Here is a 115,977-nt window from a genome sequence, read left to right on the forward strand (position 1 = left end):
GTTTAGGAGGGGTTGTGATTGTACAGGGAAAAACCTATAAAAAAACCTCATATCTTTAGTATTTACTCTATTGTTTGTCCGTATGCCCGTCTGTCAACCAGTCCTTAACACTATTGGGTAAATGTGATTTTCTCGGCTTCTATTCAAGATAGACGGCTGTTTTTTTGTGTATGCAAATAAGTAACTAATATATAATGTAATGGGTCCGTTGTGGTGTCAGTCATGCTATGAACGTTTAACATTAAAACATATAGTTCCATTTATAAAAATCTGATTTATGATAACTCACTTTGTCCGTTTGTCCATAATTGTTTTTTTTTTGTGCTTCGCTACTCATGGATATTGTCACACTTGTTTTTCTTATAGATATTAAAATGTTGATAGAAAATGGTTAGTTAGATAATTATAATTTTATAATCTATGAGAAGAAGAAACTCGAATATGCTGAAAGCTGAATCTATCCAGGATAAGGTAACTATTCATTTACAGATAAACATTAGGGTGGGTCGATTTTGAAATTTCACATAAGTAGACATTGACAAGGGTTACTAGGCCAATATAAAACCCTGTGAAACTTGAAAGGGATTTTTAATCCAAAAACAACAGGCGCGTTAAGGGTATAAAAAGTGCCCACACCCTTATGAAACCAAAAATGGAAATTCCTTCAAACAATAGCATGTTGCATATCAAAATGACTGCATTGAAATGCTGATTTCAGATCTGAAAACCGTTTTGAAAAATATTGATTCAGTCTGAAATGAACTAGGAGAAATATTTTTCAAAACGGTTTTCAGATTTACAATCAGCATTTCAATGCGGTCATTTTGATATGCAACATGCCTGTGTTTGAAGAAATTTTAATTTTTGGTTTTATAAGGGGGTGGGCACTTTTCATACCCCCCTTGCGCCCGTTGTTTTTGGATTAAAAAACCCCTTTCAAGTTTCACAGGGTTTTATATTGGCCCAGTAACCCCTGCTAATGTCTACTAATGTGAAAATTTAAAAAAAGATTGTAAATCAACCTGCCCTAATAAACATACATAAAAATTACTGGTTAAAATCTATTCCAGAGATCCGTAATAAATTTAATTTCTCTCCAGGGGACTTTTTAAAAAAGATTTTAAATATTTTAGTAATTCAAAGATTGTACTTAAATTCTAAATGTCTCGGGTAAACATGATCACTGCGGAAAAGAAATAAAAAAAACTAATAGTTTCTGACATAAAAAGGAGATATCCTATTATATAAAGTAGTTAGTGTTTTTTGTCTGTCCCGAAGGATCTCGCTAACCCCTTAACCGGTATTGTTCTCCTTTACGTGAAGCTTTTTATAGGTCCTGGGAAGGTTTTAAACTATTTTTGGAGAGGGTGTCTTCACCACCCTCCCCTCAAAAAATATATTTTAGAACTCTTTTGAAACTCAAATTTAAAATGGGATGAGATCGACTTTTCCCCCTCCTACCAGTGCCCCAAGAGGCTTCTAGGGGCGTAGCCGCTAGTTGTTTATAAGTGAATGATGTGAGATAAAAAATTGTAACCATGAATTCGTTGGCTTGAAACTTGAAAAAAGGGTTGTACTAAACTTCAGTCGACAATCTTTTCCATCGTTAGTTTTAGTTTAATAATTATTTTTTCGTAATTTGAGTTGAAAAGTAACATATAGTTATTCGCAAAAAATAGCTATAATTTGTAATTTTAGCATGGTAGATTGTCGTGGAACTTTTTTGGCAAAATATAAATTTTTCTGTCAATATAATTGGTTTGTTGAGAATTATTTTCCTTGTTTTTTTTGTTTTGTTTCTGTAGAACCTGGCAACGGTGGAGAAGATAGAAGAACAGGACGGGGTCATCACTGTTTATCTTTCATCCCCATATGAGGTAAACCCTTAATCTTTAATTTTAATGACTAAACATCAACATTTTTTTACAAAATGTCCCTAATTCAAATAATTTGCAGAAAAAATAAATCGTAATATTTCTATTTCCTTTCTTGGTTTTTTAAATATTATATTACGCCCCTACAGGCCTCTAGAGGCACTTGAAGCGGAGAGAGTCGAATTTAATAACTCAATTTCTTATTTTAGATTTTAAAAGAAAAAGTAAAAAAATTTTTGGGGGGGCGAAATTTTTTTTTTTGGGGGGGGTTAATTTTTAATTTTAGTTAAAAAAATTTAAATTTTTTTTTGGGGGGGGTATTTTTCATTTTTTGGGGGGGTTGGGGGTGTCCCACCCCCCAAGAAAATAGTTATAAACCTTCCCGGGACCTATGAGAAGCTACCCTGTTAAGGAGAACCCGATCGGTTCAGCGGTTAGCGAGATCCTTCGGTACAAACAAACACACAGACAGACACACAAACATCCTGTTACTTTAGTATAAGGATAGGGTTTTGATATTAACAAAGCCATTGATTTTACTTCTTCTAAAATCCTAACTAAAAATAAAAAGAAAAACAGTGTTTTTATAGGAATAAAGAATTGTGGATTTTTTATTTAGGTTGAGTTGGATACAACAGCCATTGGAAATTCATACTGTAACTTTGTTAAAGGTTATTACACTTTCAGAAGCAAAGCTTATCTACAAGTCTTCATCTGACTTTACGTATATGTTACAAAGAACTTTCTAAGAATTTTTTAAAAGATTACACTTTTTTTAAATGTTATATAAGTCATGAATGTTATTGTAATTTATTTTATTTGCCGTTTCAAGGTCTTATTTTAAAAACACATTTATAAATTTACTCACAAACTTTTTATAATAGGTCCAAGCCTGCTGAAAAGAAAACCTGCACGTCGGAAAAGAGATACAGGTTGGACCAAATATAAATATAATATAGAGTAGTAGTGCTACTAAAAAGCCGTTAGTAGCGCAATTAGGATACTAAAAACTACTCATTGGTAAAAGTTCTGTTATTGTAACTAGTTTTAAAGGGTCCGCTAGTTGTTGGGGGAAGTTATCTTGCGCATCCCATTACAACGCAGAGTTAGGAATTTAGGAAATGTCTTGGATTTTTGGAATAGTTGTTTTTAATGATTCGATATCATATGCATCTTTTTAACGAGATCACAAGTGTTAATGTTATGATAGTCTTAGTGATATGTACACTTATATCCTTGTTTTCTTATGTTATTAAAATTAGGGTAAAAAACATGACAATAAAACTTTATTTACAACAAAGAAGCATAATCTAATTTGGAAAACATGTAAATTATTATAATTTCGTGTAAATTGATAAAGAAAACAAGAAAACAGTGTTTTAGTGACCTAATTTGAATAACAATAATAACAGATATGATGCATGGATAAGGGAAAATGCATATGAAGAAATAATATTTTCTGACATCTTTCTTCACCTGGAAAGATCACACCATAAAAAAAGGTTGTGGTTTTTTGTATAAAATAGCATGATGTAAAAAATGTTAAATTATACATTTATTTGTTATTTTGAACAACATTTTTTTATTGACAGGACCCTGTCCCTGAAGTATTATGCCAATGTTTTGTTTTGCTTCTAGAGTTAACATACAATATTGTTGTTTTTTTTAAAAACAAAGTTTTCTATAAGTATTGATATTTATTTTAGAAGACTGATAAGCAGCAAAGAGTTTTTGAAAATGTATTAAAACATACAAAAATTATACTGGCAACTGGCTAAAACCTATATGTCATAAATTATTTTTCCTATCCTAGTCAGTACAATATTACCTTATCTATATTCAATAAAATTAGCTATATATCTAGAATATGAAATTAAGAATATTTTTCAGTTAAAAATTTTGTTATTTTGTATGAGTTTCTGAAAGTTTTAATGTGTTTTTAAAACAGTTATGAGGGAAAATTTACTCATACTTTTACTATTCAAGTGTAAGAATAACACTTTTTGTTGCACCAAAATTTATTAGTGACTTTGTCTATAGCCTTTAGTTAAAAAGAAAATATTGTTATCTTTAATCTTTAAACCAGGCATGGTTTTCACCTCTTTAATTGCATTTTAAATTTAATCCCGAAGAAAACAACTTCTTTTTAAGGCTGTTTAGTTTCATTATGAAAAATATATTTCATCTTACATATAATTACAGATTTATTTTATGTACATTTGGTTTATTATTTTCATGGTGTTTAAAAAGTAAAGAAGTTTTAAACAGAAAAAAATCTGCAATAAGTAATTACTAATTATACTGATCAAGGTTCATGAAACTAACCAAGAAACAATAGATGGGGAAAACTAAATAAAAAGGAAGTGAGAGAGTCTTTAAAAAATAGATATATTATTAAGGGTGGGAGGGGGGGAGACTGTTGGCCTAGAAACTTGTTGATAATTATTCTATAACTCTGTTCTAGCTGTGGCTTGACATTGACTACAAACTAAAGAAAGGCCTCAACCTACATTAGCTTAACTTACAATTTAGATAAACTAACAAAACACCAAAAAATAAACATGAAAAATACATAGATTGAAATATGTACATTAAGTGCAGTAAATAATTTTTTTTTGGTGGAATATTAGTGCAGCTACTGTAAAAAAGGTAGTTAAATAATAATTAGTTTATGAAAAAGTAATTTTATGGTAAAAGATCCATCTGAATCACATTTGAAGTTCAAAAATTTGCTTAGAGTAAAATTATCGTTTCGAAGACGACATTATTATATTTATAATATACGCAGCATTTATAACAACTTTAAAATCATCGTTACGCAACAACCAGTGGACCGATTTTAGATTGGTCAACTGATTTGAATTTATTACGACCAGGACTATTTTTTGCCACCTTGGACACCTAAATCGGCCAAGGAATAGCCGGCTACGGTATTTTTTAACTTTACTTCTATTTTATGCAATTATTATCATGTCTACAACTTTAAAATCATCGTTACGTGACAACCAGTGGACCGATTTTAGATTGGTCAACGGATTTGAATTTATCACGACCAGGACTATTTTTTTGCCACCTTGGACGACTAAATCGGCCAAGGAATAGCCGGCTATGGTATTTTTAAACTTTACTTCTATTTTATGCAATTATTATTGTGTCTACAACTTTAAAATCATCGTTACGTGACAACCAGTGGATCGATTTTAGATTGGTCAACGGATTTGAATTTATTACGACCAGGACTATTTTTTTGCCACCTTAGATGACTAAATCGGCCGAGGAATAGCCGAATACGATATTTTTAAACTTAACATGAAGAAAATGTGGGCCGATTATTTTAATCGGCCGAATCCGGAAGAAGTCGGCTGATTTCCGGCCGGCCGATAACGAAAACAGCTTGCTAATACTGTTCCAATTTGGTTACACTTTTAAGGGAAGGTTTATAAATGTCTTAGGGTTGGTTTTAGGCTTTGTTCCTGACCTCCATCAGACTCCCCAATAGGATAAGGATCAAACAACCAATATTCTAGTATTATAGCTTCTAAAATCCTTATTTCTGAACCGATTTTAAAAAAATAAAGGTCTAGCAGCACAGTTATGGGACCTGGAAAACGATTAAAGCAATCGTTATATGCGTGGATTGAATCATAACAAAGATATTAAAAACCGCATGAAGATTTAGGGTTGGCAGAGTTATAAAATTTCAAAAAAAATTCAGATCAAGGATATAAACTTTTCAGATAATTGGCAATTAAAATCCTTATTTGTATCATAAAAGGTAATAGCTGCACTATCATTCCAAATGTTATAGCCATTTTAGAGAATATTGACTGCACTTAATGTACATATATATATATATATTACCCCGTCCCGGATTTTAAGAATTTTGTTAAAATTTTTGCCCCCAGCCAAAATATGGTTGATTTATGCATAAAAATGACCCATGCAAAATATTTTTTATGTAATGCAAAAATTGCGACGGTACAAGCACTGCAAAGTTTTTAAAATCTGCAAAAAACCTTGTTTTTATGGCATTTTTGGGGCTTTTGTACCATCCCAATTTTAAAGATTTTTACAAAATTTCAATTCACGTGTGTTGATATATACCTGAAATTTACCAAAAAAAATGGGGGCAGTCTCAATTATAACATATGAAGGTGTAGCAAGTAATCTTCCAAATACAAAATTGTCAAATTGCATACATATATAATAGGGTTGGGCCGGATACTTTTTGGACGGATATTGGATATCTGGCTGATTTATAATGCCGGATATCCGACATCTGGCCAGATATATAGCAAATATCTGGTAATTTGGCCGGATATCTGGTTATTCGGCCGGATATCCGGTAATTTGCCGTATACCAAATATGTTGCATTATAAATCATCCGGCTAAAAAATTATCCGGCCTACCTCTATTATATAAGTATGAAATTTGTTTGATACACAAAACTATCCCTTCTGTAGATTAAACTTAGCGGTTGAAACGTTTATACACTTAACTTAATAAACCAACCAATTAAAATTCAATAAAATTCTCAAAAGTTGTTAACCTAATGAATTAGAAAAACAATTATAAAACTTTGGGGACAAGTGAAATAAACAGTCCAATTTCCCCTCCCTCTCTGAATTATACCAGAGTGTACCAAAAGTCTAATAATAACTAGGGAGGCAGAGCACAATGGGCTGTTAATAACATTAGTCCCCGAAGTTTTAAAAACTTTTTCATTTGTTTGCTCAACAACTTTTTGATTGTTTGAAATTTTAATTGGTTTAATAAGACGTTCCAACCACCTATTGTAATCAACAGAAAGGGTAAGTTTGTGTATAATCATGGGGTATAAACGTCCATTTATCAACCATTGTCTTCTCTATCTAGATCCCTGTACCCAAAGTCTAATAATAACTGGAACACTTATATTTTTATTACATAACAAGAAATAACATGTTATTCAAGAATCTAAAGGGATAAGACAATGTCTAATAAATTGATGTACATCCCCAATAATGTTACAAAAAATTATCCCTTCTGTAGATTAAGACTAGAAGTTGAAACTTTTAAACACTCAACTTAATAAATCAACCAAATAAAATTTACTGAATTTCCCCAATGTTTTAACCCAAATATAAGAACACCGTTATAACACTTTGGGGACTAATTTAATAAACAGCTCAAGGTCCCATCCCTCCCTGAACTATACAAGAGTGTATCACATGTCTAATAATAACTAGGGAGGGAGTGGACATAAAGCTGTTTAATACACTAGTCCCGGAAGGTTTATAATAACATTTTTTTTTATTTCTTGGCTCAACAACTTTGGAGACTTTTATTGAATTTTAATTGGTTGGTTCATTAGGTTTAGTGATCAAACGTTTCAACCACTATGTAATCAACAAAAAAGGGTCAGTTTGTGTATCATCATGGGATATACAAATAAATTTATCAGCCATTGTCTTATCCCTCTAGATTCCTGTACCCAAAGTCTAATAATATAATAACCAGAACACTCATTTTTATTACATAACAAGAAATAACATGTTACTGAAGGATCTAAGGGATAAGACTATGGCTAATGAATTGATGTACATCCCCATTAATAATACACAAAATTAACCCTTCTGTAGATTAAAATTAGTGGTAGAAACGATTGAACACTCAAATTAATAAACCAATCCATCAAAATTTATGGAAAGTCCCCAAAGTTATTAAGTCAATGAATAAGAAAAGGTCATTTTCAAACTTTTGGGACTAGTGTATTAAACGACCTATTTTATCCAACCTATTTCTGATACTTATTAAATGCAAATCTTTTCTATAATATGAGTCTGAACGAACTCCGTAAAGGTTAGCTCATTTATTTAATCTAAGCAAGTTGAAATTTTTTGATTGAAAACTTTGGTTGATGATTCCTGTAACAATAAGGGTTTAGAAAGTGTAGCAACTCTGCAATCGGTACTTCTGCTTTATAGCTTTAGTTTTTGATATATTAAGACGTAAGTTTAATGCAAATTATTGCCAGTTTCCCAAGTGCCAAGTCGAGCACATACAACCCCCCCCCCCCATCTCCCGACCTTGAAAAAAGGAAGGGATACTTCTTAGTTTGTTTCTTAACTATATAAGGTCAGGTTAGGATAGTTTATATTTGGTACCAGGGCCCTTGCAAGTTAATATAAGGAGGGAGGGGTTGTCAGTGATCAAAAGACACTTTGAGGGAAAGCACTGAACATCTTTTTTAAGCTAAGACATCTTTTTCCAAAATTAACAGAGATAAACTAAAATAAGTGGTAATAACTGAAACATTCCCTGGATCTATCAGTAACTTTACTGTAAAGAAGAAACAATTGCATACATATATAATAGGGTTGGGCCGATACTTTTTTGGCTGGATACCGGATATCCGGTTGATTTCTAATGACAGATAATCGTTATATGGCAAATTACTGGATATCTGGCCGAATAAAAGAACATCAGCCGAATGACCGGATATCTGGCCGAATAACCGGATATCCGGCCAAATAACCGGATATCCGGTCGAATAACTGGATATCCGGCCAAATAACATATATTTGCCGGATATCCGGCATTATAAATCAGCCAGTTATCTAGTATCCGTCCAAAAAAGTATCCGGCCCAATCCTATTATATATGTATGCAATTTGACAATTTTGTATTTGGAAGATTACTTGCTACACCTTCATATGTTATAATTGAGACTGCCCCCATTTTTTTTGGTAAATTTCAGGTATATATCAACACACTTGAATTGAAATTTTGTAAAAATCTTTAAATGGATGGTACAAAAGCCCCAAAAATGCCATAAAAACAGTGTTTTTTGCAGATTTTAAAAACTTTGCAGTGCTTGTACCGTCGCAATTTTTGCATTACATAAAAAATATTTTGCCTGGGTCATTTTTATGCATAAATCAACCATATTTTGGCTGGGGGCAAAAATTTTAACAAAATTTTTCAAATCCGGGACGGGGTAATATATATCTAAATCTTTAAATTACAAACAAAAATGATTTTTTTAATGTTTTTGAACTAAGCCAAATAATCATAGTTAACAAATATGTCTATTTACTCATAGCAACAGCTTCTTATGTTTTAATTCAAGAAGATAAGGAGAGAGGCAAAACATTTAGATACCTAATTTAAATGGCTCCATATGCTTATATTAATTAATTAATGGTTTCAATATAGCTTCCTTTGGTACAGTATCATCCTTGTTTCTATTTTCTTAAACTTTCTTCATAAAATCCATACAAAATGTTCTTTGAGCCATAACTGTAGAATTTTCATTTCCCCTGTCATATTTTTAAAAGTTTAGCAAAATTTCCTGAACAAAAATTTGTGTCAGCATAATTCAACTCTCTCTAGGTCAGCCTTGTTTCGTGGTGGACATCTTTTTACTCTTTTTTATTTATGCTTATTATTGCATTAACATTTTTTTAAAGACCAAATAAATCTCAATGATCGCACCCATTATTATTTTCCAAATTTGATAAATTTGTCAAAATTAGTTGTCATATTGTTTTTTCTTGCTGAACCTTGATAACTACCAAAGCAAATATGCATTTAGAATTCAAAAATATGTATTGTCAACCCTAACTAGGTTAACCACTATCAGTTTCCAGTATACAAAGAAAGAATTTATTGTTTTCTTTTTCAGAAGTTTATAATACCATTCTTTGTCTTTCATTCATTTTGTGTAAGTTTACAAAAAATATTCAAAGCTCATTAAATATTTTAGAATTGATGGTTTTCTTTCATTTTTCCTACTTACCTTGTATTATGCTATGACAGTGACCCTTTCTTTTTTTAAAAAATAGGTCAAACATTAAATGATTTGAATTGAAACTCTGATTCATTAGTTTGTTTTTACAAACTTTACAAATAACATTTTTTAGTTGATTACTTTTTTCAAATATGAAATACAGGGTATTAAGTTATAGAAAGTTGATGTTTTATTATATTTTCAAACAATTCAAAAGAACTGTACAATACTCTGATAAAAATGTACTTGATTTGCTCAATTATTGGTTTGTAAGGAACTAGATTAAATGAAAAATAAAGCAATTACAGTGTTGAATGTAATCTAATCTATATTTAGTATATAGGACAGAAAAGAAAAAAAATCATACCATTCAATGTACTTTTACTTTGTAAAAATGTTTGCTTACGTCAATCTTGATAAACTTGTATTCTTTTAAAAATGTTTAAAAGATATAACACAATCTCTACTTCTTACTTTTACTTTAGATTTATTTTAGAGTTAGCATTTTTTTAAAATTTTATTATAATGTTATGTTTGATTAAAGGATGCAATAAAAAACTGGTGGAACCAAAGCTAAATTGTTAATGTTTATTAAACATTTGATTTGAAAATAAGAAAGAAAACCCATTTAGAAATAAAAGTAATTACTAAATTTTCTATTAAACATATTTCCTGGCAAATCTCTAAAGCAGAAATAACTTTTACTTTATCTAATTATTTATTCCTCAAAGCAATAGTTTCTATTTGCTCTACTTATATTTATTCATATCAAAGCAGTGTCATGAAAATGAATATTGAATTACCTATAATAAACGCTGTTTTATTTACCAAATACAAAAATATTACCAAAAACAAGTTCTTATTATCAAGCAAGAAAAAATAGAATAAAAATATGAATAAAAAAATAAAAAGTAGAGAGATATGGAAAAGATATATATAAAAATTTTGTTTACAAATGATAAGATAAATTCAGGTAACTTTATAAAAATATGAATTGTAACCAAAACAAATGTGTCTGCACCTTTCTTCATGTGATAATAGATTAATTTATTGTATAGTTGTATAAAAGATAGACATACAACATAGAAAGGTAATTGAGGCAAGGTCATTACTTTTGTTAGTGTGGAGTTTTAATACACTTCAGTTTACTTGTGCGACTCTTAATGCTTTCAATAGTTATAAAGTATAATATTATACATCTTTGGTTGTTAAACTAACAGATTGGACTTTGAAGAGATATTTTTTCTCTGTTTATTAATAATCCATGTATTGTTTAAAATTCATCAATTATATTTTTATGGCAAATGTTGCATATAAGCTCTTGAGGACAAAAAGCCATAAACACAAAATGTAGTCTAAAAGATGTACAGTATTTATTCCAATAAAAAAAAACTGGTAATGTTTCCGAACAAACCACAATTATACCACTAAGTTTTCAGAAATATTAGTCTACAAGTAAAATTCTTTAATAATCATTTTTATGATAATTATAGGCTGGACTAAGTTTTGTGAGGCGAAGAGTAATTCCATAGGGCTACTAAACCAAATGGTTAGGTCCTGCAAAATTGGAACTCCATGCAGGGCTTAGAAAGATGTTTTTGACAAAATTTAAAAAGGGGGGGGGGGAGTTTTCGGGAATGCCTTGATAGAAGAGTAGAATTACCACACAAGTTTACCATAGTTAACTTAATAGTCTTACTATTATACCAGTGTTGTAAAAAAGGGAAAATGCAACAGTATTATTTGCAACTTTTTTTATTTTTTATTTATATACTTAATCAAACACTATTAATGATATTGATTAATAACATTTTCATTGTTGATGAATTACCAAAAACTAATAGACAACGGAAAAACAAAGTAAAAGTTAATAGTTATTTCTTTCATCGTATTATAAACGGCTTTCCGCGGATATAGAATGTACAATTATAAGATTAAAACCAGTTTTCTTAGCCCCGAGGTGCCGAAGGTATGGATAAGAACCGGTTCCTATTTACCGGATTCGAATGAATACGAGAAAACATATGATAGTTTGACGAAAGGACAGAATGGTAGACATTTGGAATTAAAGAGTTGCTAAACTAATACAAATGCTGAAATGATAAAAATTTTTCCTTGATTTATTCTACACAATAATATTTACACAATTAATGAAGCAAAAGTAAATTGAATGTTGATTAAATCATTTTTTTTTATTATTATTCACTCATTTTTAAGCTTAACTTTTTCTACAAAACATATACATAAGTTATTAAGAACAGATCAAAAACTGGATAAAGGAACCACAGACCAAACTTGATCTTTCTAAAAACAATTTTTTGAAAAAAAGAAGTGGAGGGGGGGGCCCGGGGGGGTATTGGTAATCCATAGAAGAAATAAATTATTCTACCAACTTTTTCCATTTATTACCATTTGTCAAGAGACAGAAAGTAACAAGGATGAACTCTTCCAGCTCATCAAATCGGAGAGGTGGACAAATGAACTTAAAAATACATTGAATAGAAGCTCTTTTAAAATTAAAAAAAAATGAATATAATTTTAATGTAAAAATTTCGATGTATATAAGTCGTAAATTGCTTAAAATACAGTGTGCTTCATTGGGAAAATTAATTTTGAAGCCCCCTTTTTATAGAAATTAGCTAAAAAAATTAAGTTTATTATATAGATTTCTATCATGCAAAAATATGATGACAAAATGGCTAAAACAAATCAAAATTAGGAAATAGACGTATGGACGTTATTGTAATGGCTCCCTACGCTTTCAGAATTGTACATCATTGTTATAGGAATCATAAAGATCATAAATTGATAGGAAGATTTAAACTTTTCTAAAATCATAATCAGACATACGTACGAAGGGATTTAATCAAATTGTAGCGAAGCTTCGCTTCTAACAAATTATTCGCGATTCAGCAGAACATGCAATACACAAATTATGCGATATTTTTGCACTTTTTGCATGGATACAGGGGTATGTCATTGTAGAGTTATTTTATTTCCCGGTCCTAATTGATAAGTGTGAGATAATAAATTTGGGAGGGTAAAAGTGTTGCAGGTTGATTTTATGACCAACATCATCCCCTCCCTCCCGGATTTTCAGCAGCAGCCGTGCAAAAATTGACGTTTAGTCTGGAGGTTAGGAAAGGTACGTTTATCAAATGATTAGCCTGGTCCGTTAATTTTACTCCCTGCCTACGTTTATTTAAATGTCTAAATTATAAAGTGACATGGAGGGGCAAATATGATACTTACATAAAAAGCCAAAGCTTTTTGATTACAAAGATACATAAACACAAAATTGAAAGTATTTCATATAATATCATAGGAACAAGGACGAAAACATTTACAATTAGCGATACACAAGAATTGGTAATGTTAAGAGATGTACTCTCAATAATGATGTTCAGACAAAACCTACAATAGCAGCTCTAGAAAAAATATAATAATAACATAAAATTTTGTGGCGCATAAATAAATATCAAATGATTGTTATGTAGTTTTATTACAGAAATTATATACCAAAAAAGTAATAAATGTTTAAATTAAAAATAAAATAAAAAAATACATCAAATGTTTTGTTTAGTTCAAAATATCATAATTAGGAATAGAAATTAAAAAGGAAAACATGAAACAGGATAATATTTTATAAGGTTAAATTTAAAAAGGTTTTTTCGCCATATTGCAAGCAGAGATAAAATGGAAATACTTACATAAAATAATATTATTACAAAAATAGAAAATCGGAAAAAAAAATATGTCAAAATTCAATGAAGTGAGCAGGGGCCAAGCTTTTTATTTTGGGGGGGGTAAAAAATTTTTAGGGGAGGGTAATTCGTGTTTGGGGGGGGGGGGTAAAATGGCGCGCGAAGGGCGCCGCAAATTTTTTTTACCCCCCCCAAAATTTTTACCCCGGGGGTAAAATTTGCTTGGGGGGGGTAATTACCCCCCCTGAAATCTGTTGGCAGGGGTAAATTTAGTTTACCCCCCCCAAAATTTACCCCTGGGGTAAAATTTTTGGGGGGGGTAATTCAAATTGTATTAAATATATAGTATTAAAAATGCGCGCGAAACGCGCAAAAAATTTTTTTATTGGAGATTTTTTATTTTGGGGGGGGGTATTTACCCCCCCAAAATTGTTTGGGGGGGGGGTAAATACCCCCTCCTAAATGGTTGGGGGTCCCTAGGGCACCCCCAGGGTAGGGGTAAATTTTGAATGGAGGGGTTAAATGAAAAAAATTTTGGGGGTGCCTACGGTACCCCCAAATCGTTTGGGGGGGGTAATCGCCCCATTACCCCCCCCCCTTGGACGCCTATGGAAGTGAGAAAAAAAGCAAGGAAACAAACTTCATATTTTCAATTCTAAAACATACTTACGGATTGGAGAGACAACGCTTTTTATAACATGTATAAACGATTTTAATTAATTTGAATTAATTTTAGGATATTTTTCATTGCCTCGCCTTGGAGGGATGGGAATGTACGAGAGTAGACGCCCTGCTAAACAACTTAACTATAGGAAAGGATAATATTTTTTCATGATTTGGAAATAAAGTAGTATAATTTACATGTATTTTTTTGATGTGGGACCACATTTTATATATCAAAACTTTATTTGATTTGTAAAACTCATGTACTTTGAACCATGGTGTGAAGCGATACAAAAATTTCTAAGGGGTTTTAAAGGGTAATACCCCCACAAACTTTCAATTCAAGAAAATGAACTATTATATAAGAGAAACTAAAATTTTGTTTATTGAATTTCCAAGTTTTGAAAAAAAATCTTTAAAAACAAAAAGAAAACCTGAATATGGGATACGAAGGGCTCAATCACAACAAGTTATAGACAAGGATGGAATCACTTTCGAGGTAATTCACAGAATCTCAATTAAATTGATATATCATCTATATAGGAAGATAGATTAACCTTTTCAACTAGTAATATACAGGGTGCGTCACATAAATCGGGACATTTTTTAAACGGCCATAGCGCGAAAACTACTTGACCAATCAGGACGTTTGACCCCACTATAGAAAGCTTAGGTAATGATCTTTTAGCACAAAAAAAATCTTTGGACGAAGATGGACGTGTACACCGAGCTGGACGCGTATATGTTCAACAAGGCAGATTCCAAATGCGCCGGTGGTTTAATGCGCAAAATCACAAAACGTAGGGTCTGACAGGGAAGGAGTTGGAATCTTGACCCCAAATTTTGTGGGTGTCTTAGGCTCATTGAGACACACATTTTGCCGTGTTTAAATCCATTTTATCTCAATCCTAGCCGAAATGAGGTCGATTTTTCAAGATTTTGAGCCTTAAGAAATCACAAACAGTAGAGCCCGACAGGGAAGGAGTTGGAAATTTGACCCAAAATTTTTTGTGTGTCTTAAGCTCATCGAGGCACGCATTTTGAGTACTTAAAGTCCACTGTAGCTAAATCCTAGCCCAAATGAGAGCAAAAACATGGATTTTGTCAATTTGGCGGTTTATCATGTTCCTAAGGAAATGTTGCCTCCCAGCAGCCCGATCTTAATTCAATGGACTTTTGGGCCTAGGGCTACTTTGAAGCATGCACCAATAGACGTGCCCATACAACAAAGACCTCCCTCATTGCCACTATCAAGGAGAACTACGCCAGCTTGGACAGGTATATTTTGACCTGGACCTGCCGGCGGTTGAGGAGGCGGGTAGAGACGGTGATTGAGGCTGGCGGCGATTTTATTGAATAATCTACTAGTCATATACCTAATTTGCTTCCCAGTTTTTAAAATTCAATAAAATCTTTAAAATTGACGATTTTATGTTCATTTCTTTAAAAATTACAAAATGTCCCGATTTATGTGACGCACCCTGTATATACATACTAGTGGCTTCGCCCCTTGCCTCTAGGGGCTTTGCCCCAAGAGGTTTGATCAAACCAATTTTTCGTATTTTAGATTTAAAGGAAAATTTAAGGGGGGAGGAGAAATTTTTTTTGGGGGGGGGGGTGGGGTAGTCGACCCCAGTATTTTAATTTTAGTTTTAAAAAGAAAATATTTTTTGGGGGGGGGTTGGGGGTATTTTTATTTTGGGGGGGGGAGTTGGGGTTGTCCCACACCCCAAGAAAATAGTTATAAACCTTCCCGGGACCTAATAGAAGCTACCCTGTAAATGAGAACCCGATCGGTTCAGTGGTTAGCGAGATCCTTAGCTACAAACAAACAGACAAACAGACAGACAAACAGACAGACATCGTTCTACTTTTTATTATAGATATATCTTAAAGTAAATTAAGATTTTTTTGACAAATTTTCAGAATCCTAAAATATACTTGAAACAACAAGCCCCCCTCCTTTTAGTGGCACTGCAATTATAAACGAATTAGATGTTAAAAGAAAATATTAAACAGAAAAGACGTTTATTTTAGTAGATTCGCCTCATGCCCTTTTGTAATTATTTGTTTTGGGGTTGGTGTTTGGGGAAAAGGAGGTTTTGGGCTTTATCTCCAAGCCTAAATCTTCCCTGCACCAATCTTTCCTGAAAACGATCGCTCTAGCCGTTTACAAGATCTTAGCGTTTATGTACGCTTACACCTTGTTACTCTAGTTTACAGATTTCCACGAAATAATAATAGAATAGTTGCACAGTGCACTACTAATAAGAATCACGTAATTTAATTATTCGCAATGCAGTAAATCAGAAAACTTTTTTTTACATATCTTCCATGTAAAATATAATAAACTTAACTTAAATTTTTTTACAAATTAATTTATTTAGACACAATACCTACGAAAAGTTTAAAGAAAACAATTTATTGACTATTATTATTAGGGCTTGATGTTTTTTTGCCAAAATTTTGTTTTAGTTTTTTCGCACTATTTATGGAGATAACTGTCATTGTTTTTTTAGTATGAGCCGAACCCAAGCCCAGCTTCCCTGTCAAATTCAAGGACATCTTCACAAAACTGTTTCACACCAAGGTAATAAAACAAGCATGATCAAAAAGTTGCTAAGTTTTAGCTTAAAATCATGATTAAAAATATGCTTTAAGTCAAGATGGAGATGCGATCCTCAATTTTCAAATTCTTTGAACGTACATATGAGACTTTTACAGAAATGCTTCGCATCCACAACTATCTATCTATGCTTGATATAAAGTCAACACTTTATAGATCATATTATGAACCTTTGATTGACACGTGCCCTGCAATTAACTAGTAGCACTCAGGGGCAAGACACAATTACTTTAGCTAGGCCCAAGGCATTATTTGTATCAATTTATGCATTCATAGGCCTATCTTTACCTATATGACACCATATATGGGTAACGCTAGCCTATTCATGGTAATCTGTATGTGATTTGCTAATAGTATATGTTTATTAAAGATATTATGTTTATAGTTAATGTAATCATATAAACAACCAGTTCAAATATGTATGCCTACAACCATGCCTGATTTACGTCACATATTAACACACAGATATTTAATTGCACAGACAAACACTAAAATCCTGGTCCAGAGCTAATGTTATAGCATGTACCTCTTGAATTTATTCAGTTATTTATTAACTCTCCTACCATCAACTTCTCTTTCTGGCTTTAAAAGGTAATGACTTAGTTGTTTGGCATGCATTGTAGTTTAAATTTAGGCCCCTTAGTACTTAGCATGAATTGAGCTCAGGCCTTATGTTAGAACTCTAACACTTAGCACAATTCACTGCTTGGGACTTAGGGCACATTTCTGTCCTACTCTACTTATAATTTTAACACTTATCCTGTAAATATTTTCATACTTAACTTATGCACTTGTAATATAAATACACTTTATAAAAACATTTTCCTTCCTTAATACTTAATATACTTATATAATTCTGATCGAATATCAAAACCAACCATTTATTCTTAGGTTAAAGCAACATAATACTTCGCGTGGGTCTTTTGTTGAGCTTCCACCAGCTCAACCAAATTCGTATTATACTTGTGGGAATAGAGGGTTAAGCATTCTAAACAAACGAACCGACGATGAGAATGTCTATGTGTATTGCATTAAAATTAGGTTTTAGTAGTACTCATAGAAGAGCGGTCTCCATACCTAAATATGGACAAACGCCCCATTCGCACACACAATGGTGCAACTTACCGGTTGTATCTTGGAAAAAATTTTACTTCATAAATTTTTTTCTTTTTTTTCCTTACCGTACCCGAACCGCCTAAGGCAGGTATTTTTACCAAAATCGAATAATTGTAGTTATGGCAAAATCGGATTTACCAAAACCTGTGAAACTATTTGAGAGAAAGGTTAGGACTATGAGGCGTTTGAAGAGATAGGGACTGAAAGGCACGACACAAATGCAATTGAGAGCCTCGTGTACGAGCAGTTGCACTAGCTGACACTCTAGAGGCCCTAGAGAATGCTAGCATATTTGTGGCCATTGGTCGCCGCCCTATAAGGACACTCGCACTGGTTGACACTCTAGAGGCCCTAGAGAATACCAGCACACCGGCACCTCCATGTCCGCCTCTCTTTAGTAAAACACTTGGGTTGGAACAATCTATGATTGAGCTATGTGCAAAATTTTGATTTTTGGACTTAGTCGGAATTTTGAAATTTAGGAGTTGTGCTAGGTGGCGGAGTATATATATAAATCTTCGGACTTAGTATGATTTTTACTTATTCGGAAATTCTCTAAGTGTTGAAATACTTGAATCTTTGATACTTAAACCAGAACTTATTAAGAATCAAGCATGGAGTAACTTTTCATTTATAAGCTATCAAAATACTATTTGTAAAGGACCATTTTGAACTGTCTTATTAAATGAAAACTTAGGAGCAAATCCTATAGAACACGGGAAACGCTGTTAGTTGGGATACATATTGTCTTTGGAGCCATGTTTCTGAAACAATATGCCGAAAGCAGTTAGTACTCTTGAGTCGTAGTAAAGGGCCAAAAGATTATTACAAACTTGTAGAATTTATACTCAAGTTAAACTGTACTAATACTTTGGTGCCGTTAGAACCGATTTTCTGAGATTTGCACTTACTTATACATGCCTAGGACTTATATTCTTAATGCAATTCTGATTTATATGCGGATGTATCAAAATAACTATTGCCTCCAAAATTTTGAGTTAAACAAAATATTTCAAAGTCTCAAAGATATTCTCAACATCGATCGGTTGGAATGATATAAGTGTAGACAAATTGCTGTATGCAATCAGAGAAATAACTCCAGAGACTTCCTGAGACTCTGAGCAAAATATTCCACTTTTGGACTTAGCACCGTTTCTATTTCTTTTGTTACAGAGAGAATCTCGAATTTCTGGACTTATAGTAATTTTTATGAAATTGTGAACTTGGTTGGAAATTTACCAAAATTCGGACTTGTAATAATTACGATTTTTCCAACTAGATTAACAAATCTCATTTTCCACACTTAAAAGAAAATTTTGTCTTAGAGTATTTCTGTCTTAGCCAAAATATTCCAATTATGGACTTAGAGAGATTCTATTTCTTTTGGTGAAGGATAATTCTAACACTCTAATACTTTATAATCTTAAAATCCTTAACTTAGCGAGATTTGCATTTAGTCAAAATACTCCAACAGTGGACTTAGAGTGATTCTATTTCTTTTGACTTATAGGCAATCTCTAAAGTAGCTTTATGAATGAACTGTTAGGAAATTTCTTCTCGGACAAAATATTCCACGTCTGGACTTAGAGTAATTCTATTTCTTTTGTCTCAAGATAAATTCACTAATTTTGTACTTAGCATAATTTCATTGAAAAGTTTTGGACTTAGTCAAAATTCACTAATTTTGTACTTAGTATAATTTCACTGAAAAGAATTTTTTTTGGACTCAGTCAAAATTCACTAACTTTGTACTTAGGATAATTTCAATAAAAAATTTTTTTTGACTTAGTCAAAATTTATTAATTTTGCACTTAAGATATTTTTAGAATTTTTCTTCCTAAGCCAAAATTTGTTGATTTTGTACTTAGAATAATTTCATTAGAAACTTTTTGGACTTAGTCAAAATTTTCCAACTTTGGACTTAGAGTGATTCTATTTTATTTTGACTTAGAAAGTTTTTAATTCAATCTTAACTTAGAAAATTTTCTTTTGTTTGTATGTTCCTTACAAACATAAACATAAATACAATAAACAGTTCACTCAACAATAAGTAGGACATGAAAACTAAATTTTTACTTGCTTTGCTAATGCTAAAATTTCTATTTCATGTGCCGCCAGAATTCAACAGACAACTTGAGAAGAGTTATAAACCATCAATCATTAGTGATAGTGAATATTAGTGATTTAAAAGTATAGTCAACAACCTAAGCCCTATATGTAATTTAAAAGCACACTTATAAGAGACAAAGTTCTAGTAACCAAACGCAGCAAAAGGTTGCAGCAGCCTATCTTGGGAGTCTTGGGACGTCTCTAAAAGAAGTAGCAAGTAATATTGGAAGTACTCTACTGTCTTTATAAAATCCGGATTAAAACTAAGAAAGAACATTTTCTTTTTATACCATTGAGAAAATTTAATTTTACTTAGGATTATTAGCATAAAGTCTATAACCAAGTAAAATAAAGTGTGTACATATAGTTCATAATCTTTATAATCTAAAATTGTTACCTTTTTTAGAAAAAAAAGTGCACTAATTCAGCTAATTTGATTTTCAATAATATTTGACCAAGCAATAACACCAACCTTGTAGTCTACTTTAAAGAGTTTGATTGACAACTTCCAGCGTATAGATTGATCACCTTGCGTAGGATATCACACTTCAGTAAGACAAATAGAATATTGTGTTCTCACTAATTAAGTGGAGCACATCCGGTCTATAATAACCTTGAAAACAAACTGATTATATTCATATATATAACAATCTAAATTGAGTCTCAATAATATAGTTATAAGGATTGAAATCACAAGTGAAGCCCCATAATAATTCGCAAATAATACTTAGTAGGATTGGTAGGCATACCCTAATACAACTATAAGTATTGGGTGCGAGATCTTTGATATTCAGGCAAAACCGTTGCAATACTATTAGAATATAGACGATCCTTTGGGAGTGAACCTTAGTAAGTTATATTCATAAAGCCTTACAGGAATAAGCAGATTGTAAGCTACATATCCTTAGAGTGGAGTAAGAATTCAACAAGGATTATAAATTGCTGTTTTTCTCAACAATAACATTTGCTAGGAAAAGTCGACGCCTAAGCAAATAACAGTTAATTTGTGATAGTATATTAGCATACCCAAATTAACTTCGCTGCAAACCTTAACATTCTATTTAACTTTATAGCTAATTTGTACAGCTAAACAACCCACATTAGCTTTATAGGCAAATATAGAATAAGTCTAAGTAAAAGTGTTTCTACAGTTGAGCTTAATTAAGGATAAGAGTGCATTAGCGCACACTCCAGAATAAGATTCAAAGCTCACACGCAAGCATTTACGACGTAGAAACAACTGTAGGTGAAGTAGACAATACATACTCATCTATATTTAACAACTTTAAAAGAAAAATTTGCTATTGTAAACAATTTTTGATTGTTTTAACGTTAAGCGCATTAGTCAGTTTCTTCTTGTACCTCTGCTATTTAAATCCTAAAATAGTACAACATCTCATAAGCTTCTTTAAAGAACTCATAGAAAGTTTAAAAGCTTTAAGCTAGCTGTAATGCCATTATTTAATAAAAGTAAGAAAGATGACAACGCTGAAAAGGCGAACACTCCACGTCGAGGACGCTCGACGACGCCTGGAAGAAGAACTCCGTCAGCTGATGCAGCTTCTGCAGGAGATGATACACGAAGAGAGGAACCAATGCCCAACCAGGAGGAACCAGAACAGAATGGTGAGAGAACCAAGACGCCAGAACCAGACACGGAATCTGTAAGATCCATACCCATGCGCGAGGACTCACCAGATGCACTGATCAGAGATCGATATGTTAGAGCAACACTATCAGATCCTCTGGGAAATTTCCTGTTCCCACAATTCCTGGATACAATAAGACTTTGTAACCCCAACCTACGTGTGGACTCAGAAATGATGAGGAACTTCTGTACCAACTACACACAGAGTATGAGGGAATACAAAGAGGAACAAAGACGTGAAGTTGAGTTAGAAGCCCAGCGTATTGTACAGGAGGAGAATGACAAACGCACTCAACGACACTTCAGTAACTTCACCAACCAAACTGGAATTAAACCACCAAGCAGCTATGCAAGCAAGAGCACCCTAAGCAACGATCAAAAGCTTAAGTTAGCCAATGGAACCTTCCCTCTCAAGCATTGCTTCAAAGGAGACGGCAAACCACCCTACATTACTGATTACCTATCAGAGATGAACACTGCTCAGGAGTTATGTAACCTCTCAAGATCAGAATTTGAAACCTTTATGCTTAGAACCACAACTGGCGAAGCATATACTACTATCCAGCAGAGTTTCAATCTTGGACTATCTATTGAAAGTGTCTATAATAGCTTACTGCTACAGTATGATATACTCATCAGCCCACAGGAAGCTCAAGCTAAGCTGATAGCCTTTAAGGGAACCAAAGCCATGTCATTCCCTAAGCTTGTCAGTACAATTCAGAATCTTGCCAGCAGAGCCGCTGTTCATTATACAGACAAGAAGGAAAGACAGAATGTATTCAACATAACTGCAGTGGAGGCACTCAAACGTAGCTTACCAACAAATAGCCGCAATATAGCATCTGAAAACCATCACAATCTCACACATGATCTTGGAAGATCCCCTACATATCATGAGTTGACCGCTTCCATGTATCCTAGAACTGAAGACCTAGATCTGGACCTACAGCAGAATGGTGTATCAGCCAGTTACAATGGAGATTTATCGCTTCATAAAAAGACAAACAACACCAACTACTCACATGACAGGGATACAAGAATGAATAGAGACAAACAGCCTGCTAAAGTTGCCGCTACGTCGAGCTATTATAAAAGGCCAACAGTTAGAGAAGTTACTGCTAAACCAGCCTATCCTAAAACCTACAACAGAGAAAACAGGGATAATAGAGATAGACAACCACAAAAGAACACCAAACAAGATTATCATATCTCCTATGGAACATCCAATAAGCGCTACTGCGGTGCATGTGGTCAAAATTCACACAAAATATCAGATGGATGCAGACTACTGTGCGATGACCAAGGACGACAATATCAAACAGCACTAACATCCGGATACTGCCCAAGCTGTCACAAGAAGTATGGCAAAGACCTATACCACGCTCAACACCTATGCCCTGGACGACCAGCAATGATGGAACTGTACCATAGTGGTAAAGTAAGACCTGGTGGTGTGTTTAAACAGGCATATGAAGAATGGGTTGAGGCCAAAGCCAATGGACAATCCAAAGAGCGTAGCAGAACAAGTAGGGTTAACGCTATCACCGTTCGAATGGATCCTAATGACCCCAAGATTTTAGCGGTAGATAGTTCTGCAGCTATCATGGATGAAAATAGGAAAATGTACCTGAACTGTTCCGGCTGTATGTCAAATGGAAACTACGATGTATACATGACAGCTTTGTTTGACTCAGCAGCAGACAGAAATATCATGTCAACCAGCTATTTTGGTATGTTATTTGGAGTACAACAAAATGAGGTTAAGAACCATCTGGAAAAGAGTGACATGGTTCTTGTCAGCTATTCTGGACACAAAATCCCAGTAGCTGGAGAAATAACTCTCATGATTCGTCTCACACAATTCTCAGGCATCTATAGACCAGTACCATTTATGATTGTACCTGAGGAACACAAGAATGTCACACCTATGATCATCGGAATGAATGGCATTAGAGATCTCCAATTAGGGTTGACTTTCGTTGCGGACAACCACCCACCAGCACCATATCTATACTCTATGTTCCATCCTGGGAGAGTACTAGATAGCCTGTTCTGTTCTGATTATGAGTTACAACTCTGCACAGGGACAATAGACAAAATTGACCCTAATGAAACTCAGACTATAGAAATGAACATCAACCATTTCTTCAACTTAGCTCCTGGAACAAAAGTCATTCTCAGCGATGACCACATTGCCAATGATAGAAATGGAGGAATTAAAATTCAACCTGGACAAACGCAACTGACTGTCAACAACCGAGGACAACTTAGTGGGAGAGCAATGATAACAAATTCACTGAACATGCAATCACTAACACTGTTATCACCGGATACTTGGAACCAAGCAACCAATTTGTAGTCAAGGAAATCACCACAGACTTTGATTTTACGCAATCATTCCTACACAATGTATCTGTGACAACTGAGCTAGATGAGATTGTACAAGCCCTGGAGCGACACGCAGAAAAAGCTACGGCTCCAGCCATCAATCAGATCTCACTAGACACCAGAAACCACTCAGTTCAACTCTTATAGCTACCAAAATACAGCGCCATCAATCTGGTAGAACGATCTTTTCCTTTAGCTGATGGATATATACCGAATCCTACAGCTATAAATAATGACACTCCAGTACCAGGAGTAGCCTTATCTGACTACCGTTCTAATATTGATGAAATTCTAACTACACCAGATCCTGAAAAGAATAAACTCTTTGAGAATAGTGATGACGTTATTGAACTTGGCTTAAAACATATAGCTGAATCTGATAACCTCATGGACTATGTAACAGAACCTACTGGCTATAGTGTGCCAAAGGACCAGTTTGTTAAACCAGAGGATCTTGTGGTGCTGTCAGACTATCCACCAGAGGTAAGACATTATATAGAAGACATATTCCTAAAATCTTACCCTGATATCATATCTACACATTCTACTGATAGAGGTAACATGAGTAAATATCTGGGCAATTATACAATTAGACTAAAACCTGGTCAAACTTTACCCCAGCATAAGAAATTATATTATTTATCACCCGTAGAGAAAATGCAAATGCAATCTATCTTAGAGTTTTTGTTAAAGAACGGCACCATTGAAAGAGCTAATTTGGATGGGGATTCCTATAACAACTATGCAAGCCCAGCTTATCTGATTCCAAAGTCGGATCAGGGGAGCTGTCCTCGTTTAATTGTAAATTTTCAACAATTGAATCCTTGTCTGCAGTCTGAACCTGCACTGCTACCCACAGCAGAAAATTTGATTCAGTCACTAAGGGATAAATTTGTGCATAGTAGTAGTGATATGGCTAACGCTTTTCATAGTATAACGCTAGAACCTTCTTGCAGAGACCTAACATTGTTTGCAACCCCATTAGGAGCTTTTAGACACGCATCCTTACCCACTGGCATTAAGACTTCACCTGAAAGTCTATCACGCTTTATGGAAAAGATATTACACTGGGAATTGGTTTATGATGATAATGGTAATGTTGTAATGGACGGTGATTTAGCCAAAATGGTATACTCACCTATCCCAGAAGTCCAACACATTTATGATGATTTCATTGTCTCAACTGAACTAGCTAAAACTAGATCAGAATCATTGAATATACATTTTAAGATTTTGAAGAAAGTTATGGGGAGAATACACACGCATAAAGGAAAGATTAGTTTAAAGAAATCACAACTTTTTAAAAGTAGGGTAAATTTCTTTGGATTCTTCATTTCACATAATTATTGCTGTGTAGATCAAAGGCGAGTACAAAAACTTCTAAATATTCCCATGCCTACTGATATTACTATAATGAGATCTTTTATGGGAGTACTACAAAGTATGCATAAACATTTAAGATTTGATATTATGGCTCCTACACATATTCTAACTTCACTTACATCTACTAGATTAGGTAAAACTTTTGTCCCAACTCCAGAACAAAGACAAGCATTCGAAGACATTAAGAAAGCTTTAGCTTCAGGACCAATTTTTAGCAAATTAGTTAACTTATCGGCACCTAAGATTATCTTATCAGATGCAGCCGGCACCTCAACTGGCTCATATTCAGCAGTCTTAGCGCAAATAGTGACACCAGAATTACAGGCTAAAACCCTACCCCCTGGGCTAAACTTCGACGATCCTGTACACCATGTTATTTATGATAATAGGTTACCAATTTTACCCCTACCTTTGCAGAATGAAGGTGAAAACATTAAGGATTATGCTAAGCGTATGTCTGAAGATGGACCACCCGAGTTTGAATATTTGGCTAGTAAAACTTTGGGCTATCCTGAAGACACTGTACACAATAGTCTCGGGATATCTTTACAATTGCTTTTAGAACTAAATAAAGTTCAAACACCTTTGACCACCATCCTGCAAAGAGCATCAAAAATTATACGTTCTACGATGTTGAGACAAAAGTATATTCAATTTGTATTTAATAATGATAGGGATAAATTCTTAGAATTTATTCGCAAACTAGAGCATGGATATGTATATCTAGATCCGCAACAACTCATATTTGAAGCTCTTAGTGTAGCTATGTACCGTCCTGTGATAGTTATCACAAATATAGAGGGTGCCAAACCTGTCACTCAACACTGTTCAGACAAAACAAAACCCCCTTTTGTATTTTTACTATATGGACACAAAGAGCAACACATAGTAAGACCCGCAATGGTTTCATCAACCAATAGCTTTAATTTAAAATCTTTAGCGTCTATGTTTGAAATTATCGCATACACCTCAAAGAAAATTACCGTTGCTGAGTCAAGATTACATATCATAGACATTGAAATCCTAGGAATTATTTATGCAGCAAACTCGTTTAGAACTCTAATAGGTCCAAGCTGTGAATGTACTTTGTTAACAGACGCGAAGTGTGCTTATTATCTCTTCAACCCTAAAGCATTAACAGCCGTTAATAAATTGAAGAGGTGGAATACCACTCTGTTAACTCTAATACCGAAGCTAACAATGTCTTTCTTGAGAGGAGAAGACAATTTGGCAGACTTCTTAACAAGGGCATATAAGGCTACTTTACCAAGCATTAAAAAGGTAGCCCTACCTAAATTTGTTAAATCTGGGTTTGAAGATAACTTACCCCAATATAAAGTTTGGACTATTGAAGAATGGACACAGTTCATTATGGATAACCCCGACTATTTGGGTTATGATGAACAACCCCCACAGCCAAAGCAACAAAAACCCAAAATCACCATAAATTCACTTGCCGCAGAACATAGAGTTATAGGCAAAGTACTAAGACCTTTAGAAATCCTAAAAGAAAGGATTAGCATAGAAAATATAATTGCAAACCAAAAAGAGGAATACTCTAACATTTACACACGTTGTCTAACCTCTAAATCAAACACCTACACTTATAAAAGACAGAACTACGAACTTAAAGACACGATTCTGTTTACAAAAATAAAAGGAGATTTAAAGGTTTATCTCCCAACCAAACTATTACCAGTATTAGTATGCTATACTCATCTTTTGTTAGTACATAGTGGAGAAATTAAAATGCTTTTGAATATGCAAAATTTCTTCCACCCTAACCTTAAGAAATATGTTAGAAATTACACTAGATCTTGTTTAAATTGTCAACTTCAAAATTCATCTACAAAACTAGAACAAGTAGGAACTTATAGTACAATTTCAAGACCTTTTGAATGTGTAAGTATTGACTATATACAATCCTTGCCCCCATATCGTAGTTATAATCATATCCTCACTATAGTCTGCCAACTAACAGGAATGATTCTTGCATATCCCATGAAATCACTCACATCCCGTGAATTTATAAACAAATTCATGTTTTATTTCTATCCTAATTTCTCCCCCAGACAAATATTGTGCGACAATGCAAAATCATTCTTAGAAAAGCAAAATTTGATATTCTTTGCTTCTATTGGCATCCGAGTTTTGTATTCTACTGCGTACTTTTCACCCTCTAAAGGATTGGTGGAAGCTAGCAACAAAGTAATAAAATGGCCAATCATTAAAATTTTGGCGCAAGACTCAAAAACCTCATGGGTATATCTACTACCGTTAATAGTCCGACAATATAATTGCACTAAAATACCAAAAACTGGATTTTCACCCATGGAATTATTATTCGGGACACGTAGCTCCCTGTCTAAATTGTTCTTTGGAGCAATAAAACCGGATGAATATCACCCTGAAATAGCTCGCACAGAAGCCTATGTACAAGACCTCTCGGACGGTATACAAGAGAACTTGGACATTTCAGCAAAAGCTATTGAAAAGGGAAGGGAGGCAAGACTAAAGTATATTAACAAAACCCGCATACACAAACAATTTGATATAGGAGATCTTGTCTTGGTTAGAAATCACACTATTACACCTGGTGTTAACCCCAACCTTACTCCTATCTATCATATTTCACCCTATAGAGTTTTGGATGTAAGCCCTAACAGTTGCAAGCTTGAAAGAATTTCAGACAAAAGAACTGAAATATTTAAATACTCTTTCAACGAAATCAAAAAGTTCAAGCCTATGGACGAACATTTTGACACCCTCCCAGAGGAAATAAGGGAAATTATTACAAAACCTTATAATAAACTCACAAATCAAGAGATAGCCACATTAGTTAAAAATGACACACTTCCGCTTATATTCCCGGTTAATTCAAAGGATCCACAACCAGGAATACGCGCACACTCACCCTTAGAAACACGAAAACAAGCGTCACAAAATAAGAAACCATTAGACTCTGATTCGGACATAGAGGACTCAAGTGCCGATGAGGACATGACACTCGATTCCGTATTTATTACCGGAGGTCGACGACTTAGGAAAATAAATGATAGAAATGTCAGATTTCGGAATGGCACAAGTTCACAACCATAATTTACATTTCCATTTACCCTGTAAACTTGTGAACAATATGATAATATGTTATTCTAATCTGATAACTAAGTTATCATATTCATGTAAATTTTCCCACTCAAGGTTATATATCCAGTGGTAAAATATACATCTTTTCTCTTCAGCAGGGGAGACCAACTATATGCAATATACGTCGACTAAAGAGTCGATCCCTTCAAAAACACTTACATAAAAAAAATTGCATATAGAGAGTTTTGATTCTGTATAGGCAAACAGAGTCAAACGATTGATACAGATTGTACAAAAATACGAATGTTACAAATGTTAAATATGCACCCTGACATATACACAAAAACTATTTAAAACATTTAATACAAATTGTACAAAGTATACAAACATAGAAGTACTAGTAGGCAACCTATATATATACGCCTTGAATTGTGATGAGTTGATTAGTTATTAGAAACTATAACCACTCTACATACAAAAAATATGTCAAAAACTTTAATTATAACTTCGGACAGGAAACGCCCACTCAGAATTTTAGTAGTAGTAAACAATAACGATAACTTAAATTTTATCCTGAAATTGAGTCAGTTTACTATAACATATCCACAAGTGAGGAAATCACCAACCTTGTGAAGTACTACAGTTATCACATAACACGTAAGTCTTAACAGAATATTTTACAAAAGTTATAAAATGCAAACTAGATTCCGAAAGCCTATGCCTAGATCACAACGAATTCTACATGAGACCTTCGCAAACCTAGTAGAATATTGTTATAACTTGCTTACGATGATTAAAGAAATGTTATCGTTTAAAATTAGTTGTGGAATCAGCCAACCTAGTCGTATTGTACGATACTTGCATTGTCGTATACTTAGAAACACTTATAGAGACGCATACAACCGTTTGGTTATACAGTATAGACAGCAGGAGTATAGAAGCCGACAGACTATAACAGACGAATTACGGGCAGTAGCACGCCAAATAGAGAATCTGAGAGACACAGTCCTCCTCATTTCTGGACATTGTACTCTCCCCACTATCCACGAAGAGTAAACTAGATTAAAACTGATTCTTATAATCTGATTTCTAACAATGACGTACGGACGTATCCTAACGATATAAAAGTTTTGCATATGATAAAACCTCTTGTACATATGTGTATTGATGTAAAATACTTATATTCTCATATATCTCTATGTAATTATTGAAAACGATAGGAAATTAATCGCATAAATCATAGTTGAGATATCAAAAAGAACATAGCAAGAAATTTTGTTATTTATAAAAGTTATCATAAACCAAGTGAATGTAAGCTAGACTAAGCACCTTGTAAAAATAAACTTTAATTATGTATCTAACTAAATTAAGGAACAGACAATAATACTTATAGAGTAGCTACGTAAACGGGAGTTGCACACAACAAACACTAAATCAGTAAATAACAGTGTATATGCTACTTAAAATCGCTATATTTATTTTAACAAAAGTAAATAATCTTTAGAAAAGGTATAAAATTTTTTTTTTGACAAATATTTTTCTTTGGTGAAAACTTAAAATTAAATCAATTTTGAAAACAGAACATAAACTTTTATTTTTACAGTAGTTGAAAAACATTATGATAGTAAGAAGTTTTCTGACAATTTAACATCTTAGTTAATATAATTTGGACATAAGCTGTATAATGGCACATAATAAAACTTCGAGGTTGCTAATACGATTAATTGAACGCTAAATGTTGAATTTGTACATATAAAAAGCACATAGCCTAATGACAAGCCAACGGGAGCCAAAAATTTAACTCTACTTGTTGGAAATAAGACTTAGTTTTAAATCTAAAGGGACATAAGAACATTTTACCTTGAGACTCTAAACTTTATGACTATTGTATTGAAATTTAAAAGGGAAACGCTATTTATTCTAAGCCTTACTAATTAAATAAAGCTTCCTTAATGAGATCATCCAATCAATGATATTACTCTAATTACTTGAATCACAAACAGTCTTTACATGAGTTTTCTTTAAAAATACTTGAATAAGCGTATGTAAATAACTTTGTCTAACGTCAGTCTTTCGGTCTACTTAGATATTGGTTACAAAAAAAAATATATATGCTATTTACAAGTCCTCTCTATATCACAGCACAATTAAAATTCACGATTAATGCACAGGGATGGATATAAATGAAATTTAGAGAAAAGGTACTGAGGTGCGAGTTCGATTAAATATCTATATATACATGACCCTTACAAGCTAACAAGAATGAATAAACTGCGACATAAGGCTGTAATTACAGTTGTTAATACATTATTGAGAAAAGAGAAAAGATTAGTTCATTTACGAAGAAAGTAGTTAAGATTGAATGAAGTTTTAAATTATGGGCATAAAGAAAATACAACCTTATAATCATTTCCTTACATACTAAATATCCTTACAGACTAAACATGTATATACATAACATAATGGCAGAAGTGTAAATTAATGTTTGGCTTTGTACAGTATAAAAAGTCATAATGTCTAATAACAAAAGTCTACTTCATAGTGATTACTATTTTGACTAGTTACATAAAAATTAGAAAATCTGTAAATTTAGTCACATATTGTCTAAAACTGGTCATTGTCTTAAAATTTGTATGTCATAGTTCAACCAAGCTAACAGCGCCACTTTACGGCGTACGTTTAGGGAACGTGGGACCCCGACGTCGAGGGACTCCCTCAACGCCGGAATCCTCTGTTCTGTTATTATCTGAGGAACGCGTAGCTGAATTGAAGCTACTCTCCGCTGATGTTATCTCTTCCAAGATGGCAGGAGTTGGAGTACGCATGGAGCGGCGCAGACGTTCTAAACTGAGAACCCGCAGTGGTGTGGGGTACTCGATCTCATCAGTCACCGCATTAAATCTAATGGGCGGGAGATCGGCGTCCTCGATATCGTCAACCAGTGGGATTAAACTGGCCGCATCCTAAAATTAAGAAAGGGGACATTATTAGACAATCATTTTAATAAATGTTCACAAGAGAATGTATCAACGCTTATCCATATATGTTCGTGAGTCATTTTTTTTACATCACTAATACTTTATCCAGAATCTTGATATTAACTATTAGGAAGGAGTTACACCATAGTTAAAGTAAAGTTATTGTCTAAACACATAGCTATCTGAGCCAAACAGCCTAGTCTAAGTTACGTAATTTTTGCAACGGAGACATATTATAAGAACTTATCAAACTTACCACAGACAAATCAGCTGCAGATGGAGATTCAATGCGACTAAGGCACATAATAGAGCTCAAGGAAGAGCTGTCGCTGGATCCCTCAGCTGTCCTCTCAGAACTGACCCGATTACACCTCCCCATATTGGTGTAGAACTGCGTCAGGGGGATTGAGTTGGTCGCCTAAAATATAATAGATCTTATTAGTTTAATCGCAACGCCAACAAAGAATCTAGGAAAATCAGGAAATGAGAATGCCTAAAATCCTGTAAAGCTATATGATTAGGTAGCAATTCAACCCATTTTATACTAGAATTAAAATCTTAGATCGGTTCAAAAATGCTTATGCAACCATACATTTTAAGATTAATATTCTACCAATAAAAGAATTTTAGTTGCAAATACCTCTGGATACGTGTACAAACGTACAGCCTCTTTCTGAAAATTAATAGAAAAACTAAAGCATGGATACTTACATGTAGACGCTCTGTTTGATCAAAGATCAACGGACGGAAGCCAGGACTTCCCGACGAGGTGTCCAATCCCGCAGGCACATTACTTCCAGTAACTCGATCCTCAGTGGCAGACAGACGGTGTACGGCAAACAGCCCAACTCTGGATCTCACTTCGGCTGGAGTCGATGGACTAGCAGAGGGAGCCTAAAACAAAAAGAAAACATTAAAGTCTTGATCTAACATTTAAACCCCTAATGAGAAACGTGCGGCACGAGCAAACTCTTAACCTTCCCAGAGGGAAATAATATTAGGTTGCTAATTAAGATTTTAGTAAATGTTAACTGGTATCTCAATTTAATTGCGGTAACCGAGCGGATTTCTCTGGCGACATAAAACGACGACAAACGGTGAGCGATATATATGGAAGAGCCGAAAGTCAACGTTGAGGAAGTGAGAATAGGACAGAACAACCCTGCAACAACATGATGCTTTATTAGACAAAACGGGTGGCTAGAAAAAAAAAATATACAAAACAGAAAAGAAATATACAACAGAAGAAAACTCACCTGTGTATCTGACAGAATATCATCCATCACAGAGGATGCGGCTTCATACATGGTACCCGACGGCTCCACAGTTGGCGACGTAACCCCAGATCTAGTCCTGTTGGTCCTGTTACCGCAGTGAAGAAGCTCAATGGTCCTGACGCCTATGTTTCGGAGGCGCGTACATACATCTCTTATCCAGCGAGCCAGCGACCTGTCTGAGGTGTTGTCTAATCTTGTTAGAGTCTCAAGCCCTACAGCGCCGAAGAAGACCACTATGAGAGCACATGAAAACAAGCCTAAACCCAACAACATGTTAATTAAGCCATCCATGTTGAATGTGTCCAGACTCGTCTTCTGGTCTCTCCTCGACTCGGCAGACCCAGAATCACCTCCGGCAACATCGTCACCAATGTCACCGCAGGAGTTCTGCATCACCGAATTGAGGAGAGACCAGATGATTTGTATCGTTCTACTAAGCATCAGTGAGAGATGCTCGTTGCCAAACATCTCCCCTTGATCCCTTTCGGACTCTACAGAATCAAAAGTACTTGTACTCCCATAGTCATCGACATCAGCAAGGCTTGGCATCCCAGACTGGTCGCTGTACACTGAACTCGAGTCGTCTAAGGAGTTTTCAAGAAACGAGGAATTGGCAAGAGTGGCCGCAGCCGCTCTCATTGATTCCTCGAATCTTTCCTTAATATTCTGATGCGCGTCCAGGCTGTCAGGTATATACATTATGAGCGAATGTAAATTTAAAATAGAGGACTAGTGATTCTGAAAGGCAATATAGTAACGTTAATTTTATGAAAAAGACTGTACACACGAATATTTTTTTTTGTATTCTAAGCAACTATGGTTGAACCTCCTAACCATTAAAACTTTGATTTATCATCTAAAAGTAAAATTCTTTAAGTTAAAGAATATGTAATTAATCTTACATGACTCAACGCTTAAAAATAGCTATCGTTAAGCTATTCAAACATTAAAACTTTGTTTTATTAGATTCAATTAAGTTAAAGAATATGTAATTAATTTTACATGATTCAACGCTTAAAAATAGCTATTGCTGAGCTATCACAAACATATTCATTATGATGTATCAAGCAATTAAAAACTTATGTACTAGCTAAATCTGAATATTTTCAATGACGTTTTAAAAGCACTTTCGATAAAGCTAGCTAAATATAATTTTTGTAAGCGACCATTTTAAAATAAATATGGTTGAGTTACTCGTAACGTAAATAACCTATCAATTAGCGTTATTATAATTGAATTAAGTAAAAAGAAAATCTTATTTTAAAACTTATAGTAAAATTGTTTTAGAAGATTTGAATCAGGACTCAATAAATTTTGATTATAAAAGGGGATGCTGTAATCAAAAGTTAAAACGAATAGAATGATGGAACATATCTGTGTCAATATAAGTTTTGCTTACGATGAACGAATTTAACTTTTGCAGACGGAGAACGTAAACAAAACAAGGTACGTCAATTTACCTGATGACTCAGATATGTCCTATCAAAACTACAAATATTATATAAAACAAAATTGTCATATATTGAAGATGTACCCATATTGCTTCTAACCCACTTTCGTTTAAAAATACAGTGATAAAGGCCTTATCGACGAAGAAAATAAGATTCTTGAGGCTTAAATAGCGGCTAACGAATGCAATAATGGGCATATCAACAATCTATAACATAAAAACATTCATATAAAACAAACGGGTTACTATATTTTATCACTTTTATATAAATTCTCTTGGAATTTAGCGGTAAAATTAAACACTCGAACGCAAGCTCCGCTCGCAAAGACAATTATTAATAAAATGAGCATAATTACTGGGCCGCCAGCTTTTTATAACCTCGCTCAAATCCAACCCCTATCACTTTTGACCGCCCAAACATAAACAAAGGGTTGACAACTTATTGTTACGTAAAATTTAATTACGGACGTCGAACGATATATTTTGTAGATATTAAGTCTAAAAGGTACACTTGACAGCGACGTAATGTAAGATATTAGTCTTTAAAATGATTAAAATTTATTCATGTTAAAAATAACATAAATACAGCTAATGCCAACAATGGTATAAACCATATGTACATATACAAAATATACAAACAAAGGGTTACCAACTATTGTTAGTAAAATCTTATATTTTTACATACATACGAGTAATGTAACCAAAGAAATTAATACGATATGTAAATACTAATTGTACTTATACATTTCTATATAAAATATTGTTTATATTCAGGAAACAGTTATATTTAACAGAAATAGAGATAACTAACCAATCCATTATAGGTCTATCTGTAACGAAAGAATTTCTAGAATATCCCAGGGATAAAAGGATTAATAAAAGATTATTAAAACTTCTTTTGTTTAGATTACCATAGCCAGGATACCCCAAGGAACCGGTTGGAGCACGCGCACTAACTCTTTTTAGGATCTACCATGGACCAGCCTGGAGATAACCTAGATGATCATGGAGTATTGGAGCCCTACCACCACCCTACCTTGGACGGACTGCGGTTGTGTTCCTGTCAACACCTTGACACTATAGACGAGAACAACAACATTATCACCACACCAGAGTACGATGGATTCTCAGAGAACCTGTCCATCACCATCAGGAATTTCTTGTTAAATACAGCCCTGAATACCACAGAAGATAGTAGAGTGGAGACCGATAGTGACATTAGCTCCAGCAGCACACTATCCCTCTCTACAAATGACCTCAACCAACTCTACTATGACCTGGAAAATCACTCAATCACCTTGGACGAGAATGGAAACGAGGTAGCACAAGTGGACGCCCTTGGCTACATATCTACCTCACCCCCAACCTCAACCTACACTTCGAACGAGAGCATTTTACCACCTAGTTCATCATTAGAAGAAGCTGAACTATCCAGAACAACCAACGCAAAAACATTTATTGATGTGACAATGTTAGATAAAACTAAACCCCTCAAGAAAAGAATGTATTCTATTTGGGAGGTTTATCATCTTGTATACCCAGCTATGAAAATACGCAAAGCATACTTTCTTAATGGAAAGCGTATTTAACTTAGCTTGGAATACATTTATAGTTTATTATATATGCCTATATACTGGGACTACTAAACTTTTTCTTTTTCTCTTTTTTCTTTTTTAACAACTTACCCCCATTGGAGATGCGATCCTCAATTTTCAAATTCTTTGAACGTACATATGAGACTTTTACAGAAATGCTTCGCATCCACAACTATCTATCTATGCTTGATATAAAGTCAACACTTTATAGATCATATTATGAACCTTTGATTGACACGTGCCCTGCAATTAACTAGTAGCACTCAGGGGCAAGACACAATTACTTTAGCTAGGCCCAAGGCATTATTTGTATCAATTTATGCATTCATAGGCCTATCTTTACCTATATGACACCATATATGGGTAACGCTAGCCTATTCATGGTAATCTGTATGTGATTTGCTAATAGTATATGTTTATTAAAGATATTATGTTTATAGTTAATGTAATCATATAAACAACCAGTTCAAATATGTATGCCTACAACCATGCCTGATTTACGTCACATATTAACACACAGATATTTAATTGCACAGACAAACACTAAAATCCTGGTCCAGAGCTAATGTTATAGCATGTACCTCTTGAATTTATTCAGTTATTTATTAACTCTCCTACCATCAACTTCTCTTTCTGGCTTTAAAAGGTAATGACTTAGTTGTTTGGCATGCATTGTAGTTTAAATTTAGGCCCCTTAGTACTTAGCATGAATTGAGCTCAGGACTTATGTTAGAACTCTAACACTTAGCACAATTCACTGCTTGGGACTTAGGGCACATTTCTGTCCTACTCTACTTATAATTTTAACACTTATCCTGTAAATATTTTCATACTTAACTTATGCACTTGTAATATAAATACACTTTATAAAAACATTTTCCTTCCTTAATACTTAATATACTTATATAATTCTGATCGAATATCAAAACCAACCATTTATTCTTAGGTTAAAGCAACATAATACTTCGCGTGGGTCTTTTGTTGAGCTTCCACCAGCTCAACCAAATTCGTATTATACTTGTGGGAATAGAGGGTTAAGCATTCTAAACAAACGAACCGACAATGAGAATGTCTATGTGTATTGCATTAAAATTAGGTTTTAGTAGTACTCATAGAAGAGCGGTCTCCATACCTAAATATGGACAAACGCCCCATTCGCACACACAAAGAAAGGTGGAAGCGAGAAAAGAGCAATTAGTGTATGTATATATCTATTTTGTCTTGCACTAAATCAAACTAGAGATAAAAAACAAGCAAATTTCTGCTATTATAAGATTGTTTTGTTTAATTAGGAAACCAGGACATGGAGCAGGGGCGTCCAAGCTTTTTATTTTGGGGGGGGTAAAACATTTTTAGGGGGGGGGGGTAAAATGGCGCGCGAAGCGCGCTGCAAATTTTTTTTACCCCCCCCCCCCCCTAAAAATTTTTACCCCGGGGGTAAAATTTGCTTAGGGGGGGTAATTACCCCCCCTGAAATCTGTTGGCAGGGGTAGATTTAGTTTACCCCCCCCCCCAAAATTTACCCCCGGGGTAAAATTTTTTGGGGGGGGAATTTAAATTTTATTAAATATATAGTATTAAAAATGCGCGCGAAGCGCGCAAAAATTTTTTTTATTAGAGATTTTTTATTTTGGGGGGGGGTATTTACCCCCCAAAAATTATTTGGGGGGGGTAAATACCCCCTCCTAAATGGTTGGGGGTGCCTACGGCACCCCCAGGGTAGGGGTAAATTTTAAATAGGGGGGGGTAAAATGAATAAAAATTTTGGGGGTGCCTACGGCACCCCCAAATTCGTTTGGGGGGGGTAATCGCCCCATTACCCCCCCCCCTTGGACGTCTATGACATGGAGAATGCTTTGGCCAATTCGAATTACCTATAATGTACACCTTAATTGATTTGTTACTAATTTGGATGAAAGATAAAAAGACATAAATCCACCCACTTAGTATAAAAATACTAGATTGATTTTAAATATTATTTTAGTGCCTTAACAACAGATGAGATAGATTTGAACGGGGGAGTGTCTCCAAACTTTGCCCTAAAAATGGATGCAGATCTTGACTCAACTTTTACTGCTCATGATTTCAGGTATTTTTAGTCTTATTGGTAATTTAACTGAAAGTTTCTTCCGTACACAAGAACCTTCCCTCCCCTCTATTTCAGAGTGTTTCTCCAACCTTGCTATAGTTTTCAAAAAAATATAGATGTAGAAACCTTATTGTAAGACAATTTAAAGTAACCATATTTTAGTGGAAAAAGAGACGAAAAAGATTTGATAACAACAGAATTTACACCAGCACAGTGGAATCTTTCCAATATGAATAATTATAAAAGGTAAATATATTATTATAATTCACACCACTACAGTGAAGTCTTTTCAATATGAACATGAGGTAAATATATAATCATATTTTAAATAACCACATTAGAATCTTTCTAATATGAATAATTATAAAAGGTAAATATATAATTATAATTTACACCAGCACAGTGGAATCTTTCCAATATGGATAATTATAAGATGTAAATATATAATTATAATTTACACCAGCACAGAGGAATCTTTCCAATATGAATAATTATAAGATCTTTCCAATATGAACATAAGGTAAATATATAATCATATTTTAAATAGCCACATTGGAATCTTTCTAATATGAATAATTATAAAAGGTAAATATATAATTCTAATTTACACCAGCACAGTGGAATCTTTCCAATATGGATAATTATAAGATGTAAATATATAACTATAATTTACACCACCACAGTGGAATCTTTCCAATATGGATAATTATAAGATGTAAATATATAATTATAATTTACACCACTACAGTGGAATCTTTCCAATATGGATAATTATAAGATGTAAATATATAATTATAATTTACACCACTATTGTGGAATCTTTCCAATATGAATAATTATAAGATCTTTCCAATATTAACATAAGGTAAATATATAATTATAATTTACACCACCACAGTGGAATCTTTCCAATATGAATAGTTAACAGTTAGAAATCTGACCAGCCAATTCAGTATTTTAGAATTCTGATTAGTCAACTCATTATTTGAATAATTCTAAATCTGATGTTAAACGCTAAAAACAAGGATGTTGGAATTGTGATAAGCCGACTCATTATTTTTTTATAATTCTAGAGATTATATTATCCACCAGAAATCTGACCAGCCAAATCAGTATTTCTAAAATTCTAAAACTTCTAGAATTGTTATCAGTCAACTAATCATTTTTTTATAATTCTAGAGATTATGTTATCCACTAGAAATCTGAGGCAGTTAGAAATCTGACCAGTCAAATCAGTGTTTCTAGAACTCTAGAATTTTGATTTTCCAAACTAATTGTTTTTATAACTGTAGAGCTGATGTTATCCGCCAGAAATCCGAGGCAGTTAGAAATCTGACCAGTCAACTTATATCAGAACATGAAGATTATGCTAAGTAAGTATTTTTATTCAAACTTTTATCAAAATGAGGAAAATTACACAGATAAAACAAATGAAAATTATTCTTTGTCTTAAAATTTCATGTCAAGTGAAACAGATATTGGCGACATGACATTTGAAGAAATAATTCCCTACTTTCAATATTTTAACTAGTCTAAGGAACAGTTATTACGATTGGTGGAAAAGTTTAAGTCAAAATGGTAGGTGTCATATCAATGGTTAATTTTAAAAATGAAAATAAGTTGAAACCGGTTTTCCTAGCCTTAAAAAAAATTAATATTTTAAAAACTAAGGAAAGGAGTGGAGCAGGCCAAGTACCGGCTGGCAGAACGTATGCGGGATGTCAATTTCTGGAGGGAGGAACTGAAACAAGAAATAAGAGCTCTCAGGTCAGTAATGCACTCTTGACATGGAACTATCAGGTCCAGGGATTCTCAAGTGTGGGTCACGGTGTGTTTACCAACGAATGATTTGGGGAAGCCCGGAGTGATATCTCAGGTCAGTACTATACTGTTGACATACAACTATAAAGTCCATGAACGCACTAAGGGAGGTCAAGGGGTGTTTACCTCCCACTTGTATCCTAAACATATTTGGGGTGGCCATGAGTGCAACAAGAAGTTAGAGCTCGTAGGTCAGTACTGCACTGTTGACAGGGAACAGGGAGGTGAAACATTAGCATCTAATATTGTATCTTGTGGTATCATTGTCTAGATGTCCTAACTGTGCATGGAAAGCAGCTTATAGCGCCTAACAAAAAATGACGACATACTTTAAAATGACCAATGACAGGCCAGTATAGATTTTACCATTAGAAAATTACAACATATACTGGCCTATCATTGGTCACTTTTATTGTATAAGCTGCTTCTGTGCATGGTAATGACCATGGTAAATACTATAAATATGAATGTCTAACCAATCCGCTCCCATACTTAAATATAACCTAACAAAACATCAGCATACGGATAACAAAGATATTCTGTGATGGCTTATGCCCAGTTCACAAATAACTTTTAAAGGTCGACCGATTTTTTCTGTAGGTCAACATAAACAAGTACAACCCACAAATACCTTTATAAAAATCGGTCAACCTAAAGCTTTTAGGTTGACCTAAAATTTCCAGAGGTCGACCTTTGTCTTTTGTGAACTGCGCTTTATTAAACCAACCACCGCCGCTTATTATCTCTATAAACCAGTCATATCTATATTTTTTAAAGTACATCATTAACCTGTATAAGAAAGTGATATAGTATTAACTATGTATAAAAAGAAGTACTAATAACATGGACAATATTTCCATACGTTGGACAATTTTAAAAACCTTGCCGAACCAAAGTTTAAGGATATTGCTTTTGTAATAATATTTATTACTGAATCTTACTCCTTGAATGCAGCGCCCCTAGACGCTAAGGGCACAGCCGCCAGTGCATATTAATGCAATGTAGCCAAGTAGGAACACAGTAATAATGTCTGACTGATTATGACGTAACAAAAAAAATAGCCAATGAGAGGCCGTTATTGACCAATGGTAAAATTTATAGTGGCCTCTCATTGGCTAATTTTTTTTGTTACGTCATAATCAGTCAGACACTAGTACTGTGTTCGCCAAGTAGCAGATGGACGGATGAACAAACAAACAGAAAGAGTTTTAGAATAGTATCTGTGCTAGAAATGATAATCAATGTATAAAAAAGAATAATCAATGACCTGTAAATAGATAGACAGGAATATTAGGAATTAGGACACTTATTTTCATATGATTTCACTTTTATATAGCATTTAATAAACTACAAATTAAAGAAATCCTAAAATATTGCAAAAAAGATTTGATCATTTTAGTTTAAAACTTTATGTGTATTAATTGATTTTTCTTTAGTTGCCAAATCCCTTTGATTATTTATAGATAAAAAAAGAGATTATTCACAAATTCTCTTTTTACCTATATGAAAGTAAGAGGTTTTAACATAAAAAAATATATTTTTTGATAATTGAAGCAAATATGTATCATTTACAGTTTTTTTGACAAGCCCACGTAATAAAATAAAGGCTTGATATTATTACTAAGCAGGTTTTTGTCTATTTTTCAGTTAGTTAGGTCGTCAACTTTGTCTAAAATAAAAACATAATAGTCTGTTAAGTGTTGGTGTTTACCCCACCCCTGCATCCCTCTTGGGTCGAATCAACGTTATTACTTACATAAATCATATAACACTGTTCTTATAGTAAAATTATTACTTTAAACTTGTTTCAATAGAAGGTTCCAAAATATCTTACCTATTCCCGAGTTTGTGTGTGTTAATGTGCGTATCTTGTATTTGTGTGTGTGTGTGTGTGTGTGTGTTTGTGTGTGTGTGTGTGTGTGTGTGTGTGTATAATCTAATATCTAATGAGGTCAGGATGTAATGAAGCTTACAAGTATCTGTAGTCAATAATAGAGGGATAGGACAATTCATGATAAATTAATCTTCCTACCAATTCTTTTGTTGCAATGCAATCAATGATATTTTATTGTTATTAGGAGGAAGAAAGGTTTGCAGATTAATCTAGGCGTTATTCTCTCTTCCTCTTTCTTTTATCCATGTGTATCTGTAATTAAGTCTTGTAAACAATTTATCCACTTTTATACTGCCAAGTTTGGTTTGGAAGTGACTAGTTGGTTCGCCCCTTGCTTTTAGGGAAGGGTAGGAAGGACAGAAAATAGCCCTAAACCATCCAAAGACATTTATAAAGCTTCACTGTAAAGTAAAACCAATTTGGAACACTATTTTATGAGATCTAATATTTTTTTTAATGAAACCAAGAACGTACTATTCTATTTTATACAAGTTTTACTTTATAACATTCTGACAATTGCATTTCATGTAAATAAAGTTACCTTATTTTCAGGAACCATGGGGTTCTAAATTAGGGAAAAATCATGGACAAAAAAAACTTTACTCTATTAAAGCATTTTGTAGACCATTCATTACTTTGAGTTATATTTCGAAAAAATATTAAGATACATTTTACATTAAGAAAATGATTTAATGTTTAATGGTCATTAATATAGCAGAAAATTTTGACGCAAAATAAAAATAAGGTTCTATAACTTAGTTCCTGATTTGATGTTCTATTTTTAGGTTTTGAATGTCATTATTCTCAAAATTATTTACAACTTATAATTGCCTTTAATGAAATACCAACTGCGCTACTAGACATGAGCGGTGTAGCACTAGAGTACAGGTGGGGCAATACTCATCATATCTAAGATTTAAGGATTTATTTTTGAAAATGGATTAAATGTCATGATTTTACTATTTTTATAACAGGACATTATTTGGAAATATCCTTTATTTTGCAAGTCGAGCTTTTAATTCACAATGGAGAAAACATTTTCTATGTAATAGGGAAGCTAATTTTAAAAGAAAATGTCCGACTGTCTGTCTGTCAGCTTCTTAACACATATGAAAATTTGTATAAGCTTAAAAAAAGGTTTAGGAAGTTTTTAGGAATAAGGGGTGGGATTTTTCACATTAATAGAATCAACTCTGCATTTTCTTTTCTTACAAATCCCTTTGTGTATTTTCTCCCAGGGAGTAAGGGAGGGGACAATGGGCAATTAATTTAATATAAGAGTTATCAAAGAAAGGGCATGAAATCCAGTTTATTCCAATAATTTTGTAGTAAATTATAAAGGGATTGTTAATTGAATAATAGATTTCCATAGCGTCATGTAAAGTAAAATCACAACTTGTTTTTGATGAAATATATTGAGGTTTTTTGGTATGATTTTTATATTACAAGATTATTGGACCCGGCCAGCTGCTAGCAAGAATATGACTGCCCCTTTTTATTCTGTTTATTTCCCTTGCCCCTTACCCCCACCTCCCTTCTCCCTTCTCACCGTCTGCTACATTCCAAACTAACACAACTAGTGTTTATTTCCCTTGCCCCCACTTCCCTTATCCCTTCTCCCCGTCTGCAATATTCAAAACATACATAACGAGTAGCGGCATTTCATGCGCAAGTACCCAAACTCAGTCAGAAACTGCTAAATTCTTGCACATTCCCTTTAAGCCAGTACCCAAAGTCCGAGACTCCTAAAAATTGAATATTCGATCCATTGTCCCCTCCCTTACTCCCTGATTTTCTCCTCTTATTCATAAATAGTGAGTGAAGCTAATATTTAAAATTTTATATCTTGATAATGTTAGTTTTTATAAGAAAATTTTTTTAAATTGTATTTTTAGGGTGGGTAGGATGGGGTCCATTCAAGGGCCCATTTTTTCTGGGAAAGGTGGAGGTATCTTTCCCCTAAATAGTTATAAACCTACCTAGGACCTATGCGAATCTACCCTATAAAGGAGAACCATATCGGTTCAGCAATTAGAGAGATCCTTCAGTACAAAAAGACAGACAACCTTCCTGTTACTTTATTATGAGGATTGCTATAATAAACATGTTATTGTTCTTGTTTCTGCGCTACTTACAGAAATACTGTCGCAACCAATATGAATCTACTTAGTGAATAAATACATCCTTGTTTAAAATGATATTCTTGGCGCGTCCTGTGCACTGTTTTGTTTCAAATACTTTCCAACAATTTTTACCCATTACTATTCAGCGTGTAAACCCGCGGTAAATAGAAATCAGGGATGCCAAATTTGAAATACGTTATACTACCAACTACTTAGTTGTGGTGTAATTACGCGGTGAATTTAAATCAGTGATGCCAAATTTGAGATATATTTTACTACCAATTACTTTTTGGGGTGTAAACCCGCGGTAAACTCATATCAGGGATACCAGATTTGGAATAACTTTTACTACCAATTAATTTCAGGGTGACGGTATAAACCCGCGGAAAATTTATATCAGGGATGCTAAATTCTAGATATATTTTTATTTTACTACCAAACAATTTTCAGGGTGTAAACCTGCGATAAATTTATATCAGCCTTGCTAATTCGAAATCTATTTAACTTTTAAAACATTGAAATTTTATATTAGGGTTGCCAACATTTACATATTCTTGCCCGCTAATTGTACAAGCGCAAATTCTTAATAAAAAGTACTATAAATATAATAACGCAGTTGGCATCCCTATTTGTGCATGTATAGCTATATTTCTTTATCATAATTTCAACAATTTATTATAAAGATAATGCTTATGGCTGTGTATGTGTATGTGAGTGTTTAAAAGCGTAACATCTCCATAATCATCCTTCTTCCAAACTCAATGTCTCACTGATGCCCTTGCTCGGAAAATTTGTGATTTATTTCATTTTCATTCAGAAATATGATTTTTATACAGTCATAGTTTTGTCTTTTTAATTTTACCAACTTTTTTTTTATCATTTTCACTCTCAAATTGTGTTTCCTTGTTGTCCTTTCATTTCCTTGCTAATAATTGTCCAACTTTCTTTAACCCTATTTTTAAAAATGAGAAAATAGCCTAAAATATTTTCTAACTAGGATGACAACATCCATAAAAGCGAAGCACTGAAACGGTAGGACAAATGGACATTAACACTTGTGTAGTGTCAGAACTGAATAATCAGAATATAAATGTAAAAAGAAGCAAAATTATAAATTATACAGGATAATGTTTATGGACATACTTACATTTTTAGGACTCGATTATAGAATTGCTTCGCTTATAATATTGTACTTTGTTGTCCCAGGAATCAATATACCAAAAACCAGATTAATCGGATGATTAGATCACATAAAAAATTGTTGTTAAAAAAGTAGAAAAATCAACATGTTTAAAATGGACATACGGACATTCTGGTAATGATTATAGAGTTGCTACGCTTTCTAAATCGTACCTAACTATTACAGTGGTCACCATGCAAAGTTGGAAGTCGATAGGACAATTCTAACATGCCTAAATTTACGAAGAAAGCTTATCGTCTCGGACGGACGGACTTACGGGCGGACAGACGTACGGACCGACCCTAATATAGAAAAGCTTCGCTTTTAAAAAGCACCAACCAATTGATCAATTAAATTTTATTAATTTATATGTTAAAAGCTACGCTGTATGTGTTCTTGTTTATGTGTGTATATGTTTATTATAGTTATTATTATGCTTGGTTTTGCATTGAAACACTTGCTTTTAACAAACAAAAACGAGCATTTTTGTAGAAAAACTAGTCTTCTAGTCATATATGTCGGGTGGTCGGTCATTTAGAAAGAGAAAAGTAACAGGATGTGTGTTAGTTTATCTGTCTATCTGTTTGTTTGTCTGTCTGTAACGAAAGATCTCGCTAAACGCTGAACCGAATACCTTTACAGTATAGCTTCTCATGGAAAATTTCAAATATCTTTAGGGAGGAAACAACCAACCTCCCAAAGGAAATCGCCCATAGAAAAAAATTCCCCCCCAAATTTTTTTTAAAAATATTTTTTTAAAACCTAAATTGAAAATGGGCAGGAATCGACTTAACCCAACCCCAATCAAACATGATATTTTATTTACCATCTATTAGTGACGGAGAAACAGACAGGCGGACATACGGCCATACCCTAATCATGAAGTAGATGCACTAATAATAAGTACCATGACATATTTCATATGTAAAATTATTACACGCGTTTTTATTGCTTGTTTTTATGCAGTGAGGATATTCAGTTGATTTTAGAAATAAAGAGCTGCTAACCAACTTTTTTCCACTGAAAGATGATTTTCTGCATGTAGGATTTGTCTGTACGTCCGTCCATATTGAATTGGAAAGACCCTACGGCATTTTGTAATTAATACAGTAAAATATACAATTTTGAAATACTTTAAGTTTATTAATCTTTAATCCGTAAACTTAAAAATTCAGCTTAGCGTATAAAAAGTTCTATTTCTATTACCTAGTACAAAATTTATTTCTAAAAACGATTATATATAAAGTAAAATCATTTTAACAAAATATTTATTTATTAAAAACATTAAAATACTTAAATATAATGCTTAATTTCAATAATCAACCATAAGAATACAACTCAAATTGCTTCCCTTTCTGTTGGTTCTTTGAGAGGGTAAGGTCTCTTTCCACGGTAGGTCCACAGCTGTTGGTCATCGTAGCCCAGTCCCATAATTGATTCTGTACCTAAAGTTGCTGTCGACTTTTCTGATGATTTGCTCCTTAATGATACAGACGTCGACTTTGTAGATTTTGATGAAGCAGTACTTGGTGATCTAGCTGCTCCTAGTCCAACAACATATGCTAGACCAAGAATGTACATTAGCTCGCCAACCATTGGCTGCTTTTTGTTTGACATCAGCTGCCTCAGGAAGCAGCATATCACAACATTTCCTAGCATAAACAATATGCAGGCAATTCCAAATCCAAACAGAAACCACCTTGTCAAATCCATGCCATTATCACCTTGCACGTTGATTAGGTTGTAAACATTTGGGTTCAATTTGTAGCAAAGAGCAAAGGAAACAAACATAGCAACTGCGCATCCAAAGAATACAAAGATTCCCAGTGTCGCCAAACAGTAAAGGAATCTGAAGCAGTTCATGTTGGTTGTCTTCCTTCAATGTGATACACAATTAAAACTTTACAAATTTTTTCTTTAGAGATTCGTGGATTTTTTTCTTTACAATTCGAGGATTTTTTTAATAAGCTAACTAGAACAAAATTCTAATAAAAATATAATAGAGTACATTCTTATTGGCCAATGCATGAAAGTTTCAGATGCCTCATTTTTCAAACTAATATACTAGTAATGGTCATAAATTTTGTAAATATTTACAAAAAAAGACTAAACAATGCATATTTTGTATTTTTGATTTATCCCTTTTTTATGCAGAATTTTTAACAATGTGTTTTGACTTTTTGATAAATAGACTCTTCTAATGTTCATGCGCAAAATAATGACTATATCCTTTTAATTTTGAATGGACAAAGTAACCTTCCCCCTCCCGCGAAAAAAAAATATTTTATGAGGTAAAATGGTAAGCTTTTTATAGTGCCTTAAAAAAATTCGTCATACTGGCCTCAATTAAAATGTATACTGACCTGCCATTTGTAAATTAGTCTGTATATTGGCCTTTCCTTTGTCGTCTGTATTGTATGACGTCATTTTTTGTAGGCATCTATAGAGCTTCGTAAAATGTCTCATAAATTAGGTCTGTTATCAAAAACCTTTTGTAATCGGTAACTATAATAAAACTTTATTAAAAAGATAGCAATTATTACTAGCAGTTAGGAAGATCTTACGCTACATGCATACGCTATGTTACTTTTATATGAGGATTACATGTCAAAGAGAGGGGCGTTTTTAAGGCCATTTCCAAATTATGAAAAATGCTGTAAAATCCGCACTAACTTGGATGGTTAAAATACTGGCTAGTCATTAAACACCAGAAATGTCTTCCCTCATTTATTTCTTAAATCGGGTGTCCCTTCTTTCTAGATAAATTAGCTTTTACAGCTAAACCTGAAAAACTTGTTAAAGCGAAGCTATTTTAGCAAGAATGTTTAGTGAACGTCTATAGTAAAAAAAACTATTTAAAAATAATGGGTTTTTTTCAATTGGTCCAAGGTTTGAAATTTATAAGACGATTCTTAAGATTTAATACTGTATTGAACACTTTGACTTTTGAAGGGATTGAGGACATTTTCTGTAAATTTTATGGGTATTCAACGTATATAAACACGATATATCATTCGATGACTTAAAAACGTTGAGCTCTATTATGAAATCGTGTTTGTTTATAAAAAAAACCTTCTGTGTTACAATTTTTTTACCAATATTTTTAATCTACAATAGGTGTTATTTTGCTTGTTATAATTGGAAGTGAACATCAACATATAGTCCATTGTCTTTTCCCTTACTATCCATGGAGTTTCGTTTCATTTTCAAACATCCCTCTTTTTGTTTTAAACCCTAAAAAATGTGTTCATTTCTTATCTCATTAACTTTTAAACATGTTATATGAATAATTTTAATTTTATAAATTCCCTTCCTTAGAGTTAAAAAAAAACATTGTAAAACAAAGAGGGAGGATTTTAGTTGTAAAGCTACTCTTTGAGTTTTTGTGTCTGTCTGCTTGTCTTTATATATATCTGTTGGTAATGTCAGTTGGCCCTTTAACAAATAAAGATTATATTATAACAAAAGTACGGCTCTGCATCCGATTATTTTCCGCTGGAATTAAACCGTTTTTGAGCTATACTATGAAGAAAATAAGATTAAAGTTATAGGAATAATCCATGTTTTACCGGTCTGGACCTTTGGCCCTTCTTTGATTAATCGAATCGTAAACTTTTCATTGTTATCCACGGAAAACTGTCTATGATACTACGCATAACTACTATTGCATGGGCAGAAGGGCACGCCCAGATATTCGCACATTATAAATATGAAAGTTCATGATTTTAAAGAAAGAAGAATAGAGTAATTTATACGAGAATGGTTGCAAGTTTTAACCAGAATATTAATATTTTTAGCATTTAGTTTATTAAATAATATTACTTCTTTACTGGTTTGCGAATAAAATGGATGTCGACCTCCCCCTATCCCCCATTTCAATTTCAGTTTTAAAGAAGTTTTTTTTTGGGGGGGGGGAGGTAATTTTATTCTAGGGTCTGGAGGGTGGTGGTATCCTCCCCAAAATAGTTATAAACCTTCCAATGAGAAGCTATTCTGTAAAGGAGAACTATCCAGAAGGTTATTGAGCTCCTAGGTACAGAAAGTAACATACACACATCATGTAACTTTATAATAATCTATCTACTTCTTACTGTATACCCTTGAATTAATTATAAAAAGCTTCCCTTTTATAGGATATATTTATCCTGGGGTTTTTTATTGTTAGTTGTAGGAAACATTGGGATGTTTACTACACTAGTCTCCAATCTTTTTTAATAACGTTTTCCTATTCGTTGGCTCAACAACTTTGGGGGCTTTTATTTTATTTTGGTTGGTTCTTTCATTAAGTTGAGTATCCAAAGGTTTTAACATCTACAGAAGTGGTAATTTTGTGTATCATCATTGCCTATCAATTAATCGGCCATTGTCTTAGCCCTCTAAATCCTATAAGCAACCACTCTAATAGAAAATAATGTATGTGTTGAATATAAAAGTTTCCTTATTGTTGAAGATATTTATGTCCCCGAGTTTTTGTATACTTCAATAGAAAACGTTGTATGTATTTATATGCATGAGATTATGCATTTATAAAAGCATAGCTTTTCTTTTATTAGAAGTATGTACGTCAATGGGTGAGATTTAGGTCTGTTATTTTGTCAGTTGTTAGGCTATTATATAACCCATAAATGTTTGTAAGTCTAGTTTATTAAAACTCGAGATTATTTGTTAAATTTAGGCTTAATTTAAAGTAGGATTATATTGGAATTGAATTATGGTCAAATCCTATAGAATTTCTACGATTAGAGGGTTTTCTGAGTATTATATACTCGTTTATATCAACTTATGGCTAGCCAAAATATTTTTATATTGATGCATTGTTACAATTTTAGAGAGCAGCTACTCTGTACAGATTAATGATTAATATATATTTGCGGTTTCCCACAAAGTGCCTAATCGAGCATACCCGCCCCCCCCCCCTTTTTTTTGTATATTACCTTAGGCAAAGTTAGGGTATGTTGTATTGGGTACCAATAACCACAATTATATTTGTTTAGGGAAGATACAGAAGTTTTGGTCACCTCAAGGAGAAATTTGGACCACGCCCTCGCTCAAACTGAAAGACCGCTCAGAATTTACAACAAATGCAAGTAAGTAGAAAAATACATTTCGTAGCGAAGCTATTTTATAATTAGCTTAAGAAATGGAAAGAAATTACGTGCAATATAATAGGATAGGCGTACATATAGAGTAGCTGCGCTTCTAATATACATAAATTTTCTGTACTCCCCAAATTTTAATTACTTGTTGGCATAACAACTTTAGGTACTTTTAATAAACTTTATTGGTTGGTTCATTAAGTGGTATCATTGGTGTCCAAACTTTTCAACCACTTATTTGAAGGGGTAATTTGTGTATTTTCATTTTGATTGTACAATATCTTTTCGACCATTGTCTAATCTTCTGAATACCCCTTATTTTTAGAGAATTTCGAGAGAAAAGACTTGGTATAGAGATGGTTAAAGATAGTGTTGAGATGTCGCTGCTACATGAACAAGAAACTATTAATCAACATCAGACTATACTTAAAGATAACTTAGAAGAGGTAAGATTCAGCACAACTACTATATAACTAGGGCTTGTATGTATGTCAATTTACTGTTTGTAAATAATTTTTTTGTACTTAAGAATAACATCCATATTTTTAATTATGACTGCATTATCTGAAAGTCAGTTAAAAGTTTGTATTTACTTACTATTAATTACCTTATACGGGCGAGGCTGCTGTAAATGACACACCCGGGGTAGTAGGCTCATAAACGCCCAAAAAATAATCAACTATTTAATTGCACGACCCTTGTCTTGAAGTCCTAACTTTGCATGGTAATGAGTTGCGGCTGTTGTGAGCCGGGATTCGATCCCTAACCTTCCCGAGGACGAGCGAATGCGCTACGCGTTAAGCCAACGTTCGCGTTATTAATTTTATTTGATTTTAGTGCACAGTTCAGATAGATAGAAATCAAGAAATGTTAAATAGATTAAACAGTGATCTTAATGCTAAAGAACAAGCTAATAGGTAATCCTTATATAAAAGTAACATGATGTCTTTCTACTATTTGTCTGTACCGAGGGATTTTGCTAACCGCTGATATGACGGTTTTAGGACATTTCTACATTTAGACAATACTTATGTTTCATTTTCTTATTTGAAATCTTTTTACATTAATTGATTTAAACCGGCATCATTTATTAGAAAATAGTCGCCTGCTTGGGCTAAAGAGAATAATTTTTTGTAATGGGTTTATATTCCGATGTCCTAAGACATGTAAATGAAAAAGATATAAAGTCTATCGTTTTTAGTAGCGAAGCTACTCTATAATTCACTATGTCCGTCCGTCAGTCCGTAACGCTATGGGGGAAATGGGATTTACTCAGCTCCTATAAAAGATAGAATGCTTGACAACATTCCCATCATTAAGGAGCACAATTGACTATAAAACATCATTGGCGGTCGGACCGCTTTTTAGCAGGTTTTAGGCTATTTTTATATTTTTAACATTTTTCTCCGTATCTTCAGTGTTTATGGTCCGATTTTCAAAAAAATTTTAGTTATAGATATCAAAATTAAATTTCCCGTCGTTTAAAGAAAACAACGATGAAGGCCAGACTGACTTTTTAGCAGGTTTTAGGCTATTTTTATATTTTTCACATTTTTCTCCATATTTTCAGTGTTTATGGTCCGATTTTCAAATTTTTTTCAATTATTGATATCAAAATTAAATTTCCCGTCTTTTAAAGAAAACAACCATGACGGCCAGACTGCCTTTTTAGCAGGTTTTAGGCTATTTTTATATTTTTCACATTTTTCTCCATATCTTCAGTGTATATGGTCCGATTTTCCAAATTTTTAAAGTTAAGGATATAAAAATTTTATTTTCTGTCGTTTTAAGAAAACAACCATAGCGGCCAGATTGCCTTTTATCAGGTTTTTGGCTATTTTTATATGTTTTACATATTTCCTCATATTTTTGTTTTTTTTATCCAACTTTTTTGGGATATCAGGATCAAAATAATTTTCCTCATTGTTATGTGCATCTTTAATGTAATTTACTTTGACCATCGTCATCATACAAAATAAAACAAGGTTTCGTGTTTATTTTATCCAATAAATCTATTCTTGATTTTAATAAATACCCTTTAAATCTACTTGTACGTATTCTAATCTATGATTTTTGTGCTTCGCTACTTATGGATGTTGTCATCCTTGTTTGATTTACGATTCTGCCGAAAATTATTACAAACCATTTAAGGATGTTTTTTTTCCTCACAATTTTATAAACTGTTAGAATCCAATGAAGAGTAGGTAGATTCTAGGCCACTACGGAAAACATAATTTATATATTGTATAGTATAAATAAAACTACAATGAACCTGAACCTGCTAACGAAGGGTCCAATGCCTGTCCCCAAATCTCTCAAGAAAAATGGAGTCAAAGGAGGCAAGAAGAAGGTAATAATTTTTCTTAAAAATTTAGTTTTTTAAATAAAATTTAATTTGTCACTTTTATTCACCTTGTTGGTTGTCTGACGGCTTGGCAATTTTATTTTTGGTATTCAAGTAAAAACAGCCCAGAGGTTTCTATTTTCCAGGTTAAGAAATGTTATAGGATTTAGTCCATTAATTGAAAACTATTGAAGTAAATATAGTTAATCATAACCAAAACAAATTCTTTTACTTGAAGATATTTCAGCTCTAATTTTTCTCCACTGTTACTAGAGTATCTTATCTAAACAACATTTTTTTATATTAGGAGGGAGACCCCAATGTTCTTGAGATTCCTGCCAAACGAACCAAAGAATGGGCCCAAGCTTCCCAAGAAAGCATCAAAATATCACAAAGTAAGCCCATATATAAAATTTATTGAATATGATTTTATCAATACTTCTAGGGCTATAAGAACCCGACAGACATACTGATTTATAGAGTAAGAGCTCAATGAGAAGCAGAATATTAAAACAGACAATAATCAAAGAGAGCACCCGATTAATTCATTTCCCCCCTTTAAGACAGACGGACAGTTAAATTGAGACATAGAGTAGTTTTGATACTAAAAATACTAATCCTTCCCACTATTTTTTTATATAGATATGAGACTTGATACGAATAAGATGGCAGATTTTGCTGAAAATCTCTGTAATCAGGTTAATTTTAATTTTGATGAATAAGAAAAATAATGAAAATGGGGCGATTACCCCTACCCATTTAAAATTTACCCCTACCCTTGGGGTGCCGTAGGCACCCCCAACCATTTAGGAGGGGGTATTTACCCCCCCCAAACAATTTTGGGGGGGTAAATACCCCTCCAAAATAAAAAATCTCTATCTAATAAAAAAATTTTTTGCGCGCTTCGCGCGCATTTTTAATACTATATATTTAATAAAATTTAAATTACCCCCCCCAAAAATTTTACCCCGGGGGTAAATTTTGGGGGGGGGTAAACTCAATATACCCCTGCCAACAGATTTCAGGGGGGGTAATTACCCCCCCCCCCCCCAAGCAAATTTTACCCCCGGGGTAAAAATTTTGGGGGGGGTAAAAAAAATTTGCAGCGCGCTTCGCGCTCCATTTTACCCCCCCAAAAAATGAATTACCCCCCCCCAAAATAAAAAGCTTGGACGCCCCTGATCTAGATGTACTATATCTATTGTTGTATTTTACCCTAGGCTGTGACAGAAATCAAAAGTGCATGGGAGAGTACCAACCTGGCATTAAATAACAGAATCAAAGAATTAGAGGATATTCAGAAAAGGGTTCAGGAACACTTAGACAATACTTTGAAGGTAAACATTGTTTCTTTATTCATATATCTATTAAACTTTCGACAAAAAAAATAATCAGCTTATATGTCAATCTAATTCACTTCGTCTGTCCGTTCGTCCATCTTTCCGTCATTCCTTCTGTAATGCTAAAGGGGAAATATGAATTCTCAGCTGCTCTTCAAGATAGATGGCTGAATTTTTTTTTAAGATTCCCAGTATATAATTTACTTAGTTAGTTGTTCTGTCAGCCATGCTACAAAAATATAAACAACACACAAGTGAAAGGTTTTGTCAGTTTCTAAAAAAACATTTTTTTAAAATTTTTCACTAAACAACTAACTGCCCTTTAACTCACTTTGTCCATTTGAACATAATTTTTTTTTGAGTGCTGTGTTACTTATGGATATTATCTTCCTTGATATCGATCCATTAATCTACTTTCTACTATTCATATATCTATCTATATATCCATTAATCTTCTTTCTACTATTCATATATCTATCTATCTAGTCATCTTTTCATCTATATGTACATTCATTAAATCATCTATCCAACCATCTATTTAAATATTTCAAACCATCCATCCAGCCATCAATCCAACCATATATCCAACCATCTATTTAACTATCTCTCTATCCAACAATCTATCCATCCAACTATATATCCAATTATCTATCCAATCATCTATCCAATCATCCATCTATCCAATCATCCATCTATCCAATCATAGATGGTTGGAAATATCTATCCAACCATCTACCCATGAATCTATGCAACCCTCTATCTATGTAACCATCTTTCCATTATTTAACCAACAATCTATTCGACCATCCATTCACCCAACTATAAATCCAACCATCTATCCAACCATCTATCTAACACTCTATCTGTCCAAACGTTTAGGAAATGAAAGATCAAGACCAACATATAGAAAATTTGAAAGCATCTATCAATGCAAAGAAGGCTCCTTTGAGTTTAGCTAAAGCTAGGATAGCTATGAGATCTAAGGTATATTTTAATTTCGTCTATTGTTGTTAGGGAGGGGGAGGGGTGCAAACCCCTGAATAGGAAAATTTAAATGGTAATGGGCAAAAAACTAATAGCTGCTAATAAATCAATTTCATATGGAAATAAAGTGATTCTTAAATTGATTAGGCAAAATATGCCTTTAAAATCTGTTTCATGTCTATATTTAAAATTTTGAGGAAATACAAACTGTCCCAATTTTGTATAACTTTTGCGGAACATGTTCCCATTACGTCATATTTTTCATTACCGAAAAAGGGAAGGGGGAAAGAAAAAAAAGGGAAGGGGGGAAGAAAAAAGAGATGGGAGAAAAGGGGGTTTTCCCCATCTCTTTTGAAGAGATTTTCTTCCCCCCTTCTCTTTTTCGGGAAAGAAAAATATGACGTAACTGGGACTTGTTCCGCAAAAGTTATACAAAATTGGGACATTTGTATTTCCTCAAAATTTTTAGTCACGTTTAATAAAATATATTTTTGATTCCCATTCCCTTTAATTCAATATTGTTTTAGTTACCGGAGGGAGAGGCGTGTTACGATACCCCTTACATAGCTCTACTAGAAGAAATTGGCCAATTAGAGGTAGTTTTTAGAGCCATGATTCTAATCAGATTATTTCGTATCTATGACCTTACAACTGCAGTAACAAACTTCCACAAAAAAAAAGATATTTATTGTATGAATGTTCTGGCATATTTTTCAATATGTTTCACTATTTGCTAAAATTTTAAGCTTACTCGGTCCGTTGGTCAGCATTTTAGTAATAAGATTTATCAACTGTCAGAGTGTGATTTGAATTTCTTCTTATTAAATGACATCAGACATAATTAACTTATCAGCCAAATAATTATTATTTATTCAGGAAAGCATGGAAACACTGAATCGAGCCTTAGAAACAGCCCAGGTCAAATTAATTAATATTAACACCTAAACATGAATATTTTAATCTACAAAGACTCTATAATTTTCTTTGTCTGTCAGTCTGTCCGTCAGTCCAAAACAATATAGAGAAAATTTAATATTCTCAATTGCTATTAAAGACAGACAGCTGATTTTTTTGTGAAGATTCCCTTACCAATAAGCATCCAGTTTATAATTTTCTTAATTATCAAAATTATTAGAACACATACGAAAAAATACCGGCCTCCCTCAGGGGCTAGCGCAAAAACAGCTAGTTATACCTTTACAATATTCATTTTTATAGAAAACTCACATGGAGTTGTTTGAAGTGAAGCAGAACTTGGAACATGATATCTATCTCAAATCTACTTCCATTCAAATAGACAAGTAAGATTTTTATGGGGAAAGCAATTAATTAGTTTTTACTTTTTATAATTAGCCTTCAAAATTAAATTAAACAGTAATAAACAATTAAACATGTCCAAGAATGGCTTAGATTGCAGCATTATTGAAAAGGAAAAAATGGTTTGACATATTGGGTAGTTCATATCACCATGATTAATTGATTCGTTTATGAGTGAAGTATATCTATCTCTCAAGTTACAAACTGATCAATACCTCTAATTTAAGAGTAGGTGATAAGTCATGAGAACATTATTTTTTCAGAACAAAGTGCCTTCCATTGCGCAGTGAGTTCCCCTTCCACTTGTGGTGTGGTTGCAACAAGTGCAAGTCTTGCCGTACTTCCTTGTACTGCCGCACACACACCTGCAGAAAAGTTACGTAACAAGTGTAAGTCTTGTTGTATATCCTTGTTTTGTTGTACACAAACTTTTTTGAAAAGTTATGTAACATATGCAAGACTTGTTGTATATCCTTGTACTGTTGTACAACATTCACTTGTAGAAATGTTTTATAATTGATGCAAGTCTTGCTGTACTACATTGTACTGCTGTACACATACTTGTAGAAAAGTTACATAACAAGTGCAAGTTTTTAGTAAATTCTTGTACTGCCATACTCAAACATGTAGAAAAGTTACGAAACAAGTACAAGTCTTGTTGTACATTAGGGCGGGTTTATATCGGAATTAGACAAAGCGGGGATATGCAACAGATAAAATTAACCTTAAAAATATTTCTGACCGAAAAATAATTTTAAAAAATTGAGTTTTAGAACACGACCACTTAAAAATATAATTCATTACTTATTAGTATGCAAAGACGACATTCAAATTTTTTTTGAATCAGAACTATGGCTTCATGGTGCTCCCTGGAAAGGCCTTAAGGAGCTGAATCAGGAACTTTTGTCCGTTTCAAAATATTTCGTTCCTAGCCTTAGAAATCACTAAAAAACCACAATTTTTTAAGGTTTTTTGAGAATTGTCCAATTTGCAGAGGTTTTTTCGATTTTCTCAGGCTAGGAACGAGATTTTTTGAAACGGACAAAAGTTCCTGACTCAGCTCCTCAAGGCCTTTCCAGGGAGCACCATGAAGCCATAGTTCTGATTCAATAAATTTTTGACTCCCATTTACAAATAGCTATACAATTGAATGTCTGGTCGTCAGCAGTTTTAAGACTTAGGATAAATTTTAAATCATCCAGAGGTGTATTATATCTATATAAATTGAGTGCAGATCCCCGCTTTGGCCTCAGAAAAAAAATGTCCAAAATCGACCCACCCTATTGTACATCCTTGTAATGTTGTAAAACACTTGTAGAAAGTTACGTAACAAGTGCAAATCTTGTTGTTTATCCTTGTTTAGTTGTAAAAATTATGTAACATATGCAAGTCTTGTTGTACTTTCTTGTACTGGGTTACAAATACTTGTAGAAAAAGTGACATAACAAGTACAAGTCTTGTTGTACATCCTTGTACTATTGTGCAACAATACTTGGAGAAAAGTTATGTAATAAGTATAAGTCTTGTTGTAAATCCTTGTACTGATGTACTTATACACTTGGAGAAAAGTTATGTAACATGTGCAAGTCTTGTTGTACATTCTTGTACTGTGGTACATGCAAAAAAGTTACATTGTTCGTTTGTCTGAGCTACTTAATCATCCTTATTTTAATTTTAATATCTAAAATTAAAACTAAGGATATATATAAAATCAAAAAGTGTATTAATATTTTATTTCTATTGTTTTTATTAATTCAAAAGTTTTCTAATTACAATTATTTATAATTAAGATTTTAATTAATAATCACTTTGAGTATCTGAGTTTCTTAATTTGTCGCTAAAATGAACCAAGCATTTGTCTTCTTGTCAAATAACAGCTTTTTATTGGATGTGCTTTTTAAGGAAAGACGCGTGACTGAATCAGTTTAGCGGCAAAAAAAACATTCTGAAATTTAAAGTTGCATAATTGATGATTTGATAAGTTTGGATCAAGCCATTGATATGATGAAAGATCTTTTTCAATAACCCTACAGGATTATAAGAATCTTCAAATTGAAAAGATTCAATTATGCACAGGGAGTATGCAATGTATGTAAATGCGCGAAATTTGCCAATTTTACGCGCTTTTCTATAACTGTGCGCTATTTGTGCGTTATTGAACTTGATATTTCTAAGCTTTAATAGACATTGTATAGGCTTTGCGGTCAGCACTTTAGCCGTAAGCAGCCTTTATTTAGGACTTCATCTAAAAATGTAATTTATACGGAGTGGATACAAAACCGCGACAAACAAAACCGCGACAGGGACAAAACCGCGACAGTGACAAAACCGAGACAGTGACAAAACCGCGACAATAACAAAACAGCGACAATAACAGATATATAACTATGTAGGATTTTTTTGTAGAAATACATGGCCGCAGCGCTCGGCCCCCTGCCTGCCTAGCCTAACCTAACCTAACGTAAATATTGTAAAAAAAAATATTAAAAATTTGAAAAATCTACCAACCACTTTTTGTAAAATCCACGAAATTCTAAATTATAAATAAGTTAATGTACATTAAACATTCAAACATATAGGTTAGGTTAGGTTAAAGGCAAGGGGGCCGAGCGCCCGCGGCTAGGCATGCCAGGGGGCCGAGCTCTGCGGCCATGACCTTCTAGCTTTAAGATTTTTTTTATTATAGATTTTTTTGTAATGTCGCGGTTTTGTCACTGTCGCGGTTTTGTTATGTCGCGGTTTTGTCCCTGTCGCGGTTTTGTTTGTCGCGGTTTTGAATCCACTCCATTTATACATCATAATGTGATTATTATCATTTACTATGTTACAAGCTTAATAAATCAAATTAACCCTTTTGGATGTTTTATTAGTGAAGTCTGCACTGGCGCAAATTAAAATATGACAATCATATAGATAACAACATCCATAATGCCAAAGCACAAAAAATCATAATTGGACGGACAAAGTGAGTTATAGAACAGATCTTCAGTGGCCATCCGAACGTCTTTTGCAGCATGACCGAAAGACCAAAAAATACCATGTTCATAAGTATCCGCTCGTTGTCGGAAAGGTGATAGGTTCGAATCTCGGCCCGACACCATGTTATAACTTTAGATGTTAGAAGTGGTACTTTCTACTGCTATGTCAGGTGCGCGACATGAATAGTTAGAGTAGGGGGAACGCCTTGGCCCAAAACAGGCTCAACTCATTACCATGCACAGTTAGAACTCCTATGCAAATATCGTGCAATCAAAGAGTTGGTTGAATACTTGGCGATTGAGCTCGTCACTCTGCAATTCAAACGCAGAGTATGTTCAAGGTTGCGTTGAGAGGGCTTTTTCACCCGAATCATAAATAGTTACCGAGAAAATTATTTAATGTTTAGTCGGCGATTTCGAATTATAGAGTAGCTTTGCTACTAAAAAAAGAATACTACGGGTGTTATAAATTTATTCTGCACTATAATCATAAATACTTTATATATATTAATATATTAAACTATAAAAACAAAACAATATACTCATATATTCGTTAACAGAGATTTGATTGACTAGAACAATTAATTACATAGATTTATCTGTGCTTTGTTTAACAATAAAGTGCTGTTTATATATAATATATCCTTAAATCTAAAACATTTAACATATTTTGTATACGTAAAAATATAATATACATATTTGTTTATTTATCACAAATAAATTTGATTTTCTTTTATATATCCCTTACAAACTAAAACAGCGTGGATTTTTCGTAGATAATCTGCTTAAGTGCACAAAAATCAACTCCAAATCCATACTGCAAACCTTACAGACTAAGAAAACATATTATTAAAATGCTGCTGTCCAAGAAAATCTATGAAAAATTGTCTAGATCGGACAGTCAGCTAACTTTGTAACTATAAAACATATAGAACACATAATGTAGATTTATACAGTAATTTTCCTTACATACTAAGGTCCCTTAAATCTAAATTAGATGCATCTAAAATCTACCGATTTTTTTCTTTTTTATCGAGCAGGTTTTAGCTGCATCTGAAATCCCTTATAAACTAAGTTATTGTATTTACAAACATTGAAACATGCTTATTTTTCTTAATGATAGTTAGAATGAAATATAATTATATAGTTATACTTATCATATTTATATGAATCCAACTATCATTTCAAATTCTTATTTACAAATTTGATCTTAAGGAAAAGTCAAATAGAATAGCTTTTACTTTAAATTATTGTTTAGTTAAAAAAAATAGAAGAATTTTCAATATAATTCAATTTTGTTAAGTTTAAGAAGAAAAATTATTAAGTTCAAAAATTAAATTTCAAGGTTATTTGATGAGGTTTAATCATTCATGCTAAGATGTTTTTCAAGGTTGTCATGGCAGACAATATCAGATTCAGGTTCCTTGTCAGGTCCAATCAACCAGAAGGTCTCGATCTGTCCTCGCTTAGACTGAAATATATAAAAAATCAGATACTTTAAAAGTTACCATTGTAATTTTAATATCCTAGCTATCTAACTTCAAGTTTCTTCATCTCTTTATTTCAATATTTTTCAGTTGATCTTTTAAAGAAATAAGTTAGTGAACTTCATATAAAGACTGAACAATTATATTCTATCAAGAAGGGTTACAAAATCTCTAAAATGTTATCCCATAACCTCATTGACACGCATAAAGTTTTATTGTTTTTAATATCATATAGCAACTAATTCAAGAAGTTAATATTTTGTTACGAAAAAAACACTTCATTGTTGCAGACTTGTACTATTTCATAAAATTGTAAGATTTTTTTGGTCTGTAGATTTAGATTTTAAAAAACTATGTATTGACAGATTGAGTTCTCCATCCATAGTTTTAGTCTATTTCATTTTTAAATTTAGGTTCAAGCCCCATTCGAGCCCCTAGATGCTAGTATGTCGATAACACAATGAACACACAATCTTTTAAAACATCTTTTGTGTCACCTCCCACTTTGTCAACTTGTTATTTGAAGGTTTTTACTTAGAAAAACTTTTAATGATGATAGAAGATGAGAGTGTGCAATATTTACGATAACATTGTATCATATCCAAAATACATTTAATGAAAGTAACAGAATGTTTCTCTGTATGTGGGTCTGTCTGTCTGTGTGTGGCTAAAGATTTCGCATACTCCTGGACCTATATGGTTCTCCTTTAGAGTAAAGCTTCTAAAAGGTCTTACTAAAGTATCTCACCCTCCAAGTGAAATTATTCATAAAAAAATACCCTCCCCCACCCAAAATAATAAAAATCTTCTTTTTGAAACTAAAATCGAATGTTGTGGGTTGACTTAAGACCTCCCCCCCCCCTCCTTCCCCCCTTCCATGCCATCAAGTGCCCCTAGAGCCTCTGGTAGTAAATAGACAAAGAGGGATGTTCAATGATGAGGGTAGGGGCACCCTGCGGATGTAGGGGTTCTGCTGAGTTGATAATGTGACACATTTTGCAGAAGTGATAGCACACTGATTATATTATTTATCGCTTTTTTTAGAAAACAGAAATTATAAGACAGGACCTATTACAAATTAATTGCTCTTTTCAATAAAGCTGCAACTGCTTCCGTAGCTTCTAAGATAGCTTTGCTTCCTTCACTTTGCCCCGCCCTTCCCCTCAAAAGAAAAAAATAATTGTTTTACTTTTTGTTTTCAAAACTTAAATTGACAGTGTGGGTCATAGGCGTCCAAGGGGGGGGGGGGTAATGGGGCGATTACCCCCCCCCCCCCAAACGTAGGCACCCTCAAAATTTTTTTCATTTTACCCCCCCCCCCCCATTCAAAATTTACCCCTACCCTGGGGGTGCCGTAGGAACCCCCAACCATTTATGAGGGGGTATTTACCCCCCCCCCCCAAACAATTTTGGGGGGTAATTACCCCCCCCCCCCCCCAAAAAAATAAAAAATCTCTAATAAAAAAAAATTTTGCGCGCTTCGCGCCCTTTTTTATACTATATATTTAATAAAATTTTAATTACACCCCCAAAAATTTTACCCCGGGGGTGAATTTTGGGGGGGGTAAACTAAATTTACCCCTGCCAACAGATTTCAGGGGGGGTAATTACCCCCCCCCCCCCAAGCAAATTTTACCCCCCCCAAAAAAATAAAAAGCTTGGACGCCCCTGGTGTGGGTGGGGTGGACTCCCCCTACCCTCTTACCTCAAGTGCTAGTGTAATATATATTTTTCTATACGTAATTTTCTGCAATTCTGCAAGTGGACTACAATAAAGTTTTGAATAGAAAACGTATTTTTAATGCTTATCAAAGGCTAGGTTTTAAGAACAACTCAACACATGTAATAGAAACAAGCTTTTAAAAATTTGAAAAGACACGGGGTTTCTATGTTCCACTCATTGGTTCTGGGGATAATACCAAACAATTCCATTGTTGCACTGTTAATTGTTAAACCACTAATGTCTAGACTTACAGAAACTATGTTTTTGTTAGTAGCGCAGCTACTATAGAACTAGGTAATATATATAAATGTTCATCCGTATGTCACACTATTTCAACGTCATGCGTTACATTCAGTAAAGACAAAAAATGGAAGAATTTAAAGAGGGATGAACCAGGACTTACAATTAATCTGATTTTCATGGTTTTATAAACTTGCATTCTCTCTATCTTATACTTTAGGACTAATTCTAAATCTTGATTTGGTTGTTTAAACTTGCAGTTTACAAATATTTCAACCAATAATTTTAATCTATAAAATCCTTAAAAGAACCTCAAAGATGTACATATATATTGGTGCTTTCATTCAAAGTGTGTAGCAAGCATGCACAGACACCCACCTCCCGTACTGATGAAACAAATTAAATTGACTAACTACATATTATTGTCACCCTTGAGAACAAAACATTATTTTTAAACATTGTTTGCTTGTTAATGCTGAGCTTCTTATGCACATACTTGTCCTTGTATTATAATGTTTGACATCATTGTAAACTATTATTAATCCCTTGTTAGTCATCAAATCATTATTACAAATGGTTTTCTTATTAATAATCAATGCATAATTTATAAGAAGAAAATAAATGGGTACTATGAAGGCAAAGATTCTAAGTTTAATCTTAGCTAGTGACTTTTGGTATCTTGTCTGGGAGTCCTAACAGTTTATGTTATGAGTTATTATAGATTTATAATTTTGGAATATCTAATATGGGAATAAAGGTCTTCTTTTATTAAGTTTTGGAAATACCATTAATTCTTATTTTGTCGTAACAAATTTCATTAATAAAAAGCATGATACACCATCTATTGCTTATGAAAGTCCTAACTTTGCATGATAATAAGCTGCACCTGTAATTGGTTAAGGCATCCCCTTAATTTTACTATTTATGTCTTATATATCAGCAGTAGAGACTATTTTTAAGGTCTTTAATTGAGCCGAGATCCGTTCCAATTAATGAGCAGGTTTTTGAAAAGAAATATGTTAACTAAATGTTAAATAAACTTACCCCAATATCGAGTACGCCTCTATATTCACACCTAAAGCCTCCAACTTTGTCTAGCAGCTCCTTGGAGGTGGCACTTATATGGATCCTGAAAAAAAAATGAAGTGAATAAATCCAACACAGGGATAAGGGATGGGAAACGTAGGAAAATATTATTTCAGGCCTATTTCAAGCCTAGGCCTAATAAACCAGTTTTGGGATGACGCAGTGGTTCGTCCTAAACGCTAATGTGTGTGTGTGTGTAGATAAAGTATAGAATCAAATTCAGGTAGCTAGTTTAAAGTAAAAAACATAACTTTTTATAAACCTATATATTAATGGCTTTTGTTAAAATGAAGTTTTTTCTCTCCCAAAATTTTTTTATCTTTTACTTTGGTAATTTGAACTGTCAGAAAGCTATTGATGGGTTTCCCTCAGACAGATTTTAGTTTGTATTATTTGCATTTTTATTAATGAGTAAAAATTTTATTTGAAAATTTCATTGCTAATTAAAATTCAAAATAAATAAATAAATATGCACTTGGGTAACATTCTATCAAGTTCTTTGGATACTATAATGTAATGATATATCTGTACTGTGTTGTATTGTACAAAAATTAGGGTAAAGGTGTTGTATCAATTCCGTACTAAATTTTTAAAATTCAAAATACAACATCTAATTTATAAACTACCAAATGAAAATTCGTAGCTACCTTCTTTCCAAAAAAATAATCCCGTTATTTTTGTTTTTTCTATATGGCCCTTTTTTTATGTTTAACTCTAAGCAGATTAAATAATTAAACTAATGTGATCTAACACCATTTATATTTATTTTTTTGTAGCAGACAAAATCATTATTTTTTCTAGAATTGTCTGCTTCTTAAATTTCCGCCAATTGGTGATTGGTTGATACAAAACAAGCCCAAATCACAGAACACTATTGGTTTAGAGCGGTAGCCAATATGAGCCGTCCGCCAGTAAGGTCATTAAATTAGGCAAATGGTAAAAGTTGCATGATCCCTTTCAAAACCAGGCCGAGACCTAATTTATAGCCAGGTTTCCTATCCCTTATCCCTGATCCAACAATATGAACCTGAACAAAATACTAATATAGAGTGACTGCACATTGAATAGCAAAGTGAATTATAAATCAAGTCATAAGTAACTATCAATATTGCGAAATAAATATCCTAAAAGTGAACTCTTATGAATTATGACTATATTATGCTTTCAAGATTATTTCTTATTTTCAAAGTAATCATACAATGTTAGAATGATTCAACTGTGTCCAAATTAATGATCATTGATTTTTTAGGAGTTTTAAAGTACTACAAGATAGAAATGTGCCTGTCAAGTAAAAAATATACAAGGATAAATAGAAGACAAATTAATCTTGTATGGACCTATCACTGATGTTACTGACCTCATTCCCTCTCCCATTTTCTCCATAACTCTGGCAATATTAGCAGTATCAGACATGACACAATAGTTGGGTATCTTGCTGCCAGCTACTACTCCACATGCAGGCCCACTAGAAAAAGAAAAAACTAAAAATATGAAAATATTTGAAAGATTACTTTCTTCCTGCTTCTACTTCACAGTTCTTCCATTATAGATAATGAGGCAAGTCCTATAGAAATTTTAATATAGAAATAAATTATTCTAAGTAATTATTGGTGTATTTTTCATTGTATTTTTGTGGGAACATCAATAACTCAGACACTATCAGAGAGTTGGTTGTCTAACAGGTGTTACTTTTTTTATATCTTTATCCACATAGATTTTACCTGTGCATGCCCATCCTGATATTAAGCCTGGAGTTTGGCCTGTGAGGAATCTGGAATACAACAGATCCTGCGAGGAGGTCCAAGGCCATGGAGGCTATCTCACTCACATGGCGGTCACCTGCAATATATCATGTTTGATACGGTCTTCATGAAGGCTACTGAAATTTTACCTTTTGTGGATTGATTTTACAGTCTAACTGTCTTAACCTCTTTTCGAGGAAGCTTTGTGTTTATCAAGTTCGAAATTAATTCCTTATCATTATCCTAAAACTAAGCGCAAATGTCGTCTTTTTTGACTTTCCTTTCATAATGTGACGCGGCATGGATTGTTTATATATTTTGATGCGCACGTTCGTTACTTTTGAATGAGATATGAGTGTGTGAAGATTTCGGAGAACAAAATTGGGCCTATCATTGGTCTCATAGTGTGTGAACGACCCTAGTATACCAGGGATTTGAAACCATAAGAACTTCAGGTAGAATTTGTTAATTTTATTAAGAAGAATGGTGTATAGGACGATTATATGTAGTTTTAAAAAGGCTTTAGCCAGCTAAGCATGAAACTTAATTATGATTAATATATGTTTTAGTAATTTTTTATGTGCCTTTATTTTTGCATTTAACAATGATTTATTAAACCAAATAATTTTCCTTTAAAGCCAAAGTTTCCAAAGATTCTTAACCGTAGAGAAAAATGATTTTTAAAAAGCAATTAAGATTACGTGGTTATAAATAACTGGAATTATGAACTAATTGATTTTGTAATTTCAGGACTTTGAAATAATTTCATCAATAAATCTATATTCAAACCTGCTGTTGAAACTTGATGGTTCCTGGTATTGGGGGTTTGTATGTTCGCCAACAGATCTCGAGAACTTCCCGCTAATTCGGAAGTCATACTCAACCAAAGTGTCATGGTTGAGACAATTTCAAAGTATCTGATGAATAGGCGTTAGCATTCATCAAGAGATCAATAGCATCCAGTGAATTATTGATGCAATAAACTGTGACAATTTTTCTGTGAAATAAGTACCTAGTGAATCAATATGCCACTAACCAAAAAGCAGAAAATTGAGCGAGCTATCGCTATTGGCAGTGAAAGGCTAGAAGTGTTTGACGAACAGTTAAAAGTGTTTTATGACAATCTAAAAGCCTGCCAAAGTTTTAGTTCATGTGAAAATGTGAATGTAAAATCAATTCGTGACATTTTTAGTGAGGTCAAGGACCAATCTGACCTAATAAAAAGTCTAAAACCTGCCATGGAGACTAGTGAGCTGCGCGAGTTCAAGCGTGATTTGGATGAAGCTAGTGAGCAGAAAACTGTTGCAGATAAAGTTTATGCGTCGTTGGAGCAGTGTACAAAAATTCTGTACTGGCTTGACAATGATTCAGACGACGCGAGGTCAAGCACTGTCGCCAGGAACCTCGACGTCATTGAGAAGGTGAAGATGGACATGGGAGTGCTTAAAATTTCCGTGGAGTTGCGCCAAGAAGTACGTGATATGTACCGAAGGCTTAGAGAGATGGAACGTCGTTCATCTAACTTGGATGAGAGTGGGACACCTGCCATGCTCTCCAGAAGTATGTCTGCCGTGGATATTCGGAGTTCCAACCCGCAGTATGGGCGCTGGGACAACAGTTTGTTGCCGTCCTTTGACGGTACTGACATGGATTACCCAAACTTTAAACAGGTCTTTAAGGATCTGTGCTCTGGTTACGGATTTGCTGACCAGAGGTTAAGTTTGATGTTGTGTATGGAGAAGGTGATAACCAACCCGGAACTACGCAAGCAAGTGTCAGCGATTAGAGATCATAATGAACAATGGTCGTTTCTCGATCAGATGTTTTTATCAAACACTCGCCGGTTCATGAGGATTTTAACTAAGCTGAACAAGATGAAACCTGTTGATAAACCTGTGGACGTGGTTAGTGCAATTGCTACCTTCAAGAGCATGATGCAGGAGGTAGAAGCCATCGTTGGTTCTGCAGCTAAGGATTACAACCACCTAACTCTTATTCATATTTTCAAAGACAAGTGCCCTGAAAATTTGAGAGAGAAAATTATGATGGAGCTAGGTAGCATGAACCAACCAAACATCCAGAAGATTGTAGAACTGCTGGAGAGGACCAGGGGAGCAATGTTGGCCGGTGATATGTCCTATGACACTAGCGCCGGCAAGAGAAATCGTGACAGAGCTGCCGCCGCGCAAGTATCTGGCCGCAGCGACAATAAGAATGGAAAGGCTGGAAAGGACAAGGCTTCCAAGTGGAACAGTGCATGTCCTGTGGAGAGCTGCAAGGAGAAACACCCGATTTTCCGTTGCCTCACGTTTAAGAAGATGGATGTGGTTGACCGAAAGAAAGTTGTCCAGCAGAAGAAGTTATGTGAACTCTGCCTGTGTGACGGCCATACTGCTGACAAGTGTAATAAATCGGATAAGCTTGGTGTTTGTGGTACAAATAATTGCGACAGATACCATTCTAGGTTACTCCATGAGGCTAGTGCTGGTGTGAATACAGTCTACAAGTCAAGTTCTGCACCCAGCCCCTGTACCTTCTTACTTCAGTTAGTTCCTGTTGTAGCACCTGGCGGCGGCACCTGCCACGCCACTGTCATGTTTGACTCTGGTGCAAATTTGCCACTTGTGTCTGAGAAGTTATCCAACAAGTTGAAGCTGAAATCTACCGGCAGATATACAACTATTTCTGTAGCTGACGGCAGTGAGTCTTCCTGCCGCAATGTTGTGTTTTATCTGAAGGATAGGGACGGCAATTTGAGGGAGTTTGAGGCAGCTGTCATGCCTACCCTCGGCGGGGCCAACGAGATGCGCTCGGTCCACCCAGAAACTGCCGCCGAGATATTTAAAATGCCGCCAGAAAGATTTACATATATTAGTGGAGGCTTAGATATCATCATTGGAAATACACATCCTGACGTGTTTCCATCAACCTACCAGAAAGTGGGCCAGTCTATGTTGTGGCGAACCATATTTGGTAGTGGTTTTATCTGTACGAGTGCTGACGGTGGAGCTGGAGATCAAAAGTCGGCATATAAGGCTGTCAGTGTCAGTGGAGGCACCTTGCCAGACTTTCTGACGTCTGAATCGTTTGGCGTACAGCCGCAGGCACTTTGTCCAGGATGTACCGCCTGTCAAGAGTGCAAGGCTATGGCCGACGGCACTACCTGGGACCAGCGTGAGAGGCAGAGGATAATTGAGGCAGGTTTAACACTAGACTTGCAGTCCAACAAGTGGACAGGTCAATATGCTTATATTGAAGATCCTCACACTTTGCCCTACAATGAGAGTTTAGCCCGCAAAATTGCTGAAAAGGATCGTGCCAAGATGGTCAAGGAAGGTACCTATGGAATGTATGTGGAGGTATTCAACGACGCCATATCCAGAGGCGTATTTCAAAAAGCCACGCCTGAAGAATTGCAGTATGAAGGGCCTAAGTCTTGTTCATCAATAGTGGTTGCTTTCAAGGAGGATTCAAGTTCCACACCCATGAGATTGTGTGCAAATAGTTCTCTGACGTTCAAAGGTACCAGTTTTAATAACATAATGCTGGGAGGCCCGCCGCCAATGCAGAAGATTTTTTATCATTTGTTGCTTTTCCGCGGTTACAAGGTTGGTTTAACCGCGGATATTTCCAAGTTTTATAACTCCATCCTGGCCACAGAGTTCGACAGCCAGATGAAGAGAGTTTTATTTTCCCCGACGCCAGACGGTCCTCTTGAAATTTACCTGACTAAAGTTGTGAATTTTGGCGAGTTGGCTGCGGGAAATTTGGCAGTTACAGCCCTGAAGTTGACGTCCCGCCTGTTCGGCGGAAAGAGTGAAGCAGAGATCAAGGAAATGTATGGAGAGGGGCAGATAAACGGTAGTGAAATTGTTGCTAAACCTGAATTATGGAAGGAGCCACAAATACCTACCTACCCTGATGAGGATTTCAAGTTACCTCAGATTCCAGTTGCAGTCAAGCTTGAGAAGCACAGCTTCATAGATGACGTTATTTCGGGAGCAGGATCGAAGCCAGAAGCCAAGGAGATGATGAAAGAGGCCGACAGAATTATCGGCAAAGGTAGTTTTTCCTTCAAACAAGTCATTTATTCTGGAGATGATTGCCAACCAACCAAGGTTCTCGGGCTGATATGGAAGCCAGCCACCGATGTGTTATCCATCGCCACAAGAGTAAACCAAGATGGTAAAGTCAAGGGAAAGAAGGTGAAAGAGGATGCTGATTTGTACAACCTCCAGGACGCCTTGGACGAGAATCTGACAAAGAAGATGGTCCACAGGTTCGCCGCCCAGACCTTCGACCCGATCGGGCTTTGCAGCCCTATTCTGTTGAGAATTAAACTTGTCCTGCGGAAAACATGTTTGCTGAATTTGGGCTGGCAAGATTTCATTCCAAAAAGTCTACGGGATGAACTTGTTAAGTCGCTGGAGGACAGAGCTGAGGTCGCTAAATTGGAGTTTGACCGTTGTGTGGTCCCGGAGGAACCAACTGGCCTTCCATCCTTGATGATGTTTTCGGATGGGTCATCAGAGGCTTATGCATGTATGGCATATTTGAGGTGGCCAACTAGACAAGGATTTGAAACGTTTCTGCTAGCCACCAAGTCAAGAGTTGCGCCGGTCAAGTGTGAATCAATTCCACGCCTTGAATTGATGGGTTGCCAGATGTCCACAAGGTTGTCAAAGTCCATCAGAGATGCCCTGCCCTTTGATGTTATCAGAGTGATGTACTTTACTGATTCATCGTGTGTTTTATCACAAATAGTTTCCAACAGTGCTATGTTGAACACATTTAATTCTCATCGCATTGGAGAAATTCAATCTGCAACCAACAAGGATGACTGGAGGTGGGTCCCGGGGACACACAATGTTGCAGATTTGGGCACCAGAAGCACCTGCAAGGTATCAGATTTGGGACCAGGTTCCAGGTACAGATTGGGCCCAGAATGGTTGCGCCAGGATGAAAGTGCGTGGCCGGTGAAAACTGCCGAACAAGTCAAGCAGGATTTACCACCAGAGGAGTTGAATACCAAAATGGTTAAGTTATGTTCAATGAAAGTTGCCGGAGAAGCCGCTGAAGATGTCTTTAGGTTTAAGCACAGGAGATCATTTGGACAGGCCAAACGTATTATGGCAGCTGTCCTGCAAGTAGCGAACACCTGGTTGAAGAAGCTAAAGAGCAGACAAGAAGGTAAGACTACAGCCGCTGGTAGTCATGTAGCAGCCGCAGATTCTGTGTACAAGCCGTCCTTGTACAATTTTATGGCGGCGGCGGAACTTTTCATTGTGTCATGTAGCCAACAGGATGAGTGGATAAATGACGCTAAAGGCAATTATGCGTCATTGAATCCATTAGTGCATGAAGTATCATTGACCTGGCCTGTCGTTGGTCCCGGAGGAAATTATGTGACCAGGGAGATGAGAATTCTTAAAATGGTTGGTCGTGGAGAGCCCGTCATTGACGCCATTACTGGTGGCCGTAAAATGATATTTGAAGACATGCCAGGTTTAATAATTTTGGAGCCTGGTAATTGGTTAGCTGCTGTTTTTATGAGAGAAGCGCATGTTGAGCTTCACTCTGGTGTCCGTGGAACTTTAGCTGAGAGCCGCCGTTGGTGCTGGATTGTGAAGGCAAGGAGGTTGTCCATCATGGAAGTGAAGAAGTGTTGGCCCTGCAGTGTTGAGAGGGCCAAGGAATGTCGTACTACCATGAAGGATGTGTTACCTGACAAGTTGGTCCCGAGCAGGCCTTTTGAAGCTGTGCAAGTCGACCTGATGGGTCCGCTGGTTACGAGGAGAGCTGCCGCCAAAACGAGGAGTCAGACAGCAACGAAGAAGGTGTGGGTGTTCGTGGTGGTCTGCAGGTTCTCAGGGGCGTTATGGTTAGATGCCTTGGAAAAGTATGATACCAGCAGTATCCTGTTGTCCCTGCGCAAGTTGGAGGCTGTTCATTGTCTGCCGAAGGTCATAGTAAGCGACATGGGCACACAATTATCCGGTGCTCGCAAGGTTTTAGAGCAGAAGTTGGGCAGCCAGGTAGAGTTTTCTTGGTCTCAGATCCCGGCCCGAGCCCACCATTTTATTGGGCAAGCTGAGAAAATGGTGGGATTAACCAAGAGATTGCTGTCCAAGAAGTTGGTGAATAGTTCTGTTAATTTCAACGAGCTCCTGGTGCTGCTGGCAGAGGTTAGCAAGTTAATGAATAGCAGACCATTGACGATAGAAGCTGCGAACGACGTGGAGAATTGGCGGCTGATTACCCCTGGCCAGCTGCTGGGAAATGTTGACCGCCAGCCGTTGTGCAATGTGGCGATGAAACCGGAGGACCAAATTTCCTCCAGGTTGAAGTTGTTAGAAGATTTGTCTGCCCAGTTTTGGACTGCCTACCGCCAGGAGATTCTACCGAAGATATTACGGATGTCCAAGTGGAAGGATGAGATGGCGGAGCCACTAGCCGACGGAGATATAGTTCTGGTTACGAGTACCAACCCGCTGATGAGATGTTTGAGGATGGGCCGAGTGACGAGGATTGAGGATGGGAGAAAGACTGCAAGAGTCTTGTTCAGGCTGTCAGATAAATCTCCCCTAGAAGAACATGCTGTATCAGTCAGGCAGTTGTTAAAAATTATGATTAATAATTGATTCTTATTTTATGGGAATTGAGATTTTTTTTAGAAAAAAAGCCACATTTTTCATATGCCTATTTTTATGCCTAAAATAAGAATCAAATGAAATGCGATTAATTTTTATTTTATTTCAAATGCTCAAATTTAATTTTATTGAGTTTAATTTCTTTTCAAAAGTACAATTCATTATAAAACTTACCTGAAAAGTTTACTGAAAAAGAATAAATGTGTCGAGGTTGCGTGATTCGATATTTATTCTAAAGAAAAAAATCAAGTATTTTTTAGCAGATTTTTTTAAAAATTATATATGAATTTCAATCAAGTAAAACATTTTTATTCAGATCAAGGAATGATTGAAAATTCATATTTAAAGTCTCATATTTTTTACAAAGAAAAATTGGTATTTTTTTCATAATTCCGATGAAAATTCTAACGAAGATATTATTATTTTGCTATTATTTAAGTATTGAAAAGTTTTATTGTTGATTAAGATAGTACAGTTCTTATTCATTAAGTTTGAAAAACTTTCTGCCCAAGGATTTTGAAATATTTTTTCTTACTACTCTTTTTGATGCTTAACAAATTTAGTTTTAAGTACCTATAAATCTTAATTTTCTTGTCTAAGATTTATTTCGTTTTATTTTACCATTATTGTTTACATTTCAACCTGATTTCGTAGGTACTTATTGATTTATTAATAATGATTTATTACCTATTGATTATGAAATGATTATTATTCAGTATAAGTTGTTATATTTACAACATCATGATTAATAGGATTATCCATTTTAGGATTTGTGTATGTGATCTTGTGAGTGTCATGTGCATGGAATGTTGTATGGTACAAACCAATTCCCATCCTTCTATCCTAAATGTGAGGTATTATGAGTCCTAGTGAGGAGTATAATATTGTGTATGCATTTCACGGGGTTTCATTTAGTTAGGAGCAAAAATTGTCACGGTTTTTGGGATGTGGCCATTCTCATGTGATTATGGTGAGTTGAGTTTAGTGAGAAATGTTGCTAGTGCTCAGTGAAAAAAAAAACCTTGAATCTCGTTAAGGAAGTTAATTTGACTTTCAAACGGGGGGTGTGTCTTAACCTCTTTTCGAGGAAGCTTTGTGTTTATCAAGTTCGAAATTAATTCCTTATCATTATCCTAAAACTAAGCGCAAATGTCGTCTTTTTTGACTTTCCTTTCATAATGTGACGCGGCATGGATTGTTTATATATTTTGATGCGCACGTTCGTTACTTTTGAATGAGATATGAGTGTGTGAAGATTTCGGAGAACAAAATTGGGCCTATCATTGGTCTCATAGTGTGTGAACGACCCTAGTATACCAGGGATTTGAAACCATAAGAACTTCAGGTAGAATTTGTTAATTTTATTAAGAAGAATGGTGTATAGGACGATTATATGTAGTTTTAAAAAGGCTTTAGCCAGCTAAGCATGAAACTTAATTATGATTAATATATGTTTTAGTAATTTTTTATGTGCCTTTATTTTTGCATTTAACAATGATTTATTAAACCAAATAATTTTCCTTTAAAGCCAAAGTTTCCAAAGATTCTTAACCGTAGAGAAAAATGATTTTTAAAAAGCAATTAAGATTACGTGGTTATAAATAACTGGAATTATGAACTAATTGATTTTGTAATTTCAGGACTTTGAAATAATTTCATCAATAAATCTATATTCAAACCTGCTGTTGAAACTTGATGGTTCCTGGTATTGGGGGTTTGTATGTTCGCCAACAGATCTCGAGAACTTCCCGCTAATTCGGAAGTCATACTCAACCAAAGTGTCATGGTTGAGACACTAACTTATGGTGTTTTTTAAACCTATTTTTGATTCTCCTATACTGAATAATTTAAAAATTTACAATAAGTTTTTTTATTTCTTTTTTGTTTTACTGCCAGTCAGGTTAGGTTAAAATGGGTACTGCATAGCCCAGCAAAAGTTAAGTATAGGAAAGAAAACTACTCTCTCAAAACCTATAACTTTTCATTACTCGTTAGGCACTTTATGGGAAAGCACTATGAACCTTTTTATAGAGTAGATGCGCTACTACTAATCAATATGTTACCTATCTTGTTAGGCATGCCAGAGACAACCATGAACTCATCAGCCATGGTGTGCACGTTGTACACCTTGAACTTGCTAATGCGAGTGTCCAGGGTCGCATAGAACAGGTTCATGAACTCTATCAACTGAAACATCAAATTATTGAATTGAAACTAATTTCTACTATTTCCTTTGTCCAAGTTTGTTGTTAATTCTATATTATTCTATCCTCGATTATTTTATTCCTATGTGCTTTAACTCAAAGAGATATTGGTTAATAAGCTGTTTATACACTAGTACCCAAAGTTTTATAATAATGTTTTCTTATTCGTAGCCTTAACAACTTTGGGGTTTTTAGTGAATTTTTATTGGTTGATTCATTAATTCAACCACTAATTTTAATCTACAGAAGGGGTAATTTTGTGTATCATCATTTGGGATGTAATCAATTTATCGGCCATTGACTGTCCATTATATCCTTGGCCTTAACTTACTACGGGTGTGCAGGAATGGCTGTAAATCCCTGTGCACGCGCCTGTCTGAAACCTACCTCATTAGCAGAGCAATCCGAGGTGAGCTCGTTGAACCCAATGATGTCTCCGAAGAAAATAGTGACACAGGAAAAGTTCTCCGCGAGAATCTTTTTCTTCTTCAAATCTCTGACAACGGTCGTTGGCAGAAAATCATGGAAAGCCTGGTTTTGCATGAATTTAAGCATATTTGGTAGACAAAATATTAGAGTAAATCAATAGAAGGGAAATAGGTTAAATAACTGTATGTCCCAATCCCAAGGACCTTGTGCCGACTCTCAATTGGGTCTTTGAAAACAATCAACCAATAGTGTCGGGAAAGTTAACACAGCAAAGCAACATAAAACAATTTGCTAGCAGACTAAAAAGTCCTTGTATACACATCAATACTATATATCTGTTGATAAAACTAACGACTGTAAGAAGCTAAATAACGACAAAATAAACTTTTATCTACAAAATAAGGCTACTAAGACCCAAGTATGTTAGTGTCAAAAAATTGTAATGTTAACTTTTTATATTAATTATATAATGAAATTACTGGGCCGGGATAGAAAAGCGGAACAAAATGATTATGTTTTTCACAAAATTTGAATAAATAGATGTGGACGGACAGGCATAATTTCAATTTTTAAGTACAATATGCTTAGATGGCTATTCCTTTTCTGTTTTCATTTTCTCTGCATCTAATTCTCGAACTTTTTCCATCACTTCTTTTGCAAATACCTAAATGAAATTATATTTTTCATACGCGTTGAGTACGGTTTAGAACAGTAAAAAATGTAATAAGTTCCCGCAGGGATGGAAACAACATTTTTAAGATTTACATTTAAATACATATTAATAATGTTTATTTTTAGACGAATTAGGTTAAGGTTAGGGGTATCCCCGCTGGTATAGCATACGCTGGCAAAAAGAACGCAAAAAGGGTTGATCTTCTATCAGAAATTAATTCAAATTAAATTTAAATTAACAATGAAGATTATGAAACTATGAGACATATGTAAAAAAAAAAGCATTCATAAAAATGTCTAAAATAAGAATATTTTGGATTCAAGTTGTTAATGATAAAAGTAAAAACTTGATTTAATATTCTGATTCGTAGAGTAGCGGCAAAAATAATGCCATTAACGTAAATCTTACCCTTATAACAGACAAGGCATTCTTGACAAAGAAGTAGAATACCAAAGTAACCAAGCTGATGAATGAGAGTATGGCTATACCAATCATTTTCTCTTGGTCAGCAGCATTCAATTCATCCTGCGCTACGCTCCTAATAATAACAAGAGATCATTTATCATTAGCATCACAAATAGTTTTTAATAAATACTGTAGGAGGACAGTCAGTTTGTACGTCACAGTCACGCGACATACTAAAGAAGCGTTACTTTCAGTGTGTTTAAAAAAATTTAGGCTGGTAAAAGTCCCTCGTAAAATAGGGGGAATATTAAAAAATGTTTTTCCGAAGTATCCCGATTGACGTCATGTGTTCTTATCATCAATATTCCCTACTTGTATGACGTTATTTGGAATAATTCGGCCTAATTTTGTAACATTTGTCCACTTTTTACAATTCATAAACGTCCAAGGGCCGGGGCAAAGGGATGTTTATTGTTTACCTCCCTCAACCTTTTAAACCCCTCATTTTATTTCCTCAAAAATTGTATATATAAATACATAGGATTACTCCCTCAAACATCTGAAATCTCTCAAATAAAAGATTGGACGACCATGGTTTTTTATCATATTATAATTTGAGGTATGTGTGAGTCATTTTAAAATATGGATTAGCTTCAACATTTGAAGGTGTGCTTTCCCTGGGTGCCCTAACCCTGCTGGGCTACCCAGTTCCAAATTTAATCTAGCCTTACCTAAAGTAGTAAACATCAAACAAAAAACTACCCTCTCCCTTATTTATATTTTTAAGATAAAGGGGATGGGGTTTATTACTCGACTAGGCACTTTCAAGAAACCGAAGAAAACCCATAGAAAAAATTAGCCTTGGGAACAAAAAAAATGAGAAATTATTGAAACAAAAAACGCACTTTTGAAATTATTACTTTGTTTTCATACTTTACTTACAAATCCTTTGCAGTATATATAGAGTCATTTAAGATAGGTAAAATCCGTTGATATAAAATTTATATGAAAAGAGACGAAAGAAACTTAAAAATATTACATGATTATTTGACACCTAAAACGTGTTTTGACTTAAAATAAAAGTTTTACTTTGATAATTTTCATACTTTACATACAAACCCTTTGCAGCACATATATAGAGTCATTTAAAGATAGGGATGAAAAATTACAATGCTTGTTTGAACACAATGACCCATTATAGAACATATTCTAGCCCTATGAATCATCAGCAAATATTACCAAGTCAACACAGGAATAAGGTATAACCTACAAGTGAAATAAATCTAAAATAATATTTGGGGGGCAAGTGGAGAGGTCGTCAATTTTACGATGTGTTGCCCCCCAACGACAGCTGAAAAACACGTATAGGTTTTGTGATTTTTTTCCGAATTAATTTCGTTATTGGCAGGGGCTGAAGTCAACAGGTAGACAAGAGATATATCAATGGAAGAAAACAAAAAAATTATGTACGAATATACTATAATAATAGAGCTGCTGTGCTACCATACCAATGATTTTATTCTTTTACTTTGAGATAAAGATTCTGTAAAGATTAGCTTTTACAATAACATGCTGTGTTATTGTTATCAATTAAAAATTTCATGGAATAATCTAAAGATATTGTCTTGTTGAGTTGACTTTCATTTAAAAATTTAAGTGTCCTTTTTTATCCCTGTAGAAAAGGAGATAACATGGATAAAATAATATGCTTTAACAAAAATTTAATTTACATATATACACCAATGTAAAATAATTTGAAATATAAAAATTTTCTTTTTTTCTTTGTAAGATAAATTTGTTAAGGCTTAGATAGATTAATTTAACTCTCATTGACATTTCCCTCTGCCCCGTTATATTTAGATGTGAGTTATGGAAGACAATTGAGCTGTAATGGGTAAAGTATGGATGGATAGATAGGGTGGATGGATAAATACATAGATGGATAGATAGATGGTAGACAGATATAAGTGTAGATAGATAGATAGATGGATAGATAGATGGATAGTTATATAGATAAATAAATGGAAAAATATATTGATGAATAGATAGATAGTTAGATGGATAGATAGATGGGTAGATAGATAAGTGGATAGATAGATAGATGGATAGATAGTTAGATGGATAGATGGTTAGATCGATGGATAGAGAGATGGATAAATAGATGGTTAGATAGATGGATAGATAGATTGGATAGATAGATGGATAGATAAATGGATAGATAGATGGATAGATAAATTGGATAGATAGATGGATAGATAAATGGATAGATAGATGGATAGATAGATTGGATAGATAGATGGATAGATAAATGGATAGATAGATGGATAGATAGATTGGATAGATAGATGGATAGATAAATGGATAGATAGATGGAGATATAGATGGATAGAAGGATGGATAAATAGATGGATATTAATAATTAGATGGAAATATAGATACATAGATGGATATTGTGATAGATGAAAAGATAGATGGATGGATAGATGGATGGATAGATGGATTGAGAGATAGAGAGATAATTGGATATGCAGATGGATAGATAGATAGATGAACACATAAATAAATGTAGTTAGATATAGATAGATATATAAATCGGGGGAGGTGGTGGTTATAATTTATCGTCCATTGCAGTATCCATGAAATTGGTAAAAGTGTAAATATTAATGACTTGCTTGTCTTTATAAACTGTCTGCTTTTTCTACTCATGTGATGTATAGGCATTAGAATTAATTTAGAGCCATTTTTAGACTTTTTCTCAACATTTTCTCAATTCAGCTTGGCATAATAGACAGACGGAAGGCCAAAACATAGAATAAATGCTCGTTGGTCAAGTAAATATTTATGACGTCTATATTTAATATCACCTAAGAAAATTATGCCTTCCAATACGACGAATGGACATTTTGATATTTAGAGTAACTCCGCTACTGAAGAAAAAGAAAGAAAGTCAAAACTAATTTGTCTTATTGATTGATGAGTTAATTTATATGAAGGTGTTTTCTCTACGCTTTTTAACCTAATCATTATTTGTCTCTTTATAATACTAATACTGGCTTCGCTCATAGCGTCCATGAAACTCAATAAAACAAAATTTTAAATAAATTAATATTAAAACTTGTTTTTTGTTTTTGTTTTTTATTCTCTTAATTTTTGTTAGGTGAATGTAACCCCCGCCGCCCCCCCCCGCCGCCCCCCCACCCCCCAACACGTATCTCTCTACCCTGTAAAATAGCTTAAAACCACCGTAGGTCCAGTAGGTACTTTACCTTGTATGCACAATCTAATCGGTTTAGCACGGCGGTTATCTATATCTTAATTTACACACAAACAGACGGACGGACGGAATTCAGCTTTCTTTTGTGTATGTAATATAGAGTAGCTTTGCTTCTCCCAAATTCTTAATTAACGGATAGGCGTGTTAGAACTTAAATTGAGTAATTTAACTAGAGGCAGGGAAAGTGTACCTCAAGTAAAAAATCACATTAAAATTTTCCTTTTCAATAATGTTAAAAGCAATTAATTTATTATATCTGAGGGTAAAAATATCGATGATTATAAATCTACAACCCGTTTTTCTTCCCCTAATTTACCGGCTACTAAAGCTAAAATTATAATTATACCCTATTTATTTTGTATGATTTTATTTATATGGACTATCGGCATATAAATTAAAGTAGCCTTTTCTGGCTTATGGTTTTAAAATTTGCAATAAAAAAGGAAGATTTATTTATTTTGAGGATAAAATTATGCTAAACTAGTTTTTTTTTCATATTTCCTATCTCTGTCTCCAAATTCAGGCATTCATAACTCAAAGTTAAAAAAATTTGTAATTAGGATGAAAAGCTAATATTTGATTTGTTTTGTCTATATATACTGTATATACTAAGATGTATGTTTTTAGGCTATTGATTGGTGGTTGCGTCATAAATTAGACATTAGAAGACCGCAACAATTTAATGTCATGCATTAAAGACTACCCTGACAAAAGCAACCGAAAGTTATATCCTTATATAAAAGTAACAGGATCTGTGTATGTGTAAATTATATTTAAGGGGGGTACCTTCACCCTCTAAAAAAAGGTCCACCTCCACCAACACAAGTACCCCTAGAGGTCTAATAATGTAATGTAGTATTGTGTTTTTTTTGTCTGAAGATAAGGATCTCAGACAATGCTAGTCAAAATTAGTTGTACTCTTGAAAGAATGTATGAATGTATTAGGCTGCTTTAAGGTTATTTTCTTTACCTCAAACTTTTTTCTCTTAAGGAAAACTTAATAATACACTTATTTTTGTATGTATATACCTATTATTTATCCAGTGCCTTCCAAAAAAGTGCTCATAAGCACTATTAACCCCCTATTATTTCAAAGTTATTTCAACAATAAAGGGGGGGAGGCAATTCAGTGCTCGATTTTATGAGAAATTGCCAAATCCGTCAATCTATCTATCTGTATTCAAGTAGTGCAGTATCTAAATGTCTATTTAATTGTGTTGCCTCGTCCAAGTGTAAGTTTAAGATCATCTAAAAGTAAAGTTTATGTATCTTGTTCCTTCTTTTTACTTACGGTGTGCATATATTGTCACAAAAAATTAAATTTGTAGCTTATGGCAATATGATTTTGTAAATTCTTTTATGCTTATAAAATTTGGATCATGGAAAGAAAACGAAGTAGCTGATTTCTTCGTACTTTCACAGTAGCTTTTGAGAGTTTTTTTTATGTTAGTTTAGGTAAGGTAAATGTTAATGATTGTCCCACAGAGTTAGGAAGTTGGCCCCGCACGGTTAGAACCCCTCACAGTGTCTAGAAATAGGAGAAAAGCAAAGAAACACACTACTTGGTTTTCTTAAAATGATCCTAAAATTTCCACTAGCAAGATCAAAATCATTTTACAGTGAAATAATCTTCATTATATCAAAAGAATTTTAAGCTGTATTAATGTTCATTTTTTGTGAACATTATACGAACTCAACTCCAAAAAAATTCAATCGCCATAGTTGAATCCAGTGACGTGCATGGCTTTTCTCCAGGGGGTGTGGAACCATTAGGGGATGAAAAAGGGACAGGCAGGCCATTCAAATTTAAATTCTAAGTTGGATGTTGACATACCTCTATCTGGTTCAATCCTTTTATTCAAGATTTTTCGCATTTTAGCGTGAATCCTCAATGTGCCTTTTGAATTCAGAACCCCCCCTCCCCCCTACCCGATTAGAAATAAACTGAAAATTAGGGGAGTGGGGGGTTAATTTTTTTTTAGTTATTTATTACTTCAGGACAGGTTAGGTCAGATTTTAAGGGTTTTCAGTGCTCAACTGGATCTTTGAGGGATAGTTCCAAAATGTACTTACTCAATATCATCTCTAAGCTCCTCCAGAGCCTGACGTAGCTGCATCATGTAGTCGGTGATGGAGTTGAAGTACTTGAGAGCGGAGCTGATGTCACTGCTGCCCTTGTCAAGGTCCAGAGCGTTGTTCAAGATCACCTTGTCGCTAAATTATTGATTATTGTAGTGCAACTGCTCTTCAACTAGTGGGTGCACGTGGTTTTGGGTTGGGGAATTTGAAAGGTTAAAATCAATCTAGATTTTATTACTTAGCCCTTCCACTCCGAAAACTGATCCCATCTAAACGATTTTAAAGGAGCGTTGGTTAAAATGTTTATCGTCCACTTACAAAAATGATATGTAGTAGTGAGTAGAAGAAACAAAAAACACACATACTTCAAAGTAGCCTAAAACCATCCTATGTGTTAGATCGGTTAAGTGATCAGCAAGACATAACGGACAAACATCATTTACTAAGTATATTTGCGATAACTTTTATTTAATGAAATCTTCCAATTTTTAACATGTACAAAACGGCCTGCTTAATTGCTTCAAGATCCATGTCAGATCTATATAGGAAATAAATGTCTATAAACGAGCTCAAGTTTTCCAAGGAATATTTGTTTAAAACTCATAGTGCTCCAATAATCCATAATAAACTCTCATTGCCCAGAACGATAAGACCCATTATTTTACTTTATTAAAAATAAATTCCTTTTTTTTAATTTCATGTTGCTATTTACCTTATATCAATGTACTTAATTTCTAATCATAAAAAAGAAAATTTAAATTTATAAAATAATAAATGTAAGAAAACTCTGTTTTAAAAGAATTCGATTGTGGCGACACTTTGTGTGTTCAAATATTAAACTAAAATTGTAATCATCATCATTAACCCTTTGGTGATGGTAATGTAAAGAAAAAATATAATTTAAAAAATCTTTTTAAAATCATTTAGATTATTAAATATTTACTTTCTTTTAGATAGTAATGCCGGGTGAGGAAAATAGATTGATTGAGAAATAGATATGCATATAGAAAACTAGCCAATAGGGAGATAATTATATCGAGCCAACTCTAGTAAATGATAGGATAGATACCTCTTTCTGTAGAATCTATAAGCCTCTCCCTCGTAGATTTTTCGGAATTTCTTTTCCAAATACGGAGCTAAAATTATGAAATCAATAATTATCTTAAAAGTAAAAATATTTACTTTCAGCGAAGCTTTTGCTTAGGGTTGGTCCGTCCGCCTGACTATCTAATTGTTGAGCTTCGCTTTCTGGATATTGTAATTTCTTTCATTCCATGGAAATGTAACATTCTGAGAGGTTTAGTGATTAAAAGAAAATATTCTTGGCAAGGTTTAGTGAGTTTTATAGAATACTAAAAGACAGCATCCTTTAAATTAAAGCTGATGAATGACAAACCAAACATTGATTGTTCACTTTAGATCAAGGACATCCAAGTTTTTTTTTAGTTTTTTTTTGGGGGGGGGGTTAATCTTTATATCAGAAAGGCGAGGACGTCCAAGATTATTTTTAATGGGGGGGGGGGGGGGGGTAATCACTTCTTTAACCCCCACCCACCCCCTGAAATATTAATTATAGATAAGTTTGTTAAAATGCAGGAAGGTTATAATGGACGTATTATCCTTATGCCTATTTGCCCTAGGAATGCTATGAAATACTAGAGTTACCTAAATGAATGGAAGAGTTGAGATATTCCCAGATGAGAGTATCGTGCTCCACGTACTTGATGAAATTCTGCTGGGTCACGTTACCTACACAAAATATCAACATTTAACTTTTTTGACACGCAAAATGTTCTTCCTTCATTCGCCTGTCTTTCTGATTTTCATTTTTATGGCTTTGTATATTTTGAACATCTTGAATTCAGCTACAATTTTTCTATTAAAAGTTTCTAATATCATTAACGTTAAAGAGCCAAACCTTATGAAATCCAATTACTGCTGTGAATGACTGAATAAGCGATACTCAATAACTTCTGTCCGTCCGTACCTCGTGGTATTCTGACAGACTCATCCTAATACTTTGACAGATTTTGGAAGGTAAAAACAAAACATTCGACAAATTATGCGGATAGAAATTTCTAAAGGTGGAATATATATAGAGACAAAATATTTGAAGAATAATGTAGGTCCTTGTTTGAAATGCAAATGACAACGAAAAGGCATTAAAAAATTAATTTTTGGAAAAGCTAAAAACTATATGCCTTATTTCAAAAGGCATAAAAAAAATTAAAAACTTACCAGTGGTGAGATATCTGATACCATATACAGACACAATACCAATATTCTCAATAGCACGCAACAGATTCTAAAAGCAGAATAAATATAAATTTATTTGTCATCATGGAGGTTGGGGACATTGGACTGGACATGTTACTCATCTTCAAAGATTATAAGACGCATTCTGTTAACATTGACAAAACATAAATGTCCAAACTTTTCCAATAATTTATTTATTTTACATAAACTTCAAATCAGTAGCAAAGTGTTCAATGGAATTCATTTTCATTATGGATGAAAGGCATCGTACTATAGACAGCTTTCCGAGATAGTAAAGTAAAAAAGATTATTGAAAAATGATTATTGTCAGTGTTGCTGACCCAGGTAGTGAGAATACGTGAGCCAACAATACAGGGATTCATTTTATATTTTATATTTAATTTTTGTGGAAAATTGTTGGATTGGTAGGTATACAGGAAAAATATCAAATTTCTACCTTGAAAGAGATAAGATATCTCCAGACGCCAGACTTGTTGGTCGACTTGATCTCATCGTCGAGATGGTCCAGGATGACGTCGTTGATGTACTCGTACCAGGCCAGAATCTCAGTAATCTCACCGAATCTGCCCTCACGTACCTTCACCCTAAAACAACAAAAAAGGTATGCCCTAACGTCCGCAAATTTATCTCTAAACAAAATATAACACCATGGAGGAAGGGGTCAATGGTATTTAAAATTTTATATAAATAAGAGATCTCTTATTCCATGACGTAAACAAATTTGGGGTTATTCATCAATTTATCACCTATTGCCTTATCCCTCAAGTTCCCTGCATCCTAACTTCATTTAATTTGGTTGTTTTTGTCTCTAACATAATGTAATGTTTTGTTTAAAGAAATTTAGTTTTCTTCGGGTAAACCTAGGTTAGGTGTAGATTAATTTTACTGCCATTGTCCTCTCTACCCCCTTGTCTTTTATGTCACAACAAAATCACCTAACCAATATGCTTACTTGAAGAACAACTCTACTGCTATAAAAACTAATCCCATCGCATTATTACCTGAAAACCTCGTGCTGAATCTGGAACTTGAGCTTCGACTTGAAGGCCTCCGCCCCGTCGGCGCCGCCCACTCCGATGGGGATCACCTTGGTGTTGGTCAGGGACTTGTCAATCTGAATGTCAATCTTGAAAGATATATTAAAATTTGTCTAGGGCTAAAAAAAGTGAAAGCTAAGAAAAGCAGGGGCGGGGATAGGGCACCTCAACAAAACAATTACTATGTCCGAAAATTATTCAGCATGCTGTAATAGTCATCAAAAATTCATTCAAGTATACAATTAGTTTTTCTTCAGGTGCCCTACCACTGCGCTTGTAAATATAGGGAAAAATTGTATATATTAAAGCCCTATTTTTTTTCATTTTATTTTGCTATAAGATTTTTACACTAAGAATTTTTTTATATTTAAAAATTAATTTTCATAACCAATAAAAAACATTCTATATATGAAACTTTTATCGTTGTTTTAAAAGTTTATATTCGTTAACATAAACCATTAAGTTTGAAATATTAAAATATTCTAGAATGTTTGACATTTTTAAATTTAATGTTTATGTAGGGAAAAAAAGTATAAAAAATATTTCATATATAAAATATTTTTTCAAGTGTAATTTTTTATTAAAATATTTATAGAACTTACGTTAGGCCAAGTAGGGACTTCTTCTAAAGCTCGATCAGTTTGTCGAAACCTTTCTTGAATACCCATCCTACAATTTGTTAAAATCAAAATAAAACAAAATAAAAAAATTGTATAAAAGTAACAAGATGTCTATTTGTTTGTCTCTCTCTTTTTGGTCCCGGGAAGACTTTCAGCTTTTTTTGTGGGGGGGGGGGGGCTCGCATCCACTCTCCCAAGCGTAATGTCTATTCACTTCTACTCCCCTTAGTACTTTAGTTTAGTTGCATTACTTTCGTAAATAATCTTTCTTATGTAGCTGGTCGAAATGTCTCAAAAATCAGCCATGCGACGTCATAAAAATGAGTGAGATGAGAGGAGAAGTGGGAAAGAAAGCCCCTAAAAAATCCCTCAGCTACTTTCCCTATTTTAGTTTTATGGTGTGTTTTAAGAAAAATCAGAAGAAAGATTAGGATTTTAAGATTTAAATGTATAAACAGAATTAGATATAAAAAAAGCTTTTTTACAATTTACCTATTATTATTGTTACCAATAATACTAGAATTTATGACAGCGTTTGTTTGATTTGTGAAGATATACAGCGCAACCTAAAATAACATGTCGTTCAAATAAGGACAGAAAAATGTTAATTAAATGAAAAAACGAGACTCTATGTTTCAACCAATGACAACATCATAAACTAGCATTTCAAACTTAAGGTACATAAAACATATTATAGTAGTTAATCATTTTTATTGAAGTTTGTTTATGTCTATTATTCTTATAAATCTATGATAAAATGCCTCTACAGTATTTATTTTAAACCCTTAGAAGTCACCAAACCTTAAACTTTAAAAAGTTTACCTCAGCCCTCTCTTCTTGAATGTTTTGGATAAATACAGCAATCTCCATAGCGCCACGAACCTGTAATTAAATACAGATTTAACAAGGTAGCCTTTACAATTTTGTCATTGTGCTTAATCGTCCTAGTAATATACATATTAAAACTAATCCATTCAAGATTAATTCATAATGTTACAGGAATGTACATGCAAGCTTTGAAATTAATATGATAATTCTATTTCTAGTAAACTTAATTTTTTAGTCAGATTTTATATAACTATCTGGCCGTACTTAGATACAAAGATACTTTTTATTGATAAGTTTTGTTTCTAAATATCTTAAAAAGAAATATAAAAAATTATAAGAGTAAGTTGGCTATCAAACACTTTGTTAAATTCAAAAGATCAAAAATGCAACTAACCTGTCTCCTAATGGTGGATACTCTAGACTGATATCCAAGCAAAGTGTTCATAGTAACACTGTTCTGGATAACTATTTACAGACAGATAATTAGATAGATAATAGCATCATTAGAGTGATAGATAGAAATTAAGTTTTATGTAAAGTATTCATGCAATAAAATTCTAGATATCTGGATAAAATTAGATTTTCTTTATATCTTATCATAAATGGTTTGTTAGATAGATATTGGAAACTGTTCTTTTTGCTATAGAAACCTCATTTAAAATTTTAAAATGGTAGGACGATTATAACATATGCTTAGGTTTTTCATAAAAGCTCTCTGTGTAAGTTAAATAAAATTAATTTATAGTACAGTTGCGACACGACCTATAATTTGGAGGCAGTGGCGTGCAAGGGGGGTGACTTGATTAAAGAATATGTTACAATGTCACTTTCTAAATTGTACCTAATTTTAAATAAGCTGTTTAAAATCAAATAGACAATTGTAACATGCCTGAATCAACGATCGATCTATCCATTACAGATAGACGTTAGGTAAAGAAAGAAAAAAGAAAAGGTTTAAAGCTAAATACCTAGAGCAGTAATAGGGATGAGTGGTAGAACCAACATATGAAGGATGAAAAATTTTTGACCACTTGGAGTTGAGGGATTTATCTTGTAACACCCAACCTTCCACACTGTGTCAGATACTCCCTGGGTTTAAAAAAGATATTTACTTTTTTTTTAACTTTCAGCCCTTTCGAACTGAGTAAAAACCTTTTTGTTCTCAAACAAGTTTACATGTCTGTGTGTGTTTGTCAGACTTAATGAAAAATAACTGTCATGTCGGTTTTTCATTATTTTTGTATATTTTTTTGGTAACCTTTATAAATTGCAATAACATGGTTTTTCTTAAATATTAAATACTTATTACTCATTTGCCAAAAATTTTGAAAATCTAACATGTCTTGGTTCGAGTAAGGACCACACCGCGTCATGAACCTTTAGTTTTTCATCAAGTGTAAGAGTAGCGCGAATGCCTTGTCCCATAAACAGGCGCAAATTATAAACATGCATTGGTAGTACTTCCAGACAAAGGTAATGTAATCAAAGGGTTTTATTATCTTTTCAAGTGTTATCTGAAACGATTTACATTGCAATCCTAAGATTCAGATTTAGATTAAATGAGAATGGACAGGACTATAATCTAATCGACTCCATTCCCTCAAGAAGTAATGATAGTAAGTACAATACCTGCATATGGGGTGCTGGCATATCCGCATTCCCATCATCCGTCTCTTCATCAATAGCAGCAGCTGCTACAGCATTGTTGCCCCTGGAAAAGTTAGTCCCCGTACCCCCCGTGCCCCCGCCGCCTGCTGCTGCTCCCGCTCCAGCCCCAACCTTATAAGCTGGCTTCATCTAAAAAGTTCGGAATTAGGCTTTTTTCTCTCTAAATTACCATTTTGTGGATTTTATTTACATCTTAATTACAAGAAGTCAAAAAAAGATCAAAAATTAAAACTTATTTTATCAATTAAAGATATGTCAAAAAAATATTTATTGAAAATCTCATTGTCATTCAAAACGAGTAGAAAAATCCAGATTTAGCCGTAACTTATAACAAAAAATTTGGTTTTCTTTGATTTCCGAATTGCCTTCAGTTTTTAGAATGTGGGCACAGTTATGGAATCTCGTCGACAAAGATTTTTTTATCCAATCTTGACAAGTGAGGTATTTTTGGAAAGAGGAATTTATATAGAAAACGCCTATGAAAATTAGAAAATCCGCAGAAATCATATTTGCAAGTTATTTGCAAAAATCTGCAATGTTAATTTGCAAAATTAATTTCATGCCTTAAATGACTTATTTAAAAAGAAATCTTTTTCTGAAATGTGTTCATCTATAAGTTTAGAACATAATTAAGGCAAAAAAATTTCTTTAGTGTTACTTTTTTCACCTTATATATGAAAAAAGCAGTTTCTCACATTTTATGATAAAAAAAGGTATAGGAACAAAAAATATGTTTTTTCTTGATGTAAACACAATAATTGGCATAAAATCTATCATCCTAAATGTAAAAATCAGATATAGAATCCTTTTTAGAGCAAAAATAGTGCAAAAAGTAACCAAGACATTTTTGCAAAGTATGAAAATCTGAAGAAAATAGTTCTTTTTGATTTTGATATACATATCAGATAAATGTATATAAAATTAGTGATCAAAAACTATAAAACAAGTTATAACTTTTTCAATCCTATCATTGATTAAAATGCACTTTTAGGTTTACTTATTACCAAAGTAGCACATAAAAACTCTTTTTATTAAGTTATTAAACAAAATAAATTCAAATCAACAATTAGGCGTTTTTTATAATGCAGTAGACCATTTTGTAGTTGGTTTTTTGGCATTTATTTTGTTTAATTACATCATACAAAGAGTTTTTATGCACTACTTCGGTAATTCTTAAACCTAAAAGTGCAATTTAATCAATGACAGTGTTGAAAAAACTTATAACATGTTTTATAGTTTTTAATCACTAATTTTATATACATTTATCTGATATGTATATCAAAAGCAAAATGAACTATTTTCTTCAGATTTTCATACTTTGCAAAAATGTCTTGGTTACTTTTTGCACTATATTAGCTCTAAAAAGGATTCTATATCTGATTTTTACATTTAGGATGATAGATTTTATGCCAATTATTGTGTTTACATCAAGAAAAATCATATTTTTTGTTCCTATACCTTTTTTTTATCATAAAATGTGAGAAACTGCTTTTTTCATATATAAGGTGAAAAAAGTAACACTAAAGAAATTTTTTTTGCCCTAAGTATGTTCTAAACTTATAAATAAACACATTAAATAAAAAGATTTTTTCTAAATAAGTCATTTAAGGCATGAAATTAATTTTGCAAATTAGCATTGCAGATTTTTGCAAATAACTTGCAAATATGATTTCTGCGGATTTTCTAATTTTCATAGGCGTTTTCTATATATATTCCTCTTTCCAAAAATACCTCACTTGTCAAGATTGGATAAAAAAATCTTTGTCGTTGAGATTCCATAACTGTGTGGGCTTATTCAATAGTTAGCTGGTTATCTACCCTAAAATTCATAATATATACCTTTCTGTTAGTTCAACCTTTTAAAAACACGCCTACTTTTCAGGGAGGAAGGGTACATTGTAATGTAAATATTACTTGTACCCTTAGTTTTATAAAAGAAAATTAATACATTTATCAGTTGGTTCAAATTATCAGTGAATAAACTTTTCAATCAATAGAATTAATCCAAAGAAGATTTGTGATTTTGATAATCATTGTTGTATAAGTAAATCAATTTATTGTTCATTGTATTATCGCTTATGATCCTTGGGCTTGCCTTATTACTTTCCTAGGCTCAAGGCCAGGTGTTGCACCACCTGCTGATTCTGGGGGGATCCTGTCACACTTACCTTATTACTCTCCTTAGCTCAAGGTGTTGCACCACCTGCTGATTCTGGGATGATCCTGTCACACTTACCTTATTACTCTCCTTAGCTCAAGGTGTTGCACCACCTGCTGATTCTGGGGGGATCCTGTCACACTTACCTTATTACTCTCCTTGGCTCAAGGTGTTGCACCACCTGCTGATTCTGGGGGGATCCTGTCACACTTACCTTATTACTCTCCTTAGCTCAAGGAGTTGCAACACCTGCTGATTCTGGGGGGATCTTGTCACACTTACCTTATTACTCTCCTTAGCTTAAGGTGTTGCACCACCTGCTGATTCTGGGGGGATCCTGTCACACTTACCTTATTACTCTCCTTAGCTCAAGGTGTTGCACCACCTGCTGATTCTGGGGGGATCTTGTCACACTTACCTTAATACTCTCCTTAGCTCAAGGTGTTGCACCACCTTCTGATTCTGGGGGGATCTTGTCACACTTACCAACTCCAATTACTAGAGTTGGGCTGATTCTAAATATTAAATTTTTTAAGTAATTGACCGATTGATTGATTGTTTGGAGGTTCCATAAAAAGAAAGATTGATTTATATACATTGATAGATAAATAGATAAATACACAGATAGTTAGTTTGATATATAGATCATTAGATAGATTAATAGAGTATTAATAAATTAACCAATTCATAAATTGATTTTATAAACTTGTAGATCAAAAAATTAAAGACACTTTGAACTGTATTTTTGTATACTTTTCTATATTGCTACATTATTAGAAGAGGGGGCAATAAAATAGCCAAAAACCATGCCAAGACTTAAATAAAACAGTAAAATAGCCTTAAACCATTATGAAACCAATGCAAACTTCCATTTAATCCAGTAGTTAGTAATTCAATGGTTAGTGACATCTTAACAGACAAACAAATAAATCTTTCTACTTTATAAATTGTATATTTACTACTAGCGGCTGGGGATTCTAGCATTCAGGGGCTCTATTAGAAAGAGCAGAGCAAATAATAGCCTAAAACCTAACCAAGATATAAATGTGAAAATAAAATAGTCTTAAACCATCCACAAGAAAATAAATAAATCTTACTACTTTATATACTAGGACTAGGATACTTGTGTTACCTTCATTCCTATCCCACAACTCAGAAGATTAATAAACATGAACCAACCTTTATATACCAGATTAATTATCAATACAGAGATATTATTAGAGAACAATTACAATAATTTAACCAATTAGAACATCAACATTACTATAGAATTTTGTGGCAGTATCCATAAAATGAATTGTCCTAGCATTTTCAAGCCTTGCAAGAGGATCACGAAAGCTTGTTGATTTTACTACTTTGACAAAAAGTTTTTTCATGGTAGACCTGTTCCATTAACCTTATTTTTTGTATGGAGATTCATAATACGATTTGGCACAATACCATACGCATAGTATCTCTATTGATAAACCTTGAAATGTTCTTTTATCCCTTTGTCTTATTAGATGATCTTTAAGATCTTCTATTAAAATATTTCTATTATTGGAATACTCAGCTTTCATTTACTTCATGATAATTAAAAGCGAAGCTTTTCTATAATTAGGGTCGGTCCGTCCGTCCGTACGTCCGTAACGGATAGCTTTTTTCGTTAATTTAGGCATGTTAGAATTGTCCTATCGATTTTAAATTTTGCATGGTGATTCCTGTAGTAGTTAAGTACGATTTAGAAAGCGTAGTAACTCTATAATCATTACCAAAATGTCCGTACGTCCATTTTAAACATGTTGATTTTTTTACTTTTTTAACAACAAATTTTTATGTGATCTTTATCCGATTGATCTGATTTTTGGTATATTGATTCCTGGGACAACAAAGTATAATGTTGTAAGCGAAGCAACTCTATAATCAAGTCCTAAATATGTAAGTATGTCCATGAACATTATCCTGTATAAAGCAGTTTTCAACAAATTTACTTACAGTTTGACTCTTATACATTTATATTTTGATTATTCAGTTTTGACACTATATAAGTATTCATGTCCGTTTGTTCTACCGTTTCAGTGCTTCGCTTTTATGGATGTTGTCATCCTTGTTAAATTATTATTACCACAGAAATATAAACAAGCACGTAAATATTTAGAATAGAATACCAAACAAAATTTTTAGAAAATCCGATGCTTTCTTTCAAAGTGCCTTCATTTCCCATCTTTTATTTTCATTTTATTACAAAATAAGTTGGGAGGATTTTTATGCTTACATAGCTTTTTAAGGGAAACCGTCGAAAACGATTTAAGATAAACTGTTATTATTCTTTTAATTAATAAAAATATTGCAGAAATGTTTTTTTTTATTGATATAGAGAAAAAAGCTTCTTTGATGCATTAAGCGTAAAAGGCAGGTTAAGTTAATAATAGTATTAAAAGATCAAGTTAAGAAAAGTATGCTAAAATTTCGTCAAGATAAGATAAGTGGCATTTCAAATTTCCAGTTTATTCCTGTAAAGTAAAGAAATATTTTTTAAAGCGAAGCTACTCTATAACTGAAATTTTCTTCTGTTTGTCTGTCTGCCAGGTACGTTTTGGGGTTAACGTGCTTTTCAAGAGACCTTTTTTTAGATAGATGTGTGAAATTTTTTTGAAGATTCTCTATATCAATAAGCATCCAGTATGTAAGGGATATTTGTTCAAATTTGTGTAAATTCGACAGAAATTTGCTGAATTTTGAAATAATTAACTTGATCCATCAGTCTTTCGGTAATGCTATGATTTTTTTGTGGAAGTTATCCTTAACATTGCGTATCTACTCTATTACTGACTTGTTTTGTCGGTTTGTCTGTAATGCTTTAAAGTTTTGTAGGAGAAATGTGGTTTTATCCTCTCCTATCCAAGTATATACATAAAATAGTAAGATTTTTTTGTCTGTAGCGAAGAATCTTGCTAACAGATATCCTTTACAGTAAAGTTACTAGGAAAAAAATGCCCCCCACCCCCCTTTTTGTCCTTTCCCTTTTAAAATTGAAAAGGGTTGGTTAAGCCCCCCCCCCCCTCCATTTGAATGCACCTAGTTTAAGATATATTTTTTGTAAATATTCTCGTGACCCTATAACTGTCTTTTTGGCGACGATCGTTTGAAAACTTCAAATTAATCTCAAATACTTACGGATAAAGTTAATTTACAAGTAGGTAAGATTCACTCGAAATAGAGAGAGGGAAAAGAGAAAGAGAGAGAGAAAGAAAAAAAGTGAGATAACTAGAGGTAGGGGAAAGATAACCGGATTATTATTGTGGATTATTGTCCACTAATAACCTGGAATTTCAAGACAGGCAATGTAAGGATTATATATTATTATTAAGAACCCTGAATGTCATTATTAGAATAGAGTTATTAACAGGTTTCTACAAAATAAGTAAGTTTAATATAAATGTATATAAAGACTAGTGGCTGCGCCCCTAAAAGACTCTAGGCGAGAGGAAAAATTTTCAATTTGAGTTTTAAAAAGAAAAAGTAAAAAAAAAATATTTTTGTTGGGAGGGGGGGGAGTTATTTTTTATTGGGAGGGTGGAGATACCCTCACCCAAATATTCCTTGAATATAAGAAGCTTCACTGTAAATGAGAACCATATAGGTTCAGGGGATAGAGAGATCCTTCGCTACAGACAAAAAATTCTACTTTATATAGTTGGATGGTACACTATTTGTAAGTGTGGTAATACGACAACCAGACGGACAGGCAGTTTACAGAATTGCTACGCTGTGACTTATCATAACAAACCCTCTGCACTAATCTTATTATATCACCATTTATCTCATGACCGATGTTGACCCCGCTATCCAGCGGTCAAACTGGCCTGCCTAAATGTGGGGAGGGACTCAAACACGCAGCTATCACGCGCCCCTCACGCAATTATACAACCGGGAGGCGCTGCCTCCCCTTTTACCACAGCTGCCCCCACAGCCTGTCTACCGCCGGGAGCTAAGCCCTTGCGTCCCACACCCCCTTCAAACCTAACCATTGTTATAATCTGTTGTATATATATAGTAAACATTCATTGTAGATATTATTCAGTTAAATATATAATTTCTGTATGACTAAATCCTGCTAGTTTGTTTTGGTAGAATAATTCAAGGCTAAGGCTCGTTGAACTCGAACTCGCAACCCTGTGAGCCGAAACGCTCGGCTTACCACATCTTGGTGTCAGCGTGTTTCAATCGAGCCTTACAGAAATTAGCCTATTCTACCTCTGATTGGACCCTTTGGCAAGTAAGGGGACAATCAGCCGCCAACTGAGAAGCCAACTGACCCGCGAGACGGCCTTTTTAGGTCGAATTTCCATCATTTTGAACGCAATATGTGGGCCTCTGGCCTACGGCAAGCAGATTTAGCCTGCTAAAAGCGCCAGTTAAGACGCTTTTTCCGTACCGTGTAGGAGTAGCGCTAGGTGCGCAGCCACGGTAATCGGATAATTTAGCTCAGACGGCTACAGAACTGAGTCTAAATTGGCAAGTGTAGCTGGGACAAGCCCCAGGACACCCAGGCCAAACCTACGAGACAGACAGCTGGGTGCTGGTCTCCTTGAGAAGGCAATGTGTGGCTGCGAAGCTTCAGCACACAAGTAAGGCTACCACTGCGACGGATAGCAGATTTTGAGCCACAGGCACGGCAGGACGGGACATTCCCTGCCGCTGCCTTCCAGGATTCGAACCCGAGGCGCTGTAGGACGGGCCATTCCCTGCCGCCATTTTCGGGATTCGAACCAGCGGCGCTGTAGGACGGGACATTCCCTACCGCCGTTACCCCTCTGAACCTTGCAGGACGGACATTCCCTGCTGCCAGTGCTTCCAGAATCACACCTAGAGCTCCTAGTGATAACAACACATAAGTGTGTATAAATGTCAACCAAGTGATAAAAAGAAATATAAAATTGTTGACACAGTGATAATTAATAAGCTCTAGTGATTCGAAGCTACAGTCTAAGCCACCATGGTAAGCGATACCACCATAGCTGCGGTTCGGCCACCACCGAAGTTTCTGCCAACCCCAGCCGAACGGGAGGCCCCCTTGTCTCAAGGGCAGGACCTCCACTTCCCCTGCCATATCAGGGTGAGGTTTCCTACTCCTGACCCTGCCCAGCATGTACAGGTTGATGCCATGATCGATTCTGGCAACCGTGTACCAGGGTCTGCTGTAATTTCTGAGCACCTCATGCACGCAATGGGCGTGCAACGCATGTTGATTCCGGACAACACCCAAATCCTGACTGCTAACGAGGAAGGCCAGCCCCTCCAGGTAATAGGAAAATTGAAAGAATTATATATGGCAGTCTCACACACCCTTATACTCCATCTGTACCACGTGACTGTGGTCCGGAATCTCTCCCACCCTCTGAACCTAGGAGGGTATTTTCTCAAGGAGTTCGGAACTAGGCTCTGTTTCGACATGCAACCACCTTGCTTGTGGGTGCGTGGGGAGTTTATCCCACTCCGTGGCGTCCCCATTGACCGGGAGACAGCCGAGAGAGAGTTGAGTTACGAGGGGCCTCTGCCAGGCCCACTGCCAGAGCAGCCGCGTGTGGTCGAGAAAGGCACGCACTGGGTGGACACTGCGCTCAACGCCCATAGGGGGACCAACCTGCTAGCCATGGGGTTGCCCCCAGTGCCCAAGGTGCCGCGGGAGAACCTGCCAACAACGTTCCCTGAGATTGCCAGCCCTCCAGAACCAATCTTCTCCGCCGACACCTTTATCAACGGCCAGCCGTGTCCACCTGGCCCCCTCTACCTGGGACCCCCAGCCAGTCAGCCAGCCAAGTCCGAGTCCAGACCCATCAAGTCGCGGTCTGATGCGCCCGGAGCCACACTCAACTCCCAGGAATCAGCCTCTCCCGGCGCAGCGCCCGTCAAGTCGTGGCCGGCCGCCTCCGGAGCCACGCATGGCTCCGCTGCCTCCGCCTCTCCTAGCGCCGAGCCCATCAAGTCGCGGCCGGACGCCCACGGAGCCCAGGCTGGACCCAGCGCCTCGGCCTCTCCCAGCACCGAGCCCGTCAAATCGTGGCCGGACGCCCTCGGAGCCACGCCTGGCTCCGACACGTCAGCCCCTCCCGAGGCCGAGCCCGTCAAGTCGCGGCCGGTGGGTCCCGGAGCCGAAGCTGACCCCGCACCAGCCACGTATAGGCTAAGCGCTGTCACTCCAACTGATGGCCAGCCACCCCAACTCCGCACGGCCAAGCGGGTGGTCTTTCCTGGCCGCGGTGTCATGGCTGTCCCTGTTGAATTAGTAGGACACCGCACCAAGGATGCCATCCAACTAGCTGCCCCAGAACAGAGGTTTGGGGAGGATCTTGTCATCCCAGAAGGCCTGTATGCCCACAGGCCTGGCTCCACCAGTGTGTTTCGAGTGCTGGTGGTAAATGAAGGGGAGACGCCCCTCCTGCTGGACCCTGGCCTCCCAGTGGCTGGGGAGCTAGTCAAGCCTGACATTTTAGAGGTTTCTGATAAGCCTCCCCCGCGTCTCCACTCGTTCCAAGAGCCTGTTGAGCCCCCAGATATGCAGGAGTTGTGGGAGGCCCTTGAGATGGAAGACAACGAGTTCCTGCGCAAGGACCCCTTGCTCAAAAAGGAGGTTTGGACTCTGTTATCAGAATACAGGGACGTCTTCTCCAACTCTACCCCCGGCTGCACGGGCGTAGTCGAGCTGCAGCTGCGCCTCAAGCCAGGGACCCAGCCGATCCGCCAGAGATTTAGGGATCTGAACCCGCGGCAGGAGGCTGAGCTGGAGAAACAACTGGACACCTGGCTACAAGAGGGAGTCATAGAGCCGTCAGACTCCGCCTGGAGCAGCCCCCTGGTGCCCATCAAGAAGAAGGACGGGAGCACCCGCTGGGCCGTCGACTACAGAGCCCTCAACAAGTGCCTGGAACTGGATAGCTACCCACTGCCCAGGATCCAGCAGTTGGTAGAACGAGCTGGAGGGCACCGCGTCTAAAGTGCCCTAGACGCGGTGGCCGCATACTACACCATCCGTGTGTCTGAGGACAGCCGGCCCTGCACCGCCTTCACCACCCCCAGGGGCTTGTATCAGTGGAAAAGGATGCCCTTTGGCCTGGCTACGGCACCGTCTGTCTATTCCAGATTTATTGCAGGGGTCCTAAATCCGCTAGGCACAGCCAACCTCCAGTCATACCTTGACGACGTCCTGACCTTCCACCAGGATACCTGGGCCCACCTGGCTAGGCTCCGGGAGGTCTTGGAAGCCCACCGCAGGGGAGGAATCCGCCTCAAGCCAGCTAAGACCAAGCTGTTCCGAGCCAAGGTGGATTATCTGGGCCACACCCTCAGCCGTGAGGGGATAGCCATGCAAGAGGACTATATTGACCGTATCCTGGACTGGCCGGCCCCCAGCACCCCCAAGGATTTGCTGGCGCTTCTGGGGTTCTTTGGATACTACCGCCTGTTCATCCCAGAGTATGCCGACCTCACCTACGAGATGAATCGGCAGAAGACGGCCAAGACCCTAGCCTGGACGCCTGAGATGGAAGCCCAGCTGCTACAGCTCAAGGACAAGTTCCGTCAAGCCCCCATCCGAGCGCCGCCCAGGTTTGACTTGCCGGCGGTATTCCAGCTCACCACAGACTTCAGCAGCCGCGCCATCTCTGCCATTCTGAGTCAATGCCAGGACGGCAAGGAGAGGCTGATTGCCGCCGTGGGGCGCAAGACAACCGACCCCGAGACTCGCTACCCGTCCTGGAAGGGAGAGATGGCCGCCATTATGTATGGAATCCGGAAATTTCACGGCATCTTGTCCTACCGCAGCTTCCAGATCAACACTGATTCCTCAGCCTTGCTGCAGATGAAGTCGCTGAACACATCCACAGGGATGGTGGCCCGCTGGCAGGAGGAGCTAGCGGCCCTAGATTTTACTGTCTGCCACCGTCCTGGCACCCAGAACACCAACGCCGACGCCCTCAGCCGCCGGGAGGACGCCAACATGCCGACGGCTAGCGCCGAAGAATTAGCAGAGCAGGCTGAGTATATCCACAACCTTTGCCAGCTAGGGGAGTCCGCAGCTAGCAGGCCCCCTGCCGCACGACTGGACCCAGCTAGAGTGTTAGAAGCCCAGACACAGGACCCTCTCCTGCTCCGTGTCCGCCAGTGGGTGGCTGATGGCAGAGCCCCCACTAAGGCTGAGCTGCGCGGCAAGGAACGAGACGAGCAGCAGTACGCCAGCCGCTTCCCAGCCCTGGGACTGGACGAGCATGGCTGCCTCACCACCACTGACCAGACCCTGACAGGGGAGAGGACAAGATACCTGCTGCCTCCGGCCCTCCAGCAGGACGCGTTCTTTTTAGCCCATGGGACCCCCATGGCCGGGCACTTTGGAATGGACGCGACTATCGCCCGCGTTGCCATGCACTTCTGGTGGCCCAACCTGGCCCGTGACGTCCGCCTGATGGTTCAGACTTGTCCTGAGTGTGTCCAGAAGGTTACCAAGGAAAGGTTGAAGCAAGGGATACATGTGCCCTCCCGCCAGGGGTATCCACAGCAAGTCCTGTTTATTGACCTGGTGGGGCCACTGCCAGAGACCCCAGCCGGGAACCGCTATATCCTCACCTGTCAAGACGGGTTCAGCCGGTTTGTCAGCCTCTACGCCATCCCCAACAAGCGCACCCTCACGGTGGCTGAAGCCCTGCTGCACCGCCACCTGGCCACGTTCGGATGCCCCCTGAAGATCCACTCCGACAATGGGATGGAGTTCACCGGCCAGGTATTCCAGGAACTGGCCTCCAAGCTTGAGATTGGCCTGACACATCCACCACCCTACAACCCGCAGTCCAACCGAGTGGAGAGGTTTCATCGGACGCTCAATACAGGCATGCGTCTGTTCTTAGACAGAGATGACAACAACTGGGAGCCCCACCTGCCTGCCATTGCCTTCGCCTACAACACCAAGGCCTGCAGATCCACCGGCGTGACCCCGTTCCTGGCCTTCTTTGGGAGAGAGGCCAAGCTTCCGGTGGACATGGTGCTCCGGCTGCCAGACACAGAATATGCCTCGGTTCCAGCCAACGTCCAAGCTCTCCTGCAACGCTACCATGCAGTGTATGATGCCATCCAGCAGAAAGAGGAGGGAGCCATCCGGAGGAGCGCGGCAGCCTACGAAGGCACGGCCAAGTACGAGGTTGGAGACTTGGTCTGGTACCTGGCCCCCCGCCTGGTGCCAGGGAAGGCAGCCAAGATTACCAAGAGATGGACTGGCCCCTGGAAGGTAGTGAGGCAAGCTACAGACGTCCATTATGTCATCAAACCTGCCTCTCCAATCGCCAGGATCTCGGAAGTTACCGCGCATGTAGGCCGACTGCGCAAATACACTGGAGATGTGACTGCCCACCAGATTCCAACAGACATTCAAGGCGACCTGGACGGCGACGAGGATGCCACCGAGCTGCCGGTTGGAGCTGCGGCGCCCCCAGCTAGTGACCCAGGACAGTTCCCAGTGCACCAGCCGACTGCAGCCGCCCCACAGCCTAGCGGCCAGGATCGTGACCCAGTAGAAGAGAACCTGCAGGAGCAACCCAACGAACCACCGCCGCCGCCGCCAGCTCCAGAGCCACCCAGAGATGCCATCTGGAATCCTGATACGGACATGGAGAACCTGCCGGCCAGCGGCGAGCCTGTAGGAGGAGAAGCGGCCACTGCGATGGAAGAGGCCGCCCCAGAGGACGAAGCTGAAGCCATGTGCCCCCTGTTGATGACAGCCATCCCCATCCGGGTAGGAGCTAGGAGGCCAAGCAACCTGAATCAAGCAGGCGCCTCCATGGAATTTTATGCGCCCTCCTCCATCGTCATTCCCCCCTTGGGAACCACCAGAGTTAGCCTAGGCCTCCGTGTCCAGCTACCCGCTGAGGCAGAGCTAGTCCTGCAGACGAGGCAAAATTTCCAGCGACAGGGCTTGGCCGTCGCCAACCCACGCCTGGAAGCCAACCAGGAGTTGACAATGCTGATATCCAACCACAGCCAGACAGAGCAACGAGTGTCCCGTGGAGCCTGTGTAGCCCGAGCTGTCCTCCATCAAGCTGTGCCCCAGGAAGAGCCTGTCCTGCGCAGACATAGGTTGTCGTATCCCCAGGTTCAAGGCCTGGTGGCTCGAGAGCCCCGCAACCCTTGAAGGGGAGGTTGTGGTAATACGACAACCAGACGGACAGGCAGTTTACAGAATTGCTACGCTGCCCCCACAGCCTGTCTACCGCCGGGAGCTAAGCCCTTGCGTCCCACACCCCCTTCAAACCTAACCATTGTTATAATCTGTTGTATATATATAGTAAACATTCATTGTAGATATTATTCAGTTAAATATATAATTTCTGTATGACTAAATCCTGCTAGTTTGTTTTGGTAGAATAATTCAAGGCTAAGGCTCGTTGAACTCGAACTCGCAACCCTGTGAGCCGAAACGCTCGGCTTACCACATAAGCACCTATAATTTTCAAAGGCGAAGCTTTTCTTTGATTAGGGTCGGTCCGTCCGTCCGTAACGGACAGCTCTTATCGTTAATTTAAGCCTTTCAGAATGTCCCATTGATTTCAAACTTGACAATGTGATTCTTGTATTAGAAGCGTAGCAACTCATTAATCGTTACCAGAATGTCCGTACGATCATTTAAAACATGTTGATTTTGACAACATTTTTATATTTGATATAATTATCCTAGTCATCTGATTTTTGGAATATTGATTCCTATTACAACGAGTTCATCGTACCTCCCCTCCCCCCTCCCCCTTCTGACCGTTAAAGGTTAGCCTATGTGTAATTCATTTCTAAAAGGATTGACATGTTCAAGACAAAAAAAAAGTAAGTGCGCATCATAGTTTGTTGCTTTTATAGTTTAATTGTTTGAGGAAATTTCAGTGGTTCATTAGTTTGTAAGTTGTTGGATTGAGAGATTCTTCAGTTCAGATAGACTGACAGACATCCTTTAGAGAATTAAAGGGCGAATATAGGTTTGATATGATATGGGCTTATTTCAAGCGTGCAATTATATAGATTATAAATAACTTAAAGACATTGACATATTTAACTGTATAAGTCCGTTTCTAGCCTAAAACCGAACTGATTCGTTGATATATTTACGCCATTTCGCGTAACTTGTGTGGTTCCCTAAGAAATCCAAACATCCCTGCATCACACAAGGCTGCGTCGGAAGGTTGTATTATAAAGCTTTTGTTCAATCATAGTCATAATGAAGATGAAAGGAATGGGAAAAAAAAGTATGCTGCAACTTTTACTTTTGATCAAATAAATTTTTCATAACATAATTTTGTAAAAGTACATTGAAAAAGGGAGGGCTGAAAACTAATTTTAAAAAAATATTTCAAAATTAAAATATTATTTTTGTTTGCTAAAAGTTGCATCATGTTTGTGTCTTTACCCAGGCTACAAAGGGTAAATATATTTTACATATTATATATTTTTATATAAATAAATTGTATTCATCATGAATAAATCTAAAATCTTAGTAGAGAAAATAAATTTAAAAACTTAATATTTATCTTTATGATGCACTATAAAGCAAAATTTTTGACGCTATTTAAAATTTGAATAAAATACTATATAATTAAATAAAATAAACATTTTAATTATCATTTAAGATGCATGCCAATGAAATAATCAATTAAACTTAAGAGAACTAGTCAAAAAAAGTCTTGTAAAGGGCTAAAATAAACAATTTTGTAGGCCATCTCATTTATCATATGTTGAAGAAAACACGAAAATTGTAAAATCTACTTAAGGATTTTTTTGAATTTTTAAATTTAACATAGATATTCTAAAACTATGCAATGGCACCTTTGATATAAGCTCATATCATATCGAACCTATATTCGCCCTTTAAAAGATAACTAAAATAAATAATAAGTGTCATGTTTCCCCATAAAAAAAACGTTCAAAACATTTATTTTATAGATAATGAATTAGTTACTCATTCTATTGGTTTGATTAAATCATAATATAAAAGACGAACATATGCATAATATACAAAGCTGAAAATGAAAATTAAATGAATCTGGTTCAGCAGAGCAGTATAAATTGTTATTCCAAAAACAAAAATTGTAGGTGGACACTGTACATATATTTATTTTACAATTTTTTGTATAGCATATTCTCGAAACCTACAGCGTCGATATAAGCATTTAAAAGAAAATATCTTCAAATGAAATAAAATACTTTTTTTTGACACAATATATCCAACACGATTAAGAATAAAAGCCTTATAGAACGAGCTTTTTGTTAAAAATGTATTTGTAATTTTGCATTATAAAATGTTATGTTGTAATTACTTACTAAAATATATCAGCCAACCATGAAAGTTTGATCAAGAAACAACAGGGTGAAATAGACAGATAAATAAATCTTTTTGAAGAAAGATACTCTATAATTCCCTCCGTTCGTATTGCTGTAGGAAAATGTGATTTTCTCAGTTGCTATTTTAATAGACAGCTGAAATTTTTGGCGCACATTTTTTGTACTAATTAATATGTTAACTTTTGTATTGATATTGATATTGGCTTGATATATTCATCTATTTTATACATCTTTATCCCTAAGTCCCTGACCATGACAACTCTAGCTAAAATGTGCAAATATTTACCATTGTTCCTCTCACGCCTCTTAAGAAGTGTTTTTGAAAAGTTTGCTGGAACCCAGCTCTTTTGAAGGATACTACTACCCCTAGCATCTCGGAGCGGTGTATTCGGTTGGATTGGAAATGTTTCGAGAAAAAGCCTGAAACCATTCCAAGACTTAAATCCAAAAATTAAATAGCCTAAAACCATTCTTGGACGTGAAGCTTTCCTGGAATAAGGAAATCATTCGGTTCAGTTGTTTTTTAAGCATAAGGCAATGAAACCTTACTACATCCTCAATGATGACACACAAAATTACCCCTTCTGTAGATAATAACTAGTGGTTGAAACGTTTGGACACTCAACCTGATGAACAAATCATTATTCAGTAATAGTCCCCATGGTTGATAAGCCAACGAATAAGAAAATGTTATAATAAAAAACCTTTGAGACTATTGTATTAGAGAGCCCATTGTCCCCTCTCTCCTGGGGGATCTTTAAAGCTTTTCAAATAAGGGTTTCATGAAGAAGTGTTGAACACAGCTGCCGTCAACCATAAAATATCAAGCTTGCACAAAATCTTACAATTTTGAAATGAAAAATTAGTTATCAAAATTAATTGAACTTCATAATTAGATCACGAAGAAATTATTTTCATTAAATTTTTCATCAAACCCCAAGAAGATCAAATAAACAACCTTTCTTTTAAACCACCGACTCTTTAAATGTTAAGGTTTTTGGTCATTTTTTGTACGTGTACATTGACATTTAATATTGCTTTAAAAACTAAATTTTTGTTATTAAATTGAATATATTTTGCTTGATTTGTCTTCATTAATGAATAAATTCGTCTTCTGTATTTTTTAAAAAGATATAATCAAAGAGAAAAAGTAAGAATAAATTTAACTTTAATCTCAAATGATTAGGCAATAGGTTTTTCTAGGATTTGTAGCGAAGCTACTCTAAATGTCTTTCCCTATATAAACAGTTTTCTTGCATATATGTACATTATACATCAACTCCGCGAACGTGGCTCAACACATATCGCATCCGCTTATCGTCAGGGAGGTGATAACTAAAGATGTTAAAAATGGTTCCTACTGCTACTATGTCAGATGCGCGACATAAATAGTTAGAGTAGGAGGAATACCTTGGCCCAACACATGAGCGATAGAATACCATGCACAGTTAGGACTTCTCAGACAAAGGTCGTGCAATTTGAATCTTTGTAAATAGAGCAGATAATAAAATTGGATTATCATAAATTAATTCATAAATTATGAACAAAGCTAGTAAAAGTGGCTGACTCAGATTATGACGTCAAAAACCAATGAGAGGCCAGTATACACTGTAATTGACAAATAGTAAAATTTATAGTGGCCTCTCATTGGCTATTTTTTTGACGTCATAATCTGAGTCAGCCACTTTTACTAGCTTCATTATAAAGTCATTTCCAAATATTTTTCATATTTTTAGGTTCGTAGCATATTTTTAAGTATCCTCTTCCCTCACTGGCCGACTTATTGCCTTACTTATTCCATACACACCATTAGAGCATATGCTATTAGAGTCAAGCCATTAGAGTATATTAGTTAGATAACATCATTTAATGTTCTTTAATTGCCCAATTTTTAGATGCGTAGCTTCTCTTTCAGTATCCTTTTCCCTCATTGTGTCACACACCTACTTTAATGTTGTATAACATACTAAAGTATATTCTACTAGAGTGCCCTTAGAGTCCAAGCTATTAGAGTAAATTAGTGAAACGCCCACTTTTTTATTTAATTAGGGTTTTATTTTATTTATTTCAGATGGTAACATGATTGATTTATACTCCTTTATATTTTACAGGAATTACCAAGAAACAATTTGAAATTGATAGGACGATACCAACATGTCTAAATAACCAATATAAATTAAACGTCACGGACCAACACTACTTGTAGAAAAGCTTTGCTTTCAATAACAGATTTAATTTTAAATATATATTTTTTTTACTTCTTGTTGCATTTATACTAAATATTTTTGCTATAATTTATGTAAATTGTAAAAGAGGACATAGAATTAGTAATCATTACAAATAGGTGTTGTTAGATCATAAGAAAATAAAGAATATATATTAAATGCATTGTATTAAAAATAGCTTTCCGCGGATATTAAATGAAAAGTTAAAAGAATAAAACCAGGTTTGTTAGTCGACTGCTCTGGCTAAGAAAAATGGTATTAATTTTATTATTTTTTTAGTATTCGTGAAAAATCCTCTAAAATACAATGCTATGCACTATTTTTCAATGTGGCTAAGAACCGGTTCTAATCCATCAAATAAAAACCGGTTTCGAAGTCATTCTGGAAAAAAATAATAATGAGAACAAAATGTAATACAATTTCATTTCTTAAGGCTTTTTTCATTTTACTTCACTTTCATTTGACTGCACAGGTGGGTTTTTATAAAAAGAATGCCTCGTTAATGCAGAGGAGGAGCAGGAACAGGGAGGTGGGGGCAAGGGGAACTAATGAGTGGGCCATTTATTCTCAGCTTCTCTTCCCCAGTGCCGTGAACAAGGACAAGATCATCGCCTTCACGTCTCCATGTTACCAAAGATTTGAAAATATCTATACAAATTTAATATATTATTGCTACATTGCAGCAATAATTACAATCTAAAGCTTAATTTAGTAGTTTTATCAGAGAGAGCGAAAGAGAGGGGGGGGGGGCGGGACATTTTGTTCCCGCCAGGATGGAGATATTCAAATAAAACGTTCTGAACAAGGGAGATTGGCATGCAATGTATGGTCAAAACAAAGCAGAGAACAAAAGTTTCAGGTTAGATTTTGAAAAATCTAAATTTATTTTTATCGTGGACAGTCCTTTGAAAGCAACTACCAATGAAAATAGTAATGTTCAAACTTTTATTTTGGCTTTGTAAGTTTCAAAAATTATCACATCCACCTTCTAATATTGTATTTTAAATTATTTTCCATTGCTACATGCAAAACTAGTTAAATGTAATGTACTAACCTTTAACTTCGTCCTCCAACTTGGATAATTCTGGACCTGGCTCCATTAGAGTTGTCCAACAATCTCCAACTTTTAACTTTCCTTCCACCATCTTCACCAGAAAGCTCATACCATTACAAACAGTGGCACCCACCTCCCATGCATTATCTCCCTTCTTGGAAATATTGCAATAGAACCTACCCTGCCAGGAACCTTCCACCTGTTCTGCTGGCCTGGAGGAGGGATCCTGAATAGTAGGTAGATCCACCATTTTTATCTAGAATTTATGTTTATCACATCATATTATAGATAGCTTTCCACAGATATTAAATTGAAAAATTATAAGAATAAAACCAGTTTTGATAACCCCGACGGGTCCGACGGCTTAGGCTAATAAAACAGGTATTTATTCTATGATTTTTTCTAATAAGATGCTATACATTATTTTTCAATATGGCTTCGAACTGGTTCTAATCAAGCAAATATTAATTGGATTTGAAGCCATACTGGAAAAAATAATACTGAAAACAAAATGTAATATAATTTCATTTCTTAACCCTTACAGATAGGGGTAGGGGTCAAATTGACCCCCCACCCCTCTATTTTTTTCCATGGCATTTTTTTTGTAGGTAAGATATAGAGTTCACAAGGACTCTGGTAGGAAATTGACAACTTATTCATACGTACTGTACTAAATCAATCATTACTTGGACTAATTTAACTAAATTAGGTTTTTTTTAGGTTTTTGATATTTCATACAACCCCCTTAAGTTATTCATTACAGTAAAATACAATTTTAAAATTTATTTACTGTGTAAATATGCATAAATATGACGTTTTTACTGACAATTATGTTGATTTTTACTCAAAGCATATATCTTGTAGACAATAAAATGATTATAACTTTCGTTCTATTTAAGATAAATTGGTGAAATAAAAAGTACATTCAATTTTATTAAGCTGAAAAGTCACTTATTGATATTAAGAAATAATAAACCCCTTTGAGTGGGGGAGGGGGGGGGGGCGTTGAGTATCGAAATAAGAAACTAATGTAAATTTCTTTTCTACGGTGGGTTTTAATGATTCATATAGCAGCCAAACTGTTTTAGGCAATACCCATTTGTCTGTCTGTCCCTCTGTCTGTCTGTCCTTTTGTCTGTCTGTCCCACCACTTGTCTGTCTATCTGTCTAACTGCCTCTCTTTTGGATTTCAATGAAACATCTAGCATAGCCTAATTGTAATTTGTTAATGCCTCAAAGACTCTCTGTTACTATTTACCTGTCCCTCTGTCTGTCTGTCTGTCCCTCTGTCTGTCTGATCATTCACAGGTTCTCTATTGGATTTTATCTAATTAATTGTCTATTTTAGTAAAACTTTGATAATTCTTCTTGCCCGTCTGTCTGTCTATCTACTTAGTTTCTACCCTTGGTCTAACAGACTTATTCACTTAATTTATAAAAAATTAGATTTAACTAATAATATGGTGGTATTGTGGTAAGCCGAAGCGTTTCAGCTCACCGGTTGCGAGTTCGAATCCAACGAGCCCTAGCCTTGAAATATTCTACCAAAACAAACTAGCAGGATTTACTCATACAGAAATTATATATTTAACTGAATACATTTACAATGGGTGGTTACTATATATATACAAATAGATTATAACAATAGGTTAGGTTTGAAGGGGGTGTGGGAGACAAGGGCGTAGCCCACGGCGGTAGACAGTCTGTGGGGGTAGCTGTGGTAAAAGGGGAGGCACCATCTCCCGGTTGTATAGTTGCCTGAGGGGCGCGTGATTGCTGCGTGTCTGTGCCCCTCCCCTATTTAGCCAGTCCAGTTTGACCGCTGCGCAATGGGGTCATCTGCGGTCATGAGGTGAATGGTGATATAATGGGATTAGTGCAGAAGGCTTGACATGATAAGCCACTGCGTAGCAACTCTGTAAACTACCCGTCCGTCTGTTGCCGTATTACCACAACCTCCCCTTCAAGGGCTGCGGGGCTCCCGAGCCACCAGGCCTTGAACCTGGGGATACGGCAGCCTCTGTCTGCGAACGACAACATCTTCCTGGGGCACAGCTCGGTGCAGGACAGCTCTGGCTATACAGGCTCCGCGGGACACTCGCTGCTCGGTCTGGCTGTGGTTGGATATCAGCATTGTCAACTCCCGGTTGGCTTCCAGCCGCGGGTTGGCGACAGCCAGGCCCCGTCGTTGGAAGTTTGGCCTTGTTTGCAGGACCAGTTCTGTCTCGGCTGGTAACTGAACACGGAGGCCTAGGCTCACTCTAGAGGCTCCCAAGGGGGGAACAACGATGGAGGAAGGCGCGTAGAATTCCATGGGGGCGCCTGCCTGGTCCAGGTTGCTCGGCCTCTTAGCTCCCACCCGGATGGGGACGGCTGTCATCAGTAGGGGACACATCGCTTCAGCTTCACCCTCTGGGGCCGCCACTTCCATCTCAGTGGCCACTTCTCCTCCTGTAGGCTCGCTGCTGGCCGGCAGGGGCTCCATGTCAGCATCAGGGTTCCAGATTGCATCCCTAGGCGATTCTGGGGCTGGCGGCGGCAGCGGTGGTTCGTTGGGTTGGTGCTGCAGGTTCTCTTCTACCGGGTCACGATCCTGGCCGCTAGGCTGTGGGGCAGCGGCTGCCGGCTGGTACACTGGAAACTGGCCTGGGTCACTAGCTGGCAGCGCCGCAGCTCCGGCTGGCAGCTCAGTGGTGTCCTCGTCGCCGTCCAGGTCGCCTTGGATGTCTGTTGGAATCCAGGCGGGGGGCCAGATACCAGACCAGGTCTCCAACTTCGTACTTGGCCGTGCCTTCGTAGGCGGCCACGCTCCTTCGGATGGTTCCCTCCTCTCGCTGCTGGATTGCGTCGTACACGGCATGGTATCGTTGCAGGAGAGCTTGGACGTTGGCTGGGACTGAGGCATATTCAGTGTCTGGCAGCCGGAGTACCATGTCCACCGGAAGCTTGGCCTCTCTCCCAAAGTAGGCTAGGAAAGGGGTCACGCCCGTGGATCTGCAGGCCTTGGTATTGTAGGCGAAGGCGATGGCAGGCAAGTGTGGCTCCCAGTTGTTGTCGTCTCTGTCCAGGAACAGCCGCATGCCTGTGTTGAGCGTCCGATGGAACCTCTCCACCCGGTTGGACTGCGGGTTGTAGGGCGGTGGATGTGTCAGGCCAATCTCAAGCTTGGAGGCCAGTTCCTTGAATACCTGGCCAGTGAACTCCATCCCATTGTCGGAGTGGATCTTCAGGGGACATCCGAATGTGGCCAGTTGGCGGTGCAGTAGGGTTTCAGCCACCGTGAGAGTGCGCTTGTTGGGGATGGCGTAGAGGCTGACAAACCGGCTGAACCCATCCTGACAGGTGAGGATGTAGCGGTTTCCGGCTGGTGTCTCTGGCAGGGGCCCCACCAGGTCAATAAACAGGACTTGCTGTGGATACCCCTGGCGGGAGGGCACGTGTATTCCTAACTTCAGCCTCTCCTTGGTGACCTTCTGTACACACTCAGGGCAAGTCTGAACCATCAGGCGGACGTCACGGGACAGGTTGGGCCACCAGAAATGCATGGCGACGCAGGCAATAGTGGCGTCCATCCCAAAGTGCCCAGCCATAGGGGTCCCATGGGCCAGGAAAAACGCGTCCTGCTGGAGGGCCGAAGGCAGCAGGTATCTTGTCCTCTCCCCTGTCAGGGTCTGGTCGGTGGTGGTGAGGCAGCCATGCTCGTCGAGTCCCAGGGCTGCGAAACATCTGGCATACTGCTGCTCGTCCCGGTCCTTGCCTCGCAGCTCAGCCTTAGTTGGGGCCTTTCTGTCGGCCACCCACTGGCGGACACGGAGCAGGAGGGGATCCTGTGTCTGTGCTTCTAAGACTCGGGCCGGGTCCAGCCGTGCTGCGGAGGGTCTGCCAGCTGCGGGCTCCCCTAGCTGGCAAAGGGTGTGAAGGTATTCAGCCTGTTCTGCTAATTCTTCGGCGGTGGCTGTCGGCATATTATCGTCCTCCCGGCGGCTGAGGGCGTCAGCATTGGTATTCTGGGTGCCAGGACGATGGCAGACAGTGAAATCTAGGGCCGCTAGCTCCTCCTGCCAGCGGGCCACCATCCCTGTGGATGTGTTCAGCGACTTCATCTGTAGCAAGGCTGAGGAATCAGTGTTGATCTGGAAACTACGGTAGGACAAGATGCCGGGAAATTTCCGAATTCCATACATGATGGCGGCCATCTCTCCCTTCCAGGATGGGTAGCGAGTTTCGGGGTCGGTTGTCTTGCGCCTCTCCTTGCCGTCCTGGCATTGGCTGAGTATGGCAGAGATGGCGCGGCTGCTGAAGTCTGTGGTGAGCTGGAACACAGCTGGTAAGTCAAACCTGGGTGGCGCTCGGATGGGGGCTTGGCGAAACTTGTCCTTGAGCTGTACCAGCTGGGCTTCCATCTCAGCTGTCCAGGTCAGTGTCTTGGCCGTTTTCTGCCGATTCATCTCGTAGGTGAGGTCGGCATACTCGGGGATGAACAAGCGGTAGTAGCCAAAGAACCCCAGGAGCGCCAGCAGGTCCTTGGGGGTGATGGGGGCTGGCCAGTCAAGGATGCGGTCAATATAATCCTCTTGCATGGCTATCCCCTCACGGCTGAGGGTGTGGCCCAGGTAGTCTACTTTGGCTCGAAACAGCTTGGTCTTGGCTGGCTTGAGGCGGATTCCTCCCCTGCGGTGGGCTTCCAAGACTTCCCGGAGCCTAGCCAGGTGGGCCCAGGTGTCCTGGTGGAAGGTCAGGACGTCATCAAGATATGACTATAGGTTGGCCGTGCCTAATGGGTTCAGGACCCCTGCAATAAATCTGGAGTAGACAGATGGTGCTGTAGCTAGGCCAAAGGGCATCCTTTTCCATTGGTAAAAGCCTCTGGGGGTGGTGAAGGCGGTGCAGGGCCGGCTGTCCTCGGACACTCGGATGGTGTAGTACGCAGCCACCGCGTCTAAGGCACTGTAGACGCGATGTCCCCCAGCTTGTTCTACCAGCTGCTGGATCCTGGGCAAGGGGTAGCTGTCCAGCTCAAGACACTTGTTGAGGGCCCTGTAGTCGACGGCCCAGCGGGTGCTCCCGTCCTTCTTCTTGATGGGCACCAGGGGGCTGCTCCAGGCGGAGTCTGAAGGCTCTATGACTCCCTCTTGCAGCCAGGTGTCCAGTTGCTTCTCCAGCTCAGCCTCCTGCCGCGGGTTCAGATCCCTAAATCTCTGGCGGATCGGCTGGGTCCCTGGCTTGAGGCGCAGCTGTAACTCTACTACATCAGTGCAGCCGGGGTAGAGTTTGAGAAGACATCTCTGTACTCTGACAACATGGTCCAGACCTCCTTCTTGAGCAGGGGGTCCTTGCGCAGAAATTCGTTCTCCTCCATCTCAAGGGCTGCCCACAGCTGCTGCATATCTGGGGGCTCAACAGGCTCTTGGAACGAATGGATACGAGGGGGAGGCTTGTCAGAAACCTCCAGAATGTCGGGCTTTACCAGCTCCCCAGCCACGGGGAGGCCGGCGTTCAGCAGGAGAGGCATCTCCCCCTCATTGACCACCAGCACTCGGAACACGCTGGCGGAGCCAGGCCTGTGTGCATACAGGCCTTCTGGGATGACAAGATACTCCCCAAACCTCTGTTCTGGGGCAGATAGTTGGATGGCATCCTTGGTACAGTGTCCCACTAGCTCAACAGGGACAGCCATGACACCGCGGCCAGGCAAGACCACCCTCTTGGCTTACGGAGTTGGGGTGGTTGGCCATCGGTTGGGGTGACAGCGCTTAGCCGGTACGTGGCTGGCACGGAGTCAGCTTCAGCTCTGGGAGCCACCGGCCGCGACTTGACGGGCTCGGCGCCGGGAGGGGCTGAGGTGTCGGAGCCATGCGTGGCTCCGAGGGCGCCCGGCCACGATTTGATGGGCTCGGCGCTGGGAGAGGCCGGGGTGCCGGGGCCAGCCTTGGCTCCGTGGGCGTTCGGCCGCGACTTGACGGGCTCGGCGCCAGGAGAGGCCGAGGCATTGGAGCCATGCGTGGCTCCGGGGGCGTCTGGCCACGACTTGACGGGCACGGCGCCGGGAGAGGCTGGTTCCTGGGGGCTGAGCGTGGCTCCGAGTGCATCAGACCGCGACTTGACGGGCCTGGGCTTGGACTTGGCCGGTTGGGTTGCTGGGGGCCCCAGGTAGAGGGGGCCAGGTGGACACGGCTGGCCATTGATGAAGGTGTCGGCGGAGAAGATAGGCTCTGGAGGGCTGGAAATCTCGGGAAACGTCGTTGGCAGGTTCTCCAGAGGCACCTTGGGTACTGGGGGCAACCCCATGGCTAGCAGGTTGGTCCCCCTGTGGGCGTTCAGCGCAGCATCCACCCAGTGCGTGCCTTTCTCGACTACACGCGGCTGCTCTGGCAGTGGGCCTGGCAGAGGCCCCTCGTAACTCAACTCTCTCTCGGCTGTCTCCCGGTCTATGGGGACGCCACAGAGTGGGATAAACTCCCCACGCACCCACAAGCAGGGGGGTTGCATGTCGAAACAGAGCCTAGTTCCAAACTCCTTGAGAAAGTACCCTCCTAGGTTCAGAGGGTGTGAGAGATTCCGTACCACAGTCACGTGGTACAGATGGAGTATAAGAGTGTGTGAAACTGCCATATATAATTCATATAATTTTCCAATTACCTGAAGGGGTTGCCCTTCCTCATTAGCAGTCAGGATTTGGGTGTTGTCTGGAACCAACATGCGCTGCATGCCCATTGGCTCATTGCGTGTAACATGTCTAAGGGTAGGTTTTTATTGGTACTGACCTCAAAAATACTACTATACATAGTGGGGGTCCATCCATTTGGCAGCTGGGGCTGTTACACAGACTGTTAAAAACCTACCTAGAGACACGTCACAAGCCCTATCTACTCATTCTACTCTTGGCCGCTCCCAGCTGAGCTGCTGCCATGCTGCCAAATGAATTTTTTTGTGGTATTTTAAAAATTAATAAAATAAAATTAATGGTCTTCTTATCAATAAAGGGGGGTTTGGTGCTGGAAGGTGGGCAAAATTGATATATATTGAGCTAAAATTTTTAAACTACCTGGTCCAGTAGTTACTGCATCTAAAAGAAAAACAAAATTAAATTTTTTTTTAAGTTAGGTAAGAAAAACTGCAAAAATGGAATTTGACTTTGCAGATTTCTTGCTACACCTTCATATGTTATTATTGAGACTGCTCCATTTTTTTGGTAAATTTCAGGTTTATATTTACATACTAGAATTGAAATTTTGTAAAAATCTTTAAAATTGAGATCACACAAAAAAACCAAAAAAACATTCTTTTTGCAGATTTAAAAAACTTTGAAGTGCTCGTAAGGTCACAATTAATGCATCACAGAAAAAAATATTTAGCATGGGTCATTATTTTGCTTAAATCAACCACATTTTTACTGGGGGCAAAAAAAATTTCAAAATTTTTTCATGGTGGGATGATTTAATCTACAATATATACTTTTGGCTGTTGACAGCTGTTCTCAGCCATTTTTGGCAGTTTTCAGCTGTTATGACAGCGAAATCTAGAAATAAAAAAAGTGTTTTTAGTAATATGTCCTTGTCCATGACATAAAGTTATAATGTTAATTAAGAAAAGTTTAATTCCATGGAAATATTCAATTTTTATATCCTTATAAGCCATTACCCAGCTGCCACTATTTTTGGTAGTATTTTTCAGCTCAACACCCCTTAAAACCTATCCCTAATGGATGATTCCTACGTAATTATTGCTGGATTTGGCCTGAAAATAGCCCAAAAATGGCTAAACAGCTGAGCAAACAGCCCTTAGCCATTACTTTTCCAATTTTTTGTTCCATTTTGGGAAAAAAGATCTGCCAAGGATTACTCATGCCAAGTTTTGTAATGAAATTCGAATTCTAGGTGCCATTTGTGCATTGATTACATGATGGTTGCCTTAACTCCCCCCCCCCCTTAAGCTTAACTTATTGTTAAATTTTGAAAAACAGACCTACTAAGGACTAAACATGCCAATTTTCATAACAAAATTTGGATTAATTGATTATGGGATGGTTGCATTAACTCCCCCCCCCCCCTACATATGTATGAGAGTGTCCTCATGTCTCAATTTACTAATTAAAAGTTGTACAGTACAGTTGTACAGAATATTGCAAGATTTTTTAGTAAAGTCTGGTAATTAATTTACCTAAAAATAGATAGCATAGAATTATCTGAATCAGTGACTTGCTTAAATACACCCTCCTTAAACACCCCCAACCCCACTTTATTTTAAGGGGTGTAAATTTATTTCCTTTATACCCCCTTGGAATTTATAGAGGGGTGTATCTGAGGGTGTAGGCTCTTGTCAAGAGGGTGGACATGATTGGACACCTAGGGAGGTGTATCCATCCCCCTTTATTTTACAAGGGTGGTGTAAACAACCCCTATACCAACCTTTTGCACGCCTTTGATCTTAACTATACTTTTAGAGAACATAAAGTTGTAAATTCAGTAACTATTCTACAAAAATTATCTTCCTAAATTGATATATGATTTTCAGGGTAATCTCCGGTGAACTAAACATTAAAATTTTATGGAAAAAAAGATATCTTTGGAACATGCATGTCTTGAAATTATCCCCCCTTTGTACTCAATACGCATTTTTAATTCTAAGTGCGTCAATTTTGCGTTTAAAGATACCCTTAGTTTAAGCATTAATTTCTCCAAAAAATGATGAAAAAAGATAAATTTTTTTTGATAAAATGATAATAGTATATGTAAAATGAAATAACCAGCAAAAAAAATTACAAAATTACGTTAAATAGAACGAAAATTAGAGCGTTTTGTGTGCCTTATAAAATGCGTATTTCTCATGAAAATTGTAACGATTTAGTGTCTTGAGTAAAATATTTACAAACTTCCCGCTTTTATAAGTAGCTAGAGCCTTTGTGAGTTGTGACTTCATGACTTTTAAAGTTTAGTAGCTATACGTCGGCAAGAGTTGATCTTATAAGGATATCTGGTCTGTGACGGTCGTGGCGTCTGGTCAAAGTCGGTTAGGTGGCACCAAATTTAGAAAAAATTCTAAATAAATCTTAATTTCTTCATTATGACTTTTGTGTATAAGATAGAGAACTATTTTTTTTTTTTGGTAAATACTGGGATATCAATGAACATCTGAGAATAGTGGTGTTAATACCATTTGAACGCTTCCTGACCTATTTTATGTCCTGCTTTTAATATGGACTTATATCATGTATATCATGGCTTCAATTACAGCTAGAGACCTAAAAAATTTTGTAGTACATCCTTAAGCAATAATAAACTTCCGTGAGTAGTAAGGTCATAACTATTTGACCACTCCTTGACCGATTTTTGACCGATTTTCTATTTCCTACATGTAATTTTGCCATTTGTAAGCTGCCAGCCGCCGAATTTCAAAACATATATAGACCAACCAATTTTTTATGTAGTCTTTTATTGTGATCATAAAACGATTATAATATTAATTGGCGCCGCCAACCGCCGTTTTACCGCCGAAAATGGCGGTTTCCGTTATTTGCCGTTTTTCGGCAATGGTCACAAGAGACATTTTTTTATTAAAAAAAATAAAATTTCACAATAAAATTTGGTGATCCTAGCTTTAAAATTGGCCGCTCTACAGCTGTTTTAATATTTAGCGGCTGGCCGCTAAAAAGCGGTCTGACTGCTATGACTAGAAAGAGTAATTTTCTCTAAATATGCACATGAACCACCAGAAATTTACGTCTCTAACTGTAACAGGAGCCGCGATAAAGGGGGGGGGGTCAAATTAGCCCTCCCCCCCGCTGATCTATTAAGGTGGGAATTGGGGCCCGATCTGTAAGGGTTAAGGCTTTTATCATTTTACTTATAAAAAACACATAATGATTTATTTTTTTCAAAAGTGATTTCTAGGTGCATACAATCACAGTTTATTTTTTGTGGAGAAATGAGAAAAATTCTTAAAATGTAACACTTATAGTCCAAATAAATAGTTTAAGAATATTCTCCCCTTTTCATTGCAAAAATTTAAGGCAATAATTTTTGTAAACAAAACAATTTAAAAATGTGCAAATGCCGGGAAATTATTTGTTGATCCCATTGATATGACGAGTGACTGCAGAGGTGGGTTTTTATAAAAAGAATGCCGCGTTAATGCAGAGAAAGAAAAGTTAGGTGGGGGCAAGGGGAACGTATGGGTGTGCTATTTATTCTCCATTTTTAGTCTCAAAAATCCTCCTCAGGACTTGTCTTGACTGGTGCCAGCTTCTCCTCCCCAGTGCCGTGAACAAGCACAAGATCATCGCCTTCGTGTCTCCAGTTTACCAAAGATTTGAAAATATCTATACAATTATGGTACATTTCAGCTATAATAAACTAAAGCTTAATTTGGTATTTTTATCATAGAGGAAGAAAGACATCCTGTGCCCGCCAGGATAGAGATATACAAAAAAAACACGTTCTGAATAAGGGGGAGGGGAGCATGTTTTTGTTATGCAATGTATGGCAGCGTAAAGGTGTTCAGCGGTGTACAGCAGAGAGAGCGGCAATAAAAAGCATAACTTTTACCGGCCACAACTAAAGCAGTAAACATTAAATCGCATTACTCTCATTTTAAAATAGCTCTAAAATTGCAAACAGTCCTTTTAAAGCAGCTGCCAAGAAAAAATAGCAGAGTTGAAACTTTTATTTTGGTTCTGGTAGTTTCTAAAGTTAGCACATCCACCTCCCAATATTATATTTTGCATTATTTTACATTCCTACATGCTAGATATATAAACTAAATATAATGTACTAACCTTTAACTTCTTCCTCCAACTTGGCTAGTTCTTGGTCTGGTTCTGGTTCTCTAGCAGTGCTAAAAATTAAAAATTCTCTGGCTTGCAACTTTCCTGCAACCACCTCAACCAGAAAGCCCATATAATTATAACGAACACGGGCCCTTACAATCCAAGTATT

General features: G+C 36.2%; 5 protein-coding genes across 11 annotated transcripts in view; 2 read left to right on the top strand and 3 right to left on the bottom strand.

Moving 5' to 3' along the window:
* Nucleotides 1-362: 362 nt before the first annotated feature.
* LOC145335210 (uncharacterized) lies at nt 363-14,172 on the top strand. Its single transcript, XM_080180945.1, has 5 exons — nt 363-471; nt 1,806-1,877; nt 2,494-2,545; nt 2,759-2,806; nt 14,087-14,172. The coding sequence occupies exons 1-5, from the start codon at nt 421-423 to the stop codon at nt 14,170-14,172; spliced, it is 309 nt and encodes a 102-aa protein (XP_080037071.1). The 5' UTR covers nt 363-420.
* Nucleotides 14,173-14,446: 274 nt separating this feature from the next.
* LOC145303906 (tektin-3-like) lies at nt 14,447-56,508 on the top strand. Its single transcript, XM_080145571.1, has 18 exons — nt 14,447-14,512; nt 16,533-16,603; nt 37,655-37,759; nt 37,922-38,005; nt 39,052-39,132; nt 39,431-39,526; nt 49,772-49,864; nt 50,199-50,319; nt 50,711-50,790; nt 52,124-52,223; nt 52,525-52,612; nt 52,860-52,915; nt 53,438-53,554; nt 54,437-54,541; nt 55,069-55,137; nt 55,418-55,459; nt 55,760-55,842; nt 56,122-56,508. Exons 3-18 carry the CDS (start codon nt 37,716-37,718, stop codon nt 56,240-56,242), a joined length of 1,380 nt encoding a protein of 459 aa, XP_080001697.1. The 5' UTR covers nt 14,447-14,512; nt 16,533-16,603; nt 37,655-37,715; the 3' UTR covers nt 56,243-56,508.
* A 2,783-nt stretch (nt 56,509-59,291) lies between these two features.
* Nucleotides 59,292-90,566, bottom strand: LOC145304375 (uncharacterized). 7 transcript variants are annotated; one of them, XM_080146250.1, is made up of 22 exons: nt 90,549-90,566; nt 89,835-89,931; nt 87,220-87,387; nt 86,559-86,679; nt 85,985-86,055; nt 85,585-85,644; nt 85,255-85,328; nt 84,745-84,811; nt 84,107-84,219; nt 83,542-83,689; nt 83,067-83,133; nt 82,494-82,577; nt 81,898-81,964; nt 80,823-80,963; nt 75,479-75,608; nt 74,995-75,061; nt 74,356-74,498; nt 73,828-73,951; nt 65,094-65,211; nt 64,730-64,837; nt 63,331-63,415; nt 59,292-60,307 (listed from the first exon to the last, which is right to left on the bottom strand). In XM_080146250.1, exons 3-22 carry the CDS (start codon nt 87,385-87,387, stop codon nt 60,197-60,199), a joined length of 2,067 nt encoding a protein of 688 aa, XP_080002376.1. In that variant the 5' UTR covers nt 89,835-89,931; nt 90,549-90,566; the 3' UTR covers nt 59,292-60,196. The 7 variants fall into 7 exon arrangements, with proteins under 7 accessions (XP_080002376.1, XP_080002371.1, XP_080002375.1 ...); XM_080146245.1 differs by having other exon boundaries at nt 84,107-84,231; XM_080146249.1 differs by lacking the exon at nt 90,549-90,566 and adding an exon at nt 89,767-89,834 and having other exon boundaries at nt 89,903-89,931.
* Nucleotides 90,567-103,994: 13,428 nt separating this feature from the next.
* On the bottom strand, nt 103,995-105,411 carry LOC145304260 (uncharacterized). Its single transcript, XM_080146109.1, has 2 exons — nt 105,044-105,411; nt 103,995-104,637 (listed from the first exon to the last, which is right to left on the bottom strand). Exons 1-2 carry the CDS (start codon nt 105,291-105,293, stop codon nt 104,489-104,491), a joined length of 399 nt encoding a protein of 132 aa, XP_080002235.1. The 5' UTR covers nt 105,294-105,411; the 3' UTR covers nt 103,995-104,488.
* Nucleotides 105,412-114,721: 9,310 nt separating this feature from the next.
* The window catches only part of LOC145304261 (uncharacterized), a 1,395-nt gene continuing 139 nt past the window's right edge, over nt 114,722-115,977 (bottom strand). Inside the window, exons 1-2 of the mRNA XM_080146110.1 lie at nt 115,818-115,977; nt 114,722-115,361 (exon numbers count right to left, since the gene is read on the bottom strand). The exon at nt 115,818-115,977 is cut by the window's right edge and continues 139 nt beyond it. Of these exons, the coding sequence (XP_080002236.1) occupies nt 115,246-115,361; nt 115,818-115,977 (276 nt within the window). The 3' untranslated portion in view covers nt 114,722-115,245. The remainder of the gene's footprint in view (nt 115,362-115,817) is intronic.

Source organism: Acartia tonsa, chromosome 13 (assembly GCF_053477335.1).
Source record: "Acartia tonsa isolate MP-2025a chromosome 13, ASM5347733v1, whole genome shotgun sequence".
NCBI classification, from domain to species: domain Eukaryota; kingdom Metazoa; phylum Arthropoda; class Copepoda; order Calanoida; family Acartiidae; genus Acartia; species Acartia tonsa.

Excerpts from the sequence above, each read along its gene's own strand:
- LOC145335210 (XM_080180945.1), top strand. The coding sequence starts at position 421 with ATGAGAAGAAGAAACTCGAATATGCTGAAAGCTGAATCTATCCAGGAT. Across the intron at positions 2,546-2,758 it reads ATACTGTAACTTTGTTAAAG|GTCCAAGCCTGCTGAAAAGA; the intron begins GTTATTACACTT and ends TTTTTATAATAG. Across the intron at positions 2,807-14,086 it reads ACGTCGGAAAAGAGATACAG|GATATTTTTCATTGCCTCGC; the intron begins GTTGGACCAAAT and ends AATTAATTTTAG.
- LOC145303906 (XM_080145571.1), top strand. The coding sequence starts at position 37,716 with ATGGATGCAGATCTTGACTCAACTTTTACTGCTCATGATTTCAG. Across the intron at positions 52,613-52,859 it reads AAGCATCAAAATATCACAAA|ATATGAGACTTGATACGAAT; the intron begins GTAAGCCCATAT and ends TTTTTTATATAG. Across the intron at positions 53,555-54,436 it reads ACTTAGACAATACTTTGAAG|GAAATGAAAGATCAAGACCA; the intron begins GTAAACATTGTT and ends CCAAACGTTTAG.
- LOC145304375 (XM_080146245.1), bottom strand. The coding sequence starts at position 87,387 with ATGAAGCCAGCTTATAAGGTTGGGGCTGGAGCGGGAGCAGCAGCAGGC. Across the intron at positions 85,329-85,584 it reads TTCAAGAAGAGAGGGCTGAG|GTTGCGCTGTATATCTTCAC; the intron begins GTAAACTTTTTA and ends ATGTTATTTTAG. Across the intron at positions 65,212-73,827 it reads TGGCATGCCTAACAAGATAG|GTGACCGCCATGTGAGTGAG; the intron begins GTAACATATTGA and ends GATATATTGCAG.
- LOC145304260 (XM_080146109.1), bottom strand. The coding sequence starts at position 105,293 with ATGGTGGATCTACCTACTATTCAGGATCCCTCCTCCAGGCCAGCAGAA. Across the intron at positions 104,638-105,043 it reads GTTGGAGGACGAAGTTAAAG|ATATTTTCAAATCTTTGGTA; the intron begins GTTAGTACATTA and ends AAATTTGTATAG.